Source organism: Periophthalmus magnuspinnatus, chromosome 9, assembly GCF_009829125.3.
Source record: "Periophthalmus magnuspinnatus isolate fPerMag1 chromosome 9, fPerMag1.2.pri, whole genome shotgun sequence".
Taxonomy (NCBI): Eukaryota; Metazoa; Chordata; class Actinopteri; order Gobiiformes; family Gobiidae; genus Periophthalmus; species Periophthalmus magnuspinnatus.
This window is the reverse complement of record NC_047134.1, coordinates 447,757-591,619: the sequence shown is the minus strand read 5'-3', so window position 1 is coordinate 591,619 and position 143,863 is coordinate 447,757. Positions and strand designations below refer to the sequence as shown.

Genomic DNA, 143,863 nt, shown 5'->3' with positions numbered 1-143,863 from the left:
TCAGGGAGGCACTGAGGAAGGGAGAGGAGACCACCCCGGCACCCGCAGGGAGCGGGGAAGAGCCCCCGGTGGGGCCCCCGGCGGGTCCATCAGCGGAGACAGACATCCAGCTGGTGAGCAGGGGGGGCGCCAATGGTAGGGGCGCGTGAGAAAGCTGACTCACGCCGCATCCTTGATCAGGGGGAGGAGGCCGTGTGCGGGCCCACTCCTAATGCTTGGGCGGCAGCAGTCGAACCGGTGAGGAGGATGAGCACGAGACAGGCCCCGTGTTCTACCTCCGAGGTGGGGGAAGTGGCCCCGGCAGCGGGCCGCATTCCCAGACTAGAAAGTATCATGCGGGGAAGACAGTGGGGCGGGGAAGACAGTGGGGCGAGCTGCCAACAAGAGCGTGCTCCCTGTCACAGAGCAGCAGAGCTGAGCGGGGCAGAGCGGAGGCAGCTATGCCTGCATGCAGCCCCCGCGAGCCGGCTCTCTCACCTACCCCCAGCACTACCGCCTTTAATCAGACCGCTGACGACTCTGAGCTGATGGAATTCAGCACGCCTGAGGTTAAAAAACGCCTGTGGGACACAGATACGCAGAAGAGTAAACACAAAAAGTCAAAATGAACCTCAGGCAACTTCTCCCTCCTCATGTGCTATGGCACGCCTCTCCCTCCTCTCCGTCAACGTCAGTGTGGACTTCCGCAAGGCGTTCGACAGGGTCAAACACTCGTTCCTGTGGGACGTCTTGTGGAGGTTCAGGTTTGGCGACACATTCATTACATGGATTCAACTCCTCTACTAAAACACCCGGTCGAGAGAGAAGTGCAATGGTTCGCTGAGTGACACCTTCTCCTTAAGCAGATCGGTGAGGCAGGGCTGTCCCCTCTCCTCTCTGCTGTACAGCATCGTGGCGGAGCCGCTGGCCGCACTCATCAAGAAGAACCCCCATGCCCATGGCATCGTCTCTCCCTCCGGAAGTGACTTCGACGTTTGGGCGGGCGGGACCGTTTGGAAGAAGCTGACGGAGATGAACACCCGAGCCTGTTACAAAGTGCTGATCCCTGGAGTCTTCAGACGCCCCGCGGCAGAACACAAATGGTCACAGACATTCCCCTCGCACGACATCACATCCATCTGGGCCTACACATTCGAATGGTTCACACCACACATAGTCAGTAACTTTGAATTCAAATTGAAACACAGACTGATTTACACGTGCATACAGTTACACGCCATCAGCCCCACGGTGTACGGCAGAGACTGCCCAGTGTGCGGTGAATCCCCTGAGACTCTCATACATCTTTTTTGCGAATGTGGTGCCGCCCGCCGCTTCTGGGTCCGGGTCCAGGACCTCCTCGCCAGGAGGCTGGACTGGAGTCTCCCACCACCGGCAGCCCTGGGAGGGGGCGACCAGCAGCACTGGTCTCTCCTGTTCGGGGCCGGAAGGGGGTGTCCCGGGGCCGACCACCGCCCCAACGACGCGGCCATCGTCGCCGCAGCCGACCGTCAGCTCGGCGCCGGAACCTACCACAGCCCAGAAAACAAACACATAAGCCTGACTACATGACTGTCATGTTCTTTTGTACAAATTACTGTTACTACTGCACTTCTGCAATATGACCAGAAGAGGGAGCTGTTCTGACAAGTTTAAGTCTGGTTTGACAGTAAAGTTTTTATTTTTGCAATGTTTTTTAGATGTAAAAAGCTGCAGATGTTATTGATTTGATGTGTCTGTTAAAGTTCAAGTCTGAGTCCATTTTTACCTCTAGATTTATCTCCTGATTTGAAGGTTTTAGAGAGAGAGACTGGAGGTGACTGACACTTTCTCTATGTTTCTGACTTGAGTCTTGTCTGAGTTTATCTGGACAAAGTTGTTTTTCCTCCACACACTGATCTGTTGATGCAGTGAATCCACTGGTCCATATTCACCTGCTGCAGTGAGACATAGATCTGACTCGTCTGCAGAGTTGTGTGTGACACATTATTGTTGTGTATTAACTGGACTAACAGCAGCATGTAAAGACTGAACAACAGGGGCCCCAGGACTGAGACGACAGAGACGAGTCCAAGTGTCTGAGGTTTGAAACTCTCCAAAAAGAGTCCTGGGTCCATAGACCTTATATAGACCTTTATGGTCAAACACAGAGGTCAAACACAGAGGTCAAACACAGAGGTCAAATACAGAGGTCAAATACAGAGGTCAAATACAGAGGTCAAATACAGAGGTCAAACACAGAGGTCAAACACAGAGGTCAAATACAGAGGTCAAATACAGAGGTCAAACAGAGGTCGAACAGAGGTCAAATATAGAGGTCAAATACAGAGGTCAAAAATAGAGGTCAAATATAGAGGTCAAATACAGAGGTCAAATATAGAGGTCAAACACAGAGGTCAAACACAGAGGTCAAATACAGAGGTCAAACACAGAGGTCAAACACAGAGGTCAAATACAGAGGTCAAATACAGAGGTCAAACACAGAGGTCAAATATAGAGGTCAAATACAGAGGTCAAACACAGAGGTCAAATACAGAGGTCAAATAAAATTCCTTTTTAAATCACTATCACAATTTAAGCCTGTGATTCATTGTGATTAAAGAGTTTAATCACTGCCCAACTCCACCTTTAAATACCCCCTTTAATACCCCAGAGAAGTAAATACCTCCTCTTTAATACCCCACAGAAGTAAATACCTCCTCTTTAATACCCCATAGAAGTAAATACCTCCTCTTTAATACCCCATAGAAGTAAATACCTCCTCTTTAATACCCCACAGAAGTAAATACCTCCTCTTTAATACCCCATAGAAGTAAATACCTCCTCTTTAATACCCCACAGAGGTAAATACCTCCTCTTTAATACCCCAGAGAACTAAATACCTCCTCTTTAATACCCCAGAGAAGTAAATACCTCCTCTTTAATACCCCATAGAAGTAAATACCTCCTCTTTAATACCCCATAGAAGTAAATACCCCCAGGGTCCTATGGGAGGGCATCTGTGTTTGTTTGAGCTCTGAGCTGCTCTCTGTCGCCCTCTGTACAAAGTGTAAACGTGAGGACTGCAGACAGGAGCAATAAAACACACAGACACAGAAAACAGTGACACTGCGGACGCCATTACAGGGACTTTATGAACGGAACTTTACTTTAATCAAAAACACAGATTTAGAAACATCAGAGTTTTGTGAATCGTCCTTTTAGAGAAACACAACTGAGTTTCAAACAGGAGGGATTTTTATTTAGTTACTTGAGAGCAGGCGAGTTAGCATGCTAACAATGCACTTCCTGATTATAATTAGATATAGACAGAACTCAAGAGCGGCTCATAAGTCACATTTTATTAAAATATGTGGAAACAAGCAGATGCAGGACATTTAAATCATTACAAATAAAGTGAATCTTAACACTATATTTTATTCACATATATATTTTTTTGTTTTAACTGAAATGTCAGACTCATTTAAAGATGAAAGCAGAGCTGTGATTGGCTCAGAAGCTGTGCTCGGTGGTGACCTCAGCGCCGATGTCATCATAATCCTCCTCGTCCTCCTGCTGGCCCGTCTCCATGGAAACGACATGTGCACTTCCTGTGGGCGGAGTCAAGACAAACAATTAGCCCAAACTGGGGTTGTGTTCAGATGCCCTCCCACAGCCCCTCTCTGCTCCACACTGCCCCCCAGTGACCTGAAACCTGTGTCTGTGTAATACCTCTTTTATCCAGCAGGGGGAAAACATTTGAGCTTTTATTTAGAGCGATTCATGTTTGAGTTTGTCCTGCAACTGAGGCTTGAGTGCTCAGTAGAGTCTGTTTTCACCTACCCCCTATCCCCGCCCCCTGCTCTGTACTTACAAATTCAAAATGTATTAGCCTGTGTGTTAGCCTGTGCGTTAGCCTCTGCATTAGCCTCTGCATTAGCCTCTGCATTAGCCTCTGCATTAGCCTGTGTGTTAGCCTGTGCATTAGCCTGTGTGTTAGCCTCTGCGTTAGCCTGTGTGTTAGCCTGTGTGTTAGCCTCTGCATTAGCCTCTGCATTAGCCTGTGTGTTAGCCTGTGTGTTAGCCTCTGCATTAGCATGTGTGTTAACCTCTGCATTAGCCTCTGCATTAGCCTGTGTGTTAGCCTCTGCATTAGCCTCTGCATTAGCCTCTGCATTAGCCTGTGTGTTAGCCTCTGCATTAGCCTGTGTGTTAGCCTCTGCATTAGCCTCTGCATTAGCCTCTGCATTAGCCTTTGTGCTGTGAGTGAAACATTTTAAGGTCAGAATGACGAGCCTGACAGCAGCAGTCACAGACAGAGGGGTCGTGCTTTTTACACAGAAAGTGAATTAGAGCCAGAGTCAGTGGAGCTGAAACAGGCTCATGCTCACTTCCTGTCTGTCGCGCGGCGGCTCGCGGGTTAGTCCACTTGCACATACAGATAGATGCTGGTTTCTGACGGCTGCTCTAGTGTAAAATGGAGGTTAGAGCATCATAACAGTAACGATGAGTGAAATGTAAAATAAAGATGTAAATATGTTGTAGTGTCATGTGTCTTTAAGATGAGGCGCTGGGCCCAGTGTGTCTGTCTAACAAAGTTTAACATCCAGGGAGGAGAATTACATATATAAGTACAATATATTTCACTCAACCAGAACCAAAAGCTGAAGAGCAGGTGGGCGGGGCTTGAGTCAGCACGAGAATATTTCCAGATGTGCTATTGGCTGATAGTAGAGGATACGTCACACTCTGGGGGAGCTGTTCACTGTTTGTGCCTCAAAAGTGTCAGAGAAAAGTTGCCAAAAAACGTGCAAGAATCCCCATGGTGACAAATGTGTTTCTATTCCCTGATAAATGTAGATGATGTGAGCAGAACACAGGCTCCTCCCCTCAGTGGAGATCCAAAAACTGCACCAAAAAGGCTGTTGTCCCAGCGCTTGGAGGACCTGGAGGACCTGGTGTGGGTTCATTCTTTAGTTTAGGTCAGAACATCTCAGACTGTGGGGTTACCTGTGCGACGCTGCTCCCTGTAGATCAGCACCAGCAGCACAGTGCACACGGCGTACGGACTGGACACCAGCAGAGGGCGCACTAGCCACAGCATCCACACAGAGGGAGAGGAGGGAGGAGGAGAGGAGGGAGGAGGAGAGGAGGGAGGAGGAGGAGAGGAGGGAGGAGGAGAGGAGGGAGGACCTGCAGTGAGAGAAAACGTTCAGTGAGATTTCAGTATTTTTTTATAAAACTGGCCCTAAGTTCCTCGTCTTCTCTGTCAGTTTAAATAAACAAAAGTCAAATGATTTTTTCCCAGTATCTTCATAAAGTGGAGCCATTATTCAAGCTCAAAGACGTGATCGTGCTCAGATGAAACGACTTTAAACCATAAGATTAATGTGACAGTTTGAGGAGCCAAACTCAAACTAATAATGAGAAGGATCAACATTTGTGGAGCAGAAGTTTGGACATTTATTTAAAAATATTAAGTCTCCCATAGAGTTACATAGAGTTTTATAGAGTAGAGTTTATGTGTGTATTTTTGTGTGTGTTGGGGTGTGTATGTGTGTATGTATGTGAGTAGGGGTGTGTGTGTGTGTGTTTGTGATGTGAGACACTAGAAAAAAAACATCTGAGAAACATAAAAATGTGAGATCAGAGTTTTACCTGAACATTTCACCTCCAGACCCCAGAGAGAGGAAGAGGAGAATGGAACATAGACACATTCTCTCACTGCAGACGTCTTCACACAGTCAGACTCGACCTCCCACACTGGACTCTGTGGAAAATCCTCTGTCTTTTCTCCATAAACAGCAGAGCCACAGTCCAGGTCTCTGCACACAGCAGCTGTGTCCCCCAGGGACCAGCGTCCATAGGGCCACATCCGTCTCCACTCTCCTCTGTGTCTCACCTCCACAGTCCCAGCACAGCGACTGGCCCCTCCCACCAGCCTGAGCGGCTCTGAACAGACAAGAGACAGAGTGAGCCCCGCCCCTTTACCTGAGCAGTGAAGCCCCGCCCCTTAACCTGAGCAGTGAAGCCCCGCCCCTTTACCTGAGCAGTGAGGCCCCGCCCCTTTACCTGAGCAGTGAAGCCCCGCCCCTTAACCTGAGCAGTGAAGCCCCGCCCCTTTACCTGAGCAGTGAGGCCCCGCCCCTTTACCTGAGCAGTGAGGCCCCGCCCCTTTACCTGAGTAGTTAGTCCCCCCCTTACCTGAGCAGTGACGCCCCGCCCCTTTACCTGAGCAGTGAAGCCCCGCCCCTTCACCTGAGCAGTTAAGCCCCGCCCCTTTACCTGAGCAGTGAGGCCCCGCCCCTTTACCTGAGCAGGTGAGGTTGACAGCGGCTCCAGAGGAGCAGGTCTCTGAGCCGGAGCGGGGACAGTCCATCAGAGCAGACTCATGGCCCTCACACTGGAACTTCTGCTTCAGAGGAGAGAGCGCCCCCTGGAGGAGAGAAGGAGCCCCACAGCCCAGCTCCCTGCACAGCACCTCTGCCCCCTGCTGGTCCAAGGCCCCTTCACAGACCCAGGTCCAGGACTGGTCCCAGATCTGCACTGATCCTGAGCACAGACTGGGCCCCGAGACCAGACGCACCGAGTCTGTGGACACACATGTGTGACATCATCACTCTGAGCCAATAGGACGCACACATGTGTGACATCATCACTCTGAGCCAATAGGACGCACACATGTGTGACATCATCACTCTGAGCCAATAGGACACACACATGTGTGACATCATCACTCTGAGCCAATAGGACACACATGTGTGACATCATCACTCTGATGCAGTCCTCCTGTTCAGTCCTGGTTTAGTCCTGGTTTAGTCCTGGTTTAGTTCTGGTTTAGTTCTGGTTTAGTCCTGGTTTAGTTCTGGTTTAGTCCTGGTTTAGTTCTGGTTTAGTCCTGGTTTAGTTCTGGTTTAGTCCTGGTTTAGTCCTGGTTCGGTCCTGGTTCGGTCCTGGTTCGGTCCTGGTTCGGTCCTGGTTTAATCCTGGTTTAGTTCTGGTTTAGTTCTGGTTTAGTCCTGGTTTAGTTCTGGTTTAGTCCTGGTTTAGTTCTGGTTTAGTCCTGGTTTAGTTCTGGTTTAGTCCTGGTTTGGTCCTGGTTCGGTCCTGGTTCGGTCCTGGTTCGGTCCTGGTTCGGTCCTGGTTTAGTTCTGGTTTAGTTCTGGTTTAGTCCTGGTTTAGTCCTGGTTTAGTACTGGTTTAATCCTGGTTTAATCCTGGTTTAGTTCTGGTTTAGTCCTGGTTTAGTTCTGGTTTAGTTCTGGTTTAGTTCTGGTTTAGTCCTGGTTTAGTTCTGGTTTAGTCCTGGTTTAGTCCTGGTTTAGATCTGGTTTAGTCCTGGTTTAGTTCTGGTTTAGTCCTGGTTTAATCCTGGTTTAGTCCTGGTTTAGTCCTGGTTTAGTCCTGGTTTAGTCCTGGTTTAGTTCTGGTTTAGTTCTGGTTTAGTCCTGGTTTAGTCCTGTTTAGTCCTGGTTTAGTTCTGGTTTAGTCCTGGTTTAGTCCTGGTTTAGTCCTGGTTTAGTTCTGGTTTAGTTCTGGTTTAGTCCTGGTTTAGTTCTGGTTTAGTCCTGGTTTAGTCCTGGTTTAGTTCTGGTTTAGTCCTGGTTTAGTCCTGGTTTAGTTCTGGTTTAGTTCTGGTTTAGTTCTGGTTTAGTTCTGGTTTAGTCCTGGTTTAGTTCTGGTTTAGTCCTGGTTTAGTTCTGGTTTAGTTCTGGTTTAGTTCTGGTTTAGTCCTGGTTTAGTTCTGGTTTAGTCCTTGTTTAGTCCTGGTTTAGTCCTGGCTTAGTCCTGGTTTAGTTCTGGTTTAGTCCTGGTTCAGTTCTGGTTTAGTCCTGGTTTAGTCCTGGTTTAGTTCTGGTTTAGTCCTGGTTTAGTCCTGGTTTAGTCCTGGTTTAGTCCTGGTTTAGTTCTGGTTTAGTTCTGGTTTAGTCCTGGTTTAGTTCTGGTTTAGTCCTGGTTTAGTCCTGGTTTAGTTCTGGTTTAGTTCTGGTTTAGTCCTGGTTTAGTCCTGGTTTAGTTCTGGTTTAGTCCTGGTTTAGTTCTGGTTTAGTCCTGGTTTAGTTCTGGTTTAGTTCTGGTTTAGTCCTGGTTTAGTCCTGGTTTAGTCCTGGTTTAGTTCTGGTTTAGTCCTGGTTTAGTCCTGGTTTAGTCCTGGTTTAGTTCTGGTTTAGTCCTGGTTTAGTCCTGGTTTAGTTCTGGTTTAGTCCTGGTTTAGTCCTGGTTTAGTTCTGGTTTAGTTCTGGTTTAGTCCTGGTTTAGTTCTGGTTTAGTCCTGGTTTAGTTCTGGTTTAGTCCTGGTTTAGTTCTGGTTTAGTTCTGGTTTAGTCCTGGTTTAGTTCTGGTTTAGTCCTGGTTTAGTCCTGGTTTAGTCCTGGTTTAGTCCTGGTTTAGTTCTGGTTTAGTTCTGGTTTAGTCCTGGTTTAGTTCTGGTTTAGTCCTGGTTTAGTTCTGGTTTAGTTCTGGTTTAGTTCTGGTTTAGTTCTGGTTTAGTCCTGGTTTAGTCCTGGTTTAGTCCTGGTTTAGTTCTGGTTTAGTTCTGGTTTAGTCCTGGTTTAGTCCTGGTTTAGTTCTGGTTTAGTCCTGGTTTAGTCCTGGTTTAGTTCTGGTTTAGTTCTGGTTTAGTCCTGGTTTAGTTCTGGTTTAGTTCTGGTTTAGTCCTGGTTTAGTCCTGGTTTAGTCCTGGTTTAGTCCTGGTTTAGTTCTGGTTTAGTTCTGGTTTAGTCCTGGTTTAGTTCTGGTTTAGTTCTGGTTTAGTCCTGGTTTAGTCCTGGTTTAGTCCTGGTTTAGTTCTGGTTTAGTTCTGGTTTCGTCCTGGTTTAGTCCTGGTTTAGTCCTGGTTTAGTCCTGGTTTAGTCCTGGTTTAGTTCTGGTTTAGTCCTGGTTTAGTCCTGGTTTAGTTCTGGTTTAGTTCTGGTTTAGTCCTGGTTTAGTTCTGGTTTAGTTCTGGTTTAGTCCTGGTTTAGTCCTGGTTTAGTCCTGGTTTAGTTCTGGTTTAGTCCTGGTTTAGTTCTGGTTTAGTTCTGGTTTAGTCCTGGTTTAGTTCTGGTTTAGTTCTGGTTTAGTCCTGGTTTAGTCCTGGTTTAGTCCTGGTTTAGTTCTGGTTTAGTCCTGGTTTAGTCCTGGTTTAGTTCTGGTTTAGTCCTGGTTTAGTCCTGGTTTAGTCCTGGTTTAGTCCTGGTTTAGTTCTGGTTTAGTCCTGGTTTAGTTCTGGTTTAGTTCTGGTTTAGTCCTGGTTTAGTTCTGGTTTAGTCCTTGTTTAGTCCTGGTTTAGTCCTGGCTTAGTCCTGGTTTAGTTCTGGTTTAGTTCTGGTTTAGTCCTGGTTCAGTTCTGGTTTAGTCCTGGTTTAGTCCTGGTTTAGTCCTGGTTTAGTTCTGGTTTAGTCCTGGTTTAGTCCTGGTTTAGTCCTGGTTTAGTCCTGGTTTAGTTCTGGTTTAGTTCTGGTTTAGTCCTGGTTTAGTTCTGGTTTAGTCCTGGTTTAGTCCTGGTTTAGTTCTGGTTTAGTTCTGGTTTAGTCCTGGTTTAGTCCTGGTTTAGTTCTGGTTTAGTCCTGGTTTAGTTCTGGTTTAGTCCTGGTTTAGTTCTGGTTTAGTTCTGGTTTAGTTCTGGTTTAGTCCTGGTTTAGTTCTGGTTTAGTCCTGGTTTAGTTCTGGTTTAGTCCTGGTTTAGTTCTGGTTTAGTCCTGGTTTAGTCCTGGTTTAGTTCTGGTTTAGTCCTGGTTTAGTCCTGGTTTAGTTCTGGTTTAGTTCTGGTTTAGTCCTGGTTTAGTCCTGGTTTAGTCCTGGTTTAGTCCTGGTTTAGTTCTGGTTTAGTCCTGGTTTAGTTCTGGTTTAGTTCTGGTTTAGTCCTGGTTTAGTTCTGGTTTAGTCCTGGTTTAGTCCTGGTTTAGTTCTGGTTTAGTTCTGGTTTAGTCCTGGTTTAGTTCTGGTTTAGTCCTGGTTTAGTCCTGGTTTAGTCCTGGTTTAGTTCTGGTTTAGTTCTGGTTTAGTTCTGGTTTAGTCCTGGTTTAGTTCTGGTTTAGTCCTGGTTTAGTTCTGGTTTAGTCCTGGTTTAGTTCTGGTTTAGTCCTGGTTTAGTCCTGGTTTAGTCCTGGTTTAGTTCTGGTTTAGTCCTGGTTTAGTCCTGGTTTAGTTCTGGTTTAGTTCTGGTTTAGTTCTGGTTTAGTTCTGGTTTAGTTCTGGTTTAGTCCTGGTTTAGTCCTGGTTTAGTCCTGGTTTAGTTCTGGTTTAGTTCTGGTTTAGTCCTGGTTTAGTTCTGGTTTAGTTCTGGTTTAGTCCTGGTTTAGTCCTGGTTTAGTCCTGGTTTAGTCCTGGTTTAGTTCTGGTTTAGTCCTGGTTTAGTCCTGGTTTAGTCCTGGTTTAGTTCTGGTTTAGTCCTGGTTTAGTCCTGGTTTAGTTCTGGTTTAGTCCTGGTTTAGTCCTGGTTTAGTTCTGGTTTAGTTCTGGTTTAGTCCTGGTTTAGTCCTGGTTTAGTCCTGGTTTAGTCCTGGTTTAGTTCTGGTTTAGTTCTGGTTTAGTCCTGGTTTAGTTCTGGTTTAGTTCTGGTTTAGTCCTGGTTTAGTCCTGGTTTAGTCCTGGTTTAGTTCTGGTTTAGTCCTGGTTTAGTTCTGGTTTAGTCCTGGTTTAGTCCTGGTTTAGTTCTGGTTTAGTCCTGGTTTAGTCCTGGTTTAGTCCTGGTTTAGTTCTGGTTTAGTCCTGGTTTAGTTCTGGTTTAGTCCTGGTTTAGTTCTGGTTTAGTCCTGGTTTAGTCCTGGTTTAGTCCTGGTTTAGTCCTGGTTTAGTCCTGGTTTAGTTCTGGTTTAGTCCTGGTTTAGTCCTGGTTTAGTTCTGGTTTAGTCCTGGTTTAGTCCTGGTTTAGTTCTGGTTTAGTCCTGGTTTAGTTCTGGTTTAGTCCTGGTTCACTTGTTATTAAACACGTTGAATCTCTCTGTATTTTTTGTGTTTGTGCCTGTGTATGTGTTTTTTGTTTGTTTGTGTGTAAGTGTGTGTACGTGTTCGTATGTGTGTGTTGTCTGTGTGTGCACATGTGGGTGTGTGTGTGTGTATGTGTGTAGGGGTGTGTGTGTGTGTGTGTGTATATATATATATGAGTGTGTGGGTGTATTTGTGACTTTGTATATATGTGTGTGTGTGTGTGTGTGTATATGTGTGTTTGTTTATTTGTGTATATGTGTTTGTTGTGTGAGTGTGTTTGTGTAAGTGTATTTGTGTGCATCTGTAGGTGTATGTGTATAAATGTGTGTGTTTGTGTGTGTGTGTGTATATATGTGTGTCTGTGCACATGTGTGTATTTGTGTGTGTAATGAGTCAATAGAAAAAAAAAAAACATCTGAGAAACATAAAAATGTGAGATCAGAGTTTTACCTGAACATTTCACCTCCAGACCAGAGGAAGAGGAAGAGGAGGATGAACCAATGACACATTCTCTCACTGCAGACGTCTTCTTCTCCACACAGTCAGACTTGACCATCCACACTGGACTCTGTGGAAAATCCTCTCTCATTTCTCCATAAACAGCAGAGCCACAGTCCAGGTCTCTGCACACAGCAGCTGTGTCCCCCAGGGACCAGAGTCCAAACACCCGTCTCCACTCTCCTCTGTGTCTCACCTCCACAGTCCCAGCACAGCGACTGGCCCCTCCCACCAGCCTGAGACCTGAACAGACAAGAGACAGAGTGAGCCCCGCCCCTTTACCTGAGCAGTGAGGCCCCGCCCCTTTACCTGAGCAGTGAGGCCCCGCCCCTTTACCTGAGCAGTGAAGCCCCGCCCCTTTACCTGAGCAGTGAAGCCCCGCCCAGAGTCAAACAAAAATTCTGTTTTGTCAACTGGACAAAAGTTTTAGAGCAGGGGTGTCCAAAGTGTGGTCCCCGGGCCGAACTTGGCCCTCCAGCGGGTCTACTTTGGCCCAAAGGGGCTCTGAGATTTTATGAATAATCTGTTTTGATTCAGTTTGTAGTGAAAAGACTGTCAGGAGATGGAAGGAGGACAGTCCTGTCTATTTCCTCATTTTTAAAGTCAGAAAAAAACATAACTGAAGAAGTAATCTGACCAAAATGAAGAAGACGCTGGGATGAGACGCCAAATGTCACTCTAAAATGTTTGTCCCGTGACACAATAGAGTTTTTGGATCCCACCTGGACGACTGAGGGATTACACAGACACTGTGGCAGAGTGGTTATCCTGTGTCCTCCCTCTCACCAGGAGGTTGTGGGTTAGACTCCTGATCTGAGTGGAGTGTGCATGTTCTCTCTGTGTTACTGTGGCAGAGTGGTTATCCTGGTGTGTGTCTTTACCTGAGCTGTTGTCTTCTGCCATGAGCCCTGCACACACAAAAGTCATGTCACAAAATGGCAGTTGTTGGTCACATGACACAGAGCTTCACACAAAATGGCGGCGGTTGAGCTCATTAAAGCAACAGGCTGGTTTCATGAGTGTAATGGAAACTGTAGTCCGGCTTTAGTTCTGTTTTAGTCCTTCTTTAGTCCTGTTTTAGTCCTTCTTTAGTCCTGCTTTAGTCCTTCTTTAGTCCTTTTTTAGTCCTTCTTTAGTCCTGCTTTAGTCCTGCTTTAGTCCTTTTTTAGTCCTTCTTTAGTCCTGCTTTAGTCCTGCTTTAGTCCTTTTTTAGTCCTTCTTTAGTCCTGCTTTAGTCCTGTTTTAGTCCTGTTTTAGTCCTGTTTTAGTCCTGTTTTAGTCCTGGTTTAGTCCTGGTTTAGTCCTGGTTTAGTCCTGCTTTAGTCCTGTTTTAGTCCTCCTTTAGTCCTGTTTTAGTCCTGTTTTAGTCCTGTTTTAGTCCTGTTTTAGTCCTCCTTTAGTCCTTCTTTTAGATGAAGATAATCGTTCTTATGTTCAAGGGGACATTTGTCTTGTGCTGCAGCTTAAACGCAGTTTCACACATCACAGTCGGGGACAGTCAGAGCTCATCAAAAAGAAGAAGACAAATACGTGTCCATTTTGTGTCTGCACAACCATAAAGTGTCACTGCACCAGCCCCATTTCACAAATATCATGAATAAAACCACACAGTCGACACATTCAACTCACAGATCCTGAAGCTCACTGGAGATTAAAGGGACTTAAGCCTCTGTTGAGCACATTTGTTCAAGAGGGAAACAGAAGTGACAAATGAGAGTTTATTTGTGTTACTCTTAAAGTGATGTGCTCCAAACACCTGAAGCAACAGTTTCATATTCACCACACAACAGGTGAGAGGGGTTCTGACAGTTCATCTGAGCTCAGAGTTTAGACAAATGTCCTGAACAGAAGGAAACTCTTTCCTGCCAGTCACCTTCATGGCCTTATTTACCACTTTTTAAGTTTGGTTTTACATTAGACAAAGACCTGAGGCTGTGCCACACTGTCGTGTATAAGACTCTCCAAAACAGCTTTAGAAAAACAGATCAGGATTTTGGGCTCAAACAGCCTCAGTCTCCTTAAAAAGTGGAGCCTCTGGGACAGTTTTGAACAAAGAAAATCAGCATGTACATTCCATCTGAACAACTGCAAACCCTTGACCTTCTCTCACTGAGCTTCATGATGAAGTCTCTGCTCCTCAGCGTCAGGGAAAGCCACAGCAGAGGTCAAAGGGTAAAGACCATTTCAACATTTAAATCTAAAAGAAGATGTGACTTATTTTGAGTTGTTCACACGCTCGTCCATCAAAGACTCATATTCACAAATAACACAACAGCACCTGAAGCAGCATCTCACAGAAAACAGTGTTACTTACTTAAAAAGAACAAAGACCAGACCAGGACCAGTGCTCCGAGGGCCATCATCAGGACTGAACCAGGACTGAACCAGGACTGAACCAGGACTAAACCAGGACTGAACCAGGACTGAACCAGGACTGAAAATGGCAGTAAAACTTGTGGTGTTCTCATTTGTCTTCGTGCCTACACTTCATGCTCTTTGAATGTGTTAAGTTCGTCACATCCTGTTTAATCTTTTTTTGGCCATTCAGTTTTGCTCTTGTGGTCAGAGGTGTTGCTGCTGCTGCTGCTGATACTAATACTAAAGGTCGTGTCAACGTCAGTATCATAGTCTATATCTCTCATACAAACACACTAAAGTGGACTGATCCTGAATTGAAAAACACACAGTACAAACCTGGATGAGGGTGTGACTGGTCATGTGCTGTAGGATTGTCTGAGGATCATCCCCCAAAACCTCCTGTAAATGTGCAATAATGTTCAAAACACAAACTATGACAAAGATGCAACACTTTAGTAATTAGTTTGTATCTATAATGAGTCGTAGAAGTTCTTAATTCAAATCTGATCAAACTGCAGAATAACTACAAATGTCCCACTGGTGCAAAGAGATGGAGCTCAGTATAAACACTGAGACCAAAACAGAACTGTTCCCTCTGTCATGGACTTGGAAGAACGTTTGTTTCAGGTGTAAGTGTCAAAGACGAGCAAGAGTCTGAAACATAAACTCAGAAGGTTTAATGAATTTCACACTGGTAAAGTGAACAATGAAGCAACGGACTCTACGGAAAAGAAGAGAGTCCTGAAATGTGCAAATGAGTAAAGCTCTATTCAGGACCTTTATCACGTCCCCCTGGTTCCAGAACTCCTCCGTGATCCTGTCCCTGAACAAGAAGGACCTGCTGGAGGAGAAGATCATGTCCTCACACCTGGTGGACTACTTCCCCGAGTACGACGGTACGGACTGAGCGCGCTCCGTAGCCTCACAGAAACGACTCATAAACTGGGTCTGTGCTCTGTGTTGAAAAGCGAGGAGAGTTTGTTTGAGTTGTTCAGTGAAATGTGAAAAGACTGTGATGGTGATGTGGCTGTTAAGTTCTACTATAGTGACATTATCTCAGTACATATTTATGTTTTTAATAATTGACAACGCCTTCAGTTTCTTAAATACAAGTTAAAACTCACAAAATGACCCTACATTTTGTGATTTTGTGTATTAATGTCTTGGATTCATTCAACAGATTCATTTTTAGAGCTGCTTCCTTTTCCATTTAACTGATGTAAAACTCTATAAAATGATGTATAAATGACAGTTCCAAAGCCATGAAACCCTGACTTGTGCACTTCAGTGTTGTTCCTCTTCAGGCCCTCAGATCCTGAAGATGTTTGTGGACCTAAACCCAGACAGTGACAAAATCATCTACTCCCACTTCACCTGTGCCACCGACACCGAAAACATCCACTTGGTGTTCGCCGCGGTCAAAGACACCATCCTGCAGCTCAACCTGAAGGAGTCCAACCTGGTCTAGACTCAGGCTCCAAACCAAGTCCCGCTCCAGTGGTCCACCAGTGTTCGTTCATTTGCTGTTTGTTGCTCTGAGGAGCTCGTGAAAAGCTTTGGGGAGGTTTTGTAGTTTAAATACACAGCTCTGACTCTCCTTTTGGGGTTTTGAGGTTACATTTGGGATTACTTTCTCATGGGGGGACTCGTGAGTGGAACATCTGGCTCCTCCCCCTCTATATAAGTCCTTCCTGTGTACCAACTCCCCCTAATGGACAGATTGGAGAGTTGCTAATTACTTTAAATTATTTCTTAATAATTTCTTCTCAGTTCATTCATTGATTTACTTCTGAACTTTGGTACATCTGTTTTGTGGCGCCTTGAAGCTCAGCTGAGGTGAAAGTAGCTTAGGAATAATGGAGCGTCCACACCGGGACGTCAGGGACGTCCAGTTTACATGCAAAGTCAATGGTGGACGTGTGTCTTGGCCACGCTGCGTTTTTGCGGCACATCTTGAGCGTCCAGAGCGGCGCGAATCTGGCGTCGGCGCGACGCGTCCAGAGCATCGCAGCATCAACCAATCAGAGACCAGTGACATCAACAGGTCAATCTGAACACCGGGAGCCACACCAACAAAATGGATGACCGACTGATAGTTGCCGTTTGCCAGTGTCCATTGATTTATAATGTGACGCTGGCAGATTATAAAGACCGGCAGAAAAAGGACCTTGCCTGGAGGACGATAAGTGAGGAGCTCGGTGTGTCTGGTAAGTTATCACAACTTTAGAGCGGTAAAATATTTGTCCGCCTTTACGCTAACCTGTGCAGCATCATTCAGTTGCCGTTGCCACTTGTTTATCGCTGATGAGTTTATGTCTTTTTTCAGTGGACATATGCAAGAAGCGGTGGAAGAGTCTGAGGGACATGAAGGAGAGGAGAAAGGAGAAAGAAAAGAGGAGTGGGTCAGCAGCAGGGTCAACCAAAAAGTGGCGGTTCTCTGGGGTCCTGACATTCCTCGACCCCTTCATTTCCCCTCGTGAGACGAGCGGGAACATGCCGAGGGTCGAGGAGATGCAGGCCACAGGGGACCGTCCTGAAGAACCTGAAGAGCCTGAAGAAGCAGCAGCAGGAGGAGCAGGGCCGTCACATGCAGGAGGTGTGTTGAGTACAGTCCAAAAGACATTGGAAAATGTATATACAACCTGTCTGTGTCTGTGCTATGTTGTAATAATAAGAATAGGAATTGAGTAATGATAATTCAGTGCACAGTACAATATACAAAGCAAAAACAGAACTGCTGTGGACTATTTTTTCATTATTATCATGACAGAACCAGTTGAGAGTAACCTCCTAGATCTGCTGCTTCTTCAGAGCAGGCTGGCCCTTCTGCTGCACCCACAGGTGTGTAAAGGCATTAAGTTGGAGTCTTAACACTGTATGAGGTTGTTTGGAATTTCACTGTGCAACTTCAGTCTTCAATTTCCCATTAAATGTACATTTGTACTGTATTTAGTTAACTTATGTGTACACATCATTCTCATAACTTTTTGTTTTACAGGCTCAAGAAAGAGGACGGCAAAGAGGAGGTTCCTGGAGTCGCCCAACCCCACCTTTGAGTCAGACCTACTGACAGCACTCTGAGACCTTCCTCCTCCACCTCCTCCACCTCCTCCTGCTCCTCCACCTCCTGCTCCTCCACCTGCTCAGTCTGAGGATGAGCACTTTCTTTTGTCTCTGCTTCCTCTCCTGCAGAAGGTGCCACCTCATTTGAAGGAACACGTCAAATTTCAAATTCATAAATTATTATATGAAAACAGTTGTGTTTATATAAATTTGGAACATTTGGACCATAGTGTGTAGACTGAGGTGGCACCTTCTACAGGGGAGGAAACAGAGCCTCCTTTCTCCTCCTTCATTTGTGTCCTCACTTCCACCGCCCCTCCTCCAGACAAGGTCCTTTTGGAATACAGAAATAAATCTGTAAATAGTTTATTTTTATTTAAGATTTGTTATAAATTCTGTTATTGTGAAATAAAATATTTTCATTTAATTTGTTTGTTTTTTTATACATTATACACCATTTGTCTACTATTTTGTAAGGGGTAAAATCAGAATCAGAATCAGAATCAGAATCCTTTTATTGCCATCGTTTGTGAACACAGTTCACAAACTAGGAACTTAGTTTGGTGATAAAGTGCAACATAAAACACACTGAATAAATACAAATACAACTAAGGGCATGCACGAAGTGAAAGAAGATATGCTTAAAATATCAAATAAAATACTTTAATGTAGAAAATATATACAACAGCAGCATCAGAACAACAGTGCAAACATGACCAGTATTATAAAGTGTCCAGTCCATGTCCAGGGTGTGTCAGCTGCTCTACGGCCTGCTCCCCCCCGAGTCCTGGAGACAGGTCCTGTAGAGATGGAAGGAGCAGCCAATCACCTTCTCAGCAGAGGCACAATGTGCTGCAGTGTCTGTCCCTGGCCCCAGTGAACCACACAGTGATGGAGGAGGTGAGGATGGAGCACCAAATCACCAGGGCGACCGTACACGGCGCCATCTTGGAAATGAGACTATAACAAAAGGAGAATATCAGTAACTGAACAAAATGTATCCATATTTATATATGTAAAAGTTTACTTCATTTACCAATTGAACACCATCAATAAAACATCAAAAAGCACAGACAAGAGTGAAGTACATCTGTATGTATTTATTAATGTCCCTGTGTAACCTGGTAATTAGGGTCAATCTTGAATGTGCATATTGTGATAAATGTGAAGCCACAGTCAGCAGCACATTCCTGGCAGCTCGTACCTGCAAACGACAATATACAATCTGTAAATGTTGGTAGTATAATATTTGTAAAGCAAATAAATATAATCAATCATAACCATAGACAAAGCTCTTTATAGTTAAGTGGGTGGCTCTTAAAAGAGCCGTTGGGGTCAGTCCTGTGGTGGACATTACTCTGCTGACTGCCATGGCACTGCTCCCTCCTCACAGAAGTGAGCCTTGAACACTTCCCTCACCCTCACGGCCTCTTGGGAAGCGTTGTTGGCTCCCATCCGCCGCACATCTGGCAGTGGCTCCTCCCCTTGTGGTCCAGCTCCCCTCAGTGCAGGTGAGTGTCTGGTGTAGCCCTCATGAAGTTGTGGAGGACACAAGTTGCCTTCACTCACTTCTCAGCTGTTTCAGGCTGGATTTCCACTTCCCGGCGAAACACTCGCCACTGTGAGGTCCAGATTCCGAACGCATCTTCAACTACCAACCGGGCCCGGGAGAGGCGGTAATTGAAGATGCGCTCTTCAGGGGAGAGGCCACCGTGTGCACGTCCAGAGTAGGGCCGCATCATACGTCTCTGCAGCGGAAAGGCCTCATCTGCTACAAAGACGTGGGGCTGGGGTCCCCTACGGTCAGCTCCAGGCAGCTGGTGGTCAGGGGGTAGCTCCAGGGTGCCCTCACGCAGTGCCTGGTCGAAGGCAGAGTTGGCCAAAATCCCCCCATCGCTCGTCCGGCCGTACCCACCGACGTCTATTACCCGGAACCGGTGTTCCGAATAATGACCTGTTGACGTCACTGGTCTCTGATTGGTTGACGCTGCGCGTTCGACGCGCAGCGTCAAGACGCCACAAAAGTTCAAATATTAGAACTTTTGTGGCGTCTTGACGCCTGGACGCTCTGGACGCGCCGCACCGACACCAGATTCGCGCCGCTCTGGACGCTCAAGAAGCGCCGCAAAAACGCAACGTGACCAAGACGCGTGTCCACCATTGACTTAGCATGTAAAGTGGACGCCCCTGGGAACGCACCAAGGGACGTCTTGGGCGTCCTGCGTTTTTGCGGTGCGTCAACCGTCAAGGTGCGTTCACACCGGATCGTCAAGGACGTGTTGGACGCCTCTATTTGGACGCCTGTAAATTTGAACACAGACACCTCCTCCACGTGTCTTGGACACTCTGGACACACATCCAGATGGCGCGCGTCCAGATGACGTCATTTGGACGCTCCATTGTTTTTCCTGTCTGTGCACAATGGCAGACCGAGCTCCACTGGTCATCCTCCAGATAAGGTCCTTTTTGTCCCGGTCTTTATAATCTGCCAACGTCACATTATAAAGTAGTGGGCGCTGGCAAACGGCAACAAGTCTGTCCTCCATGCTCCGTGTTTGTGGCTCCCGGTCTTCTGAATAATGACCTCTCGACGTCACTGGAGCGTGGTCTCTGATTGGTTGACACTGCGCGTCGAACGCCTTGACGCCTGGACGATCTGGACGCGCCGCGCTGACATTTGAAGGCACTGTCATGATCCCTGTCGGTCCTGCCCTTTTTTGCACTTTCCCCCCTCTGTCCTGTGTCTGAGCCTGGAGCTGGGTGGAGATTGTGGCTCCTCCCACACACACCTGGAGCTAATCGACAATCAGCTGCACCTGAGGAGGATCAGAGGAGCCAGGACCTGACACACACGCCGGCTGTGTCTCAATTCGCCCACCTGGCCTTAGAATCACCATTGGAAGGGCGATTTGAAGGGCAGTGACGTAATTTCCGGCGCGACAAGGGCTGTCCCATTTCAACCCACCCTACTGAATGCGGCCGACAAACCTGCCCTTCCCTTTGCACCGTTTCCATGGAGATCGGACGTAACCGAAGCGTGCATCCGTGCACACTTCACGCACTTCTATATCCCATCATGCACCGCGACTACGCAAGAAAGAAAAAAAAAATGGAGAATGTACGCAAGTACACATTTAAATGTAAGTACTGTTTAACGTGGGTTCAACTGGTTCAACAGAGCAACACTAAATGGTTGTTACGTGAAATTGTTAGAATTAAATTCAGATCTGTATGAGGCCACTCAACTCAGTGAAGTCCCGTAAAATAGAGTTTACAGTTATCGCTGTGTAGTTGTAACAATGAACGAATTATCGCTTGCACTTGTATATTTGTGTATTAATCGTAATGTTTAATATTGTTTATTTAAGAATATTCTTTTGTTTTTAGGGAGCAACGAGCAGACGGAGCTATTCATCCACCTGAGGGGGGAGAATGCGCACCTGTTCAGCGGGGCCAAGTACTCCGCACAGGCGGCGTGGAAGTAAGGGCAAAAACACTGCAATATACCCACATAATATAACAAGGACCCCAGAAATACATAAAAGTTGCCCTTACTGCGAATTGAATATGTTTACATTTGTACATATGTGGATAGTAATGACTTAACCTGGATTTCCCTATTTCATTCCCGTCTTATCCACAACCTGTACTTCTGTGAGCAGAGGCGTGTACTTCTGTGAGCAGAGGCGTGTACTTCTGTGAGCAGAGACGTGTACTTCTGTGAGCAGAGGCGTGTACTTCTGTGAGCAGAGGCGGGTACTTCTGTGAGCAGAGGCGTGTACTTCTGTGAGCAGAGGCGGGTACTTCTGTGAGCAGAGGCGTGTACTTCTGTGAGCAGAAGTACAGAAGAGGCTCACTGATGGCCCTGAATATGCTGATCTGAGATCACAGTGGAGAACTAAACGTACCTGTTTTTCAGTAGACTGTTGCTCACACAAATGTGGGAATTGTTCATTTGATCATCATCAAAACTACCTTCTTTACCAAAGAAGACTCAAAAATATCTTAAAAAAACACATAATGAACTACATAAATGGAATGATAGAATGTGCTGCATAGTAACTGAACAAATGTTTCCAATAACTGTAGGAAATGTGTAACAGTGTTGTAGAACATTCTGATTGTCAATGTATTATATGCTGCTGTTTTATAATTGGGTAAATTGAGAATGTTTTTCTGTATGACTCAGAACAGTACTGCAGAAGATGGGCCTGGAGGGGACAGTCACACCACTTCAGGCCAAGAAAAAGTGGGAAAACCTGCAGAAGAAATATAAAGTATGTACATGATCTGAATGTGTACTGTTTTCATTTGTACTTATAAACCATTGTGTTAATGTTGTTTTCACATGTCCTGTATTAACATTTGTTCTGTCAAAGGACTGCAAGTACCCAAAAGTGGTGAAGGTGTGGCGGGGAACGCCACGGCTGAAACTTGGCCCTGGTTTGTCCTCATGATGAGGTGCAGAGGGCCTCAATCAACCCCCCTGTCCTCATCGCCTCTGTCTCTGAGGACACACCAGGGCCAAGTACTTCCTGACAGCCACAGCCACAGCCGCAGCCGCTGGAGGAGCAGCAGGAGCAGCAGCAGGAGCAGCAGCAGGAGCAGCAGCAGGAGCAGCAGCAGAGGGGACAAGCAAAGAAGAGGAAGCGGGAAAATCCAATGCTCCAGCTCTACAGGGAGGACCTGCGCATGCAGAGGGAGCGGGATGAGAGGGATCAGGAGGAGAGGGAGGAGAGGAAACAGCGCTTCGAAAGATTATTTAGTTTATTAGAAAAAGTGATTGAAAAAAATTAAAGAGTTTTGTTTTGAAACTTTTATGAGTTTTTCTTGACAAATATTTCCATTCACACACATTGGCATGTGTTAAACAAAGGAAAAGTAAAATAAAGTACTATTTAGAATTTATTAATGTAATAACTAAAGTACAAAAGTAACAGTCAAAGTGCAAATGAATAAACCTGAGTGTGCCAGTGCCAGGTTTTAATCATGAAGACACTTCCAGGGACCTTGGCAGTGCTAATCAACCTTCTCTGCCTGGACCGACTTGACAGTGCTGAGATTGAGGTCTTCATCTTCTGCCTGGTAGGTGGGGCTCTCACACCGGGTGCTGCTCCACTGTCCACCGCATCATTCGTGGGCTTGGTTTGCAGGGCTGGCTGGAGCAATAGATGACTGGCATGTCACTTTCGAAAAATCGGAAACAATATTGATAGTACTGGTCATGTTACATCACAACTATTTACAGTTACAGTGTTTACAGGTAATCACAATGAAACACTTTCAATAACAATTTGAAACTTGCTATTCTGTAAATACCTAGATATAATCATGATCCATGGGCAGCTCCTCCAGGGCAGAGACCTCAGCAGACAGCTGGTCCCGCCACTGTGCTCCGGCGACGGCCTCCACTTCATTGTTCCCCTCGTCCTCCACTACATTCTCCTGTGGCTCGTCCTCCAGGGCCACAGTGTCTCCTGCCCCAAGGCAGATGTTGTGGAGGACGGCAGAGGCAGTGATGACCTATAACAACAAAATATGATTTAGTCTTTCATAATCACATATTTCATGATATTTAACATTTCACTTACATGTGGTGCAAAGGTGTGGTGGACCTCCAGTGCATGAAAAAAGATGGCCCTGAATCTTGTTTTCATCATTCCAAAGGCACGCTCAATAATTGAACGTGCTTTGGAATGATGACAGTTGAAGTGCTGGGCTCCCACACCTTGCACTGGCCTCTTGTAGGGAGTGATGAGGGGGAGTGGACGCTGGAGACAGGGGTACCCTCCATCTCAGAGGATGAAGTATCCTGGAGGAGGATACAGTCCTCTCTGGTACAGAGGACTGTATCGAAGCACTCTGGCATCATGAACAGAACCAGGCCACCCCACATAGGTGTCTATGAAGCGGCCCTGATGGTCACAGACAGCCTGTAGGATAATGCTAGGAAACAGTTTCCTGTTTCTGTAGCTCTGACCATCAGGGCCGCTGGGTGGCCTGATTCTTACATGGCAGCCATCTATTGCCCCAGCTGCTCTTCTAAAGGCCCTGTGCCTCACCAACCGTGCAAACCCAAGGGTCACTGCCTCAAAGTCATCATTGGTAGGGAGGTGGATGACTTGGTGACGCAGGGCCACCACCTCCCCAGTGACCCTGTGGATGATGCGGTGGACAGTGGAGCGTGGTATCCCAAACACTCGGGAGACCACCCGGTATGATGTTCCACTTGCCAGCCAGAAGAGAAAGACCAAGACCTCGAGCTCAGCACCCCATCCGTGCCGTCGGTCCAGCTCCAGAAGGCGCATTAGCACTGCCAAGGATTCCCTGCTCAGCCGAAAGTCAGGCCGTGTGTCTTCATGATTAAAGAACCTTTCCAGCACTGGCACACTCAGGTTAATTCTGCAGTACATTCTTCGGCGCTGGTTTGGGGAAAGAAAGTTATATTGAATAAAGGTATGTGCAGTTATTCAATGAATATAATAATAATACATTATTATGATTACAAGTTATTATTGCAGTAATAATAATAAGCTGAATTTAACTGGCGTGGCATAGAAGGTAAACAGCGCCCTCTACTGGTATTAAAGTGATTTAGCCATGGATCAAATCAAACCTCTCCCAAATACTGGACCATTAAAATACACAACATCCCACTTTGTACAACAAATAAGTGTTGGTTTATAAACTATGAATGTTAAAATTATCTTGGTTACCATTGTCTTCGTTATAACGTTTTAAGAAGGTATATTTGGTTAAAGTTATGAAGTAGCTACAACAGGGAAAACAATCACCTGGAACCTATTGATATTACACAGAAAACATGAATTACTTACTTCATTCAATCTAAAAAAAACTGAACGCCTGCGACAATGACGCCTAGACTCTTCTTCTGTTAAATTCTGAACAATGAGCAATACAAGTCTCATTGATTTTGTGTCCATTTTACACCTTTGCTCAAACATCAATGGCGTATAGCTAATTCATCACCAGCCGTCACCTTCTGTAGGCGTTACATGCTACTACACATGCTACTACATACTACGCTCAAAGACAGCGGTGGAAGTGTGGTCCATGGTGTGGGCCTGTCCCACTTCAGCAAGATGGAGGCTACACTGAGGAGGGCAGATTCTCGACCGGAACCTTGAAACTACACTTTTGAAGAGAACTTCGTAAGGACCCTTGAAGGGTGCATTTGGCGAATTGAGACACAGCCGCCGTGTCTCAATTCACCAAACTGGCCTTAGAATCACCATTTGAAGTGTGCGTCAAAGGGCAGTTACGTAATTTCCGGCGCGACAAGGGCTGTCCCATTTCAACACACCGACTGAATGCGGCCGACAAACCTGCCCTTCCCTTTGCACCGTTTCCATGGAGATCGGACGTAACTGAAGCATTCATCCGTGCACACTTCACACACTTCTATATCCCATCATGCACCACGACTACGCAAAAAAGAGAAGAAAATGGAGTCCACTGCGCAATACACGTTCAAATGTTCGTACTGGTTTACCTCATCAGTGCGACATGAAACTGTTACATCTGAATAAAGATCTGTACAGTGTGTTTGATTAAAAAGGAGGAGAGTTACATGGAATAAAGGAATGGGCAGTTATTGACAATAAGAGACATTATTATCATGAGAAATTATTACTGCAATAAGAAAAATGTAAGAATGTTCGATTCTATTGTGTCAAAGACCAAGAGAAACATAAAGTCAGAAGAGTTTAATGATCCACACAGATAATGTGAACAATGAAGCAACGGACTCTGAGGAAAGGACAGAACAGACAGAACAGACAGAACAGATAGAACAGACAGAACAGACAGAACAGAGTCCTGAGACGGGCACAAAATCTTCATGAGTTCCGGTACATTCCATAGGTCTGCGCCCCCTGGTGGACACGTGTCATTTACTTTCATGTTAGTAAATCAAGACACTAGTTTGATGTAGCTGCACTGCTAGAAAATACCTCACAATAAGATGAAAAGAACTGGCACGACACAGAAGGGAAACAGCGCCCTCTACTGTTATTAAAGTGGTGTAGCCACTGGACAAAATACAGAACCATTAAACTGTAATATCCCACTATATGTACAAATAATCAGTGTCTCTGGTTTATAGACTATGAATGTGAAAATGATCCTGTTTCCTCTGTCTCTGTTATTACGTTTTCACAAGGTTTAATTTGTTAAAGTTATGAAGTAGCTACAAATGAGAAAAAAATCACCTCAAACGTTATATTTGCCAATTGATATTCAATCTAAACAGAAAGAAACGGCTGTGACGACGACATCTTGACTTTTCTTCTATTAAATTCCACCCCGTTCTTCTGATTCAAATTAAAGTTTGAATCAGAAGAACGGGGTGGAATTAAATAAGTTTACACTTCTTCCCACATCCCTTTTGAGAAAGTTCAATGTTTTTTGTATTTTATTTTATGGACTGTAATGACATGTACTACATGATTTATGAACATACTCAAATAAAATTCAATTCAATTCAAATAATAAATCATTAAAAATAACGTACGTAATGTACGTATCGTACGCTCAAAGACAGAGGTGGAAGTGCGGTCCATGGTGTGGGCCTGTCCCACTTCAGCAAGATGGAGACTACACTGAGGAGGACAGATTCTCCACTGGAACCTTCAAACTACACTTTGAAGAGAACTGAGAATGAGACCTTCAAAAGGTGCATTTGGCGAATTGGGACACGACCAGCGTCAGATCGTCCATGTATCTCTGTGGTACTTCCTGTTTGGCTCCGTTCATGTTTTTTCACTGTTTGACTTTGCTAAAGTGGATATTTTGCTCTTCACTTCTCTACAGATACAGTCCGTCCCGTCTCAGACTCTGCTCCTCACGTTCTGTCCTTGGACCATGGCACACACCGCGCTCCCGACTCACCGTTTGATCTATCGTCATTTTCTGCACTTTGCACTTTTTGTATGTGTAAGGTACTGTGTGCGTCTGGCATGCACTGATTACTGATCCATCTTCAACTGAGTTGTCCTCGGTCAGAAGGAACAGGCAAACTTCACTTGTATGGTTCAGGGATGTTTATTTCAGGAGGAGGGAGCAAATGACATCGAGGGGCTGATTGTTACACAGAGTTTGTGGTGGAGTATCCCCATGTAGATGTGTGTATATGTGTGTGTGTGTGTGTGTGGGGTGTGTGTGTATATGTGGGTGTGTGTGTGTGTGTGGGGGGTGTGTGTGTGTGTGTGTGTGTGTGTGTGGGGGGGTGTGTGTGTGTGTGTGTGTGTGTGTGTGTGTGGTTAGCTGAAACAGAGACACAGTATATATGTATATTAGCAACACCAGAAACACCACTAAGCCATACAATGAATGAACAGGGAAAAATGTCATGTTATAACACAAAGAACCACAGGGGGCGCTCTAACACAATAAAATAACTTCTACATAAACCTTAAGGGTTCGTATAAATGTAATAATAAACAAATGGACAAAACTGTACAAAATGAGTAAATGCTCTATTTACAGGCAGATGCAGTGAAGAACATGAGCTACTGGAATGGGACGGCCCATGGATGGAGACACCTGAGGAGTTGTTATGTAGTAATTGTACATGGAGCACATCGCATGATAGAAATACACATTTATAACATAAACTGACTAAATACAGCATTTGTAACCAATTACAAACAATACTTAGATCACATGAACACAGGACTCACACACACAAGACTGGGGAGGATGACCTGTGAACATGAGGCTCCTCTCCTAACACTCTAATACAGTACAATGAATTCACGGGCCACGGCCTTTTTAGAACTACAATATTAACAGGTGCATCATGGGTAATGCAGTCCAGTGGACTTTTAACATTGTAAATAAACACTGTTAAACATTTCCTGACTTCTGTCTTTTTTTGTTCCTCCTGCCTGATGTTACAGGCACAATCCAAGACATGTACATGTTTTTAAGTATTTACTAAAAGTTATTCATCAAATCGACCATCGAATGTCGTAATGACTGACAGGTGGACCAAAGATTCAGAACCGTGTCCTGTCAAGTCCTTCAGCTCACAACCCGAGGGCTGATTTAAAACAAATGTTTTAGCTGTTGATCACCAACAAAATAAGGCCGAGCGAGGCTGTGGGAGCCACGGTTAATAGTTCAGTTTGAGAAATGTATTTGATATTTTTCTATAACAGAACACCTCTTGTAATACTTAAATACAACAATAGGCCTCTTCTGGAAGACGACTTCTGTGTCCAAACACGTCACACTTCAAACTCTGTATGATAAACTTATCTATGGTTCACAAGAAGAGGCTTATTGTTCTATTTGAATCTTATTCAGTCGAGGAGTATCTGACTTTTAGAAGGAGCCACTGAGACTCATCTTTAGTTTAACCACCTCAGTTTCATCATTTGTGGTAATTGGCCAAATAAAACTGTCAGTGTTTATATAAACTTTAGGTCTACTATCTCAGTCCAGCTGTTACATTTACAAACTATATTATAGATTTATAATTAATGTAAAGAATACTCAGCGTCTGAATTTCTTAGTGCGCCATGATGTTGAAAGTAAAAAAGTAACTGTCCACTCTCTGAGCGAGGACACGATAAGGAAGGACACCAGACTCAGACTATTTCCCTTTTGAAATAAGAACAACGACATCAACTTGTGAGCCTTTAAAGGGACGTTTGTAAAATGTTGTAGTGAGGGGTGTTTCTCACGCCCAGGAGCAGGTAGAACTCCTGCAGCTTCAGATCTGAAGTGTCAGTGGGTTCACATTCATATAAGTGAAAGCTCAGACTGTGACCTCTGGGCACATAGTCCACTGTATCGTCCACATGACTGTGTGCAGTGGTGACAGTGTGACCACAGAGACACTGGTCTACACTGTTCTATGAGCTGAAACATCAGCGCCACAAGGGGGCAGTGCAGCATTTACACATTCAATGTCTAAATGAAATGAATCAAAACACACAGAGAACAAACTCCAGGGATTCACACCTTCTAACCTCAGGTGAGAGCAGCCACCTGCCCCACGAGGCTCTTAGAGAGTTTATGACAGTTTAATGTCATTAAATCATAAAAGTGACTAAACTCAGGATGCATCTGTTCTACAATCACATTCTCTGATCTGAAAAGCTCCAGTGCATTAGTGATGTTTGACTTTTCATTTGAGCTCAGATGACATGGATGTTACCCACACTTCAGTGTGACGCTCCAGAGTGACGCTCTACGTGCGGCAGAGATGCGCCACATGCTCGTGCACAGGTGCGTGTTCCTTTGATGTGTGCACGCGCCCCGGTGTCCGCCTGTGCCACGCCCTCACGTCACGAGCCCCGCTAAAAGTTGGACAGGTGCAGCCTCAGACTCACTACTGCAGTGTAGTGTCCGCCACAGGTTATTCACACAAACACTCAATGTGTTTCATTATTTCATCACTGTCCCTTTAGTTACTTTGGCTTTTTTCTTTGAAACTAAACTGTGACTGTGTCTAAATTGTACCTGGACAGAGGACACAGCGGGAAACAGGATGTCCCTCGTTGTCTCTGAATAGGACGCGGGTGCTGAGCCTTTTCTTTGTGGAGGACAGGCCGGAGGTTTCTTTGCGGAGGAGAGGACACACGGGCCGGGTACGATGATGGCGGGCTGCTGTATTTCTGCAGAGGAGCGGGAGAACCAGAGAATCAACGAGGAGATCGAGAGACAACTGCGGAAAGACAAGAGGGACTCCCGTCGTGAGCTCAAGCTGCTGCTGCTGGGTGAGGAACCGTGCACTCACATGTGGTCACGTGATCACAGTGGATTATACCGTTATTAGGCCTCTCTGTGTCACTGTGTCTGAATATTCTCAAGGCACAAACCACGGTCAAGTTCAACAATTCAACTATTTCCACTGAGTTTCAACATGGATCCAAACTGTTAACATCTCATTTATTAAAATAACATCACATCATCATATTTATTTACATCCCCGGGCGAATAATAACCTCTGAAATCACTTTAAATAATCAAACTTTTCCAGTAGGGCTCCCTCACCTACTGAATTCAATCACATTTGTGTTTTTGTCAGTCGCCTTCCACTAATAAAGTTACAGAGTGGCTCTTTAAATAGTAACATACTAAAAAAAGTGGACAAAAGTGTTAGATTAGATCTGTGTTTCAGATGCTGATGGGATAATAAACAGTATAATATCATTTTTCGTGATAAAAATGGTGGACAGTGATCATTTATGGGACATAATCGTGATCATCATTACATCATCAGAATGTGCAGAACAAACCTCCTTCTCCCAGATGATGTCGTCTAGATCACTGCTCTTTTCACGTACAACAAAAACGACAACAGCTGTTTAAACGTGGAATCTGTTCATAACATTCAAATTAAATATATAAACTATTCATACCTATAACATTTTTAAACTTTCAGCGACTTTAATAATTATCGTGATATTTGATGAGGTTTGCACAGCGACTTATGTGACCAAACGTTCAGACTGGTCCGTGTGGAAATAAACATTAAAGCCTCAGTCCTGGTGTAAACGAGGTGGACGAGCTCTCACACATGTTTATGTTTTATCATAGACTCATGTTTAGTCTCGTGAGCCACAGACTGTATGAATGTAAACACGCCAGATTAAAGGATCATTTACGTCTGTTGTTCCTGGGGCTGGGGTCACAAAGAGGTCAATTTAAAATGGCACGTTACATTTCACTGCACAGTTCCCCGAGTCGCACATCAGTCATGTTTGGTTTGACCATAACCAGCTTTTCATCTGAGCTTTTAAAGAAGTGTCTGTGGGACATTCTCTCAGGGTTAGAGACTGTTCCACTGGTCACACCTTGGACAGATACATTCTGACCAAAGGTGGTCCGTCTGTGGGGTCACAGGTCACCTCTGGCGGTGGCCCGTGTGGTCGTTGCTAGATTGTCTTTATATTTAATGTCCTCCTTTAAAGGTGGTGGTCGAGGGAGTGTAGGACCTTATAAATTAGACAAGTTCTTTTGAGGTTGACCGTGTGGTTAAAGTCCAATAGTCGACGCTTTTTCAGAACGTGACAGTGATGGTGGGAAATGGGTTTTTTATCAAGTATTTGTAGACCTCTTTTATAGAGGTTTTCAATGGTTTTAAGTGTCGTGGGGCAAGAGACCAAGTAGTTAAACAATAGTCTATGTGGGAGATGATCATAGAGTAGAAGTAGGTTTTAGCAGCGTCATGTTTAAGTTATTCCAGATGTGGCGAAAATTCTGATTATTGAATTTAATTACCAGGGAGACTTTTTTTTTACGTGACTTTAAAGGAAAATGTTGGGTCTAGGACGACTCCAAGGTGTTTAAATTCTGAGAAAGACATTGGACTTTAGTTCAGTGTGACGTTAAATACATACAGAGTGTTTTTGTGGTGTTTAACAAGAAGAACGAGCCCTTAAGCCAGTTATGCACCGACGATAAGGCACCTGTGAGGTCCTCGGCACCTGTGAGGTCCTCAGCAGCTGTGAGGTCCTCAGCAGCTGTGAGGTCCTCAGCAGCTGTGAGGTCCTCAGCAGCTGTGAGGTCCTCAGCAGCTGTGAGGTCCTCGGCACCTGTGAGGTCCTCGGCAGCTTGTTGAACGTCTTTGTCTTGAGCGTATCTGACTGGTCCACATACATCTGTGAGAATACATTTGGACACGTTTGGTAAGTTATCGATAAAGAGGGAGAATAAGACCGGCCCAAGGATCGACCCCTGTGGGACACCAACATCACTGTCTAAACATGAAGATTTTACACCATCAACTCCCACAAACTGTTTCCTGTGGGACAGATACGACATAAACCACTGAAGAGCTGGACTGGAGTTACACCGAGTCGACCTGGAGATAGATCTGGTGGTTTACGGAGTCGAAGGCTTTTCTTCAAGTCTGAGAAAACAGCCCCAACGCAGAGACTCTTATCACACACACACACACACACACACACACACACACACACACCCCCGCGCCGATCTAACAGGACGTGTGTTTATAGGTCGATAATTAGCCACGTCTGTTTTAGCGCCTGATTTAAAAACTGGTGTCCGATCAGCTGGACTACAGAATGTTGGAAGGTCACATTGAGGAGCTGGGTGATTGGTCGTACAGGAGGATCCTTAAAGTCTTTCAGAAAATGTGTATTTAGACCAGTGCCTTTGAGTTTTTTAACCCCCCCCCCCACACACACACACACACACACCCACACACACACACACACACACTCCATGTTGTACTGCTTCACTGTGGGTGATCTCCTTTACAGAGGTTATGAAAAAAGGTTTAAATGAGGAGCTAAATAAATAGGTTCTTTAATAATGGACTTATTTACATGGAGCTCCATTGTCTTGTTATTTTTGTTTGACTGACGACCAAGATGTTTGTTTAGGTGTTGACAAGTTATACCCCCCCTCAGTCCCTCTCGTCCCTCTCGTCCCTCTGTCCCTCTCTTCCCTCTCGTCCCTCTGTCCCTCTCATCCCTCTGTCCCTCTCGTCCCTCAGTCCCACTCGTCCCTCTCTTCCCTCAGTCCCTCAGTCCCTCTCATCCCTCAGTCCCTCTCGTCCCTCTCTTCCCTCAGTCCCACTCATCCCTCTCTTCCCTCAGTCCCTCTCTTCCCTCTCGTCCCTCTGTCCCTCTCATCCCTCTTGTCCCTCTGTCCCTCAGTCCCTCTCGTCCCTCTGTCCCTCTCGTCCCTCAGTCCCACTCGTCCCTCTCTTCCCTCAGTCCCTCAGTCCCTCTCATCCCTCAGTCCCTCTCGTCCCTCTCTTCCCTCAGTCCCACTCATCCCTCTCTTCCCTCAGTCCCTCTCTTCCCTCTCGTCCCTCTGTCCCTCTCATCCCTCTTGTCCCTCTGTCCCTCAGTCCCTCTCGTCCCTCTCATCCCTCTCGTCCCTCAGTCCCACTCGTCCCTCTCTTCCCTCTCGTCCCTCTCTTCCCTCAGTCCCTCTCGTCCCTCTTGTCCCTCTGTCCCTCTCAGTCCCTCTGTCCCTCTCGTCCCTCTGTCCCTCTCGTCTCTCTGTCCCTCTGTCCCTCTCGTCCACAGGTGTATTTTAGGAACTTGTCTCTTTAAAGCTGCTCCTGATGCGTCTCATGCAAATGAAATGCAAATCAGCGGAGGACAGAGGCCTGAGCGTTGTGCTCAAAAATATCAAATTGTGATCTCATCCCTGTGACGATCTGCCCTCTGTTCATAGACTGATGTGATATGTTAATGTTCTCTTGAATTAATCCAATCAAATATCTGTTTATTTTATTGCTGCTTTAGGCTCGACTCAAAGGACCTGATTTTGAGTTCATTTGAAAGAGTCTGCAGTGGTTTAAAGTCCTCACTGACTTCATGCATTCAGAGCTTCATAATCATTCACCATGATGAGTTTAAAAGTGCTTTTTACAACTTTCAGACGCCAGAGCGGAGGTTTGGACTTGAAAACTAACAACAACTAGCATGCTAACAACACAGTGGATTTATTTTGACCTGAAGAGCTGCTTATATAATACATGTGTACTGGGGCGAGACATATTTAGGTCAAATACAGGGTCAAAATCTGGCACTGGCCCTTTAAGGCGCTTTGTCCCACCCACTCCTCTTATTGGTCAGCCTCACTCTGAGTGAGTGACAGGCCAATTTGACTTATTAGTGTGAACTTTCAGAGGAAGCAGACGACTTAAGTTACTCTTCAAGACAATATAGGAACACGCGATTGTCCCGTAGAGAAATTTGTCCTCTGCGTTTGACCAATAATCATCATATCGCCCACCGCTAACCCTCAACAGAAGACACTTTTACACAGGTCTTTGCCTAAAGTCCTTGAGGCTGATCACTTGTGACATCTTAGAAAAATGCCTAAAATGATGATATCAGAGCGATACCGATGTCAAACCCTTTGATATCAGCGGTTCTGACGTTGAAACAGACATATCGCCCATTCCTCATGCCTCTGAGCCACAGATTACGGTTTGGAACCAGACCATAAAGTGACAAAGTGAGACAGAGACATAAAGTGTGTCTCAAATATAGAAGACATCCCCCCTGGAACACTGACCTTATTCAGTGGCGAATTTGGGAAGAGTTTGGCCTCAAAAATTGGACATAAAGTCGTGTTGATTTGTGTAAAATGTTCTATGATCATGTGACCAACAAGTCGACACCTCACGATTCTCCGGAGGCTTTAAAACGCCTCTGAAATCGCTTCTTTACTGTCAAAACCACCAGCCCCATGCAAAACAATACCGCCCAAAGGATGACGGCGGCCCCACGGCGACTTCCAGAATAAAGTGAATGCTCGTATCATCCAGAACCGAATCTAGAGCTTCTTTTTGACACAGACCGTGCCTTTCTCTGATTGGTTAATCCACTTGTCAGTCACGCTCATCTGAAATCAGGGAGCCACGACATGATTCCAAACGTCTTTGTAAAGTATTCTGTAAAAGCCTGTGGTCATGGCTGGACAGTCAAGTCAATCGGACGAGGCATGAACGCTCACGTGGGCCACTGTAAATGAAATGGATGCCCAGAACACCTCCCTAGGGAGGCGTCCAGGAGGCATCCTGAGCAGATGCCCGAGCCACCTCAGCTGGTTCCTCTCAACGTGTAGGAGCAGCGGCTCTACTCCGAGCTCCTCCCGTGTGACCGAGCTCCTCACCCTATCCCTAAGGGTGCGCCCGGCCACTCTGCGGAGGAAGCCCATTTCAGCCGCTTGTATCCGCGATCTTGTCCTTTCGGTCATTACCCAGAGCTCATGACCATAGGTGAGGGTAGGAACGTAGATTGAGGTAAATCGAGAGCTTCGCCTTCCGGCTCAGCTCCTTCTTTACCACAACGGACTGATACAGCGACCGCATCACTGCAGACGCTGCACCGATCCGCCTGTCAATCTCACGCTCCATCCTTCCCTCACTCGTGAACAAGACCCCGAGATACTTGAACTCCTCCACTTGGGGCAGAGACTCACCACCCACCCGGAGAGAGCAAACCACCTTTTTCCGGTCGAGAACCATGGCCTCGGATTTGGAGGAGCTGATTTTCATCCCAGCTGCTTCACACTCGGCTGCAAACTGCCCCAGTGCTGCAGGTCCTGGCTCGAAGAAGCCATCAGGACAACATCATCTGCAAACAGCAGAGATGAGATCCTGTGGTAACCAGACCAGACCCCCTCCGGCCCCTGAACCAGACCCCCTCCGGCCCCTGAACCAGACCCCCTCCGACCCCTGACTGCACCTAGAAATTCTGTCCATAAATATAATGAACAGAACCGGTGACAAAGGGCAGCCCTGGTGGAGTCCAACATGCACCGGGAACAGGTCTGACTTACTGTAGAGACACAGCTCCTGCTCCGGTCATACAGGGACCGGACAGCCCTTAGCAAAGAGCCCCGGACTCCATACTCCCAGAGCACCCCCCAAAGGACACCATGAGGGACATGGTGTCGAGCGACCGCTGACTGTGTTTTGAGGAAATAACCGTCATTTTCCATCCAAGTATTGTTACGACCCAGGTGGATCAAACATATTAAAGAGGACACGGGTATCAAATGGGTTACGGAAAGTTAAATAGTTTATTTTTATTAAATTTTCATTTAGTTTAAAATGTTCAAAACCACCTCCTGTGTCCAATACAAAGTAACAACAGAAAGGTGGAGCCGATGAGCCAAACAGAACAAAAGTACACGGCACCGGGCCAACGCCGTCCGGCACCATAGACGCCAACATCACTGATCTAAAACCCAAACCATCCCCAAACTAACCTTATCAAAGAAAAGACAAAGGACAGTCCCACCAGGTCAAACACAGAAAGACTAACTGCAGCTAACAGATATCCAGGAGAGAGAGAGTGAACGCGAGCAAGAAGAGCACGCCATGGACAGACGGCCTATTTATACGGCCACCAGCCACGCCCCAAAACCAGCATATCTATATAAAACACATGTAAGATAATGGAGCAAAGAGGCAGCCGCACGGAACAGTATCCACGTGGGAATCGGAACTGAAAACGCTCCAAACTCTGGACACTCTGATTATTACTTCTGCGTTCTCCAGTTTAAGCTAAAACAGGAGGAACGGCTGTTTTCTACCTGTTGTGTTCTGTTGGAGGCTGCACAGGTGAAGTGTGTCGTCTGATCAAACCCACTCACTGTGTCTCTCTGAGGACGCCATTACCCTGCTCCCAGAGGACACATCCTCGCACGCTGGACCGTGCGAGGATGTGTTCAGGAGGGCCGTTTATGTGGAGTCAGATCTACACAAGGAACTGCCATCGACCAGGAGACTTTAACACAAACCAGAGTCAGTGTAAACGCAGCCCCAAACCTTCAGCCGTCTCTTTACCTGGAGGATTTCTCTGTGTGTTTTATACATCAGTCTGGTCTCCACTGCCTCTGTCCCACCTCCAGAACCAAACGTGATCGTCCAATCAGATTTGTTTATTTCAGTGATGTGCGTGAAACAAAGGAGCAACAAAAAAAAATCAACAAAATCAAACCCCTCACCATAAGAAGGTCAAGGACTGAGGGATTACACAGACCTCACCTTAAGAGTTTAGGGCTTCACTCACTGATTCTGCAGAAATGCTCCATGTTTTTGGTTCCAGACTCACGTGTTCATAAGTGTTGGACAGGTGTGTGCTCTGGAGGTGGATTTACTGAAGAGGGACTGTCTGCTGATAGTTCTGTAGTGAGTCATAAGGAGGTAATTGAACAGTAACTGTCAGAAAATACTTGGTCGAAGCCATTTCCCTTTGTTATAACTGAAGTCCCTTTTTGACTCTCCAGGGGACCCTGACCATGAGGTGAATCACTGTCCTAAGGGAAAGCCACAGGCCGACCGTTCTCCTCACGGCCCCTGAAGCAGAAGACAGAAGAGGACACGTCATATTGACTTTATTTAAGTGTATAATGTTACTTAAATAACTGCATCATTAGCCCTGGTCCGCCCTCGTCGCTCTCGTCCCTAAAATGGCCGCCCTGTGTCTGATTTGCGTGAGCTTTCATGAGCGTGGTGTGTTTTCGTGAGAGACGGTCGTCTCCTCGTCTCAGAAACTTGACTTGGAAACAAGGTGCATTCAAATGTGCTCATTTGTCTGAGTTTGTTTGTTCAATTCAAGGACTAAGTTTATGAAGGAAGTTTATGCAAAAGTGAGAAACAGCCAGAGTCTGCGCACGTGATGTGACCTGTGTACATTTATACTTGTACTGTGTACTTACAGAGTACTTTCACATATAACACTATGTACATTTACACATTTACACATTCTTCACAGATTCTGTGTCTTTGGGCATGACACCCATGTGTGTGTGAGGTGAAGGGCTGAGGCGTCAGAGGAGGGATAATAATGATAATAATAATAATAATAATGATAATAATGATGATAATAATGATAATAATGATGATCATGATGATAATTATTATTATTATGACCTCAGGGTAGACTCTTTAGAGACTTTAAAACACAAATGTAAGTTGTTATTAAACTGGACTCTTTACATCAGTATTACAGATGTATACACGTGTGTACTTATGTGTACATGTGTGTACATGTGTGTACATGTGTGTACATGTGTGTACATGTGTACACATAAGTACACATAAGTACACACATGTACACACATGTTCTGTCATTTATCAGAATAACCGTGACCAGTCGAATGTTCAAATCCTGCTGTAGTGACAGTGTGTCTGTCTGTGGTCAGTCACACAGCGTTCAGCTGCTCCACAGCACACACACACACACACACACACACACACACACGCACCCCCACACGCACACACACACACACAGCACGCACGCACACAGCACGCACGCACACAGCCCAACATTTGTTAAACAAATGTGTTTATGAGACGCACACACAGCTGTACTGTGGCCTGTGGTCACACAGACTCTGCCTCAGAGGCTCCACATTATTCACAATCAAATTTAAATTTGACACATTTGAAATGATTAAAATAACATGTCACAAAAATAACTCTCTCCCCTGTCCTTCAGTTTAACAGTTCATATTTCAGTGTCTCACATGTCAGTGTTTAAAATGTGAACTACACAAATATACAAGAGTTTTCACAGATAAGTCTCTATAACCACAGTCTGTGCATTTACTCTCCACACGTGTGTTTACACGTGTGTTTACACGTGTGTGTTTACACGTGTGTTTACACGTGTGTGTTTGCACGTGTGTTTACACGTGTACACACACGTGTGTACACGTGTGTTTACACGTGTGTGTTTACACGTGTGTGTTTACACGTGTGTGTTTACACGTGTGTGTTTACACGTGTGTTTACACGTGTGTGTACACGTGTGTGTACACGTGTGTTTACATGTCCTCCTGTAGACTGTGGGTTGTCTGTCTCTGTATGACTGTACTGTCTTATCGTGTGAAAGTAACGCCCCCTGCTGGTCATGTATTGTGCAGGCACTGGAGAGAGTGGGAAGAGCACCTTCATCAAACAGATGCGTATCATCCACGGAGGAGGCTACACGGACGAGGACAAACGCAGCTACGCTAAACTGGTGTTTCAGAACATCTACACGTCGATGCAGGCCATGATCAGGGCCATGGAGGCGCTGAGCATCGCCTTCGCTGACCCGCAGAACCAGGTATTGACCCAAACAAGCCCCCAGAACCAGACTTAAGAACCCAACACTCAGAACCAGACTTAAGAACCCAACACTCAGAACCAGGTACAGAGAACCCAAGTCTCAAAAGGAGGTACAGTTCCAAGATAAGAATGTAATAATAAAGTGTCATCTGTGTCAGAGCAGCCTGAGCCTGAGCCCTGTTTTGTCCAGACTGAATGTCTCCTTCCACTCTCCAGCCCCTGCTGTGTCTTTGGCTCCATCTCGGGCCAAAACAACGACAAATCACCCGAGTCACCATTGGCAGTTTATTTTTGCATTTCCCTAAAAACCTTGAAAATGACTTGAAGCAGACGTATCAAATGAACCTTTCAGAGCTCTTCACATGTGATGGATGTTTCCTCAGTTTCCTCACCTGAGGTTGATCCGTGCATGTTTGGATAATCTTTAATCACTTATTCTATTGCTCTCGTTTTCATCACCATCTGCATATTCTCACTGCTCTGTACTTTATTCTCCACTTTTATTTTCTTAATCGATGATATGTGCAGGATTCGGTATCGTTATGTTGTCATTTTGATACAGACTCTTAAAAATCCCTCTGCTCGTTTATCGTGATGTGCAGCGATCCATCAGAGGCGTCGACTCTTTGTTCTGCCGATGTTTACGGCGACGTGAAGAATTCAGTGGGTTTGTTTCTGTTATGAAGTCGTTGAATATTATTTAAAACGAGTAAATTGATCCAGAATGATCCACAGAGATGAGAACTGTAGAGACTCAAGCTCAGTCTCTCTTCTGCTCTGTTTCTGCTCTCAGTTCAAGGTCGAGGTGCACAGCAGATTGTTGACCTGAATTTGAACGTCTTTGTCTCTCTCCTCTCTCTCTCTCTTTCTCCTCCCTCCCTCTCTCCCTCGATCCCACACTAACCTCCTCTCTCCCTCGCCTCCATCTCTCTCCTCTCTCTCTCCTCCCCTCTCTCCTCTTTCTGCCTCCTCTCTCTCCCCTCTCCATCTCTCCTCCCTCTCTCTCTTTCCCCTCCCTCCCTCTCTCACTAACCTCTTCTCTCTGTCTCTCCATATCTCTCCTCTCCCTTTCTCTCTTCTCTTTGTCTCTCATCTTTCTGCCTCCTTGTTCTGTCTCCTCCCCTTTCTCTCCCTCTCTCTCTGTCTGTCTCTCTCTCCTCTTTCTCTCCCTCTCGTCTCTCTCTCTCTCCCTCTCCCCCCCCCCCCTCTCTCTCAGGATAAGGCGGGGTCTGTGCTGGAGGTGGAGGTGGATAAGGTGGAGGAGTTGGATCCGACTCATGCAGTTTCCATAAAGAGCCTGTGGGAGGACGCTGGGATCCAGGAGTGTTACGAGCGTCGCAGAGAGTACCAGCTCTCAGACTCCACCAAATAGTGAGAAGAACTGAATAAAACACACAAACGAGAGACTTTTCTCCTAAATAGTGAGGAGCGTCACACTGAACAGGGTTTAAACGCACAAAAGAGTGAGTTTTTTGTGTGCTTGTGAGCTCACAGCGCCTCTGCCTACACAAAAATACTATTACAGCAATTTGTATAATACATTTGAAATCCTACGTCACATCTACAGAACTAATGACTCTGTTGATACTTTTGCAGTGACATGATGCTCGGGCAGAGGCGTCAAACTCATTTTCACCGAGGGCCACATCAGCAAAATGGCCCCATCAAGGGCCAGATGTGACTGTGGCAGGATAAATGTGACTAAATGTAAACGTATGTCGACGTAGACTTTAAAGACATGCTGATTTTTCTCCTCAAAGCACAAACTTGAACATTTTGTGATGATTATTTGCAAATATTTCTCAGTTCCACTTGTTGGAAAGTCTCATTAGTTTATTGTCAGTGCAAACATTAAAGCAGCACAGACTTATTTTAAAATGACACTCATGACTTTTAATTTATCTTCTTGCGGGCCACATAAAATGACGTGGGGGGTATTCTTCATGTATGTCTATGGCAGAATGTTCAGTAGTCACCACGGTCACACAATGTGCACAGCAAACGGCCTGAAAAGGTTTAAATACAGCAGTTTGACTGAAATGTGACGATAGGACAAGGTCTGTCAAAGTCCAATAACAGATTCAGACAGAGCTCGCTGTTAGCCTCGCTGTTAGCCTCGCTGTTAGCCTCGCTGTTAGCTTATAGTCTGCCTCCATTAGAACTGTTCTAAAAAGTAATATCAAAGAGAAGAATATCTCTTCTGAATTCGGTTTTAATTTGTGTAAAACATGTTTATAAATGCATTTGTATGATTCTGAAAGTGAAGACGCACACATCCCAGGACCTCAGCGCTGAGCAGGACTCACAGAAGTCCCTCGTGAATGTTTTAACATAAAACACGTGTGTGCAGTTACCTGAGTGAGCTGGACCGGATCTCACAGCCGTCGTATCTGCCTGATCTCCAGGACATCCTGAGGGTCCGAGTGCCCACCACCGGAATCATCGAGTACCCCTTCGACATGGAGAACGTCATCTTCAGGTGAGGCACAGCTAACGCGGCTGTCCGGGCTCGCGCGTGTGTTTACGTGTGTGTGTTGATATAATGGTGACAGGATGGTGGACGTGGGAGGTCAGAGGTCAGAGAGGAGGAAGTGGATCCACTGCTTTGAGAACGTCACCTCCATCATCTTCCTGGTGGCTCTGAGCGAGTACGACCAGGTGTTGGCCGAGTGTGACAATGAGGTGAGCGCTGAAAAGAGTAAACTTAAACCCTGAGCCGGAGTGAGTCTGACAGATGTTTGTGAGCAGAACCGCATGGAGGAGAGCAAAGCGCTGTTCAAAACCATCATCAACTACCCCTGGTTCCAGCGCTCGTCTGTCATCCTCTTCCTCAACAAGACGGACATCCTGCAGGAGAAGATCATGTACTCGCACATCGCCACGTACTTCCCCGAGTTCACAGGTGAGACGCGCTCAGAGCTCGCAGGGACTGGACACGCCTCACTGGACACGGTCACGGTTAAGACGGCAAAAAACAGATGAAAACATAAAATAATAGCTCCTCACCAGACGCTGACTTGACTTTGTGATAAACCGCTGTATTTCCAGTGACAGAGACTTTACAAAATGTGTGTGTGTAGACCCTCAGTCGTCCAGGTCTGATCCAGAGCAAACGACATTTAAATCTGTCACTGGACAAATCGTTGTAGGAGTGAAGACGTTTCGCTGCACATCCAAGACGCTTCTTCAGTTCCCAGTCCGGGTCGCTTTATGCAATTCCCAGAGAAACGTCTTCAGTCCTACAACGATTTGTCCAGTGACAGATTTAAACTTCGTCGTTTGCAGATCTATCCACCTGTCTGTTTGTCGATGCAAACCTCAGTGCATTTAATAAAGAGTTAAATGGTGCAGATAAATGACATAAATGCAAAAAAATAAGCTAGAATTAGTTTAGCGTTTAGCTTTAGCCTCGTCTCACGGCGCCACAAACTTGGAATGTTTTTTGTGATTCGCTGAGATCAGCTTTATGAGAGCGTAATTCAGGTACGATTTAGGTTTAATTAAGTTAATATTAGTTAAGTTCAGATGATGTCAGTCGTTCACGAGTTCTGTCCCTGGAACCGGAGCCGTGCACGGAGCATGGAAATGAAACTTGGAGTTGCTGCTTGGCCAATGACTGTGCGGGGCGTGTCTAGCACCGTGAGCCGTGAGTGTTCCAGACCCCTTTAGAAGGTCGTAACTCCGCTTTGGACCCCTCAAGGGGAGCGGTCCGGGTCACTTTACAGGCTCCAGTGTTCAGCTCCAGACAAATGAAGCTCCAACCAAAGAGCCAATCAGGAGCAAGGGTGGTGAAGGCCACGCCCCTTCCTGCACGCATCACAGCTTTGGCAGGAGGCAGGCGCTTAGCAACGCTGTCAATCATTAGCCACCTCGGGGACAGAAGGACCTGATTTGTCTGTTATTAATGTTCAGATCTTGATTTACAGACACAATAGTGAAATAAAAACCCCAGGATCATGTAGAGGGTTAATACGAACATTTAAGACCAGAATGAGTCTGAAGCAGCAGAGACAGAGAGAGGACACAGAGGGGACAGAGAGAGGGGACAGAGAGGGGACAGAGAGAGGACAGAGAGAGAGGACAGAGAGAGAGGACAGAGAGAGGACAGAGAGAGAGGACAGAGGGGACAGAGAGGACAGAGAGGACAGAGAGAGAGGACAGAGAGAGGACAGAGAGAGGACAGAGAGAGAGGACAGAGAGAGGACAGAGAGGACAGAGAGAGGACAGAGAGAGAGGACAGAGAGAGGACAGAGAGGACAGAGAGAGAGGACAGAGAGAGGACAGAGAGGACAGAGAGAGAGGACAGAGAGAGGACAGAGAGGACAGAGAGAGGACAGAGAGGACAGAGAGAGGACAGAGAGAGGGGACAGAGAGGACAGAGAGAGGACAGGGGACACAGAGGGGACACAGAGAGGACAGAGAGGACAGAGAGAGGACAGAGAGAGAGGACAGAGGGGACAGAGAGGGGACAGAGAGAGAGGACAGAGGGGACAGAGAGGACAGAGAGGACAGAGAGAGGACAGAGAGAGGACAGGGGACACAGAGGGGACAGAGAGGACACAGTTTTCTAATGTTTCTGAATTCTAAAGTGAATTGGAGCTGTATTGTGATCACTCCCTGTGCATTTATATAAACAGAGTAAACATGTGCAGAGACAGTGAGACGTTCTGTCCGTGTGACTCACATCAGCTGGGGCTCGTTCCTGCTCATTTGATGGTTCTGCTGTGGAACATTTAGACGGTCACATTAAAGGAACTACTTTTATAATAGTGTTTTTATTTCAGTTTGCTAGTAGTAGTTGTAGTTGTCGCTGTAGTTGTCGCTGTAGTTGTAGTTGTCGCTGTAGTTGTAGTTGTCGCTGTAGTTGTAGGTGTAGCTGTAGTTGTAGTTGTCGCTGTAGCTGTAGTTGTCGCTGTAGTTGTAGGTGTAGCTGTAGTTGTAGTTGTAGGTGTAGCTGTAGTTGTAGCTGTAGTTGTAGCTGTAGGTGTAGTTGTAGCTGTAGCTCTAGTTGTAGTTGTAGCTGTAGTTGTTGTTGTAGTTGTAGCTGTAGTTGTCGCTGTAGCTCTAGTTGTAGTTGTAGCTGTAGTTGTAGTTGTCGCTGTAGTTGTAGTTGTCGCTGTAGTTGTAGCTCTAGTTGTAGTTGTAGTTGTCGCTGTAGTTGTCGCTGTAGCTGTAGTTGTTGTTGTAGTTGTCGCTGTAGCTGTAGTTGTTGTTGTAGTTGTCGCTGTAGTTGTAGTTGTCGCTGTAGTTGTAGTTGTAGTTGTCGCTGTAGCTGTAGTTGTTGTTGTAGTTGTCGCTGTAGTTGTAGTTGTCGCTGTAGTTGTAGTTGTCGCTGTAGCTGTAGTTGTAGTTGTCGCTGTAGTTGTAGTTGTCGCTGTAGCTGTAGTTGTAGTTGTCGCTGTAGTTGTCGCTGTAGTTGTAGTTGTCGCTGTAGGTGTAGTTGTCGCTGTAGGTGTAGTTGTCGCTGTAGTTGTAGTTGTAGTTGTCGCTGTAGTTGTCGCTGTAGCTCTAGTTGTAGTTGTCGCTGTAGTTGTCGCTGTAGTTGTTGCTGTAGCTCTAGTTGTACCAGTGATCGTACATTTAGCTAAATTGACTTTTCTTGTTTTTGTTTTTTTGAAGTATAATCAAAATCTGGAAAGTGAATCCAAGATGGCGTCGTATCGTTCTCAGCGGGGCGAGGCTCCATCGTACAAAGTTTTTAGGCGCTTTGAGGATTTAAAATTTTAAATGTTGATGCTGTGAAAATACAGAAGAATCTCTACAAAGTCCGCCCTGTGTGAAAGCCCCTGGGAACTGCAGTACCGTGGAGTGGCCACTAGTCTGGCCCCGGGGCAGAGGGGACTGATGGGTGAATAGTAACACTGTCTCATTTATCTTTTTGTTTGTCCAGGTCCACAGCAGGACATCAAATCCGCCCAAGAGTTCATCCTGAAAATGTACCAAGAACAAAACCCCGACAAAGAGAAGACGCTGTACCACCACTTCACCTGCGCCACCGACACCGAGAACATCCGCTTCGTCTTTGTGGCCGTCAAAGACACCATCCTGCGCCACAACCTCAAGGAGTTCAACCTGGTGTAAGGGTCAGAGGTCAGACCGGGTTTAGGCCTGGTTCAACCCGGCCCATCGGGATGATCATTATATAACACAGAGAAGCACTCGTAACCGTGGGCTTCTGTTTACACAAAATAGCCACGTTTCTTTCTTTCTTTCGTGTCTTTCGCTCCGTCAGCTCGTGCGAGTGAACATCCAAAATGGACTCTGTAAATGTTTTTGTTTCTAATGTGGAAAAACAAAATGTACCAAGACCTTCAGACCTGGATCAGTTTTTCAAATATAAGTTAAAAAATGTGGAATTTCGGCCGTTTTTACACTAAGTGCCTTATATTTATCTGAAAATGTCACATGATGAAAATGTTGTATTTTTTTAAGCAGCGTTTCACTTTTACACTGACTCAGACTGGAGTTTTATTTTACTTTAACTTTTAAAAATCTTATTTTTATGAGTTTTAAACAGTTGAGACACTGGTTCTGTAGAGCTGAAATAATCAGGTCATAATCAGGACTCTTATTGTGAAAATCAGGACTCTTATTGTGAAAATCAGGACTCTTATTGTGAAAATCAGGACTCTTATTGTGAAAATCAGGACTCTTATTGTGAAAATTGGGACTTTTATTGTAAAAATCTGGACTCTTATTGTAAAAATCTGGACTCTTATTGTGAAAATCGAGGCTCTTATTGTGAAAATCGGGACTTTTATTGTGAAAATCGGGAATCTTATTGTGAAAATCGGGGCTCTTATTGTGAAAATCTGGACTTTTATTGTGAAAATCAGGAATCTTATTGTGAAAATCGAGGCTCTTATTGTGAAAATCTGGACTTTTATTGTGAAAATCAGGACTCTTATTGTGAAAATCTGGACTCTTATTGTGAAAATTGGGACTTTTATTGTAAAAATCTGGACTCTTATTGTGAAAATCGAGGCTCTTATTGTGAAAATCGAGGCTCTTATTGTGAAAATCGGGACTTTTATTGTGAAAATCGGGAATCTTATTGTGAAAATCGGGGCTCTTATTGTGAAAATCTGGACTTTTATTGTGAAAATCAGGAATCTTATTGTGAAAATCGAGGCTCTTATTGTGAAAATCTGGACTTTTATTGTGAAAATCAGGAATCTTATTGTGAAAATCGGGGCTCTTATTGTGAAAATCTGGACTTTTATTGTGAAAATCAGGAATCTTATTGTGAAAATCGAGGCTCTTATTGTGAAAATCTGGACTTTTATTGTGAAAATCAGGAATCTTATTGTGAAAATCGGGGCTCTTATTGTGAAAATCTGGACTTTTATTGTGAAAATCTGCTTCAGTGTCAGACTGTATCACAGCTCAGGCAGGAGGAGGAAACACAAAAACAAGGCTCCAAAATGTTTTTATTCAGGGCCAAATGTCGATTAAAGGTGCACTATGTAACTTTTCTGGGGGGTCAGACACCTGCTTGTCTGCTTTGATTTAAAATTTCCACAGTATGGCATTAAACAAATCCATCTTCCATTTATGCCATGATCATTGAGGATTCTAACGCAAACGTATTACTCTCACATAACCGCGCAGGTAGTTCCGGCAGCACTTAATCACTGTTCTGTATCACTACGCTGAGCATCGCCATAGCAACGAGTAAACAAATAAAATACTGTCAGGACGGACGAGCCTGAAACAGAAACGACGAAAGCTTTGAACGCGCGTGAACAAAAGTAAAAATAACACAGATCTGACCCGTTTAATGCCATACTGTTGAACATTCCAGGAAAAGCATCAACATCTCCATGGAGACAAGCATGCAGCAGACACGGCAACAGAAATGGTACACAGGGCGGCTTTAATACATTATATTTCAGTTTTGTTTCCAGTTTTGTCTTTGTTTTATTCCAAGTTTTTAATGGAGTGTGTAAACGTGAGGGCCTCAGTAACCCACCAGGGGGCCTCATTTTGACCCCAGGCCCGAGTTTAGACCTGGACCTAAGGGTAAAGAACATGTTCCTGGCACCATTGTCTCCATATGGTTCTCATAGTACCTTTTGTTTTTCACGCGCTAAAATAAAACGCCTTTTATGTGTCTCAGCTGAATATGAAACATTTTGGGAACTTTTTTCGATTCAAATTATGTGATATTTAATTTTTTTTATTGTTAATCACTACGGCAACGGTCCTGATTTTCTCATCGTGAAACCCATTTAGCAAATTAAATGCTCAGTCTGATTTTTGTTCACTAATCGCTGCTTTGACAATCGTGACGGGCGTTTTCCTGAACTAGAAAAATCAAACTCAGACAAGTTTAAACGTGTGAATGTTTTTAATGATTAAGTTTGACGTTTGTAGATTTGTGACTTTTATGTTTTTAGTCTGTTTGAACATCTTCTGTGTAGTTACTGTAAATATTGTTCTCTAAAACAAATCAGAACTATTTATACCAAAATATATTTAACTTTTGTCAGATTTATGTGTGAAAATAAACAATATGACACAAAGTTTGTTTTTTTTCATTTTATTTCACCTTTATTTTTGTTGAAAGTTGAGAGAAAAACCCATCGCGGTTTGATCCGGCAGTGAGTGACGGCGGAGCGAGGTGGGCCACGCTCTACGGCAGATTTTAAACATCAAAAATGCGGCAAAGTTAAAATAGTAAGAAAGCTGCCCCAAAATATATGTTAAAGCCACAGTAGGTAACTTTTCAACCAAAAAATAACAGCAGATTTTGAAATGTAGGTTGTTTTTCCTGCACTGAAAAACAAAAACCTGCGCCTCACATCTCCACAAACCCGACTCTTACTTGGCCTCCTGCTTGTTTCCATGGAAATGCTCTTCTTTTGACTATAATCTTAAACAGTCTGGTCTAAAATGTGTCTCTGTCCACTGAGAATGTTCCGAAGTGTGGTTTTAACTTTCTGTTTCCATGGAATCAAGCGTAAACCTTTAAAATAGAAAACTGTACCATTTTAAACAAGAGCATCAGGGGATCTGTCCTTGTTTTCTTCTGCGGTTAAAGCCACACTGTGTAACTTTTCTGATTAGGCGTCCGCCACCTGCTCGTCTCCATGGAGATGTTTCTGCTTTGCCAGGAATGTTCCACAGTGAGGCGTTAAACTCGTGTACCTTTACTCAGTTTGATTTGCCGTTTTAGTTTAAAAGGCGCAACGTGGAACAGCCCAGGTAAAGCATTAATATCTCCATGGAGACGAGCGCACCGCAGACCCCACCCACACACCAGAAAAGTTACACAGTGAACCTTTAATTTTGTGTCTCTGATGGTTGTGTTTAAACCACGGCTCGTGTGAGAGCGTGGCCCACCTCCGACAGATATGACCCAAAAGAAACAGAAACATTAACAGCCGTGTGTCACTTTTTAAACACATTGATCATTTGTTTTGTTAAATACATTTTTGCTTTGTGCAGGACTTGGCATTGCATAATCGTGGTATAAAAACATAAAAATCCTCCTTTATACAGATATTACTGCTCATAGATATATTTACAAATAACAAGTCATTTAAACGGCCCATATTACCTTAAAGGGCCCATATTACCTTAAAGGGCCCATATAAACGGCCCATATTACCTTAAAGGGCCCATATAAACGGCCCATATTACACTGATTTCTGGTCTGTTCTGATGTCGTTTCGTCACACACAGACCTGGAGTTGTGTTTTGTTTCATTCAGACACATTTAACACACAAAGTTCTTCTCTCAAACTGAAAACACTCTGTTCCACCTTGTGATGTCATCATGTGGTGATACAGGAAGTGCTCCACTGTGTTTTTAAACTCCACCTTCACTAGAATCATTTGGATCATTTCAGTCCTGGAGTTGTCTCTTATCTCGACTGAACTAAAGGTAAAAGGAGGAGTTCACTTGAAAACTCCCACTTGATGACATCACAAGGTGGAACGTCGCATTTTGATCTTTGTAGATGTGACAGACTAATAATAAAGTGACTCAAACATGTGAGAATGAAACAAAACACAACTCCAGGTCTGTTTGTGACGAGGAAACATCTTTAGAACATGACGTTTAACATCAGACTGTATAAAAACATGCAGCTGAGCCCACTCTATGAGCTGTGTAGTAGTAGTAGTAGTAGTAGTATTCTGTGTGTAGTAGTAGTATTCTGTGTGTAGATGAATGACACATGATGGCAGGAAACACAGTACTTATGGCTCATTTGGTCGTTAAGCTCTTTTCTCTGGATTAAAAGTCTGTAACAGATTTTTCCACATGTATTTGAGAAAGTGTATAAATATACTGTATTATCTGAGCACATTGTGTCCACCGTGCACTTCTGCGTCCAAGGCGAGATCTGAGCTGGAGGGCGACTGTCGGAGGATCATTTTAATTGGTTTGATTTCACTATTATCGTTTATCGACAGGTCTAATTAGAACAAATTTTTTCCTTAGATAATGAGGAAGTGCGCGGTAGCATGCTACTTGTTGCTTTACCACTCACCTCTGGCTCTGAAAGTGGAGAAAAGCTCTTACAAACGCTCGTAAAAAACAGGTACGACGCCTTTAAATGTAACTGAGTAAATAAAACTCTTAATTTGGTAAAATAGACGCGAGCATTCTTATGGCGTTCTTACACGGTTCTTACACGGTTCTTACACGGTTCTTACACGGTTCTTACACGGTTCTTACACGGTTCTTAGCAGCATCAGTGTGTAAACGAGGACAAACCTAATGAGACGTACACACAGAAAAGGGTTTGTAATGTAAATATTGATTTCATAAAGCACTTGGTTATCAGGCATGCACACGTGTTCCATATACAGTCCTCCAGGTGGCGCTACAGGAGACAAAGGCACTGAGGGAGTTGGCCACTAGGGGTCAGTATTTAGGTAAACTTTCTCTGGCGTCCTCCAGTTTGGCAAGAACCCACTGAAAAACACAAACAGAAGACGTCATTATGGAGATTATAGAAGAACTGCACCATGAAGAGATCAGGGAAAAACACGTTTGAAACACGTCTGAAACATGTCTGAAACATGTTTAAAACACCTAAAACATGTCTAATACACGTCTGACACACGTCTAATACATGTCTAATACACGTCTGAAACACGTCAAACACGTCTGACACACGTCAAACACGTGTGATGAGTCTTCACTGTTTCATGTTTCTCTGTGGCCACAGTCGCCCTGGGGCAGACTAACAGGCGACGCTGCCACTGTCTTTACATTTTGATGTCATGATTCTGTCTTTGTTCAAAAAGTATTTAGACATGTGTTTGGAAGACGACATCCACACAGGGAGAACGTGCAAAAGGTGATATGGTGGTGCAGTGGTTAGACCCTTCGCCTCACATCAGAAAGGTCCTGAGTTTGACTCCCAGGCACATGTCCTCTGTGTACAGTTTGCATGTTCTCCTTGTGTCTGTCCTCTGCGTACAGTTTGCATGTTCTCTCTGTGTCTGTGTCCTCTGTGCACAGTTTGCATGTTCTCCCTGTGTCTGTGTGGGTGTCCTGTGTACAGTTTGCATGTTCTCCCTGTGTATCTATGGGTGTCCTCTGTGCAGTTTGAATGTTCTTCCTGTGTCTGTGTGGGTGTCCTCTGTGCACAGTTTGCATGTTCTCTCTGTATCTGTGTCCTCTGTGCAGTTTGCATGTTCTCTCTGTGTCTGTCCTCTGTGTATTTTGCATGTTCTCCCTGTGTCTGTGTCCTCTGTGTACAGTTTGCGTGTTCTCCCTGTGTCTTTCCTCTGTGTACAGTTTGCATGTTCTCCCTGTGTCTGTGTCCTCTGTGTACAGTTTGCGTGTTCTCCCTGTGTCTGTCCTCTGTGTACAGTTTGCATGTTCTCCCTGTGTCTGTGTCCTCTGTGTACAGTTTGCGTGTTCTCCCTGTGTCTTTCCTCTGTGTACAGTTTGCATGTTCTCCCTGTGTCTGTGTCCTCTGTGTACAGTTTGCGTGTTCTCCCTGTGTCTGTCCTCTGTGCACAGTTTGCATGTTCTCCCTGTGTCTGTGTGTCTGTCCTCTGTGCACAGTTTGCGTGTTCTCCCTGTGTCTGTGTGTCCAGACAGAGGCAGGACTCTGGGGAAATGACTCTCATGCCTCAGTGGGACTTTCCCGACTGAATCAACACCAATAAAATGCAAACTCCACAGGCCTGAGGCTGTGGGGGGTTGAACCTGGGACCTTCCCGTGGCGGGGCCAGTGTGACGCACCACTTTTCCGTCTCTTTAAACAGACAGACTGACCTTGGCGATCTCCGGGGTCCTGAAGTTGATGATCTTCCCAAACTCCTTGGCGTGAAACACAGACTTGACTCTTTCCTGAAGAAAAAGAGACAAAGGAGAAAGACTTTAAATCAGATGCCCTCCCTGGAGTGTAGGCCTCTGCAAACACGTTCTGAAATGTTCCTGAGTGTTTTGTTCAGATGTTTTAATCGTTCTTAAATGTTCCTGAGTGTTTTGTTCAGATGTTTTAATCGTTCTTAAATGTTCCAGAGTGTTTTGATCAGATGTTTTAATCGTTCTTAAATGTTCCTGAGTGTTTCGTTCAGATGTTTTAATCGTTCTTAAATGTTCCTGAGTGTTTTGATCAGATGTTTTAATCGTTCTTAAATGTTCCTGAGTGTTTCGTTCAGATGTTTTAATCGTTCTTAAATGTTCCTGAGTGTTTTGTTCAGATGTTCTTGTTTTAATCGTTGGACCTTGGCTTCGATGCGGAGTCTTCGATCTTCTACGATCATCGGTTCTTTGGTGAACTCCTCAAACAGATACTGCCACTCACACGTCAGCTGCCCGAACGTGCCCTTTGTCACGAAGAAGATGCCCCTGAACAAACACAGAGTTTAACCACGAAGAAGAAGCCCCGCCCTGGTGAGACTGGACGCCATTTTGTTTGTTTTTTTATACAGAAAAACACAAAACAGTCAGAGCATTTCAGATCAGAACATCCCTCTATCCTCTCCTCCTCTACGCTCCCTCTATCCTCTCCTCCTCTATGCTCCCTCTATCCTCTCCTCCTCTACGCTCCCTCTATCCTCTCCTCCTCTCTACTTTTCCCCTCCTGTGTCCTCCTCTCCTCCTCCCCTCTCTCCTCCCCTCTCCTTTTCCCCTCTCCTCTTCCCCTCTCATCTCCTCCTCTCCTCCTCCTCCCCTCTCTCCTCCTCCTCCCCTCTCCTCCTCTCTCCTCCTCCCCTCTCCTCCTCTCTCCTCCCCTCTCCTCCTCTCTCCTCCCCTCTCCTCCTCTCTCCTCCTCCCCTCTCCTCCTCTCTCCTCCTCTCTCCCGTCTCCTCTCCTCCTCCCCTCTCCTCCTCTCCCTCTCTCCTCCTCTCCTCTCCTCCCCTCTCCTCCTCTCCCTCTTTCCTCCTCTCCTCTCCTCCCCTCTCCTCCTCCCCTCTCCTCTCCTCTCTCCTCCTCGTCTCCTCCTCTCTCTTGTGGTGATTTAATAAAGTCTTTTTTATTTCCTGTTCTTTGTCTTCTTGAATGAACTGAGCTCTTCACTTTACACAATTATTTGTTATTTTGGTCAAATTTGATTTTTAACGTGTTGTTTTGATCAAACTGTGTTTTTTCTCCCGTCTTGTCTGAGGAGTTTAAATAAAACACAAACAGGACTCACCTCTTTGTGATCATGAGGAAGTCCGAGTCGTTGACCTTGGCGTGGGCGAAATACCTGTACTTAGCAAAACGCCCATTTTCTATTTTCTGAAAGAGAAAGAGTTTAGATTTATAAATAAAGTCAACACGGCGCTTTTCTCAAACTCAAACTGTCTTCACAGGACGCTAACACGCTACGCTAACAGTCACATGACGCTAACACGTTATGCTAACAGTCACATGACGCTAACACGTTATGCTAACAGTCACATGACGCTAACACGTTATGCTAACAGTCACATGACGCTAACACGTTATGCTAACAGTCACATGACGCTAACACGTTATGCTAACAGTCACATGACGCTAACATGTTATGCTAACAGTCACATGACGCTAACATGTTATGCTAACAGTCACATGAGGCTAACACGTTATGCTAACAGTCACATGACGCTAACACGTTATGCTAACAGTCACATGAGGCTAACACGTTATGCTAACAGTCACATGACGCTAACACGCTATGCTAAAAGTCACATGACGCTAACACGTTATGTTAACAGTCACATGACGCTAACACAATCACGTTATGCTAACAGACATGTTATGCTAACAGTCACATTATGCTAACAGACACGTTATGCTAACACAGACACACGTGGAGGGATAAAAGTGTCTTGCTCAGTGACACAACAGTATAAACTTGCTGTAACATGTTTCAAACTGGCAACCCTCTGATTATAGGACACCACTACGGCACCGTGTTTGACAACGTGGCTGAAATGACAAAACACTGGAGTTACGCTTTGTTTTGTCTTTTTTTAATCACTGGACAGTTAAAACTGCACTGTGGAACTTTTTTCTGGCAGACGGTTCACCACCTGCTCGTTTCCATGGAGATATTACCGTTTCGTCTAGAATGTGTCACGGTATTGAATTTAACTTTAACTGAACGAGCTCCATAGAGACGAGCGGCTGACATCACCAGGACATGTGACAGGTCGGGTCTGTGGAGTGGCGACCTCCCTCACAGTGACGTACATGTGTGAAATGAGTTTAATGCCATACTCTGGAACATCTCCTGAGAGCAGCTTCAGACCCACCACCAGAAGTTACACAACACAGAAGAATTTAAAGTAACATTAACAATATTTATAATCTGGTTTAACTGTGGCCTCTGGTGACCTATGACCTCCTAGAGACTGATACCACACTCCTCCACCTGCTCCTCCTCCTGCTCCTCCTCTTTCTACTCCTCCTCCTCCTCCTCCAAAACCAAAGAAGGTTAAATAAAAAAGTGAAATAAACAGGTGAATGTGGGAAAAATATGAAATGGAGAAACATTCAGGAAAAGTGTCATTTATTTATGCAAACTGAATGACAAAGAACAGAATGAAAACAAATACAGGAAAGTGAAAGTGAGTGGACGCTTGGACTAGCCCTCCTCCTCCTCCTCCTCCTCCTCCTCCTCCTCCTCCTCCTCCTCCTCCTCCTCCTCCACCTCCTCCTCCTCTGCTTCTCTACAGCGCCCCCTGTAGGCCAGTCTCCTCTGTGGACCCAAACACAAACAGCCGGGTCACGCCTCCCCTCCACAAACACGACTCGGCTACAGCGCCACTCGGAGGACAGAGAGCTAAAGGCACACCGTGGGACATTTCTGACGGAGAAAAGTCTGATCAGAAAAGTCACACAGTGCAGCTTTAAATTAGCGTGTTATTAGTTATTAGGAGGTGTAGTTATTCTATGTTAATGCACTTAAAGCTCTACCAACTGAGCCACACCAGACACTCCAGTCGTATAATTAGTTAAATAAAGTAAAGTTTGTTTTTAGGTCAAACCAAAATTATTTAAAAAAAAGACGATTTACAGTTTGTTTTCTGCAATAATTAATTTTAGACCTGGATTTGTCAATGTCCACTGAACTAAAGGTGAAAGGAAACTACCACTTGATGACATCACAAGGTGGAATGGAGCATTTTGAGCTTTACAGATGTAACAGACGAATAATAAAGTGTGACTCAAACATGTGAGAATGAAACAAACACAACTCCAGGTTTGTTTGAGGAGGAAAAACATGGATCAAAGCTACAACCGTCCTCTGAGCAGCACCGGACTGTACACTCACTCTCTATGTAATCTAATGTAATACTTCAGATCAACAAACTGCACAATCTACACACAACTACAACTACAACTACTACAACTACAACTACAACTACAACTATAACTGCAACTACATCTACTACACTCAGCTAACTCCACAACATCACTAGAACCAGCAAAGAGCTCCAACCTGGATCTGACAAACACAACACTGCAGCCACTGGGCCCAGACAAACTGCTCCAGAGAAAAACAGAGAGAAAACCAGGTAAAAACAGAGAGAAAAACAGAGAAAAACAGAGAGAAAAACAGAGAAAAACAGAGAGAAAAACAGAGAGAAAAACACAACACTGCAGCCACTGGGCCCAGACAAACTGCTCCAGAGAAAAACAGAGAGAAAACCAGGTAAAAACAGAGAGAAAAACAGAGAAAAACAGAGAGAAAAACAGAGAGAAAAACACAACACTGCAGCCACTGGGCCCAGACAAACTGCTCCAGAGAAAAACAGAGAGAAAACCAGGTAAAAACAGAGAGAAAAACAGAGAAAAACAGAGAGAAAAACAGAGAGAAAAACACAACACTGCAGCCACTGGGCCCAGACAAACTGCTCCAGAGAAAAACAGAGAGAAAATCAGGTAAAAACAGAGAGAAAACCAGAGAAAACCAGGTAAAAACAGAGAGAAAACCAGGTAAAAACAGAGAGAAAATCAGGTATAAACAGAGAGAAAACCAGGTAAAAACAGAGAGAAAATCAGGTAAAAACAGAGAGAAAATCAGGTAAAAACAGAGAGAAAACCAGAGAAAATCAGGTAAAAACAGAGAGAAAACCAGAGAAAACCAGGTAAAAACAGAGAGAGAACCAGGTATAAACAGAGAGAAAACCAGGTATAAACAGAGAGAAAACCAGGTATAAACAGAGAGAAAACCAGGTAAAAACAGAGAGAAAATCAGGTAAAAACAGAGAGAAAACCAGGTAAAAACAGAGAGAAAACCAGGTATAAACAGAGAGAAAATCAGGTAAAAACAGAGAGAAAACCAGAGAAAATCAGGTAAAAACAGAGAGAAAACCAGGTAAAAACAGAGGTCACATCAGAGCAGACTTCACTGCAGCAGGATTAGAAGTACAGTACATGGAGCAGTAGTAGTAGTAGTAGTAGTCCTTGTAGCAGTAACTGTTGTAACTGTAGTTGTAGTAGTAGTAGCACTAGTTGTTGTTGATGATGTTGTTGTAGTAATAGTAGTAGTAGTAGTAGTAGTAGAACTTCCTTTATTCATAGTCTGGCTTTTACTGTGGATCAGACCTGGACTGAGGGACACAGAGTTAAATCTGTCACTGGACAAAAAGTTGTAGAAGTGAAGACGTTTCACCGCTCAACCAAGACGCTTCTAGTAGTAGTGAGAGGTGCAGTACTCAACAGTAGTAGTTTTAGTAGTAGTAGTGAGAGGTGCAGTACTCAACAGTAGTAGTTTTAGTAGTAGTAGTAGTATAGTAGTAGTAGTGAAAGGTGCAGTACTAAACAGAGTACTAGTAGTTGCAGTAGTTGTGGTGTTGATAAATAGTACCGGCCGTAGAACTTCACAATGGCTCAGTGAGTTGGTTAAAATACTTAAGGAGAAATTATGTTTTTAATTGTCATGGTATTTGTCAAAAATTAATAAAACACTTATGAAACACGTCAAAGTAAAAACAGCTGTTTCTGGGAGACGACCAGACCCAGAACATGTGAGTCTACACACACACACACACACAAAAAATAAAAATTTCGCTCGTCTAACTCTTCAGAATAGTTTTGAAATGAGAAAAAAACAAAACATCTATGCTCCTGATAAAGTGTCAAATATAAGAATGAGCCGAGTGTGTTTACTGTGTTTACCTGGAGCATCTGACTGCCCAGCCCCTCCCTCTCCTTATACGGGCGTATGACCCCGTCCTCGTGGATGAAGCGTGGGGGACGCAGAGACTCAACGTCCTGGGACGTCTCTGCAGCTCTGGACAAAATAAGAACAATCTGAAGTTAGAAATGGTTCATGCAGATGGTACGCTCCGGAGGGACGACTGCTGTGGGTCAGTGTGGAAACAGGTTCAACCAGGTAAGTCTGGGTCAGGTAAGTCTGGGTCAGGTAAGTCTGGGACAGGTAAGTCTGGATCAGGTAAGTCTGGGACAGGTAAGTCTGGGACAGGTAAGTCTGGGTCAGGTAAGTCTGGGTCAGGTAAGTCTGGATCAGGTAAGTCTGGGTCAGGTAAGTCTGGCTCAGGTAAGTCTGAGTCAGGTAAGTCTGGGTCAGGTAAGTCTGGGTCAGGTAAGTCTGGGACAGGTAAGTCTGGGTCAGGTAAGTCTGAGTTACTTAAGTCTGTCTTAGTTAAGTCTGGGTCAGGTAAGTCTGGCTCAGGTAAGTCTGGCTCAGGTAAGTCTGAGTTACTTAAGTCTGTCTTAGTTAAGTCTGGGACAGGTAAGTCTGGGTCAGGTAAGTCTGACTCAGGTAAGTCTGTCTTAGTTAAGTCTGTCTTAGTTAAGTCTGGGTCAGGTAAGTCTGGGTCAGGTAAGTCTGGGACAGGTAAGTCTGGCTCAGGTAAGTCTGGCTCAGGTAAGTCTGGCTCAGGTAAGTCTGGGACAGGTAAGTCTGGGTCAGGTAAGTCTGGGTCAGGTAAGTCTGGGTCAGGTAAGTCTGGGACAGGTAAGTCTGGGACAGGTAAGTCTGGCTCAGGTAAGTCTGGCTCAGGTAAGTCTGGGACAGGTAAGTCTGGGACAGGTAAGTCTGGGTCAGGTAAGTCTGGGACAGGTAAGTCTGGGACAGGTAAGTCTGGCTCAGGTAAGTCTGGCTCAGGTAAGTCTGGGACAGGTAAGTCTGGGACAGATAAGTCTGGGACAGATAAGTCTGGCTCAGGTAAGTCTGGCTCAGGTAAGTCTGGCTCAGGTAAGTCAGGGACAGGTAAGTCAGGGACAGGTAAGTCTGGCTCAGGTAAGTCTGGCTCAGGTAAGTCTGGCTCAGGTAAGTCAGGGACAGGTAAGTCTGGGACAGGTAAGTCTGGGACAGATAAGTCTGGGACAGATAAGTCTGGGACAGATAAGTCTGGCTCAGGTAAGTCTGGCTCAGGTAAGTCTGGCTCAGGTAAGTCTGGCTCAGGTAAGTCTGGGTTAGGTAAGTCTGGGTCAGGTAAGTCTGGGTCAGGTAAGTCTGGCTCAGGTAAGTCTGGCTCAGGTAAGTCTGGCTCAGTTAAGTGTGGATTAGCTGACGTAGGGCTGGGCGATCTGGCCATAAAAAATGTAATTGTTTCTTTGCACCAGAGCAGCTGGCTACATCCAGTCAGAGGGACAGTCTGGGCAGACATGTCCACTCTAATGTAATGTCTCTGATGTTTTTGCCGAAACACTAAGATCATTAAATCCTACACAAATGTGAGGAAACTGTCACCAGAGGACACTGTTTACAGAGGGACGTCAGTTTAGCCACAGTCTGGCCACAGTCTGGCCACAGTCTGGCCACAGTCTGGTCACAGTCTGGCCACAGTCTGGCCACAGTCTGGCCACAGTCTGGCCACAGTCTGGTCACAGTCTGGCCACAGTCTGGCCACAGTCTGGCCACAGTCTGGCCACAGTCTGGCCACAGTCTGGTCACAGTCTGGTCACAGTCTGGCCACAGTCTGGCCACAGTCTGGCCACAGTCTGGCCACAGTCTGGCCACAGTCTGGTCACAGTCTGGTCACAGTCTGGCCACAGTCTGGCCACAGTCTGGTCACAGTCTGGCCACAGTCTGGTCACAGTCTGGTCACAGTCTGGCCACAGTCTGGCCACAGTCTGGCCACAGTCTGGTCACAGTCTGGTCACAGTCTGGCCACAGTCTGGCCACAGTCTGGTCACAGTTTGGCGTTTCTTTAGTGACGTCTGACCTCTTGATGCCTTGGAAGGTGCTGCTGGCCATGTCGATGATGCCTCCGGTGGGACGGGCCACAGCTCCCACCAGCCCTTTACCAACGCCCTTAAAGAAGCCCGCGGCGCCCTCTTTCTGAGCACCTGGAGAGGAGGAGCACATAAGTAAACAATAAACACAAAATAAACAAATATAAACACTGATGATTCTAAAGTCCATTCAGCAGTGAGTCTGGGGCAGTAAACCTGTGAGGTGACTTACCTTTGATGGGTTTAGTGACAATTCCTGTGATCCCGCTCACAAAGCCCTGGAAAACACAGCAGACTAGAGTGAAAAAGTCCTCAGAAATGTTTATTTGAGCCAAATGTTTTCAATTAAAAATCTATTAATTTCACCCTAATAAATATTCATAGACAAGGTACAATCTCCTCAGCACTAACTTCAGTTCTTTTCAAAGACAACAGATTCAGGGACAGGCTATTCCAGAGACCAAAGGGACCAGGTCCCTCAGGTCCCTCAGGTCCCTCAGGCTGACCACGCCTCAGGCAGTAACAGGAGCTGATATGTGACACGTGACCGGAGACACGTCTGAGGACGCTCACAGCCCAAACATGTCAAACAGGTCATTACATTTATTGTCTTCAGAAAAAAAAACAAATTAGTGAAGTTAGTGATGGCTACGATGAGATGCCAACTCAAGCAACCGGCCCTGTGTGGTACAGTTTACTCACAGACACTCGCCCTGTGCGGTACAGTTTACTCACAGACACTCGCCCTGTGCGGTACAGTTTACTCACAGACACTCGCCCTGTGCGGTACAGTTTACTCACAGACACTCGCCCTGTGCGGTACAGTTTACTCACAGACACTCGCCCTGTGCGGTACAGTTTACTCACAGACACTCGCCCTGTGCGGTACAGTTTACTCACAGACACTCGCCCTGTGCGGTACAGTTTACTCACAGACACTCGCCCTGTGCGGTACAGTTTACTCACAGACACTCGCCCTGTGCGGTACAGTTTACTCACAGACACTCGCCCTGTGCGGTACAGTTTACTCACAGACACTCGCCCTGTGCGGTACAGTTTACTCACAGACACTCGCCCTGTGCGGTACAGTTTACTCACAGACACTCGCCCTGTGCGGTACAGTTTACTCACAGACACTTGCCCTGTGCGGTACAGTTGTTCTGTGTGGTACAGTCCTGTGTGGGACAGTCCTGTGTGGGACAGTCCTGTGTGGTCCTGTTGTACTCACAGACACAAGCCCCTTGCCGCCTCGTGCCAGCCCCTCTCTCAGACCCTGTGTGGTACATTTGTTCTGTGTGGTAGTCCTGTGTGGTACAGTCCTGTGTGGTACAGTTCTGTGCGGTACATTCTGTGCGGTCCTGTTGTACTCACAGACACAAGCCCCTTGCACGAGGCATGCCAGCCCCTCTCTCAGGCCCTGTGTGGTACATTTGTTCTGTGTGGTACAGTCCTGTGTGGTACACTTGTTCTGTGTGGTACAGTCCTGTGCGGTACATCCTGTGCGGTCCTGTTGTACTCACAGACACAAGCCCCTTGCCGCCTCGTGCCAGCCCCTCTCTCAGACCCTGTATGGTACAGTCCTGTGCGGTACAGTCCTGTGTGGTACATTTGTCCTGTGCGGTACAGTCCTGTGCGGTACAGTCCTGTGCGGTACAGTCCTGTGCGGTACAGTCCTGTGTGGTACAGTCCTGTGCGGTACAGTCCTGTGTGGTACAGTCCTGTGCGGTACATTCTGTGCGGTCCTGTTGTACTCACAGACACAAGCCCCTTGTCGCCTCGTGCCAGCCCCTCTCTCAGACCCTGTGTGGTACATTTGTTCTGTGTGGTAGTCCTGTGTGGTACAGTCCTGTGTGGTACAGTTCTGTGCGGTACATTCTGTGCGGTCCTGTTGTACTCACAGACACAAGCCCCTTGCACGAGGCATGCCAGCCCCTCTCTCAGGCCCTGTGTGGTACATTTGTTCTGTGTGGTACAGTCCTGTGTGGTACACTTGTTCTGTGTGGTACAGTCCTGTGCGGTACATCCTGTGCGGTCCTGTTGTACTCACAGACACAAGCCCCTTGCCGCCTCGTGCCAGCCCCTCTCTCAGACCCTGTATGGTACAGTCCTGTGCGGTACAGTCCTGTGTGGTACATTTGTCCTGTGCGGTACAGTCCTGTGCGGTACAGTCCTGTGCGGTACAGTCCTGTGCGGTACAGTCCTGTGTGGTACAGTCCTGTGCGGTACAGTCCTGTGTGGTACAGTCCTGTGCGGTACATTCTGTGCGGTCCTGTTGTACTCACAGACACAAGCCCCTTGTCGCCTCGTGCCAGCCCCTCTCTCAGGCCCTGTGTGGTACATTTGTTCTGTGTGGTACAGTCCTGTGTGGTACACTTGTTCTGTGTGGTACAGTCCTGTGCGGTACATCCTGTGCGGTACATCCTGTGCGGTCCTGTTGTACTCACAGACACAAGCCCCTTGCCGCCTCGTGCCAGCCCCTCTCTCAGACCCTGTATGGTACAGTCCTGTGTGGTACACTTGTTCTGTGTGGTACAGTCCTGTGCGGTACAGTCCTGTGTGGTACAGTCCTGTGTGGTACAGTCCTGTGCGGTACAGTCCTGTGTGGTACATTTGTCCTGTGTGGTAGAGTCCTGTGCGGTCCTGTTGTACTCACAGACACAAGCCCCTTGCCGCCTCGTGCCAGCCCCTCTCTCAGACCCTGTGTGGTACATTTGTTCTGTGCGGTACAGTCCTGTGCGGTACAGTCCTGTGCGGTACAGTCCTGTGCGGTCCTGTTGTACTCACAGACACAAGCCCCTTGCCGCCTCGTGCCAGCCCCTCTCTCAGACCCTGTATGGTACAGTCCTGTGTGGTACACTTGTTCTGTGTGGTACAGTCCTGTGCGGTACAGTCCTGTGTGGTACAGTCCTGTGTGGTACAGTCCTGTGCGGTACAGTCCTGTGCGGTCCTGTTGTACTCACAGACACAAGCCCCTTGCCGCCTCGTGCCAGCCCCTCTCTCAGACCGCTGGGCTGTTTGTTCATGGCCTCTCGTCTCTTTTGTTGGTACTCTTCGTCCATGGTGATGGCTGCGACACCTTTGGCCATGGCCCCTGTGATCCTGGAGGCAGCTCCGGCGAGGCCCCCTGGAGGACCGTGCAGGAATCACACGTCAAACACAGATAGATAGAATAGATAGAAAAGATAGAATATTTGTTTTTCAGTTGTTAACTGCTATGGCAACGGTGGAAATCTTTCAATACTCATGGCTAGGACATTTTAACCATAAAACCCAAAACAAGGAGCTCTTTAATCAGCTTGAGAATAAAAATAATAACATTAAGTGTCTTACATGGCATAAGGATAAATGTCTGACTTTTAATATTTTAGTTTCCTTTTGAATCCTGCATGTTTTAAATGACTTACTCCCTGCTTTCTGCGCTCTGATAGTTTCATGCAGTATAACAAGGACCCACTCACCGACAGCTCCTCCCACCAGGGCCTTGACCCCCAGAGCCATGCCCTCCACAAACTCCTCCGGCCCCTGGATCGCTCCCTGAGGAACCCCAAACAGCATTAAAAACACTGGACTCACATGAACAGAACAAAGACACTGACGTAAAGTCTGTACCTGCCACGGCTCATAGAAGAACGCCTCCACGCCCTCGGACAGACCCCGGATCAAACCAAACGGGTTCCCCAGGACGTCCAGGCCCAGCACCAGGACGTACATCTGCTTTATCGCCTGGGAAACAGAAGAGAAAACAACAGAAAATAAGGAAATAACCAACGCACTCTCAGACAAAATGATGTTAATGTAGTGTTGAATGTGACCTGTTTAGAGTAGTGTCTGATGACCTCCCACTGCAGCTGCTGTGTCGTACAGAACATGAACTTCAGCTCAAAAAAGGCCAGTCTGAAATAAACACATGTCCATTTGAGATCATTACACTCATATTACTGTGGGATATGTACAATAATACACACTGATGACACTATAACAAATACAGACTCAGTATTCAGCTTCATTCAGAACATATATATTTGATGTTTGTTTGGATTCACATCACTCAGAACCCCCATAGAAATCACAATAACACCAAGGTTCATCTGAATCTGCAGCATCGTATAAATGAAAAAATTAAAAAGGGGTTTTATTAAAAAAGTATCAAAAATCAGACACTAAAACTAGTATCAAAACTAGATACTCATTGTTGGCAGGATCATATTCTACTGTTTAAATGAGTGTTTTTATCATTGTGGTATCAGAATCTGTATCGAGGCTATTCCTTAGTATCGAAGTTGCGTTTGAAATTTTAATATCATGATTACACTAAATCAAGGCATGTGCTTTTTTGTTTCAAAATAACAATTAAAGGCATGTTTAAATATGGATATAGCAGTACTCAACAGCCACATCACATGACACTATATTTCTCAGTCTGAAGCTGTCCTGTGTGAGTGCGTACTTAAAGACCACGTCCTGCACGTCGGTCAGCGTGGCTCCAATACTCTTCAGCAGCAGGTTCAGACTCTGCACTGGGATCAGCTCTTTGTCCCTCTTCTCCTTCAGACCGTCCTCTCCTCCAGTGCTCAAAGAGAAGCTCAGGTGCATCTGAAACAACAACACAACGTTTAAACGCCCTCTCCTCCAGTGCTCAGAGAGAAGCTCATCTGAAACACAACGTTTAAACACCCTCTCCTCCAGTGCTCAGAGAGAAGCTCCTGAAACACAACGTTTAAACGCCCTCTCCTCCAGTGCTCAGAGAGAAGCTCATCTGAAACACAACGTTTAAACGCCCTCTCCTCCAGTGCTCAGAGAGAAGCTCATCTGAAACACAACGTTTAAACGTCCTCTCCTCCAGTGCTCAGAGAGAAGCTCCTGAAACACAACGTTTAAACGCCCTCTCCTCCAGTGCTCAGAGAGAAGCTCAGGTGCATCTGAAAAAACATCTCCACATTTTAAACATCAGGCAGTGGCTCAGTGGTACAGTGTTTGCTCACTATTCCAATGGCTGACAGTTCCATTTCCGCTCTGGCCGGTTCAGTTTTTTTTATTTATTGCCAAGGTGACATGGCCTAAAAATGTTTATCACGATAAAAAAGAAAATTTGCAATAACATTTTAATTGTGCCCATGTGACTCTCTCTTCTCTGATCTGTTCTGTCGTTTTCTCGTCACACACAGACCTGGAGTTGTGTTTTGTTTCATTCTCACATGTTTAACACACAAACCTGCAGATTTAGGCTGAGTTCTTCTCTCAAACTGAAAACACTCTGTTCCACCTTGTGATGTCATCATGTGGTGATACAGGAAGTGCTCCACTGTGTTTTTAAACTCCACACACTTTCACTAGAATCATTTGGATCATTTCAGTCCTGGAGTTGTCTCTTATCTCGACTGAACTAAAGGTAAAAGGAGCTGTTCACTTGAAAACTACCACTTGATGACATCACAAGGTGGAACGTCGCATTTTGAGCTTTGGAGATGTTACAGACGAATAATAAAGTGTGACTCAAACATGTGAATGAAACAAAACACAACTGCAGGTCTGTTTTTGAGGAGGAAACAGTATTGTAACATCTTACAGCTCTCAAGAGTCAATTTTGTGCAATACGGGACCTTTAATAGTGGCATTTATAATATTTGTACTCATTTGTTTAAGGATATTTACATGACTCAGAGTGTTTTAAAGCCAGTTTAAGTGTTTAGGCTCCACAGTCAGGGTTAATATGTCTGTAGATGTTAGGGTTCACAAGCTGCAGTGCACGCAGAAATATCACACAATATTCCAAATTTGAACAATATGATATGGACCCACCTTAACGTATTTATATATTTTTAAAAATCCTTTGTAAAGTGTGAAAAAGGCACTGAGAAATAAATGAGTCCAGAGTGAGCACACAGACCTTGATGGGAGAGATGTGGAAGAACTCGAACAGACTGACGGGAGAGTTATCTGCAGCCGAGCCGTGGTTCAGCTCAGCTTTTATGTACTCGATGTCCTTCTCAAACAGCTCCACCTGCAGGAGACACGTAGAAATCACATATAGATATAACAAAAAAAACAAGTTTATGCATAACAAAAACAATATAAAAACCTTACAATATTGATTTCATGAACATAAACAAGACACACAACACAAAAAAATGTCTAAACTTCCTCCCTAAACCATGTTTTTACTGTGATTGGCTGTGGACCTCGGGATTTAAACCCTCAATCATATCATAGATGATTAAACACGACTGAATTTTGATCCCCTTTAAACCCGAGGCTCAGCCCTAACCCACACATGGAAACGCACAGTACCTCCTGCTCCGTGGTGACAGCGCTGGCGTTCTCCGGAGTGAACAGGTCCAAGATGGCGTACAGGAAACCCAGGTCCACTTTAAGGTCCATCTCCTGAATCAACACCACGAAATACCTGCAGGAGACAGACTGTGAACTTAACTGAGTTTAACCTGAGCTGGAGACAGGTGAGGTCCTCAGGGAGAGTCTGAAGGGAACTGTCACTTTATAGATGTTTGAACTTTGACCTGGTTTATGTTAATATCTCTAATCACTGGGCTTATCCATATGAAACAAAAAACTGGCACAAACTTCTATGTCAGTTTAAGTAAAAGGGGGATTTTTGGTTTTAATAAATATAAATTTTAACCTCCTCAAACCTGAGCTCTTTCATGTCTTTATTCATTTCTCTTTGTTATTTGAGTTGATTGGACCTGATGAGTAAAAACACAGAATTATCTTTGTACATTATGAGAAAAATTATGTCCACATATGAGGACATTCGTTCTACGTTTTACTCATTTTGATAAAACATTTGAATAATGATTTGCAAAAACTATTCATTAAGAGCCTGAAACAGCAACATTTGTTCTGAATAAAAACAAAATGAGAAACAACAATTGTGCCTCTTGGAACAATGTGGATCATGTGAAGAGCTGCAGGACCAGGACACATGTGAGTTTACAAAAATAAATGTAAGAAAATATTCTGAACATTCTAAACCAGACATGGGCAAACTACGGCCCGGGGGCCACGCACGGCCGTTTGGTCTTATTAAAGTGGCCCGATGAACATGAACAAATTATATTAAAATAGGAAAGGGTAAACATTGTTTTTTGCTGTGTTTATTTAACTGAAATTTAATAAATTCATTATCAATTTAATTATTGCATTTGGAAAACGATTTGTACACAGCCTTGTATATTCAGGCTTTGCTACATGTTACAGGTCAAATGTCTAAAGTCATATTTACACATATATGTTCTGGCCCCGCCCCCTGTCACATTTTAGACCCACTGTGGCCCGTGGGTCAAACAGTTTGCCCACTCCTCTTCTAAACTCTTAAAAATATTCTAAATTGAACATTTTTGTATTATTGCTGTTCTTCTCTTTGCACTGTGGCCTAAATAATCCAAAATGTGCCAGGTCCCAGGAGGTTAAAGCCACAGTATGTAGCTTTCTGGAGGTTTGTGGAGATGCAAGCCTGCTCAGTTTTTAGTTTGTCAGTCCAAATAAAAAGTGCCATACTGCATGTAATATAATGTAATGTATTTCTGACATACTTGATTCTGGAGATGTCGGAGTGTCCGGCTGCTCTGGTCACGATGCTGATGTCAGTCAAAGGCTTTGGTTCTGAACAAAATCAAACATTTAAAAACATGTTTCATATTTATTCACATGTATATCATGAATCCAGTGTTTGGTGGAACAGCAGAAGCGTCGGCACAGACCTGCCTCCATGACGATGGACTTGGGCAGTTTGACTGGGTAGAACACGTACGGGAAGATGGCTCCTGGCAACTGGTTCTGGATCTGGCAAGAAAACACACAGACAATTATGTTTAGGGTTTGAATACATTTTATTTTTGTAATGTTTGTTTGTTTGTTTGTAGAATTTGTCCTCTGATTTTGTGGGAGTGTTAAGGGCAGTAACAGTGCAGCACCTGGAGATCCATCTGTACATCTTGAGCTGGTCTTAGTCAACAGGATCACAGTATTTTCTGGACTACAGGTGTCACTTTTTCCATAGTTTGTCCAGGGATGTGACTGAGTATAAGTGACTTATATGTGAAATTATTCAAATATATAATTTCACATCTTCGTCATCTTCCTCTGGAGTGGGTGGAGTTGTTCAGAAGCGACATTGAGGATGAAGAATTCAGTGGGTTTATTGATTTGGAGTGAGATCCAGAGTAAACTTGTTGTTTTTTCTTCTTTATTTATCTGATTAACTGTTAATATCTTACGTTAACAAACCAGACACGTGTTCAGTTCTGTCTGTGCTTCATGTATTTACATATGTGTTATGTAACGGTTAATTATACATGTTACATTTCACTTGTTTAACCAATAGATGGAGCTGGTGCGTTTGTAATACCTGTAAGAAAATTGACTTGACTTGTTTCTTTTATAAATTTCCTATTTCATTTCCCCTTATTTATTTCCACTTCTTTTATAAAACCATAAAGATGATAATTTTGAATTTGGAACAATATTGTAAATGTTTAGTTTATCATAATTCTAGTTTAAGGATGTGAAAACTGCTTCCTGTTTTCTGATTCAGTCTTTTATGCTAATGCTAAGTCTGACTCGACAGAGCACTATTTAAGAAACAACTGAAAAGTAAAATATAAAGTTTTGTGTTCAGTGGTTTGTTTACTCACAGGACAAAAGTGGTGTGTATGTTTTTCGTGTGTCGTCCAGTTTTACGGTAAATACGGTACCTTAGCTGAAGGAATTTGACTATTGTGCATGATTTTGGTTGACATGGGAAACCGCAGTGCCCAGAGGAAACCCAGACACAGGGAGAACATGCAACCTCTGCTCAGAAAGAACCCACAGGCCACCGCCAACACAGGAAAATCTCACTGGCTGCTCTGGTTTGTCGTCGTCTTTTAGATCCAGGTAATAAACGACCCTGACTCTGCTAACCTGTATGCCCCTGACCACACCTCACCTGTATGCCCCTGACCACACCCCCGGCTCACCTGTATGCCCCTGACCACACCCCCGGCTCACCTGTATGCCCCTGACCACACCCCGCTCACCTGTATGCCCCTGACCACACCTCACCTGTATGCCCCTGACCACACCTCACCTGTATGCCCCTGACCACACCCCGCTCACCTGTATGTGGTGGATCTGGACGCGGTACGACCTCTGTCTCGGGGACACGCTGTACTCAATCTTCACTCCAGGGAGGAAGTGTCTCCTCAAGGGGGCGTCAGTGGGCTGCAGCATCCTCATGTCCACACCGTTGGGAGTGAAGGAGACCTGAGGAACGACACCAGACACGGACAGCGTCAGAAATATGGAAATACGGAAATCTCACTTTGAAATTTAATTGGGCTGGTGGGGTATAACATGTTTCTTTTCAAATTTAACGATCAGATTTGGAAAGGAAACTTAATATTGCACATATCTGAATACATCTGAACTAATGAAGCAAAACTAATGCTTTATCTTTAACTCAAAACATATAAAAGTAGAGTCAACTTTTTAGAATTTATGACACAAAAGGTAAAACACAAAAATACATGTCCGACCAGAAGAACCTCTAGCTTGTATAAAATAAAAGTGTATGAAATGAAACGTGTCAGACCTTGAAGTTGTTCTCCAGGTCGGTGAGGAGGTGGTCGACCGGCTCTGTGGAGAGGTACGTCTGATAACTGCTCTCCAGGATCTCTGCGTCTTTGATGCTCAGAGTTTTCCAACGATCCTTCTTCTTTTTGGGGTTGTGCTCCCAAACCACGTCAGAGCTGTGCCACAGACACAACAGGGAGCTTTGAGTCTTATGCTTTTATCAACAGACAAATCAGGTCCTTCTTTCCCCGAGGTCGCTCCTGTTAGCCTTAGCAACAGGTTTGATTGACAGTGTTGCTAAGCACCTGCTCCCTGTTAAACCAGCAGTGTGGGCGGAAAGGGGCGTTACCTTCAACAGCCTCACTCCTGATTGGCTCTTTAGTTGCTATGACACGTATGGTAAGAATTCCACATATGGAACTCAGCTCCAGATAAGCCGCTGTAACTGCTCTGGCCTCGATGAGCTTCATTTGGAGCTGAAGCTGTGGTCACACTCACTCACTTCTGTATATAATCTGTATCAGGGCAATTTGACCCACGGGCCACAGTGGGTCTAAATGTGACAGGGGGCGGGGCCAGGACATATATATGTCAATATGACATTAAACATTTGACCTGTAACACACAAAGTGTGAATATACAAGGCTCAGTGTACAAACTGCATTAATTAAATAAATAATTCATTAATTAAATTTCAGTCAAACACAATAGAAAAACTCATGTTCAGTTTAGCAAAGTGACGGCTGATATAGTCTTTGAAAACTGCAACAGGCACACGGCCTTTGATCAGACTTCAGTGAAAAAATATTGTGTTGTCCACTCAGTGTATTGAACACAGTGAGTGTAACACACACTGTCCACTTTTCTTTTCTTTGATAAGCTCATTTTTGCAGAAGGGCTGATGAGAGAATAAGAGAGTAATACATGCAAACTGAAGTGCTCAGTCTTTGGGGAAATGTTGGCATTACAGGGGAAAGGCAAATTGAACAAGGTTTACCCTTACCTATTTTAACATAGTTTGGACACGTTCGGCGGGCCGGATTAATCAGCCCAAAAGGGCAGTGTGTGGCCCCTGGGCCGTACTCTGGTCTGGTCATACATGATGTGTACGAGGGTCGGGTCGCAGTGGTTCCTGGTGTTTTGATCTATTGTAATGTGTCATTTACATGTGTGTCATTTGTGGCCTCATGTTTTGGAAAACTCACTGAGGAGCAAATAGGGACAGAACAAGATCTCACACCAGAAGACCTCACAAGAAAATGTTCCTTATAAGTGCACAATCCTGAGACAGTTTTACTTTCCCCCCATGTGTTTTTCACTTGGTTTGGACAAAAAAAAGCATGAACTTGAGAGTTGAGTTACACCTCTGAGAAGCTGCAGTTCCAAAAATATAATATAATAAAATAATAAATATTAAACAAAATAATAAATAAGGAAACCGTCAAAAAAACAATCATTCTCACGGCCCAATCTTCTGTCTCGTCCCATCTCTATCAGAAAGTGACCGACACAAACGCAGACGGTGTGAGCGGTGTGAGTATCCATACCTGGTGATGCCGATGAAGGACACCTCCTGTCCCGAGGAGTTGTTGACCAGGGACACGCCCACGCTCTGTAGAGACAGGACCATTTCCTGTTCGGCCAGCTGAGCCTTCTCGCTCTCCGACAGCAGCTGGAAGATGGATCTCTCCTCTGTGAACAGCACCACCCTCTGCAGGCCTGGGGGGGAAACGCACGAGGTCAGACGGGCGGGTCAAACGTGGGTCAAATATGAGACAGAGGGGTGTACCTTCATAAAACGACACCACAAAGAGCTTCCCGTCTTTGTTCATGTCCTCCTTATGGTCCTGAAGAGACACAGACAGCAACACACACAGGATTTACTTAGATGGGATTATATGGGAAGAAAGTCAAATCAAAAGGCACGCTACGCTAATATGTTTGTTATGAACACAATTTGAATGAGTCCAGTGCTGCGTAGAAGAAGTTCAGATTTTTTACCTGTGACGTAATCTACGCAAAATACAAACAAAGCATTTTTGATGCTCAGAAAAGACAATTATGGATTAATAAAACCAGCGTGAATAAGTCCAGGTGTGTTTTTAATAAGGGGATAACAGCACAGGGTTAAAAGATCAAAGTCCACAATATGTACACACACAGAAATGGTTTTACATATACACAAAACTGTTTTACACACACCGGTTACACACTTACAGATATGTGGTTATGTATGCACAATTTATTTGAATAGTTCTTGGTCAAATTTGACTAAAATATTGCAGTAAGTGAGCGTAGGTCGTGCAGGCGTTCTGCTCTGTCTGCTGCAGTTGTACCTTGACACTCTCCAGTTTGCCGCTGTAGGGGCCACACTTCCAGCACAGCTCCCTGGACCCGGTGGGCTCGGTCCAGGTGTAGTACACGGCCTTCCCCGCCTCCAGCTCCTCCAGCTCAGCCTCCACCTGAGAACTACACCCACAGATACACCGTGAGAACAGAGAGAGAGGAGGAGAGAGAAGCAGTTTAAGAGTCCAACCACCAGAGGCACTGCATCTGATCCAGGAAACGCAGAAACTACAGCCAGCAATGACCGGGAATAACCCACACAGAAACTAGAGCCAGGAACAGCTTTAACCAAGTCTGCACAACGGAATACATTCATATCACAAGAAGTACAAACCTTAAAAGTAAAAGTAGTGATTTTGTTTTTGTTTAAAAGGGCCAGTTTTGTGAATAATTAGAGACTTTTTTTTAAGCTCAAAATGTTATTAAATATATGAGTAAAAGTAAAATATTAAAATGAGTATTGAAGCATATTGTTGTGCAGCCTTATTTTTAACATTCGCATTAGAAAAAAACATTAAGAACAAAAATAAAGCCCAAAAGGAGCTCAACTAAGCAGAAGAGTTTTCACTGCAGAGTCCCATGAGCCGCGGTTCAGTTTGTCTACAGAGAGAAAGATGAACTCTAGAAAGAAGAGACAGCTTTGAGACGACACAACAACCTGCCTCTGTCTCTACCAGTGAAGATGTTTATGATTCAACATAAACTGAAACTATGGGGTGAATGAAGCCGTTTCATGAAGTTAAACATCTCTGAGGCTTGTTTTCTGTCTTGTTTTCATGAGTTTCTGAGCTTGGTCCATTTAGCTGGAAGATTTGTGTGTTATTTATGTTTCAATCTGATGGGGAGAAACCAGAGGAAACCATCGAGACACAGAGAGAACATGCAAACTTATTCACTCATATCTGTCCTTGGTGTATGTGTATTCTTCACTGGTGAGATCAGAAGCAGGAGGAGTTGACAAACCTGTTCCTGGACCGTCTGGACACACTCTGGACTCATTTCACTGCATCATTCAGTCCAGTCTGATATTAAAGGGGCGGTACGTGATTTTAAATAAATGCTCTTTACAACATTGTTTGGTAAAAAGTGCTAAATATGAAATTTGAAACACACAATAAATATAAAATACATAGGATTTTCTCAGGTAATACAAGCTTCAGACAGTGTCACCTTCTCATCGAGGAACACTGAGACTAAGAATCATGGGAAATCAACTGACTGACACTATCTCAGACACAGAGATCTGAGAACTATAAGGAAACAACTACATAACAGACAGTTGTAAAAGCCAAAAGCAAAATCTGTCACTGGACAAAAGTTGTAGGAGTGAAGATGTTTGGCTGCTCGTCCAAGATGCTTCAGAAACAGAGACTCCATAAGAGACACTCTGTTGAGAGAGCAGCTCAGGACCACAGTCTGATGTACATCTACATAAGAGAATGAACAGAGAGAGAGAGAGAGAGAGAGAGAGAGAGAGAGCAGCTCAGGACCACAGTCTGATGTGCATCTACATAATAGAATGAACCAACACAGAGAGAGAGAGAGCAGCTCAGGACCACAGTCTGATGTTCATCTACATAAGAGAATGAACAGAGAGAGAGAGAGCAGCTCAGGACCACAGTCTGATGTTCATCTACATAAGAGAATGAACAGAGAGAGAGAGAGCAGCTCAGGACCACAGTCTGATGTGCATCTACATAAGAGAATGAACAGAGAGAGAGAGAGAGAGAGAGAGAGAGCAGCTCAGGACCACAGTCTGATGTGCATCTACATAAGAGAATGAACAGAGAGAGAGAGAGCAGCTCAGGACCACAGTCTGATGTTCATCTACATAAGAGAATGAACAGAGAGAGAGAGAGCAGCTCAGGACCACAGTCTGATGTTCATCTACATAACAGAATGTACCAACATGAGAGAGAGCAGCTCAGGACCACAGTCTGATGTACATCTACATAAGAGAATGAACCAACACGAGAGAGAGCAGCTCAGGACCACAGTCTGCTGTTCATCTACATCTCAAAGACACTAAGAACATAGTGAAGTTCAGATCTGACCATCCTTAAAGAGGAATGAGGCCTGAGACATCATGTTCTGGGACACCTCTCCATTTGCTTGTTTTCTTTTGATTAATTTGTCTGTTTCATTGCTGATTTTCTAACAGTCTTTTGGTAAAATTAATTCTCATGTTCAGCCCTAAGAGTCTGCTGTTGTGATTTTGGGCTTTACAAATATAAATTGCAGTGAATCATCTCTCCTCCATCTATAACTCCATCCTCAGACCCAAAACAAACAAAAGAAACAAAGAGAACTATAGAGCGAGCCAGGATGTTAGCTCCTCCCTTCAGACAGTAGTAATCTGACCAGAACTGAAGAAGAGACTTGGACGGGCAGACAAACGTCTTCACACTTAAATGTTTTGTCCAGTTTAACTTTTACAGTGGATGATGACAGATGGCTGTTTCTGTGTCATGGTGCGATATCACAGCAGCAGAAACGACTAAGTGGGCGGGGCTAAAAGGTGGTTTGGATCAGGTACCGGCCCTTTAATTAGAATCCAAATACTTTTCTCCATAAACTTGTGGTTGATTTGTGTATGTCCAGTCATTATTCAGGCTGTATCACGTGTAGAGTGACGTCTTTCACTACAGTCTGAGTGCAGAGTGGTGTCCTGGGTCCTCCTGGTCCGTGTTGTACCTGTCCCTGTCAGAGAAGGGCAGGTCGGGCAGGTCGGGCAGGTCGAGGAGCTCATCGGCGACCCACTGTGGCTCACGCTTAGCACTGCACCAGCGCCACAAACAGACACATTACTGTTAGTCCATTCAGTGCCAACTCAAAATGTAACGGTATGTAATCACACGAGAGCAAAGAGGTCAATATCAAGGATTTAAAACTACCGTAAATTTGGGACTATAGGGCGCGCCTGAATATAAGTCGCAGGTTTTTATATTGTAATGTGAGAAATTTACACAGAAAGACGATACACGGACATGCTTTTTTTTAAACTGTGCCTGAAAATTGGCATCAACACGGGATGAACACACCTGCAGGTTTAGAAAATAAAGCTGCACCAACACGGAAAATCTGCTTTTATTTCCTCTGAAAGCTTTTGTCGTCTTTTTACATTGACCGAGTTGGATTCATTGATGCCGAGCTCACGTGCAGTGGCTCTATTTCCTTCTTTATCTTAAAAACTGCATCATATCCATTTCTTCGCATGTTTTCCATGATGCGCAAAATGACCATTCAAAATCAAAACTAGTGAATTCTTCAGAGCAGAATCTTTCCCCACGTCTGTCTCACTTTTACGTTTACAGCTAGAGAGCGCCCCCCGGTGGCCGTTACCCAGTAAAATTCTATAAATAAGCCGCACTGCTGTATAGGCCGCAGGGTTCAAAGCGTGGGGAAAAAGTCGCGGCTTATAGTCCGAAATTTACGGTATATAAAACAAGGAACTATAATCAAAATATGGTGATATATGGTCAAAAGTCACACAATCAAAATGAGTCGTTTTGTCACAGATAAACACTGAGGGCGGAGCATATTTGGACAAAACTTTGGGATGTTAAAGACCCTACACTACATTATGTTCTGATCTGTTCTAAATGTCGTTTCCTCGTCACACACAGACCTGGAGACGTGTTTTGTTTCACCATTTAACACACAAACCCTGCAGATTTAGGCCGAGTTATTCTCTCAAACTAAAAACACTCTGTTCCACCTTGAATCTTGGATCATTTCATCCCTGGAACTGCCAAAGTCTCATAATCTAAAGGTAAAAGGAGCTGTTGAACTTGAAAAACTACCACTTCATGAGATCACAAGGAGGAACAGAGCATTTTGAGATGTAGACAAACAAACAAGATTACGCACTGTGTGAATAAAAAACACAGCTCCAGGTCTGTTTTAAGGAGGAGACAAGGTCCTAACGTGGTTTAAACCTCACAAGAGACAGTTTGGTGAAAAAAATGACTTTTAACAAATGCAAACGTCATTCTCAGAGCAGCACGGTTAGATTCTAAAAGCTGTATTTCACTGTTACTAAAAAAACATATGTAAACATCTGAAATCCATCGTCTTATACTGCTCCTCCATCCAACCTCCTCAGCTTCTCCTCTTCTTCTTCACATCGTTCACTCTCTCCACAGATACATTTAATTTGATCTATTCATTATATTATGAGTCATTTCTCCAGGTTGTGTTTGGCAGCACAGACAGAAGCTTCACACTCCACAGTCCGGGTGAATCAGGCCCGTGACCCTCTCGCTGTGGGGCGTGAGCACTAACCTCTGTGCCACCGTGCTGCGTGTGTTTCTCAGCAGGAGCGTCTCACCTCTGGTTGAAAAACAGAGTTTGATCCTTGGTGTGGTTGATGATGAGGAAGGGAGCGGCTCCTTCGTGGTACTCAGAGAAGCGGATCGTGGCTGAGTGTTCTGATAGGTTCACGTCCACGATGATCCCGCCCATCTGCAGAAAAACAACCAATCAGTGTAATATGGGCCTTTAAACAGTGTAATATGGGCCTTTAAACAGTGTAATATGGGGCCTTTAAACAGTGTAATATGGGCCTTTAAACAGTGTAATATGGGCCTTTAAACAGTGTAATATGGGCCTTTAAACAGTGTAATATGGGCCTTTAAACAGTGTAATATGGGCCTTTAAACAGTGTAATATGGGCCCTTTAAACAGTGTAATATGGGCCCTTTAAACAGTGTAATATGGGCCTTTAAACAGTGTAATATGGGCCCTTTAAACAGTGTAATATGGGCCCTTTAAACAGTGTAATATGGGCCTTTAAACAGTGTAATATGGGCCTTTAAACAGTGTAATATGGGCCTTTAAACAGTGTAATATGGGCCCTTTAAACAGTGTAATATGGGCCTTTAAACAGTGTAATATGGGCCTTTAAACAGTGTAATATGGGCCTTTAAACAGTGTAATATGGGGCCTTTAAACAGTGTAATATGGGCCTTTAAACAGTGTAATATGGGCCTTTAAACAGTGTAATATGGGCCCTTTAAACAGTGTAATATGGGGCCTTTAAACAGTGTAATATGGGCCTTTAAACAGTGTAATATGGGCCTTTAAACAGTGTAATATGGGCCTTTAAACAGTGTAATATGGGGCCTTTAAACAGTGTAATATGGGCCTTTAAACAGTGTAATATGGGCCTTTAAACAGTGTAATATGGGCCTTTAAACAGTGTAATATGGGCCTTTAAACAGTGTAATATGGGCCTTTAAACAGTGTAATATGGGCCCTTTAAACAGTGTAATATGGGCCTTTAAACAGTGTAATATGGGCCTTTAAACAGTGTAATATGGGCCTTTAAACAGTGTAATATGGGCCCTTTAAACAGTGTAATATGGGCCTTTAAACAGTGTAATATGGGCCTTTAAACAGTGTAATATGGGGCCTTTAAACAGTGTAATATGGGCCTTTAAACAGTGTAATATGGGCCTTTAAACAGTGTAATATGGGCCCTTTAAACAGTGTAATATGGGCCCTTTAAACAGTGTAATATGGGCCTTTAAACAGTGTAATATGGGCCCTTTAAACGGTGTAATATGGGCCCTATAAACAGTGTAATATGGGCCTTTAAACAGTGTAATATGGGCCCTTTAAACGGTGTAATATGGCCCTTTAAACGGTGTAATATGGGCCCTTTAAACAGTGTAATATGGGCCCTTTAAACGGTGTAATATGGGCCTTTAAACAGTGTAATATGGGCCCTTTAAACAGTGTAATATGGGCCCTTTACACAGTGTAATATGGGCCCTTTAAACAGTGTAATATGGCCCTTTAAACGGTGTAATATGGGCCCTTTAAACGGTGTAATATGGGCCCTATAAACAGTGTAATATGGGCCTTTAAACAGTGTAATATGGGCCCTTTAAACGGTGTAATATGGCCCTTTAAACGGTGTAATATGGGCCCTTTAAACAGTGTAATATGGGCCCTTTAAACGGTGTAATATGGGCCTTTAAACGGTGTAATATGGGCCCTTTAAACAGTGTAATATGGGCCCTTTAAACAGTGTAATATGGGCCTTTTAAACAGTGTAATATGGGCCTTTAAACAGTGTGATATGGGCCTTTAAACAGTCTAATATGGGCCCTTTAAACAGTGTAATATGGGCCCTTTAAACAGTGTAATATGGGCCCTTTAAACAGTGTAATATGGGCCCTTTAAACAGTGTAATATGGGCCTTTAAACAGTGTAATATGGGCCTTTAAACAGTGTAATATGGGCCCTTTAAACAGTGTAATATGGGCCTTTAAACAGTGTAATATGGGCCTTTAAACAGTGTAATATGGGCCTTTAAACAGTGTAATATGGGCCTTTAAACAGTGTAATATGGGCCCTTTAAACAGTGTAATATGGGCCCTTTAAACAGTGTAATATGGGCCCTTTAAACAGTGTAATATGGGCCCTTTAAACAGTGTAATATGGGCCCTTTAAACAGTGTAATATGGGCCTTTAAACAGTGTAATATGGGCCTTTAAACAGTGTAATATGGGCCCTTTAAACAGTGTAATATGGGCCCTTTAAACAGTGTAATATGGGCCCTTTAAACAGTGTAATATGGGCCCTTTAAACAGTGTAATATGGGCCCTTTAAACAGTGTAATATGGGCCTTTAAACAGTGTAATATGGGCCTTTAAATAGTGTAATATGGGCCTTTAAACAGTGTAATATGGGCCCTTTAAACAGTGTAATATGGGCCCTTTAAACAGTGTAATATGGGCCTTTAAACAGTGTAATATGGGCCCTTTAAACAGTGTAATATTGGCCCCTTAAACAGTGTAATATGGGCCCCTTAAACAGTGTAATATGGGCCCTTTAAACAGTGTAATATGGGCCCTTTAAACAGTGTAATATGGGCCTTTAAACAGTGTAATATGGGCCTTTAAACAGTGTAATATGGGCCCTTTAAACAGTGTAATATGGGCCCTTTAAACAGTGTAATATGGGCCCTTTAAACAGTGTAATATGGGCCCTTTAAACAGTGTAATATGGGCCCTTTAAACAGTGTAATATGGGCCCTTTAAACAGTGTAATATGGGCCCTTTAAACAGTGTAATATGGGCCTTTAAACAGTGTAATATGGGCCTTTAAACAGTGTAATATGGGCCTTTAAACAGTGTAATATGGGCCTTTAAACAGTGTAATATGGGGCCTTTAAACAGTGTAATATGGGCCTTTAAACAGTGTAATATGGGCCTTTAAACAGTGTAATATGGGCCTTTAAACAGTGTAATATGGGCCCTTTAAACAGTGTAATATGGGCCCTTTAAACAGTGTAATATGGGCCTTTAAACAGTGTAATATGGGCCCTTTAAACAGTGTAATATGGGCCCTTTAAACAGTGTAATATGGGCCCTTTAAACTGTGTAATATGGGCCTTTAAACAGTGTAATATGGGCCTTTAAACAGTGTAATATGGGCCTTTAAACAGTGTAATATGGGCCTTTAAACAGTGTAATATGGGCCTTTAAACAGTGTAATATGGGCCTTTAAACAGTGTAATATGGGCCTTTAAACAGTGTAATATGGGCCTTTAAACAGTGTAATATGGGCCCTTTAAACAGTGTAATATGGCCCTTTAAACAGTGTAATATGGGCCTTTAAACAGTGTAATATGGGCCCTATAAACAGTGTAATATGGGCCCTTTAAACAGTGTAATACGGGGCCTTTAAACAGTGTAATATGGGCCTTTAAACAGTGTAATATGGGCCTTTAAACAGTGTAATATGGGCCTTTAAACAGTGTAATATGGGCCCTTTAAACAGTGTAATATGGGCCTTTAAACAGTGTAATATGGGCCTTTAAACAGTGTAATATGGGGCCTTTAAACAGTGTAATATGGGGCCTTTAAACAGTGTAATATGGGGCCTTTAAACAGTGTAATATGGGCCTTTAAACAGTGTAATATGGGCCCTTTAAACAGTGTAATATGGGCCCTTTAAACAGTGTAATATGGGCCTTTAAACAGTGTAATATGGGCCCTTTAAACAGTGTAATATGGGCCCTTTAAACAGTGTAATATGGGCCCTTTAAACAGTGTAATATGGGCCTTTAATGAAGTAAACATAATAAAATATAAAACTGCGTGCTCACAGAGTTGTCGAGGTGCAACAGGAGGCAGTTCTCAGGTCGGGTGAAGTCGATGATCTGAGGTGGAGACAAACCCTCTACTTTAATCTTCAGCCTCTTTGTGTCGTTTTCAGGCCAAAAAGGAACTGCAGACTGAAGAAACAACATCACATTTACACAAACACAGACACAACTACGATTTAAACTGCTCTGTGTCTAGGCCTGTCACGATAACACATTTTGAAACACGATGTTGCTACAGAAGAACATAACGATAAACGATAAAACTGGATCATTACAAACATGAGCCACAACAAATAAACAGCAGAATGAATAAATAATATGTCTCCAAAGTGACTGTCTATCGTATTACATAAAAAACCTAAAATATACAGCTATGATACTGACACTTTGCAGCTCCCTGAGGGTGTGATGCTAACTGGAGGTACTACTCTGTCTGAAGCTCTCATACTCAACGTAAACTTTAATCCAAGCTCCTTTTTTTTAACACAATCTGACCAGAAAGGACTGATTTAACAGAAACTACAACAGATGAGCTCATTTAACAAGTCCTTCTTAAACACAGGCTAGCTAGCATTAGCATTAGCATTAGCCAACAGTTTTTCAGTGAATCACTCTCTACATTTAGTTGAAAATCAAACTCTTAAACAGGACTATGAGCTCGGACTGAAGGCTCCTGAAAATGTGACGTTTAAATCCACTTTGTATATTTTCTTGAGTTTTCAGGCAATATTATTATTATTTTTTTGCTAATGTGCGTATTGTGTCTCCGTGGTAACTGCTGAACATTCCACCATAAAGACACATGTAGAACACGATACTGAACGTTAAGTGGACAAAGTACTTATTGTGACAGGCCTATCCGTATCATCACCACCTGCTCAGACCCTATGCATATGTGTGTGGGCTCCTCTTGGGGCTGTGAGCTCTCTGCCTCAGAGCGGCTGGAGGAGGGACACTTTAGGCAGACACAACCCTCAACCTAACGAAAAACAGCACAGAACAACTTTAATGACCTATGTGCGGCCCAGAGCCGAGAGCAGGACGAGAGCCGAGAGCTGAGAGCGGGACGAGAGCCGAGAGCGGGACGAGAGCCGAGAGCAGGACGAGAGCCGAGAGCGGGACGAGAGCCGAGAGCGGGACGAGGGACGAGAGCCGAGAGCAGGATGAGGGACAAGAGCGGGACGAGGGACGAGAGCGGGACGAGAGCCGAGAGCGGGACGAGAGCCGAGAGCCGAGAGCGGAGAGCGGGCCGAGAGCGGGCGGAGAGCGGGCCGAGAGCGGGCGGAGAGCGGGCCGAGAGCGGGCGGAGAGCGGGCCGAGAGCGGGCCGAGAGCGGGACGAGAGCGGGACGAGAGCGGGACGAGAGCGGGACGAGAGCTGAGAGTTGATCGAGAACGTAGCGAGTGGGCCGAGAGTGGAGTGAGCTGAGCGTGGCCCAAGAGCGGAGCAAGTGAGCCGAAAGCGGGCCGAGAGCGGAGCAAGAGAGGGCCGAGAGCGGAGTGAGAGAGGGCTGAGAGAGTGGCCCAAGAGCGGAGCGAGCGGGCCGAAAGCGGGCCAAGAGCAGAGCAAGAGAGGGCCGAGAACGTAGCGAGAACGTAACGAGTGGGCCGAGAACAGAGCGAGAATGGAGTGAGTGGGCCGAGAGTGGCCCGAGAGCGGAGCGAGAGTGGCCCGAGAGCGGAGCGAGAGTGGGCCGAGAGCGGAGCGAGAGTGGGCCGAGAGCGGAGCGAGAGTGGGCCGAGAGCGGAGCGAGAGTGGCCCGAGAGCGGAGCGAGAGTGGGCCGAGAGCGGAGCGAGAGTGGGCCGAGAGCGGAGCGAGAGTGGCCCGAGAGCGGAGCGAGAGTGGGGCGAGAGCGGAGCGAGAGCGGGGCGAGTGCAGAGCGAGAGCGGGCCGAGTGCAGAGCGAGAGCGGGCCGAGAGGGAAGCGAGAGCGGGCCGAGAGGGAAGCGAGAGCGGGCCGAAAGCGGAGCGAGAGCGGGCTGAGAGCGGAGCGGGCCGAAAGCGGAGCGAGAGCGGGCCGCGATCGAAGCATGAGTAGGCTGAGAGCAGGTCGAGAGCGGGCCGAGAACGAGCCGAGAGCGGGGCCGTGCAGCAGGGGGCGGGCTAGAGTCACACTCAGCTCTTTACGACACGTCACTATAAACGCCATGACGACAGAGACCGTGCTGTCGGCTCCTCTGGTGCACAGCTGCAGGGGGCAGTGGTGAGCAGACTTTTTTTTACATTTGTGTCAAAATGAAGCAAAAAGCGATGCAGGTGAATCACACGAGTATCAGAGATTAAGAAAATCAAACTGGACACCAGAGTAAGTGCAGAGCAGTGTGTGCAACTGAGCAGCACAGGAAATGTGTGAGGTTTGGCCTCAACTGTAGGAGAATAAAGACGAACGTGCACGAAGTGTGAGCAGGTGAATCACAAGAGAAACAACTACAACAACTCTAAGTTGATTTTGAAGAAGCCCGAGTCCCAGTGGCAGCCTTGGTAGTACAGCCTTGGTAGTACAGCCTCGGTAGTATGACCTCGATAGTACGACCTTGGTAGTACAGCCTCGGTAGTACAGCCTTGGTAGTACAGCCTCGGTAGTACAGCCTTGGTAGTATGACCTCGGTAGTACAGCCTCGGTAGTATGACCTCGATAGTACGACCTTGGTAGTACAGCCTCGGTAGTACAGCCTCGGTAGTACAGCCTTGGTAGTACAGCCTCAGTAATACGACCTTGGTAGTACAGCCTTGGTAGTACAGCTTCAGTAATACGACCTTGGTAGTACGGCCTTGGTAGTACGCACAGTTTCTGCAGAGCGTGTAGTGCTCTGTCTGACCTGTGCTAGCTGTAGCATTAGCGTTCACATGTGTACACTGTGGTGTTCAGGGACTTCAGAAATGTCTTTGTTACGAGAGCAGAGCTGAGTGTTCTATTGTTGACTTATAGATTATCAGGTTAAAGAGCCCACAGTACAACATTTAAAGGGCCCACATTACAACATTTAAAGGGCCCACATTACGACATTTAAAGGGCCCACATTACGACATTTAAAGGGCCCACATTACACTATTTTCTGCTCTATGTTGTGTGAATGAAACACAACTCCAGGTCTGTTTTTGAGGAGGAACAGCATTAGAACATGAATTAACGCTCACAGTCAGTGTTGCCACAAGACCTTTAAGATGAGGGTTAGACTTTGGTGCAGTTCACCTGGTTAAGTTCAGGGCTTTGGGTGATGTAACACTAGTCCTGCCTCGTAACAAAATGTCAGACACTTATGAAGTCCTCTTGTTTTCATGTGTTCCAGGCGTAAGAGATGAGATTCCTCCTGATTTGAAGCATTTGGGACGTCACGGTCCTGTGTTGTTATAGCAATAAACCAATTCAAATCAAACCAAATGAAAATATATCTGTGAATGAGGAAAGTTCATCACAAAATCCTTCAGTTCAGGAAAGAACCTTTTGCCTGAATCCCATGAACATTGTGGTGTAGTTCTGTAGTTCCAGTGTGGCGCTGGTTCGGACTGGGCCTGTCACGATAATGACTTTATAAAGTATTTACTCTATCGTTTAGTGCATGTTAAATGGAACTATTATTTAGGGGTCAATATTTATCGTGAGTACTTTATATGTGTACAAGTTTTATTATTTTCTGTACTGTGATAAGAGCTGCAGAGGGTTGAATAAATCATTTCTTTGAGTCATTAAAGGTTTAATGTAAATATTGTATTCAGTGTGTAAATACATATTGTTTATCGTGTATATTTTCTTGAACAATATGTGGTGTTTCCAGATTTGTTTCCGTGACAGGCCTGGCCCGGACCTGTCCAAACGTACACCCGTCGTGAGTCGTGGGTGGAGTCGTGGGTGGAGTTGTGAGTAGAGTTGTGTATAGTTGTGCAGCTGACGGTGTGGTTCTGGTTCTGACCTGTCCGGGCTGAGCTTCGGTCCAGTTGTCCAGCTCCTCCTCACAGATGAACACGCTGTGCTTGGTCCTGTTCATCAGAGTGTAAAAGGGCACGAAGGTCACGATCCGGGTCAGGCTGAAACTGGTGGCGTCGATCTTCACTCCGACCTGTCAGCGCACACGACTCAACAGCGTTACAGAGAGTACACAAAGTCACTCTGTAGATTTAAAACATCGCAATATCACATTTTAACTGAATATCTGTGTAATCCCTCCCTCACTGCCTTATATCTGTCAGAAAAGAGGAGCTAAACTGAAACTTAAGACCCTATTGTTTACTTACCATAGTCATTCAAGCCCCTAATGAGTGGTTTCACACCTGTTAGCATCCTGGCTAGCTCTAGTAGTGTGAGAAGCTAATATATGTAGAAGAAGAACCAAGAACCACTAAAGAAAAGATTTGGCTTTCCAAGTATCACCAGATCTAAACCAGGACTGTAACAGGAGAAAAAAAGTGGATGAAATGAGACAAAAGCACAAACTGAAGAGTTGTTTCAGTAGCACCTGCAGGAGGTCGCGTGCCGCAGTTTGAGAAACGCTGGGTGGGGTATTTTGTCACTAATTTGACTTACTCAGCGTTTTGTGTAACTGTATTTCAGGATTATGAACATGTTTAGAGCTTTAATAAGAACTCTCTTCATGATAAACGTCCATTTTATGATTTTCTAACAGTGTCGATACTTTTAGAGCAGTTTCAGTTTATATTCACAGTTTTTTGATGGAGTAGCTGGTTTCTCTTGTCTCTTTCCAGCACATACCCGCAGTATTTTCTAGTATGTAGTATAATCTAAAGTAGAGTCGTACCAGGTAGTCCTTGTATCGGCCTTTGCACTTGACCTCCCCGTGGCTCCCGACCGTGTCCAGAGAAAAGTCGTCGGAGAGTTCACTGTCCGAGATCATCAGACGCACCTGGAAATGTCAAAGTGAAAATGTGCCTTTAATAATGTAACTCACAACAATCACAAACAGGGTCGATAAACGGCGTCTGATTCTCTCCATCTTCTGAATGTTTCTAGAAAATTATGCAAAAAAAATGAGTGTGCTCGTTTCCATTTCTATGATGGGAAAAGCTCCACACTGCAGCTGGATCTGTGTCTGTGTAAACGTCTGTGCTGTTTCAGTTTTATGCAAATTTTAAGTATTTTCCTCATTTAAAAGATAAAATATTTAGTTTTAAATTGATAATAGTCATGGCAATGGTCCTGATTTGCATGATTCTGAAACACATGAACATAAATATATTTTTATACTGATAAAATTGAAGATACAATTGACTAAAATACCACCACAGCCTTTACCATTTTGTGACAACTTTTTCTAAATAAAAGCATGTTTTCTCCTTATGGTTATATTTATTTCACTGAAAAATGTCAAACCCTGTGTCCTCACTGTGAGCAGACTCGCATCTCCACAAACCTGACTCTTATTTGGCCTGGAGGAATGTCTGTCTGTGTTTTTTTGGATGTAATCTTGCGCAGTACAGCAGAAAACTCCATGGAGAATGTTCTGAAATATGGTTTTAACTCTGTATTTCCATGGAAACATGCAGGTAAAGTACCACCTCCAGAAAGTTACGTACTGCCTCTTTAAGTTGTGCTTCCACTGCACAGATCCTTCCTTTGAGTGTGTTTGTAAATGATATTGTGTGTTTTAAATGTTCCTAAATGGACCTTGTTGTTCCTGAAGAAGTATCGTGGTTTGAAGGAGAAGAGCAGGGGCATGTCGTAGTCCATGGGGTGTTTGCGGTGGATGTCGTCGGCCTTGTACTGCAGCAGGCGGCCCGTTTTGTTGATCATCCAGTAGGGGGAGTGAATAGCCACCACGGTCTGGCCCAGGTCGTAGCTCACGTGCACCGCGATGTCGAGCTCCGCCCTCTTCATCTCCGCTCCGTCGCTCACGTCCTCCTCCTCACGCAGAGACTTAAACACCACGAACGTGATCTCCTCCTGGTCACTACAGAGGCTGCAACGGACACACAAACACCAGGAAATGTCAGGATGGAAGGATTCATGAGCATCGTATTGTTTAGAGGTTTAATCCCTGCACTGACCATTGTGTCCTTGGGCAAGACACTTGACCTGCCTTGGCTCTGTATGAATGATGCAGTGTGAGTGAGAGGATGTTTACATACACACGAGAATCTGCTGAACGACTGAGGGATTTCACACACAACACAAATAAACTCAATATAAATGATCAGGTTATAAATGTTAATCCTTTAGGTCATGCAGTAAAAATTATGTTTTCCAAATGTTTATTTACCTGGTCATAAAATATAAGGACAGTATTTTCAATAACCATAATTGTCATAATTACTGCAGAAAACTGTCGTGATTCACTAAAATCTTCCCTTGAGACATTTCAGATTTTATATGAAGGGAAAAACATACAGACCATAGAGACAGATAAACTGTGACACACAAATAAACTGTGTAACACACACAGATAAACTGTGACACACAAATAAACTGTAACACACACAGATAAACTGTGTAACACACACAGATAAACTGTAACACACAGATAAACTGTAACACACACAGATAAACTGTGACACACAAATAAACTGTGTAACACACACAGATAAACTGTGACACACAAATAAACTGTGTAACACACACAGATAAACTGTAACACACAGATAAACTGTAACACACACAGATAAACTGTAACACAAAAATAAACTGTAACACACACAGATAAACTGTAACACAAATAAACTAACACACACAGATAAACTGTAACACAGATAAACTGTAACACACACACACAGATAAACTGTGTAACACACAGATAAACTGTAACACACACAGATAAACTGTAACACAAATAAACTGTAACACACACAGATAAACTGTAACACAGATAAACTGTAACACACACACACAGATAAACTGTGTAACACACAGATAAACTGTAACACAGATAAACTGTGTAACACACACAGATAAACTGTAACACACACAGATAAACTGTAACACACACAGATAAACTGTAACACACACAGATAAACTGCTGTTTCTATGTGCAGTCCCTGAGGTACAGGACTAAAGTGTCTGTCCCGTGTGAAAACGCTCTGGTCTCACCTGTACTCTGAGGCCCAGTCCTGGGCCAGGTAGTTGATGAGGCACAGGTCCAGACTGGACCGGTTGATGACGGCCGTGTGGAGCTGAGCCGAGTGTCCTGGCTCCAGGGAGGCAGCAGGGGGCGCCTCTTCATCGTCCTGTTCAAACACACGGGACATAAGTAAATAGTGTTAAACCTTTTGGAGGTGTGCACAGAGGTACGTGCAGCAGGGCCCACCTTGAGTCTGTACGTGATGGGGTAGGGCAGCAGGTTCCTCAGCAGGATGGAGGGCCACAGGTGGAGGACAAAGGGCACGTCGAAGTTCTCCCCGGCTCCTCCGGTGTAAGTGCAGGACACGGTGTCCTTCTGAGGGACCATGTTCACCGTCAGCACCCGGCTCTGGATGGTGCGGTGCTGACACGTCTGCTGGATCCTCTGCTCTGGAGCCTGGTTACTCAGGTCCTCATAACTGAAGCCCTCGGAGCAGCAGAACTCCGCCTCCTCCTCCACCTCCTCCGCCCCTGTCACAGGCTGCAGACTCAACTCTGACCTGAGGGAGGCAGCACAGCCCACATTTAAGAATAAGGAACATTTTTTAAAAGCCAAAATTCATCATTATTTTTATTAGGTCAAGGCTTTTTTTGTAGGCTTTGTTTTGTACATTTTTGAGTAATATCTTTTTAAAAATCTGCTCTGACACTTAAATCCTAAAGTTTAAATATTTCATGCTGAATGAACCCATTTCTTTTGCTCGAGAGCACAAAAAACTGGATTTTAAGAGCTTAAAATGAGCTTATTGTTAATATGATGTTAGCCATTTCACCAGGCGTCACTCCCCACTGCTGCCACAAGAGGACGACAGACACTTTTGTAAAAAAATCAGGAAGAGTTCAAATAAGGTTATAAAATGTGGCATATAGACTTCAAAAAGTCTTAAATTGTATAATTACCGATATGAGTCCAAGGGCACACAGAACTCCTCTGTGGGGAGCGCTGTCCCGAGAAACGTCGTTCCTTCAAAAACTTTGAATGGGATCGAGAAGTGATTTATGATCTGCAGACAACAGAAGGTGAAGAAGAGTTAAACAAGAATAAAACAGTTTAGACTGAAAGGTTTGAACAGGTCTGGATGCTTCTGTGCAGTGTATATGATCAGTGTATCTCATCGGTGGATTTACCTGGAAAGGTGATCGGATCTTGACGTACTTGCTGCCCTCCACAGAGTAGATCTGACAGACGAGGAAGCGTGTGACTCCTGAGTCTCTGTGGACCACACTGTACATGCCCCGGCCCACTTTGATCAGAGGGATGACACTGGTGGAGGTGTGGCCCACTGGAGCTGCACACACGGAAACACACGTTTACAACACCATTGTCAAAATCACTTTTATCATCAGGTTCATTTATGGGTTTTCTGTTTAGAGAAATAGTGATACCAGCGCCCTCTATAGGACAGTCTGACATCATTAAAGTATTTATTAAATTATCATTTAATAAATCAACTGTTTGACAATTTGAGCTGAATATATCGTGGTACTCGCTGGGCCGTATGTATCGTAGTACTCACTGGGCCGTATGTATCGTAGTACTCACTGGGCCGTATGTATCGTAGTACTCACTGGGCCGTGTGTATCGTAGTACTCACTGGGCCGTATGTATCGTAGTACTCACTGGGCCGTGTGTATCGTAGTACTCACTGGGCTGTATGTAGTATAATACTCACTGGGCTGTATGTAGTATAGTACTCACTGGGCTGTATGTATCGTGGTACTCACTGGGCTGTATGTAGTATAGTACTCACTGGGCTGTATGTAGTATAGTACTCACTGGGCTGTATGTAGTATAGTACTCACTGGGCTGTATGTAGTATAGTACTCACTGGGCCGTGTGTATCGTAGTACTCACTGGGCTGTGTGTATCGTAGTACACACTGGGCCGTGTGTATCGTGGTACTCACTGGGCCGTGTGTATCGTAGTACTCACTGGGCTGTATGTAGTATAGTACTCACTGGGCTGTATGTAGTATAGTACTCACTGGGCTGTATGTAGTATAGTACTCACTGGGCTGTATGTAGTATAGTACTCACTGGGCTGTATGTAGTATAGTACTCACTGGGCTGTATGTATCGTAGTACTCACTGGGCTGTATGTATCGTGGTACTCACTGGGCTGTATGTATCGTAGTACTCACTGGGCTGTATGTAGTATAGTACTCACTGGGCCGTGTGTATCGTAGTACTCATTGGGCTGTATGTAGTATAGTACTCACTGGGCCGTGTGTATCGTAGTACTCACTGGGCTGTATGTATCGTGGTACTCACTGGGCCGTGTGTATCGTGGTACTCACTGGGCCGTGTGTATCGTAGTACTCACTGGGCTGTATGTAGTATAGTACTCACTGGGCTGTATGTAGTATAGTACTCACTGGGCCGTGTGTATCGTAGTACTCACTGGGCTGTGTGTATCGTAGTACTCACTGGGCCGTGTGTATCGTGGTACTCACTGGGCCGTGTGTATCGTAGTACTCACTGGGCTGTATGTAGTATAGTACTCACTGGGCTGTATGTAGTATAGTACTCACTGGGCTGTATGTAGTATAGTACTCACTGGGCTGTATGTAGTATAGTACTCACTGGGCTGTATGTAGTATAGTACTCACTGGGCTGTATGTAGTATAGTACTCACTGGGCCGTGTGTATCGTAGTACTCATTGGGCTGTATGTAGTATAGTACTCACTGGGCCGTGTGTATCGTAGTACTCATTGGGCTGTATGTAGTATAGTACTCACTGGGCCGTGTGTATCGTAGTACTCACTGGGCTGTATGTATCGTGGTACTCACTGGGCCGTGTGTATCGTAGTACTCACTGGGTCGTGTGTATCGTAGTACTCACTGGGCTGTATGTATCGTGGTACTCACTGGGCCGTGTGTATCGTAGTACTCACTGGGCCGTATGTATCGTGGTACTCACTGGGCTGTATGTATCGTGGTACTCACTGGGCTGTATGTATCGTAGTACTCACTGGGCTGTATGTAGTATAGTACTCACTGGGCCGTGTGTATCGTAGTACTCACTGGGCTGTATGTATCGTAGTACTCACTGGGCTGTATGTATCGTAGTACTCACTGGGCTGTATGTATCGTAGTACTCACTGGGCTGTATGTATCGTAGTACTCACTGGGCCGTGTATAGTCGTACTCACTGGGCCGTGTGTATCGTAGTACTCATTGGGCTGTATGTAGTATAGTACTCACTGGGCCGTGTATAGTCGTACTCACTGGGCCGTGTGTATCGTAGTACTCATTGGGCTGTATGTAGTATAGTACTCACTGGGCCGTGTGTATCGTAGTACTCACTGGGCTGTATGTATCGTGGTACTCACTGGGCCGTGTGTATCGTAGTACTCACTGGGTCGTGTGTATCGTAGTACTCACTGGGCTGTATGTATCGTGGTACTCACTGGGCCGTATGTATCGTAGTACTCACTGGGCCGTATGTAGTATAGTACTCACTGGGCTGTATGTAGTATAGTACTCACTGGGCCGTATGTAGTATAGTACTCACTGGGCCGTATGTAGTATAGTACTCACTGGGCTGTATGTATCGTAGTACTCACTGGGCCGTATGTATCGTAGTACTCACTGGGCCGTATGTAGTATAGTACTCACTGGGCTGTATGTAGTATAGTACTCACTGGGCTGTATGTAGTATAGTACTCACTGGGCCGTATGTAGTATAGTACTCACTGGGCTGTATGTATCGTAGTACTCACTGGGCTGTATGTAGTATAGTACTCACTGGGCCGTATGTAGTATAGTACTCACTGGGCTGTATGTAGTATAGTACTCACTGGGCCGTATGTAGTATAGTACTCACTGGGCCGTATGTAGTATAGTACTCACTGGGCTGTATGTATCGTAGTACTCACTGGGCTGTATGTATCGTAGTACTCACTGGGCCGTATGTAGTATAGTACTCACTGGGCCGTATGTAGTATAGTACTCACTGGGCTGTATGTATCGTAGTACTCACTGGGCCGTGTGTATCGTAGTACTCACTGGGCCGTATGTAGTATAGTACTCACTGGGCCGTATGTAGTATAGTACTCACTGGGCTGTATGTATCGTAGTACTCACTGGGCCGTGTGTATCGTAGTACTCACTGGGCTGTATGTATCGTAGTACTCACTGGGCCGTGTGTATCGTAGTACTCACTGGGCTGTATGTATCGTAGTACTCACTGGGCTGTATGTATCGTAGTACTCACTGGGCCGTGTGTATCGTAGTACTCACTGGGCTGTATGTATCGTAGTACTCACTGGGCCGTGTGTATCGTAGTACTCACTGGGCCGTGTGTATCGTAGTACTCACTGGGCTGTATGTAGTAGTCCTTCCTGCTCAGAGAGATCATGGCGGTGAACTGGTCAGAGTCGGTGGTCACAGAGTAGTCCATGCCTAGAGCGCCCCCGTCCTGCAGTTCCACGGTGCGGTTGGGGGTCTCCAGGCCGATGGGACAGAACATCTCACTGTAGCGCACGGACACAGGGAGCCCCAGACGATTCTTCACCACGAACGGCGCCTCGTCCTTCTGAAAGCACTCGGCCGTCTGCTTAGCCGCCTCCGCGAACGCCTTCAACACAAAACATCACAAATGTTTATGTTAAGACGACACGTTAAAGACGACACGGTAAAGACGACACGTTAAAGACGACACGTTAAAGACGACACGTTAAAGACGACACGTTAAAGACGACACGTTAAAGACGACACGTTAAAGACGACACGTTTAAGACGACACGTTTAAGACGACACGTTAAAGACGACACGTTAAAGACGACACGGTAAAGACGACACGGTAAAGACGACACGTTTAAGACGACACGTTTAAGACGACACGTTTAAGACGACACGTTAAAGACGACACGTTAAAGACGACACGGTAAAGACGACACGGTAAAGACGACACGGTAAAGACGACACGGTAAAGACGACACGGTAAAGACGACACGGTAAAGACGACACGGTAAAGACGACACGTTATACTGCCTCATACTGTCTCATACTGTCCCAGTATGAGACAGTATGGGACAGTAGGAGACAGTATGAGACAGTAGGAGGCAGTAGGAGGCAGTAGGAGGCAGTAGGAGGCAGTAGGAGACAGTAGGAGACAGTAGGAGACAGTAGGAGGCAGTAGGAGGCAGTATGAGGCAGTAGGAGGCAGTAGGAGACAGTAGGAGGCAGTAGGAGACAGTAGGAGACAGTAGGAGACAGTATGAGACAGTATGAGACAGTAGGAGACAGTAGGAGACAGTAGGAGACAGTAGGAGACAGTAGGAGACAGTAGGAGGCAGTAGGACAGCTCTTACCGTGCCCAGGTTGCTGAGCATGGCCAGTCCACACTTTGACAGAGTGATGTTGAGTTGGTCTTTGCTGCTGATCACGATGACGGTTTTATAATCAGGGACGATATAATCCACCTCGTCTGAAATCCCCGAGTGCTTTGCCGGCTTCTTCTTCATCTGGAAACAAAGAAGAGACATTTTAGTTTCAGCCAACTCAGAACGTTTGTCTTTGATATTTCACCTCCTGGGGGAGCAAAAACATTAATGAACGTCATCTATGCAGTTATTTTCATCTTTGTTTTACCAGGAAAGACGTGAAGAACAAACTGGCCTGGGCAGAGTCACATTCTGTCTGGATTCTAAAACAACACTGTGCAACTTTCTAGAGGCGGCACATCAGCTGCTCGATTCAACAGAAATAGAAAACGTTTTATGTCCTACTGTGGAATATTACAGCCAGGCCAAAGAGTCACGTTTGTGGAAATGCAAGCGATCTCACAGTAAGAACATGTGTTTCAATGCGATAAAAAAAAAGTTAAATATTTTTTGCTAAGACGTTGCATGTTGGAGCTTTAAATCATCTGTGGATGCTTGAGTGATTTGTGTCAGTTTAAACACACCTTGAGCTCCAGGGTCCAGGGCTTAAATCCGTCTTTCTTCTCGTCTTCTAACGGCTCCACCAGAGGCTCCCACACTCCCAACATCTCATTATAATAGTGAACCTACAAGAGAAACACGTTCGACTGTGGATTGTATTTCATGGTTTTTCGTAATCACAAAGGCAGTACACACACCTCCAGATTGAGGGCGCTGTGGAGGTTGATGAGGGTGGACCAGTTGGTGACGTCTCCGTGGAAAGAGGACTTGGCGAGGAGCATGGGCACCGTCCTGTGTCCCACGCCGGCCTCCAGCGTCAGACAGATCGACTTAATGCTCATCTGGAGGAAAGATGAGGACAATACAGTTACTACAGTTTGTATATTTATCAGGACTCAATGCTGACTAAAAATTAAACTTATAACTAAAAACACAAACAACTTTGTCAACTAAAACCAGGACAAAAAGTACTGCTCTTAAAAGTGACGGGGAGGAGACATTTTTCAGTCCTAGAGCCACAAACCAGACCTTCCTCTGAAGCAATGACAATTTATCAGAAAATTTAAAAAAAGATTTTCGTCTGGTCTATTAAAACTAAAAATCATTTTAGTCTGAATATTAAAGACACCACTGTCTCACTCCCCCCGTGGGTCGTGTGGGGTATTACCTGTAGACTCCCCCCGTGGGTCGTGTGGGGTATTACCTGTAGACTGCCCCCCGTGGGACGTGTGGGGTATTACCTGTAGACTGCCCCCCGTGGGACGTGTGGGGTATTACCTGTAGACTGCCCCCCGTGGGACGTGTGGGGTATTACCTGTAGACTCCCCCGTGGGTTGTGTGGGGTATTACCTGTAGACTCCCCCCGTGGGACGTGTGGGGTATTACCTGTATACTCCCACCGTGGGTCGTGTGCGGTATTACCTGTAGACTCCCCCCATGGGTCGTATGTGGTATTACCTGTATACTCCCCCGTGGGTCGTGTGGGGTATTACCTGCAGAGACTCTCCAGACGGGATGAGTGGAGCTTGCTGTTGTTGGTCGTCGTCGCGTTCTTCCTCCAGGAACCAGAGTTTGAGGTCCCTCCAGCTGCGGCGCTCCCACAGGTCGACGGGCACGGGGCTGTCCTGCTCCTCGGGGGTCTCTGGGGTCGGGGTCAGCGCAGACTGGATGGTGATCACTGTGTTTATGATGATGGGAGAGACCTGGAGGAGGCGCAACGTTTATGTAATGATCCAACCCACTTTATTTTTATATCTTATTTTACAAACAAATGCTGTTTCCAAAGTGAAATTAAATCAACTCTAACGGTTGATTACATCTGTTGCAGTTCACTTTTTGACCAATAGTAGTAGCTGTTGCGTTTTGTAAGACCTTGTAAGGCTCGTTTTCTTTTGCCCATTTCATATTTCGTTTTCCTTTATGTATTAATCATTTATAAGACCAGGACAGTGATCATTTTTATTTGTAGCAGTAGTGTAAATGTTTAGTTTAATCGTAAATCTAGTTTAAGGTCGTGAAACTACTTCCTGTGTCACGGTTCACTCTATTTAGCGCTGGTGCAAAGTCCTAAGACAAATAAGAAATAAAAATTAAAGCCGCAAGCGGCATCGAACGGCCCTCGCGGGCCGTGCTTCGCACTAGGCCGGCCCCGCACTCCCTGTGGGTGGCGCTAACGCGCCACTTGTCCCTTTTTTATTGGGGCTTTGGGCTGCACTTCTCACCAAACAAGTCAAAACACATGTGAAGTGCTGATGCACAACATGCAAAAACATGGTTTTTCCAGGCATCGCCATGGTACCACCGTGCAAAATACAAACTTGGCCCCCTAGACTTTTTTGTCGGGGACGACCTGCAGAATCACTGTGCCAAGTTTAATGTTCGTCGTTGACGGCAATAGGTCGTTATAAGACTTTGAAATCTACGAAAATTTGGAAATTTTCCCATTAGGATAACATGTGCGCTTTCGCGCATCGCCATGGAAACCCAGTAAAAAATATGACTTGGGTCTGGTTGACTTTTTTGATCAGGATGACATGAAGAGTCATGGTGCCAAATTTGACATTAATCCAAGAAACTAATATTTTTCCCATGAATGGGAAAAATTGTGAAGATTCCCATTAGGATAACATTGGCAGTTTGACGCATCGCCATGGCAACACGGTGCAAGAAAAAGCATGGGTCTGATTGACTTTATTGATTGGGATGACCCAATGGAATTTTGTGTCAAATTTGGTAACATTTGGAGAAACTAAATTTTCAGCCTTCCATACAAATTTCTTTGTTATTCTGTAGGGGGCGCTGTCGCGCCAAATTGATTTCTTTCACAAACATTAGAATTAGGCTGGAAAGTTTTACAACTGATTCGAATTTGAGCCAAATCGGACTTTGCATGCGCAAACGGGAGCAAATTTTGTCTTTTGAAAATTGCAAAATTTCCGATGGAAATTTGCGGCTTCGCCGCACGGAAACCGTAAAAGGGAACATCATAAATTGGATAACTTTAGATGCCCCACTTGTCTAGATGATGCACAGTGAATTTCAGCCCTGCAGGTGAAGCGCCTTCAGAGGAGTTGACGAAAATGCGAGGTCAGCGAAAACGCTGACTCGGCATTTTGGAAATTTCAATCCAAGATGGCCGACTTCCGGTGCGTCAGGGGGCGTGGCCATAATAATCTTTTTTGTTTGGCATCACTTGAAGAATGCGTGTACCGAATTTCGTGGCTCTACGCCAAACTTGACGTCGCGACGTCTCCCATTGACGCAATGTATTTTGACTTTTGCAGGGGGCGCTGTCGCGCCATTTTTTTATGCCCAATGATGCACCACATAAAAAAATACATTTTTCGGCAGACCTGAATTTTGGGCAAAATTTGGTGAGTTTTTGAATATGTTCAGGGGGTCAAATTACTGCTCAAAGAGCAGAACAGGAAGAAATAAAAAAAAAAAAAATTAAAGCCGCAAGCGGCATCGAACGGCCCTCGCGGGCCGTGCTTCGCACTCGACCGACCCGGCACTCCCTGTGGGTGGCGCTAACGCGCCACTTGTCCCTTTTTTATTGCGGCTTTGGGCTGCACTTGTCACCAAACAAGTCAAAACACATCGGAAGTGCTGATGCACAAAATGCAAAAACATGGGTTTTCCAGGCATCGCCATGGCAACACCGTGCAAAATACAAACTTGGCCCCCTGGACTTTTTTGACGGGGACGACCTGAAGAATCACTGTGCAAAATTTTATGTCCGTCGTTGACGGTAATAAGTCGTTATAAGACTTTGAAATGTACGAAAATTTGGAAATTTTTCCATTAGGATAACATGGGCGCTTTCGCGCATCGCCATGGCAACCCAGTGAAAAATATGACTTGGGTCTGATTGACTTTTTTGATCAGGATGACATGAAGAGTCATGGTGTCAAATTTCACATTATTCCATGAAACTAATATTTTTCCCATGAATGGGAAAAATTGGGAGGTTTCCCATTAGGATAACATTGGCAGTTTGGCGCATCGCCATGGCAACACGGTGCAAAAGACAACATAGGTCTGATTGACTTTATTGATTGGGATGACCCAATGGAATTTTTTGTCAAATTTGGTAACATTTGGGAAAACTCAATGTTGACGCTGACATGCTAGCAAGAACAAATATGTATGTCCCATGCCTACGGCATGGGTTGCTGGGATACAGGAGTCTGTGCAGGGGGGGACGACTCCTGCTATTCACTTCTGTTGACGCATGTCAGCGTCAACATCGAGTCAATGGGCTTCGCCCATTGACTCGATGTTGACGCTGACATGCTAGCAACAACAAATATGCATGTCCCATGCCTACGGCATGGGTTGCTAGGACACAGGAGTCTGTGCAAGGTCGCGGTGCTGCCACGAAGTTGCGCGCTTCGCGCGCAACTTCGTGAAGACAGTCAGCAACGATGAGTGCTTCGCACTCATCGTTGCGGAAGCAATAGGCCCTACGCCCTGTAGGGGCTCGGGCCTAATAATAATATTTTTTAGCAAAAACAATATATCCGATAACATTAGAAACACATATTATACGTTTTTTGAAAGCTCTCGACTTTCCCCACGTCACCGTGGGGTCAATGGCGAATGACTAGCGCTAACGCGCTCGTCATTCGCCATGACGTCGGGGTCCGCCATTGACCTCCCATTGACTTCCATTCATTTTAGCAGTTATAAGTATGGCCCATGCCTGCGGCATGGGGGCTTGGATAGGGCTCGATGCCAGGAGTGTGTTTGGGGACATTAGCGCTTCGCGCTGCGTCAGCGTCAACATTGAGTCAATGGGCTTCGCCCATTGACTCAATGTTGACGCTGACATGCTAGCAAGAACAAATATGCATGTCCCATGCCTACGGCATGGGTTGCTAGGACACAGGAGTCTGTGCAAGGTCGCGGTGCTGCCACGAAGTTGCGCGCTTCGCGCGCAACTTCGTGAAGACAGTCTGCAACGATGAGTGCTTCGCACTCATCGTTGCGGAAGCAATAGGCCCTACGCCCTGTAGGGGCTCGGGCCTAATAATAATAATTTTAGCAAAAACAATATATCCGATAACATTACAATGACATATTATACGTTTTTTGAAAGCTCTCGACTTTCCCCACGTCACCGTGGGGTCAATGGCGAATGACGAGCGCTAACGCGCTCGTCATTCGCCATGACGTTGGGGTCCGCCATTGACCTCCCATTGACTTCCATTCATTTTAGCAGTTATAAGTATGGCCCATGCCTGCGGCATGGGGGCTTGGATAGGGCGCGATGCCAGGAGTGTGTTTGGGGACATGAGCGCTTCGCGCTGTGTCAGCGTCAACATTGAGTCAATGGGCTTCGCCCATTGACTCAATGTTGACGCTGGCATGCTAGCAAGAACAAATATGCATGTCCCATGCCTACGGCATGGGTTGCTGGGATACAGGAGTCTGTGCAGGGGGAGACGACTCCTGCTATTCACTCCTGTTGACGCATGTCAGCGTCAACATCGAGTCAATGGGCTTCGCCCATTGACTCGATGTTGACGCTGACATGCTAGCAACAACAAATATGCAAACCCATGCCTACGGCATGGGTTGCTAGGACACAGGAGTCTGTGCAAGGTCGCGGTGCTGCCACGAAGTTGCGCGCTTCGCGCGCAACTTCGTGAAGACAGTTTGCAACGATGAGTGCTTCGCACTCATCGTTGCGGAAGCAATAGGCCCTACGCCCTGTAGGGGCTCGGGCCTAATAATAATAATAATATTTTTAGCAAAAACAATATATCCGATAACATTAGAAACACATATTATACGTTTTTTGAAAGCTCTCGACCTTCCCCACGTTACCGTTGGGTCAATGGCGAATGACGAGCGCTAACGCGCTCGTCATTCGCCATGGCGTCGGGGTCCGCCATTGACCTCCCATTGACTTCCATTCATTTTAGCAGTAACAAGTATGGCCCATGCCTGCGGCATGGGGCCTTGGATAGGGCTCGATGCCAGGAGTGTGTTTGGGTACATTAGCGCTTCGCGCTGCGTCAGCGTCAACATTGACGCTGACATGCTAGCAAGAACAAATATGCATGTCCCATGCCTACGGCATGGGTTGCTAGGACACAGGAGTCTGTGCAAGGTCGCGGTGCTGCCACGAAGTTGCGCGCTTCGCGCGCAACTTCGTGAAGACAGTCTGCAACGATGAGTGCTTCGCACTCATCGTTGCGGAAGCAATAGGCCCTACGCCCTGTAGGGGCTCGGGCCTAATAATATTTTTAGCAAAAACAATATATCCGATAACATTAGAAACACATATTATACGTTTTTTGAAAGCTCTGGACCTTCCCCACGTCACCGTGGGGTCAATGGCGAATGACGATCGCTAACGCGCTCGTCATTCGCCATGGCGTCGGGGTCCACCATTGACCTCCCATTGACTTCCATTCATTTTAGCAGTAATAAGTATGGCCCATGCCTGCGGCATGGGGCCTTGGATAGGGCTCGATGCCAGGAGTGTGTTTGGGGACATTAGCGCTTCGCGCTGCGTCAGCGTCAACACTGAGTCAATGGGCTTCGCCCATTGACTCAATGTTGACGCTGACATGCTAGCAAGAACAAATATGCATGTCCCATGCCTACGGCATGGGTTGCTGGGATACAGGAGTCTGTGCAGGGGGGTACGACTCCTGCTATTCACTCCTGTTGACGCATGTCAGCGTCAACATCGAGTCAATGGGCTTCGCCCATTGACTCGATGTTGACGCTGACATGCTAGCAACAACAAATATGAAAACCCATGCCGTGCTAGGACACAGGAGTCTGTGCAAGGTCGCGGTGCTGCCACGAAGTTGCGCGCTTCGCGCGCAACTTCGTGAAGACAGTCTGCAACGATGAGTGCGAAGCACTCATCGTTGCGGAAGCAATAGGCCCTACGCCCTGTAGGGGCTCGGGCCTAAAAAAATAATAATATTTTTAGCAAAAACAATATATCCGATAACATTAGAAACACATATTATACGTTTTTTGAAAGCTCTGGACCTTCCCCACGTCACCGTGGGGTCAATGGCGAATGACGAGCGCTAACGCGCTCGTCATTCGCCATGACGTCGGGGTCCGCCATTGACCTCCCATTGACTTCCATTCATTTTAGCAGTTATAAGTATGGCCCATGCCTGCGGCATGGGGGCTTGGATAGGGCTCGATGCCAGGAGTGTGTTTGGGGACATTAGCGCTTCGCGCTGCGTCAGCGTCAACATTGAGTCAATGGGCTTCGCCCATTGACTCAATGTTGACGCTGACATGCTAGCAAGAACAAATATGTATGTCCCATGCCTACGGCATGGGTTGCTAGGACACAGGAGTCTGTGCAAGGTCGCGGTGCTGCCACGAAGTTGCGCGCGAAGCAAAGCAACGAAGCAACGATGAGTGCTTCGCACTCATCGTTGCGGAAGCAATAGGCCCTACGCCCTGTAGGGGCTCGGGCCTAATAAAAAGTTTTCAGCTCACTGGTTTGTCCACTAGCAGGCCAAAGTGTTGTGTTTATTCATGCATTTATATGTAATTTTGTGTAAATCTGTAATGTGAGCCATATTTTATGTTGCCAGTTCTATGTCGTGAACTGAAGAATAAAAACACAGTGACATGTAAACTATTTAACAGAATGAAAACAACAGAGCTACAAATAAAACAGACTAGTAAATAAAAGACAGTATTTACTACACTGATTTGAGTCTGTCTATGCCGCTGTGTTGGATTATTTACATTTGATACTAACTGTTTTGCTTTCTTTTTTGGATCTGAAGTTAAAAAATGATAAATTATAGAATGAAATCCATGTGTGAGTCAGTTTACTCAATTTGCACATTTTCCTAAAGCTAATCAGGCCAAATCTCAAGGCTCAATCACGATCTAAAAACCTCTTTAAGTGTCAAATTGTGCGTCCTAAATATGAAAAACGTTCTGCACAAACCTTGAGTGTGAGGGCGTTGATGGAGATCTCCATGACCTGCGGCGTGTGAGGAGTCTGGGAGCTCTGGAAAAACACCTGACACGGCTGCAGGACGGTCGTCACGTTGTTTTTCCTCTTCTCTCTGAGGAACGGACACGCCACCACCTGAAACACAACACACAACCATCACTATGAGACTGAAACACACACATCAGTGACCACGAGAACGGACACGCCACCACCTGAAACACAACGCACAACCATCACTATGAGACTAAAACACACACATCAGTGACCACGAGAACGGACACGCCACCACCTGAAACACAACACACAACCATCACTATGAAACACACACATCAGTGACCACGAGAACGGACACGCCACCACCTGAAACACAACACACAACCATCACTATGAAACACACACATCAGTGACCACGAGAACGGACACGCCACCACCTGAAACACAACACACAACCGTCACTATGAAACACACACATCAGTGACCACGAGATTTGAAGATGGAAGACTCCCGTGTCAAATCATCTGGACTTTATAAAAGAGTCTGTGTGTTTGGTTCATGCTCCAGTCTTTTTCCTCTCACACAAACACCCGTCTCACCTTGAGGTCGTTGATCCCGGCGGTCATGCGTGAGCCGTCGGCGCTGCTCTTCATCGTGAGCTCGCACTGCGTCGTCATGACGAGGGCGGGGGCGTCGCCGCGGCTCAGGTCGGCCACAAACACGATCTCGGGGTTTCTCACTACGACGTTCATCTCCGTCTTAGACACAGGGGCAGGAGGAGGAGGGGACGAGGCTGAAGGAGGAAGAGCACGAGAGGGTTTATATTTATATTTATGTACTTTTAGATAATACGACTTATTTAAGCGAGTGACCGTGTTCATTTACATTTGACGCCATCTAGTCCTTTGTATTTAAATATGGTTTTGTTCTTAGTCAGACGTTTACATACATTTCATTCTCACAGTAGTTGTCAGTTGCTTTTGTTCTTGTGCTGATCTGCACATTTCAGACCAAAGCACTTTATCTCTGGGACACTTCCTGACCGGTGTGATGCTGGACATTCCTGAGGATGATCCAGACTTGTGCAGGTCTATAATTAACTCAGATGTAATAAATAAACCAGTCAGAAGCTTCTACAGACATGACATTATCATCTGGGTTTTCCCAAATTGTTTAAAGTCATAATAATCTTAACGTGTGTGAACTTCTGACTGTGAACAAAGTCATGAAAAATTGTGTAAAAAAAAATCCTTCTGTCATTATTCTGGCATTTAGCAAACAGAAATAATTGTGTTAATCCTAATAATCCTAAAACAGGATAAGTTTAGTCTGATTTCATGTCAGACAGAGAAATAAAGCACATGTGTGTTTTTATAAAGTGTATGTGAACTTCAGGTTTACAGTGTATAAACACATGTGCCCCTTTAAAGCTTTACTTAATCAGAGTTTTGTTTTAACACAATCTGACCATAAAGGACTGTCTAAACCGAACCATGAGGTCGGACTGACCACAGGCTCCTGAACATGAGCTCTTTAAATCCATGTTGTGTTTTTCCTTGAGTTTCAGACGATCTTAAAACTTTTTGACTGTGTTTGCTAATGTTGTGTCTTCATGGCAATAGCTGAAGATTCTGCCATAGAGATACATGTAGAGCACCCTCAGCACGATGTCACTGTTAAGTACAAACACAATGTCCACATAACACAGACTCACTGGACGCCACAGAGGAGGGGTTCTTCTTCTCTGCGGCGTTGCTCTTGTTCTGAGGAGCCTGACTGAAGCCCTGCTGTGACGCCGTCAGGAAGATGTTAGCCACCGTTAGCAGGAACTCCATGCTAGCACAGAGGTAAATGTCCTGCACCAGAGTGTCCAGGACTGTCCCCTCTCTGCCCTGACGATACTTCACCTCTACCATCATGTTCTGCTCTGCCCCCGGACGCAGCGCCATCATCCTGTGAGGAGGAAAATTACAATCAGGGACTTTATACAGCACTTTGTTTGTTTGTTAGGTTGGTCATCTCCAATGTTTGCATCTCAAAAATCAAAGGTAAACTGTCAAAACCAGACTCAGAGAGAATTATCCTGCGTTTGTGTCCAGTAGGTTAGACGACTGTAACGTCCTGATCACTGGACTCTACAAACGAGCCACAGAACAGAACATCCAGAACATCCAGAACATCCAGAACATCCAGAACACTGCTGCTCGGGTCAGGACTAGAACCAGGAAGTACTTTACACATGTGTCCTGTGCTCAGGTCTAGAACCAGGAAGTACTTCACACACGTGTCCTGTACTTATGTCCGATCTCTCTCTCGTGTTATGATCATAGATTGTATACCGTAAATTTCGGACTACAGAGCGCACCTTGATATAAGCCGCACCAGCTAAATTTGAAGAGAAAATCAATTTTGTACATATATAAGCCGCACCTGAATACAAGCCGCAGGTTTTCATATTGTAACATGAGACATTTACACAGAAAGACGGTGCACCGACACGCTTTTTTTTAAACTGTGCCTGAAAATTGGCACCAACACGACAACAACACGGGATGAACACATCTGCAGGTTTAGAAAATAAAGCTGCACCAACACGGAAAATCTGCTTTTATTTCCTCTGAAAACTTCTGTCGTCTTTTTACATTGACCAAGTTGGATTCATTGATGTCGAGCTAACGTGCAGTGGCTCTATTTCAGGAGTCGGCAACCCGCGGCTCCGGAGCCGTATGCGCCTCTTTCAGCCTTATACTGCGGCTCTGCGTGGCTTGGGAACTGACACTGACACAGTTCACAGTCCTGCGTAAAGAGCCCTGATTTTCAGACGCTGTGCGCACAGGGGTCAGGAGCAACTTTGGCCCGTCCCTAATGACACACTAATAAGCTCGTCCGTAGATGTATCATGAAAATCCTGCTGGAAATCGCCACAGAAATCTATTTGATGTAGTAGCAAGTATATTATCTGCTCTTGTCTCCGCGGTGACGTATCACGTATAACACATCAGACACATCGCTCAAAAGTAGAGCCACAAGCGAGTGAAAATGAGCCAAAACAAAAGTCTTTGGAGAGCTTTTAACAAAGGGGAAAAGGACAACTGAGGAGTCAGAAGAGGAGACTACGACCTCCAAGAAAAAGAAAGATAAATTTAACAGACAATGCCTACTTAAAATCTGGGTTTGTCGCTACAGGTGACTCTCACGCACAGAGTCCGCTCTGCGTAACATACGGGAAAAGCAAATAAGGCAATGAAACCTTCAAAACTGCTCTGGCACATGGAGAATAAGCACCTGGGATAAAATGATACGCTACGAGTTTTTTTGTTGTTGTTTTTTTAAAGAAACTGCGGAGTAGAGTAGACATAATCACATAATCAGCGGGATGCATGATGCAGCGGTTTGGTGAGTTGTATTTTTTTAATGCACTTAAGTTGTTTTTGCCATATTTATCTGCCACGTGTAGAAGGCTTGTCCGTGAAAGTAAAACCTACATTATTCCGTTACATTATTGTTATTATACAGTGTTATCTTCATTTTAGATGTCAAAAAGTATTTGCGGCTCCCAGTGTTTTATTTTATGTGGAAAGTGGGTCCAAATGGCTCTTTGCGTGTTAAAGGCCGACCCCTGCTCTGTTTCCTTTCTGTTTCTTTATCTTAAAAACGGCATCATATCCATTTCATGATGCGCAAAATGATCGTTCAAAATCAAAACTAGTGAATTCTTCAGAGCAGAATCTTTCCCCACGTCTGTCTCACTTTTACGTTTACAGCTGGAGAGCGCCCCCCGGTGGCCGTTATCCAGTAAAATTCCATATATAAGCCGCACTGCTGTAAAAGCCGCAGGGCTCAAAGCGTGGAAAAAAAGTAGCGGCTTATAATCCGAAATTTACGGTATTTCATTCCTAAATCCAGATATGAACATTAATAACAGACCAATCCGGTGCCCGCTGTTCCCAAGGTCGCTCCCGCTAGCGTTAGCAACAGGTTTGATTGACTGTTGCCAAAGGGACGAGTGCCTTCAACAGCCTCACTCTGGACTGGCTCTTTGGTTTTTCACTCAGATTGTAGCAGTTTAAACCTCTACAAACATGTTCTGATATGTATGTGGTTGTTATTCTAGTTTAGTTCGATGTTACTGCTCGTGGATGTGTTTTCAGGACCTGGACGTGACCATCTTGATGTTGGGTCTCTTGTCGTCCAGGAAACAGGCCGCGAGCTGCACCAGGGCCTTCATGCAGCTGTCGGAGAACATGTGGACCGAGGTGGAGATGGTGCCGAGAGTGAACTCGGCCAGTTTGAGCTGCTCGTCGTGAGAGTCCAGTAGATGAGCCTGGGACAGCACAACAGGAGGTGTGATAATAACAATAAATCACATCATTAGATTTACATACAGCCCCTTTAAAGACTCCTAAAGCACTTTTCATTACATCACTGGGGGCGTGGCCTGTCACTATAACACATTCTGAAGGCCACATTTTACTGAAGTACAGCTCAAACCAGAAACACTATATAAAAAGGCACACAGGCTTTATTTTCTCTCTGTCTGACATGAAATCAGACTAAACTTCACCTGTTTTAGGATTAGGAGGATTAACACAATTATTTATATTTGATAAATATCAGAATAATGAGAGAAGGATTTTTTTAGACATTATTTCACGACTTTGTTCAGAGTCAGAAGTTCACACACATTTCATTAGTATTTGTCCCATTGTCTTTAAACTGTGCGACTTGGGTCAAATGTTTTGGATTTCCTTCCACAAACTTCTCACAATAGTTGTCTGGAGTTTTGTCCCGTTCGTCCAGACAGAACTGGTGTAACAGCCGAGTTTTCAATAGGACCGAGATGTCAATAAACCAACCGATAAACCGACCGATAAACCGACCGATAAACCGACCGATAAACCAACCGATAAACCAACCGATAAACCAACCAATAAACCAATGGATAAACCAATTGATAAACCAATCGATAAACCAACAGATAAACCACCCGATAAACCGACCGATAAACCAACCGATAAACCAGCCGATAAACCAACCGATAAACCAATGGATAAACCAATGGATAAACCAATGGATAAACCAATTGATAAACCAATCGATAAACCAATCGATAAACCAACAGATAAACCACCCGATAAACCGACCGATAAACCAACCGATAAACCAGCCGATAAACCAATGGATAAACCAATCAATAAACCAACCGATAAACCAACCAATAAACCAATCGATAAACCACCCGATAAACCAATTAATAAACGAACCAATAAACCAATCGATAAACCGACCGATAAACCAATCAGAAGCTTCCAAAGACGACGTCATCATCTGGATTTTCCCATGTAATCTTACTGTATGTGACCATCTGACTGAAAAAAACTCATGAAAAATTGTGTAAAAAAATCCTTCTGTCATTATTCTGTCATTTAGTGAATAGAAATAATTGTGTTAATCCTAATAATCCTAAAACAGGTGAAGTTTAGTCTGATTTCATGTCAGACAGAGAGAAAATAAAGCACATGTGTGTTTTTATAAAGTGTATGTGAACTTCATATTACACTGTAAATATAGAAGATAAAAGATAATACTGAAACCAAACCGTAAAGCAGAATTATCCTCAAAAACATACATAAATGTGCGATATTGTTAAAAATATGAGCTGAAATAAATAATAAATATGGCAGAATGTAACACTTCAGAGATGAGTTTGTTTATAATGAACCACTGAAGTTCATAATCCAAACTTCTACACCTCAAATGTCGTCATATTACACAAAATAAGAGATTTTCCACTGGTACAAAGACCACTCCCTCCATAAACCTCTAAATTAAACGTTCACGCGCAGGTTTAGATGTGAGCCGTTATCGTAGCCACAGCTGCCCTGCCTCACCCTCCGCCACAAAACTACTGTATGGAACATCACAGGAAGTTAAAACCAAACGTTAAAACATATTCCGTGGCCGTACGTTTAATGCCAGACTGTGGAAGAACAACATTTCTGTGGAAACAAGCCAGAGACATTCCTCCGAGCCAAATAAGAGTCAGGTCTGTGGAGATGCGAGCCCGCGCAGAGTCAGAACAAATGTTTTTCAGAGCAATAAAAACTAAATGGACCAAACCCCATTTTTATCATCTGTCTAAAAAGTGAAAATTTGTATTTATTTATATTTCTGCAGTTTAAGAGGGATTTTCTGCGCTTCACCAGACCAGACATTTTATCAGTTTTGTCAGTCCTAAATCACAGAGGAACACTCAACATCTACAGGATCCAAAAACAAAAAACCCTATTTTCTGGACTGTAAGTGTCACATTTTTCATGCGACTTATACTCAGATATGAAATGATTCAAATCTATAAAGTCACACGTTGGTTCTTGTCACAGTGACTCTAGACTTGGACCAGTATCTACTCCTCCTGAACCACTCAACATTTAAAATATCAACATTAAACTCATTTAAAAGACAAAGAACAAAGAAACAAAGAAACACTGAACAAAAATGAGCCTAAAAGAAAATGTTATTCTGCTGAGTCTGATGGATTTATTGATTTGGAGTGAGATCCAGAGTAAACTTGTTGTTTTTTCTGCTTTATTTATCTGATTAACTGTTAATATCTTACGTTAACAAACCAGACACGTGTTCAGTTCTGTCTGTGCTTCATGGAGCTGAATAAATATAAATGTGTTACGTTAGCATTAGCGTTAGCGTTAGCATTAGCATTAGCGTTAGCGTGATGTACTGATATTCAGCCTGTTGGCCCACATTTTATTATTATTATTAGAACTTGACTCTAAAGATAAAATGTCTGTTCTTGGTCTCGGATTTTGTAAAATAAATTTCCACAAAAAATGCGACTTACATGTTTTGTTTTCTTCATTATTTTGCATTTTTTGGCTGGTGCGACTTATACTCCAGAGCGACGCATAGTCTGGAGAATACGGTGCTCATCAATACTAAAATTATTGTAAAAACTAGATGCTCACGGATACTAAAAAAAGTCCCATCCTCAGCACAGACTCTTTCCTGAACATGTTTATAATGACGTCTTGAGTCCCCAGCCTGTTCTGAATCTGAAACGTTAACGTCGTGTCCATAACTCGCCTCGTTTCCGTTTGGAGTGAACAGGACCAGGGTCATGGAGTCAAACTTGAAGTCTAACTTGAGCGTCGTCTTGTGTTTGACGTTTGTCTGAGCCTCGACCACAGCAGAGGTCACCACGGTGTTATCTGAGGACACGAGACACAAGAAACATGCACTTATGTTTCATTCACACGGGTTTGTCTGCAAATATCACACAAATAAACACGAGTTTAACCTAAGAAGACAAACAAATATGACGTGAAAATCAAAACCAATATGTAGAACTGCTCTCTCCTGTTTTTTCCTGAGATTCAGAGTGGTGGAAAATCTGCACCGTCGCCATAGCAATAAGAAAATCTAAGCAAAATATTATGTCTTTTGAAAGGTCAAAAGTCCTCAAAATGTCGCCTTTGAACAGCTTTGGCATCCAGAGTTCTATAAAGATTAAATGTATAATTATGTAAAGTAAAAACATAGTTGTATTGTCTGGTTCATCTACATCTCCTGCTCTTAAATAAAATAAAATTTAAAATAAAAACAACAGTCAGAATCAGTCAGTTGCACTTACTTTGGCTGGGTGGAGACGTGCCTGACCCGCGGGTGGAGGTCTCAGACGAGGGGTCAGAGGGGTCAGAGGGGTCAGTGGGGTCAGTAGTGGGTGGAGCTTCTGGGGGGCCACCGAGCTCCGACTTCTCAGACAGGTTTTCATTCAGAGTCCTCAACACCACGGTCAAGTCGTCCTGACTCAACATCAGCTGCAAAGAGCACAGAGAAATACAGAGATCAAACACAGAGAAACACAGAGATCAAACACAGAGAAACACAGAGATCAAACACAGAGAAACACAGAGATCAAACACAGAGAAACACAGAGATCAAACACAGAGAAACACAGAGATCAAACACAGAGAAACACAGAGATCAAACACAGAGAAACACAGAGATCAAACACAGAGAAACACAGAGATCAAACACAGAGAAACACAGAGATCAAACACAGAGAAACACAGAGATCAAACAGATCAAACACAGAGAACAAACAGAAACACAGAGAAACACAGAGATCAAACACAGAGATCAAACAGAGAGATCAAATAGAAACACAGAGAACAAACACAGAGATCAAACACAGAGAACAAACAGATCAAACACAGAGAAACACAGAGAACAAACACAGAGATCAAACACAGAGATCAAACACAGAGAAACACAGATCAAACACAGATCAAACACAGATCAAACACAGAGATCAAACAGAAACACAGAGATCAAACACAGAGTTTAGTTTGTATTTATTTTAGTGTATCCTCTGTTCTCCTGTGTCTCTTAAATATGTTTTGATCTCTGTGTCGTAACAGTTCACAGTCAAAGTGTACGTACGCTCATGGGTTTGAGGTGTGCGTTAGTTTGTATTTATTTATTTTAGTGTATCGTCTGTCCTCCTGTGTCTCTTCTTAAATATGTTTGATCTCTGTGTCGTAACAGTTCAGTCAAAGTGTACGTACGCTCATGGGTTTGAGGTGTGCGATGATCTCGATGTCGGGGATGTTGTGGTACCAGTTTGACGACAGGTTTCTCAGAATCTCCAGGTCCAGACTCACGGGCATCAGGAGCTGAGTCTCCCCCTGGAACTTATCGTTTTTGTACGTCGTTCTGAAATACAGATGTGTCATATATGTTTATATATGTCACCGTAACGACAGTTTAAAGGTGTTCTGGAGTGTTATTGAGCCATTTATAAACATCACAGTGCAAAGTTACAGTATAAACATAAAACTATTTCATTTATACAAACATACACTGACCAACATCACCAAGACCTGTCATGAGAACACATTCTGAAGTGTTACATACAAATGACAAACGATGATATTCAACTAATTTATGCCACGGACACAACAAACACAACACAATTTAAACCACAAAAACTGCTCTAAATGCACAATATTGTTAAAAAAATGCACTGAGCTGCACTAAATTAAGTTATGAATTCAACCTTTTACAGCTTAAATCTGATCATAAAGTACAAAAATAACCAAAAATGTCCCAGTAGTGCAAAGAAATAGTACACATGATAAATACTGACCCCAAAAAATACAGTTCCTGCTTCATTTACTGAACGATAAGTTGACAAATATCTGTACAATGTTTATTTCAGCCCCAAGTTACAGATTCTACATGACTGATTTTAGACTGTTTTCCATTAAACACATTGAGTAAATCTGACTCACAGGTTGAATGTTTGCAGTTATTTAGGGAGAGTGTTCTGTTCTATGGTGTTTCAGACGACATCTCCACATTCTACAGGACAATAATATTTAATACAGATGAGTGCGGCTCAGATGAATGTCGTTCAAATGCACATTTATGTTATAACACAGTGAGTTCTGGGTCTGGTCACAAAGGTTCAACATGTCTGCGTTTCCCTTTTGGATATTTCATGACAAAGTGCAGCGTGATCTACAGAAAAAACTGGCTCTTCTTGGCTCTAGAAACTGAAAATCACCAATGTCAACGACAAACTTCCACCTCCATGGCCCTTTAGAAACACAAACACTTAAACACACTGAACACACGGATGGAGTTTACACGTCTACATTCTGTGCTTCAGCTCAGATTTCTCACATCTTAAAGTCTGTACATGTTTTTTTTTACAGTATTTAAACAGAAGTGCTTCATTTTAAACATTTTGCTGTGATCCAAAGTCTTCAATTTCCCAAAGAATTCCGACATTCCGACTTATTCCTCGAGTTAACACTTTTCACAAGAGCAAACACAGCGGCGTTTTACTCACAAATGGCATGCTAACACTGCACTTGCTTCTCCCCTGCCGTGTGCGTTCTACCTGTTGGTCTCACCTGAACATCTTGAGGTCGGTCAGTTTCACTTTCATGATGTCGACCACCGGGGGGATCTTGGCGTTGGATTTGAACGGCTGCGTGACGAAGCGGTTTTTGACGGAGAGGAGGCCCAGATCTGCCACGATGACGTTTGAGGAAGAGGAGGACTGAGGGAGGAAGATGACGGGAGCGTTAAAGTGCACGTTCAGAGAGATGCGCGTGCTGCGCTCGGCGAGCTCCTTCACCCCGGACGCCGCCTTCTCCGCGGCCTGCACCGTCACCTCCGCCAGCGCCGCCTTCGCCTCCTGGAAGTTATTGATGAAAGCCTGAAACAAAACAGAAGCACTGAGAAAAGTTCCACAGTGTAAAGTTTCAAATGACCTTTAAATGAGGTTATAAAGTCAAAATGAAAACGATTTTGACACTAACAAATAAACCCAACACTCGAGAGCAGGGTCCAAACTTTAAACATTAAGATTAATATTAAAAGCAAGTGAACTATTTCATTATTTCAATTTATTTTATTTTATTACGTTTTTTATTCCAAATGTCTTTCACCTTTTAAAAACAAAATGAATGATACACAGATTAAAAATATGAAAAAGTGAACATTTAATCTGTGGTTTTCATAATCACAAGAAACTCACTGAGATTTTAGAATTTATTCAAATCAGACGGAAACAAATAAAACAAACACAACAAAAAAAACTAATAAATCAAATAAAACAACCTGCTGCACTAATTTAGAGTGAAACTGAGACCTGACTGTAGTAAACAGGCCCGGTCCAGCTCAAAGACAGTGAGTCACGTCACGCTAAACGTCACGCTAAACGTCACGCTAAACGTCACGCTAAACGTCACGCTAAACGTCACGCTAAACGTCACGCTAAACGTCACGCTAAACGTCACGCTAAACGTCACGCTAAACGTCACAGGTGAGAGTCAGTCTTGTCCTCGCACGTTTCTTGTTAAAGTTCTTTATGGACAATGTCTTTTCACACAAATATGTCAAACCAAACTCAGCATTTTCTCATCAGAGGAGAGAATTTCTTGTGCATGGTTCGTCTGGTAGTGACTCTTGATATTGAATTCCTTAAAAACACCAACAGTCTCTTGGCAAATTAGGCAGACACAGTTGTTTCGTATTTCTGTGAAAAAAATTCCACCTTTCCTGGAGGCGACAGCCCTCTTTGTCGACTTTCATTTTTTTTTATTTGAGTGTCTATTTTGGAAGTGGTGAGGCAAGGCCAAGGGTGCAGCGAGAGCATGGCCCCGGAGCCCCGGAGCGCGGCCCCGGAGCCCCGGAGCGCGGCCGTCTTCTGGTGAAATATAATACTGCTTGTATATGTGTATTTTACACTGGTCAACAGCGCTGACTTTGGTTTGTGTCAAATTTGCAAAGATATAAAAAATATGTCTGTGTAACTCCAGATAAACTGACATTTTAACATGACATACATTTAAATTACCTTGTCGCGGGCCACATAAAATGACATGGCGGGCCGCATTTGGCCCCCGGGCCTTGAGTTTGACACATGTGCTTTAGACAATGAAATGTGATTTTCAACATTAAATGGCAGCACTTTATCACTTTATCAACACTAAGCTCAGACAGAGACTTGTTCAAACTAAAGCATGAATCTAAAAAAAGTATGTTTGAGTTTTTCAGACTGTGTTGATGTCACACTCCCAGACGGGGGCGACACACACACTTTTCTTTATTGATAACACTGTAATGTGCCAATCTGTTGTGTTTCTTAACTTATTTTCTTAATTCTTAATTGCTATGGCGACAGTTTGTATCACTCTGAACCCGATGGAGAGCAGTGTAGTAAGTACCAGGATGGAGGAGAGGAACTTGTTGAGGAAGACGACTTGGATGCAGCCCACGTTGAGCGTGACGGAGGTGTCCACTTTAGACATGTCCAGGTACGCGTCTCCGTCAGTGGCACAGGTGTAGTTCACCATGCGGAAGTGAAACACCTCCTTATCCACAATGGACACGGCCTACACGCACAGCAGACAGAGAAATGCACTTTTTTATTTTCACTGGAGAAAACAGGGCCACTCGAAAAAAACACAAAACACCAGACACAGGGAGAACGTGCAAACTCAACAGTGGAGCTTCTTACTGTGAGGAGAAAGTGCTTAACCAACCCACGGTTTTGTAATAAACAGTTACACCGACCTTTTTGTACAACGCGTCTTTGTCACAGTCCAGAATGACGATGTTCTTCAAATGAGCCAGAATCTCCATCTCCTTTTTCCTCATCAGGACCTCGGACACCAGGCCTACAGAGACATGAAAACCTCAGACACCAGGCCTACAGAGACATGAAAACCTCAGACACCAGGCCTACAGAGACATGAAAACCTCAGACACCAGGCCTACAGAGACATGAAAACCTCACACACCAGGCCTACAGAGACATGAAAACCTCAGACACCAGGCCTACAGAGACATGAAAACTTCAGACACCAGGCCTACAGAGACATGAAAACCTCACACACCAGGCCTACAGAGACATGAAAACCTCAGACACCAGGCCTACAGAGACGTGAAAACCTCACACACCAGGCCTACAGAGACATGAAAACCTCACACACCAGGCCTACAGAGACATGAAAACCTCACACACCAGGCCTACAGAGACATGAAAACCTCACACACCAGGCCTACAGAGACATGAAAACCTCACACACCAGGCCTACAGAGACATGAAAACCTCACACACCAGGCCTACAGAGACATGAAAACCTCACACACCAGGCCTACAGAGACATGAAAACCTCACACACCAGGCCTACAGAGACATGAAAACCTCACACACCAGGCCTACAGAGACATGAAAACCTCACACACCAGGCCTACAGAGACATGAAAACCTCACACACCAGGCCTACAGAGACATGAAAACCTCAGACACCAGGCCTACAGAGACATGAAAACCTCAGACACCAGGCCTACAGACTTTGGTTGTTGATATTATTTTATAATAAAAGCGTCTGAGTTTATTAAGACTAAAGTTTTAGCTGATCCTGTTTCAATCCAGACACTGGGTCAATGGAAACACTTTGGATTTCATGTTTTTTTCCCCAATTTTGCATAAAACAGTGTCATACTTTTATTTCAAACAATAAAAAATCCACAGTCTTTTCCAGTCACATTTATCTGGAGTGTAAAATGTACAAACCTTCAATACTGATCTCTGAGATTCGGGCTTTCTGTCCTCGGATGAAAACTTTGAGGCAGCGGAGGTCGGCTCTGATGTGCAGACTCACAATGTCACCAAACTTTGACTTCTTCACACCTGTAGGACGCACACATGTTACTCAGACACATTCTGATCACACCTGTAGGACGCACACGTGTGTGAGACATTCTGATCACACCTGTAGGACGCACACGTGTGTGAGACATTCTGATCACAGATCAATGGATTTATGTTGTGCTTTTTTACACTGTCCCTCTTATTTATTCACTGTGTGTAAACTGCCCATCTCTACAACAACACAACCACACAAAACAGAAAACAACCACACAAAACAAAAAACAACCACACAAAACAGAAAACAACCACACAAAACAGAAAACAACCACACAAAACAAAAAACAACCACACAAAACAGAAAACAACCACACAAAACAAAAAACAACCACACAAAACAGAAAACAACCACACAAAACAGAAAACAACCACACAAAACAGAAAACACAACCACACAAAACAGAAAACACAACCACACAAAACAGAAAACAACCACACAAAACAGAAAACAACCACACAAAACAGAAAACAACCACACAAAACAGAAAACACAACCACACAAAACAGAAAACAACCACACAAAACAGAAAACACAACCACACAAAACAGAAAACACAACCACACAAAACAGAAAACAACCACACAAAACAGAAAAGTTTGAGTTGAGTTTTTTCTGTTATTTTACTTATAGTTGTAGTTGATTATTTTTCTTTGTACTTTAGATATTTGAGAGTATTTTATTGAAGTGAATTATATGAACACATTAAAGTTGAGCCGAGCGCCTGAGCCTCTGTCATAATCTACAGCAGACACCATCAACTCCTCATGACTCAGAAATACACTTTTGTGTTTTAGTTTTTCATACTTGGCCTCCTGACGAGCGCCGCCTCCTTCTTCTCCTCCTCCTTCTCCTCCCCCTTCTCCTCCTCCTTCTCCCCTTCGCCCTCGTCCTCCTCGGGGATGGTGGGCAGCTCCTCTGGGCCCGCCTCCTTTTGAACGGACGTCTTTGTGGGCAGGAGATTGTCCAGGAAGTTCATGGTGTTTAGAAGAGCCTCGGTGTGAAGATGGACGTCCAGAGAAGAGAAGGTCACCTGAGCCACACAACACACAACACACAAGAGAACAGACAACACACACAACACAACACAACACACAACACACAACACAACACAACACACAACAGAACAGGCATTATACATTTAAACTATTAATGTATGAGACACTGTTCCTGAAGATGTGAGAGCTCGACTCAGACTGTTTCTCTGCTGTGACTGAAGGGTTTTATTCTGCCTCTTCTGTTTTAATGTTTATTTTATGATGATTATTTATGTGTACATTTGTGTGATTTTAAAGTCTTTCTTGTTCTGTAAAACACTTTCAGTTCCTCTGTACAAATAAACTCGCAGTGACGTTTATTCTGGTATACAGTTGTCCATCACTATATCGCAGTTCACCTTTCGTGGTGCAGTTTTACACGCTTTTTTTTTTTTTTACAGTGTATGACGTGCATTGTGTTGTGCGTCCTGATTGGCTGTTGGACTGTAGACCGTTGTGTTGTGCGTCCTGATTGGCTGTTGGACTGTAGACCATTGTGTCGTGCGTCCTGATTGGCTGTTGGACTGTAGACCATTGTGTCGTGCGTCCTGATTGGCTGTTGGACTGTAGACCATTGTGTCGTGCGTCCTGATTGGCTGTTGGACTGTAGACCATTGTGTCGTGCGTCCTGATTGGCTGTTGGACTGTAGACCGTTGTGTCGTGCGTCCTGATTGGCTGTTGGACTGTTCCAATCAGTCAGATAGAGTTTTAATGTTTGGGAGGCGACTGTGTGTGGTTCTTGTGTTTTTACATTTCATTTTAGTTGACGTTTGAGTCTTTGCGGTGCTTCAGATCCTTTTCTGCGCCCTAACCCTCGTGCTCACCTTGATCATCTGCTCCGTGTTGTTGTGCAGAGACTTGAACTCGGGGCCGTTTTTATCCGCCTAAAACACAAACAAACCCTGGTCAAACCTGGCGTAGCGTCCTAAACGCCACAACGCTGCGGTGGTGGAGGCTCAGACCTTGATGTACTCCAGCGTGAGCAGGTCCTCCTCACAGTTGTCTCGTGTGGTGATGAGCTGGACCTCTTTGGCCTCGGAATCTACGACATTTTAAAACACATTTATTCAAACGGACTCGTCGTGTTTCAGCTCTGATCACTGCCAGTCGAGTTAGTGCCACATTTAAAAGGACATTTTTATCCAAAATGGTGTAAAAACATGACAATCTAATTAAAAACCAGGAGAGATGAGCCGTGTTCTGTGTAAATCTAAATAAAACACCACCTTTAGTGCGGCTCATGAATGTTAAAGAAACGTGCAAAGAACGTCAGGAACAAGTCTGAGTTTGTTTTGTTCTGTTTCTATAAAAAGTGACTAAACACAGGACAAACTGAAACATGGAGTTAAAATGATCACAAATAGTTACGATTAAAGATGATCATGATCATTATTAAAGCTGCAGAGCGTTTAAATGTCACCTCCCCCCCTTCACCTCCTCCCTGTGACCTTCCCATCACCTCCTCCCCGTCACCTCCTCCCCGTCTCCTCCTCCCCGTGACACAGACCCATGTACTCGGGGCACTTGAGGCAGATCTCCTTCAGGTAGGTGTTGGACGTCATGTCAAATGTCCTGAGCTTCAGTTCTGTGCCCAGACCCTCCACCTCCAGCAGCAGCACAGTGACCTCCACCGCCTCAGAGAGTCGACACAGCTCCACCGAGAACTAAACGACGACAACAACAACACAAAAACACTAATGAACAACAACAACAACACAAACACGCTCATCAACATGACTCAGACTGGAGGTGCTCTCAGGAGATCAGACCAAAGACAGAGCAAAACACTGGACGTAAATATCAGTGTGTGACCAGACCATCCTCAGGCGATGTGTCGATTTAAACACACGAGGGCGCTACAACACACAACCTGGTCACGTATTCACACAAAATGAGGCCAGAGCAAGTGGAAACGGCATTAAACATGTAGAATATTGGTCAGAAACTAAACAAAAACAAGAATATGAAGTTATTAAGTACTATTTTTGGCATTTTTTGTTGTAGTTATTTTAAATTCCATTCATACAAACAAGACATTTGGTCAGAGGCACATCTGAGCACATTTCTGATGGACATGGCTAACCTGCTAGCATAGACTGTATATATAAACGGACAGAGCTAACCTGCTAGCATAGACTGTATATACAAACGGACAGAGCTAACGTGCTAGCATAGACTGTTTATATAAACGGACATGGCTAACCTGCTAGCATAGACTATCTATAAATGGACAGAGCTAACGTGCTAGCCGCCGCGTTCCAAACAGGAAGTGATCATGGTGCACTTCCTGCTCCATCGACTCTTTGTCCAGTTCACTGTCTGTGTTAAACTGTGTCCTCTCTCTGTCTCTGCTGCTTCAGACTCATTTTGGTCTTAAATGTCCTCTGTCCTCTCTCTGTCCTCTCTCTGTCCTCTCTCTGTCCTCTCTCTGTCCCTCTCTGTCCCTCTCTGTCCCTCTCTGTCCCCTCTGTCCCCTCTGTCCCCTCTGTCCCCTCTGTCCCCTCTGTCCCTGCTGCTTCAGACTCATTCTGGTCTTAAATGTATTAACCCTCTACATGATCCTGGGGTTTTATTTCACTCTGTGGTCTGATGTAACAGAGTACACAGTGCGAGTACCTTGTCGATTTCAAACTTGAGTATGAGGTCGGTCATGTTCTTCTTGCCGTCGTCCTGCAGGCTGCTCTTTTTGCTGATGGAGCGCAGAGGCCTGGGATCGTCAGGGAAAAAGGGTTTATCGTCCAGAGGAGAGGAGGGAGCGTCGTAGAACAGGTCCTCCTCCGAGCCTGGGACACACACGACACCAAAGATATCCTACTGAATTTGTACGATATCATAACATTTTAAATTATGACTTGATGAATGGGAGCATTTAAAAGTCCTATATCACACAAAATTCTTGTAGCTTTAAGCTTTAATCCATGTTCTAACGCTGTTTCCTCACACAATCAGACCTGGAGTTGTGTTTTTCATTCACACATGTTTGAGTAACACTTTATTATTAGTCTGTCACATCTACAAAGATCAAAATGTGACAGTTTCTTGTCATATCAGATACACGGCCTTTGATCGGACTTCAGTGAAAAAATACTGTGTTGTCCACTCTGTATTAAACACTCACTGTCCACTTGTCTTTTCTTTGATAAACTCATTTTTGCCAAAGGGCTGATGAGAGAATAAGAGAGTAACACGTGAGAACAAGGCTGATGTAGCTGAAGTGCGCCATCTTTTGGGGAAACGTTGGCATTACAGGGAAAGGTAAATCTATTTTAATTTAATTTGGTACAGTTTGGTCACACACAGCCAGTTTGCCCATGTCTGGTCTAAACACAGAGTTAGCATGTTTTAGACAAAGGAACACACAGGGACATTTAGTTCTTTGCATAGTACATTACATTTATCTAAGTAACCCAAACTTTAGTGAAACCTTTGGCTCAAACTTACTACATTTTACAGTAAGTGAAGAAGAATGAGGCACATTTCAAACAGACTGTCCCTACACACGCTCAGTAAAATGCAGATATAAACAGTAACACACAGTCTGAGTGTAAAATCAAACGCTCTGGTGAGACTGTGGGAGTAAAACGCCTGTCTTACCCAGTGAGGTGAGGCTGGAGATGGTCTCACACGACTCAAAGATGACAGAGGAGCGCTGGTCGGCCAGGCTCAGCGGGCGTCTGTGAGTGAGCTGAGGAGTGAACGACCTCGGCTGAAGGGAAGAAGAGAGACGCACGGGTGAGAAACTGGAAAGACACATCCTAAGAACGGCCAGGAGCGCTCGTCCACACGGGATTCTTCTGTTTTACAATATTATTTCAGTCGTAATTAAAGTGAAATTTTGATTCCTGCAAGATTCTAAGTCAGATATTTTACAAAATGATTTATATAAATGCAAAAATACACTAACATCTGTCCCGTCTTTATATAAATACATCGTTTTCTATTACATTTTTAAGCATAAATAGTGTTTTTTGCGTGCTTGGAGCTCCCCCTGCAGGTGTAGTGTTGTGAGTGCAGTTTGGGTCAGATACACACACATAACAGTTTTGAGAGCTTTTGCCCCGCCCCCTTTGCAGTGGACCCTGGTCTGTTTGCGCCCGTACCTTGATGGAGCCCTGATGTGGGTTGGAGCGAGCGGGACGCCGGCTCTCGGGCAGGGGGATACTGTCCACCAGCTCCAGGACGCTGCGCAGTTTGTTATCGGAAATCCGCAGAGAGAGACGCGGGAGCTGTCCGGACAGTTTGTACCTGCACAGACATCACTAACATCACACTGAGACACTTTTGAACGCGCAGGAGTCAGGTTTGCTGGTTTTTTATACGGCAGAACCTCGATTTTGACACAATGTATAAGTGCAAAACAAAAGTCATCCAGCCTTAATCTGACCCGTGTGTCGCTAAACGCAGGAGGTGATGGAGGACACTGTGGACTCACTTGGCCATGCGCGAGTCTTTGACCACCATGGCCCGACTGAACACCACCTTCAGATCCACCGGCTCCAGGATGTGCAGCGGAGACTCCTTCTGTTTACGAGCCATTTTCCAGTCTCCATCTGACACAGAAATACACACGTTACTACTATTCACACTTTAAACAATGAGACGGTCCATTAAGAACACGCGGGGTTAGGAAAAAAAGGTCATTCCAGGCCTGATAACAAATTATGAAGCACAGAGAAATACCACAGTAAACGATAATATTGAAACGCCCCGACACAAAGCGGGACAACTTCAGTGAACCTGTTTTAAAAGTATCGTTAAGAGTCAAGAGCTGCAGCAAATAAACACGGAATGAAGCAATAAAAGTGACTTATTCAACTCTCTACAGCTCAAATCTTATCATGTCGCAACTAAAACAACAAAAATCTCTTCGTTTTTGAAAAGAAAAAGCCTCTACGACAAACGCCGAGCTGTAAAATATTTTGTTCCAGAGTCGTTGTAGTAAATAAAAGACAGGCCTGGTTCATTCTACTCATACTCAGCTCTATAAACCATGCACTTAAAACATACTTAAATGTTAAAACACTGTCTTACTCTCTTGTAAATTAGATGTAGATCCAAATATTTGTTAGTTTTATATTGTATACTGTGTCAATCTTAATCCAAGACTGAGAATGAATGAATAAAACATGTTTGTGGTGTTGTACATGACTGAAACGTTCGACAACACTCCCTAAAAGTGTGAGTCCTTTTACAGCCGTGTGTGTGTGTGTGTGTCCACTGGCGCTGGGACGAGGACAGGTCCAGGAGCGACACACTGTTCTGACGTTCCTCCACATTGAGCTGAGTTTGTAAACTGTACCTGGTTTGCTGTAGAGGAACTGCAGGCTGCTGAGCTGGATGTCGAAGCTGTCGTACGCTCTGGACATGATGTCTTCGATGTTGCTGCAGGTGACGGACAGCTGCGGCAGGTGCTTCCGGCTCTGACTCGACATCTGAGGAAACGACCAACATCTGTCAGAGAGACATCGCGACCGTCTACTGCGGGGTCTCCGCTTCACGTTTAGAGGCGACATTTTGAGGACTTTAGGCCGGCGCGAAGATGGAATATTTGGTTTTGACTGTTAATCGCCACGGCAGCGGTTCTAATCTAAGCTCGAATGACGGAGCAAAACTACGTCGTTAAAACACAGTTAGTTAGTTTAAAAAAAGTCCAAAAAGTCTGTGTAATTACGGGGGATTTTTATGTGAAATTAAAACCTGCAGCTTAATGTCAAACACTTTATATTATTGGGAAAAACGTAAAGCTCCAACCTGGATCTAAACCAGGACTAGAGCAGGACTAAACCAGGTCTTGGTCTCTATATATTGCTGAATTGTCTTCAGAAATGTCAATTCCATGTTGTTTCCCAGACAGTGGAGTACCTTGAAGTGTCCCAGGTCGAGCAGCAGGATGTTTTGAGTGTTGTCATAGTAACCGGTCTGCGGGATGATGACGTAAGAGGCCATCAGGTTCACCTTCAGGTCCAGGGTTTTCTGCGTCTCGATCACGTACATCAGACCTGCAGCAGCACAGTCCACAAAATATACAAACATAAACATCTCAGTATGAGTATATTTAAAAGGTGCACTCTGTGACTTTTCTGGTGGAGGATCTGAAACATAATGTCCTCTTTGGAGATGTTATCGTTTTGTCTGAACATTCCACAATAGTCTGAAGCATAAAAAAATATCACTGGAGACAAACAGGCGACACCTTCAGGCCAAGTAATGAAATAAACACAGAGCAGATGACCTGGTGACTGTGTGAATGTTTGTGCTGAGGTTTATGCCACATGAGGCGCGTTAGTTTAGGACGGTTAAATAGATAAATAAAAGGAGCACTGACCGGTGGCTGTGCGGTCCCTGAACTGCTCCAGCTTCATCAGAGTGGCGTTGGTGAGTTCGTCCAGCTCCAGGTCGTCTGGAGGTCTGAAGAACGCTGCCATCCCGTTCACTGTGGTCTACAGGAGACACAGAGAGGTTAAAGCCCACGACACACGGCACGAGCAGAAACACGGGACATTTAGGACGTGTACTTTTTAGAAAACATCAACAGTGAACAGGGAGGGTGACCCTGCGCCGGGCCAGTGTGGAGCTGCACACGAAAACAGAATCCAGCCTGTCGCACATCTCCATCAAAAATACACACAAACCATGTGTTGTATTTGTGCGTTTACCGTCAGCACAGCGTGGGGCAGTTAAGTATCGTCTGAAGGAGCTCAGGTTCAGACAGACTGCACAGACGTGAATACGACTGTATTCAGGGAGTTATGTTCACTGTAGACCTGTTATAACTGGAGAAACACTGGAGAAACGCTCCACTTCCAGGTTGATTGTGTTTTTCCTGTGATAAACGCAGAGCGCCGTGTGCAGACGTCCTGCTGCAGCGTCTGTCCTCGTAGTGACCCGCGTGCAGACGTCCTGCTGGAGTGACCCGTGGCACTGGTTTCATGAGTTTCTGCACATAAACGCTGACACATGTAGCGTGTGTAGAGCCTTAAGGTTACGGTACACTCAATGGACTCCACAGTGAAATTTGTCCTCTGCATTTGACCCGTCCTTTAACGCCGCTGTGGCCTCTGCTCAGGAGCAGTGACACTCTGCACAGAGGTCAGGGGTCAGACTGGCTGGAGGGTTTTATTTTATATATGGTGCATGTTTTGGGTTGATGGGAGAAAAAAAACTGAAAAAAAACTTTATAATAACTACACGTATTAAAGCCTTAATAAAACATCAAGAAACACTCAGTTCATAAGCAAATACTAACCTGACTCTTCTTATTAAACTATTTGTTCATGCTTGATTAAGGCTAATTAAAGGGGTAGTTATTATAAAGTGGTGCTAACAAACTAAACTGGGTACAGCAGCGTGACTCACTGCGTCGTAGATGATCTCGAGGGGCTGCGACGTCACGTGGAGCCTCTGGTTGGCGCTCTCGTCCAGGGGGTTGGTCTCAAACAGGATGCAGAGCAGAGGAGTCCCCGCCCCCGTTGCCGCCTTCCTGGACGACAGCAGCGTGGGAGCCGGGTGCTGATTGGCCAGGCCCGTGACCTCGAACAGAGTGAGCTGAGCCGTGAGTCTGGAACAAGGACACAAGTTCAGCCTTTTACAAACAGTCAGCACACTGTACAGGAGCAGCAGAAACAGTATCATTTTATTTATTACAGCGCAGACAGGTGCTGTTCACTCTTTAGTAATGTAACAAACACAAATATCCAACTTCACCATTTTAAATCTGTCATTAGACCCGCCCCGTTGTATTCTCACATTTGACCACTAGATGCCGTCTCTGTTACTGTTGTCTGACAGTGTGCACCTTTGGGCCTGACAAAAGAAGAGTCTGAACCATACACTGTTTATATAAATGGACAGAGCTAACCTGCTAGCTGCTGTGTTCCAAACAGGAAGTGATCATGGGCGCACTTCGGCGCAATCTACTCAATAATTCACTTTCTGTGTAAAAACTGTCCTCTCTCTGTCTCTGCTGCATTTTGGTCTTAAATGTTCATATTAACCCGCTCTACATGATCCTGGGGTTCTTTTTTTATTTATTTATTTTTTTAGTTATTTTGAGTTTATTTATGTTGTTTGTTTTTTTTTGTTATATGGGTTTTTTTTGTTTATTTCTTCTTTTTTTCTTGTTATTTTGAGTTTATTTATTTTTTGTTATTATGTTTTGTTTTGTTTTTTTGTTATATGAGGGGGTTTTTTTTGTGTCATTTTGAGGGTTTTTTTTAATGTTATTTTGTGTCTCCTCTCTCTGTCTCTGCTGCTTCAGACTCATTCTGGTCTTAAATGTTCGTATTAACCCTCTACATGATCCTGGGGTTTTTATTTCACTATTGTGTCTGTAAATCAAGAAATGAATAATAATAACAGACAAATCAGGTCCTTCTTTCCCCAAAGTCAGTCCTGTTAGCGTTAGCAACAGGTTTGGTTGACAGCGTTGCTAAGTGGAGGGACGGGGGGGAATATGTTTTACATCTGTCATCTATTGGTGAAAAAAGTCAACTTATCAATATCTATCCATCTATATCATGTTAAAGAGAGTAGCTTTAAGCAGGACGTGTGGTGGTTGAAAAATACATTTTAGTTTTATTTCAAAATCAAAACTATCGTAGCCTGCTAGATATTTTGTGCATTACTGTCACTGTGAGTTGAAATGAAGGTGACATAAACGGCGGCGTACTTGATGGCCTGTGCCCCCGGCCTCTGCGTCAGCTGGGACTGCAGCTCTCCCACGGTCAGACGGATGATCTCGTTCTTGTCCTTGTCGTCTTTGATGGATACGGACAGTTTCTCCATGTGGAAATTCACCATCATGTCCTCGAACTGCAGACAGAAGAGCGAGACGCGTGTGAGTGAAGGACGGCCTTACATAACACGAGACGGTGACTCAGAGGAAGTGTGGTCTCTGGTTACGCAGGTGTAACATACGGCGGTGACGTCACTCACACGCACGGCAGGAAAGACACAGATTACACCGGACTAGTTATGTAAATGTATGTAAACCCAGGAAAAACGATTCAGCTGCTGTGAATCGAGTCTCAAACGTCCCTATGACACATCCTGTGAAGCCGGCGCGCGCTCGGATACTCGCCGCACGTAACAGCGCGGTCTGATTTACTTTAGACGCAGGCAAGGAGAGGCATTCAACTGCACGAGGTAAAAAAACAGCCAGGGAAATATTATACTTATGTTTGGATGTTTACTCATTTGTTTTCGATCAGCAGCGATGGCAAAACTGCGGCCTCTGCACTGAGCACATGACGTTTTGTTCGGTTCTCTCAACGCAGTTCCTTAAGTCTTATTAGCCTTATAGCTGCTTTAGTGCTAATGCTAAGTTACTAGACGTCACTGACCGCCTCGTAGCATCCGTTCGTGCTGATTCGGTTCTTTGACCTGCTGCAGAGTGAGACGAGAGCGGTCTGACATGTTTTGGGGCAAAGACGGTGTGAGTTTGGTCGTTTAGCGCTCTGGATTTCTGTGTGTATGTAAACGTAGAGAGCGACGCGGGGGGATGTGCCGTCTCTGGTCACACTAGTGATTTACTGCGCTCACGTCTTTGGGCAGGTTCGGGTTGGCGGCCGTCTCGCTGTAACCGATGGCTGTGTAGAGTTTGGACTTTTCAGCGGGAGTCAGCAGCTCGTCAAAACCTACGGTAAAGGAAAAAGAATGGACATAAATGTATCATATCAATACACAGACCTGGAGTTGTGTTTTGTTTCATTCACACATGTTTAACACACAAACCCTGCATGTTTAGGCTGAGTGTATATTCTGTCTTCCGTGTTTACCTCCGCTCTTGGCCTCCTTGACCTCGGCCTCACTTTGCCCGCCCCAGTTCCACATCCAGCCGAACCAGCCCTGAGACTCCTCCTCCTCCATCTTCAGTCCCGGGCGGTAGATCTTCAGGCCGGCTTTACTCGCCTACAAACCAAGAAGCACTCTAAAGTCTGACTGTAAAACACTAAATACCTCTGATACCATATGAAACATGAACGGTCCGTCCACACTTTAACGTGAGGCTGTGGCTTACCTCCACCTCGGCCTGCTGTCTGGCTAATGTGATGTTAAAAATATCCAGCGTCTTCTCCGGCTCCTGGAACAAAACATCGATCGGTGTTTAAAGACTTGAATGCACCTTCCTCTAATGTGTACCACGTTTAGAAGACAACACTTAATGAAATCATGAAGGTGTAGAGTGAGTAACAGCAGACAGGGCTGAAGGACGCTGAGCACAACAGAAACGTTACAATCAAAGATGCAAACAACTAAACACTCCTGTCCTTTTCTGTAGGCCATAAAAACATCTGTCCTTTTCTGTAGGCCATAAAAACATCTGTCCTTTTCTGTAGGCCATAAAAACATCTGTCCTTTTCTGTAGGCCATAAAAACATCTGTCCTTTTCTGTAGGCCATAAAAACATCTGTCCTTTTCTGTAGGCCATAAAAACATCTGTCCTTTTCTGTAGGCCATAAAAACATCTGTCCTTTTCTGTAGGCCATAAAAACATCTGTCCTTTTCTGTAGGCCATAAAAACATCTGTCCTTTTCTGTAGGCCATAAAAACATCTGCTGAGGTTCAAACGACTTGAATCACAACTATTCTGCAACATCAACTTTTAACCACGTTATACTTGTTTCTCCTTCTCTCGTCTCCTTCTCCCGTCTCCTTCTCCCATCTCCTTCTCCCGTCTCCTTCTCCCGTCTCCTTCTCCCGTCTCCTTCTCTCGTGTTCCTTCTCTCGTGCCCTTCTCTCGTGCCCTTCTCTAGTCCCCTTCTCTCGTCCCCTTCTCTCGTCCCCTTCTCTCGTGCCCTTCTCTCGTGCCCTTCTCTCGTGCCCTTCTCTCGTGCCCTTCTCTCGTGCCCTTCCCTCGTGCCCTTCCCTCGTGCCCTTCCCTCGTGCCCTTCCCTCGTCCCCTTCCCTCGTCCCCTTCCCTCGTCCCCTTCTCTCGTCCCCTTCTCTCGTCCCCTTCTCTCGTGCCCTTCTCTCGTGCCCTTCTCTCGTGCCCTTCTCTAGTCCCCTTCTCTAGTCCCCTTCTCTAGTCCCCTTCTCTCGTGCCCTTCTCTCGTGCCCTTCTCTCGTGCCCTTCTCTCGTCCCCTTCTCTCGTCCCCTTCTCTCGTGCCCTTCTCTCGTGCCCTTCTCTCGTGCCCTTCTCTCGTGCCCTTCTCTCGTGCCCTTCTCTCGTGCCCTTCTCTCGTCCCCTTCTCATTTATCCTCTCTAAGTTGTACCTTATTTTCTGGAGTATAAGTAAAAAAAATGCATAATAATGAAGAAAAAAAGGCGACTGTCAGTGTGACTAACAAAGATGTGAAATTATACACTCAGACTTATATTCCACATATAAGTCACATCTGAGTATAAGTCTCACCCCGACCAAACTATGACTACGACTTATAGTCCATTTGATCAATGCCCGTTTTCACCGCCGCCTCCATACGCCCACTGCTCTGTACTTAATTTAAACTTTTAATCAGTGAAAGTTTCTATTGTAGCCACAGCTGCCCTGGGGCAGACTGACAGAAATGAGGCTGTCAATCTGCGCCATCAGCCCCTCTGATCACTACCAACATTCACTCACACACCATATTCACACTAGGCAATGTATTGATCCTGTGACCTCCGGGTGACCACAGAGCCACTGAGCCACAGAGCCACAGAGCCACTGATCCACATGACATGACGCAAAACAATGTTCCCTCATCATTATGTTACTCAAAGCTGTTTTTTAAGTGATTCATGCATGTTTGAGTATTCCTGTATTGTCACGTCCCCATCTCCGCCCCCTTCTCCGCCCCAGCAGGCCACAGCTGTCGCTCACCTGTGGCCCGCTGTCGCTCACCTGTGGCCCGCTGTCGCTCACCTGTGGCCCGCTGTCGCTCACCTGTGGCTCGTTGTCGCTCACCTGTGGCCCGCTGTCGCTCACCTGTGGCTCGTTGTCGCTCACCTGTGGCCCGCTGTCGCTCACCTGTGGCCCGTTGTCGCTCACCTGTAGCCTCCGGAGCAGATCCTCGCTGGGCTTCTTGGAGGTGATCTTAGTTTTGTACTGTTCTTTGTATTTTTTGACCATCTGACGGTGCTGACGAATCCGAGTCCAGGACCACATGTGGAGGCGGGGCTTCACGTCCACCTCCAGGACGCTCGTTATCATGTACTTCCACCTGAGACACAGAAGTGCACACTGCATGAATGATGGATTTTCAACTAGATCACAACCAGCTACGATGAACTGCAGGTTTGAGTGACAGGTTTTCATGTCCATAGGCGCCATTTTGAGGACTGTGGACAAGTATAAAAAGAATATTATTATTTTTGAGTTAATAGCACTGGGCTGACAAAGGTTCTCATTTTGAATCTCTCTAAGGCCGTGTCTCAATTCGCAAAAATGCACCTTTTGAAGGGTCCCTTCAAAGTTCTCTTCAAAGTGTAGTTTGAAGGTTCCAGTGGAGAATCTGTCCTCCTCAGTGTCGTCTCCATCTTGCTGAAGTGGGACAGGTCCACACCACGGACCGCACTTCCACCTCTGTCTTTGAGCGTACGATACATACATTACGTACGTTATTTTTAATGATTTATTATTTAATAGAAGAAAAGTCAAGATGTCGTCGTCACAGCCGTTTCTTTCTGTTTAGATTGAATATCAATAGACAAATATAACGTTTGAGGTGATTTTTTTCTCATTTGTAGCTACTTCATAACTTAAACAAAATAAACCTTGTGAAAACGTAATAACAGAGACAGAGGAAACAGGATCATTTTCACATTCATAGTCTATAAACCAGAGACACTGATTAGTTGTACATATAGTGGGATATTTCAGTTTAATGGTTCAGTATTTTGTCCAGTGGCTGCACCACTTTAATAACAGTAGAGGGCGCTGTTTCCCTTCTGTGCTGTGCCAGTTCTTTTCATCTGATTATTATAAGGTATTTTCTAGCAGTGCAGCTACATCAAAATAGTATCTTCATTTACTAACACGAAGGTAAATGACACGTGTCCACCAGGGGGCGCAGACCTATGGAATGTACCTGAACACATGAAGATTTAGTGCACGTCTCAGGACTCTGTTCTGTCTGTTCTGTCTGTTCTGTCTGTTCTGTCTGTTCTGTCTGTTCTGTCTGTTCTGTCTGTTCTGTCTGTTCTGTCTGTTCTGTCTGTTCTGTCTGTTCTGTCCTTTCCTCAGAGTCCGTTGCTTCATTGTTCACATTATCTGTGTGGATCATTAAACTCTTCTGACTTTATGTTTCTCTTGGTCTTTGACACAATAGAATCGAACATTCTTACATTTTTCTTATTGCAGTAATAATTTCTCATGATAATAATGTCTCTTATTGTCAATAACTGCACATTCCTTTATTCCATGTAACTCTCCTCCTTTTTAATCAAACACACTGTACAGATCTTTATTCAGATTTAACAGTTTCATGTCGCACTGATGAGGTAAACCAGTACGAACATTTGAATGTGTATTGCGCAGTGGACTCCATTTTCTTCTCTTTTTTGCGTAGTCGTGGTGCATGATGGGATATAGAAGTGTGTGAAGTGTGCATGGATGCAGCTTCAGTTACGTCCAATCTCCATGGAAACGGTGCAAAGGGGAGGGCAGGTTTGTCGGGCACATTCAGTCGGTGCGTTGAAATGGGACAGCCCTTGTCGCGCCAGAAATGACGTAACTGCCCTTCGATGCACACTTCAAATGGTGATCCTAAGGCCAGTTTGGGGAATTGAGACACGGCCTAAAACCTTCTGTAGTCGACTAAAGAAATTCTTCATTGACTAAAGACGTGACCTGCAAATCGATTGGTCGACTATAAAAGGGGGTGGGGCAAAGCTCTCAAAAGTATGACTTAACTCTGTACCTGACCTAAACTGCACTCACAACACTACACCTGCAGGGGGTCTGAGTTTTACATGTTCTGTCTGTGTCTGTGTGGAGTTTTACATGTTCTCTCTGTGTCTGTGCGTAGTTTGCGTGTTTTCTCTGTGTCTGTGCGTAGTTTGCGTGTTCTCTGTGTCTGTGCGTAGTTTGCGTGTTCTCTCTGTGTCTGTGCGTAGTTTGCGTGTTCTCTCTGTGTCTGTGCGTAGTTTGCGTGTTCTCTCTGTGTCTGTGCGTAGTTTGCGTGTTCTCTCTGTGTCTGTGCGTAGTTTGCGTGTTCTCTCTGTGTCTGTGCGTAGTTTGCGTGTTCTCTCTGTGTCTGTGCGTAGTTTGCGTGTTCTCTCTGTGTCTGTGTGTAGTTTGTGTGTTCTCTCTGTGTCTGTGTGGAGTTTGCGTGTTCTCTCTGTGTGTAGTTTGCGTGTTCTCTCTGTGTCTGTGTGGAGTTTGCGTGTTCTCTCTGTGTGTAGTTTGCGTGTTCTCTCTGTGTCTGTGTGGAGTTTGCGTGTTCTCTCTGTGTGTAGTTTGCGTGTTCTCTCTGTGTCTGTGTGTAGTTTGCGTGTTCTCTCTGTGTCTGTGTGTAGTTTGCGTGTTCTCTCTGTGTCTGTGTGTAGTTTGTGTGTTCTCTCTGTGTCTGTGTGGAGTTTGCGTGTTCTCTCTGTGTGGAGTTTGCGTGTTCTCTCTGTGTGTAGTTTGCGTGTTCTCTCTGTGTCTGTGTGGAGTTTGCGTGTTCTCTCTGTTTCTGTGCGTAGTTTGCGTGTTCTCTCTGTGTCTGTGCGTAGTTTGCGTGTTCTCTCTGTGTCTGTGTGTAGTTTGTGTGTTCTCTCTGTGTCTGTGCGTAGTTTGCGTGTTCTCTCTGTGTCTGTGCGTAGTTTGCGTGTTCTCTCTGTGTCTGTGTGTAGTTTGTGTGTTCTCTCTGTGTCTGTGTGTAGTTTGTGTGTTCTCTCTGTGTCTGTGCGTAGTTTGCGTGTTCTCTCTGTGTCTGTGTGGAGTTTGCGTGTTCTCTCTGTTTCTGTGCGTAGTTTGCGTGTTCTCTCTGTGTCTGTGCGTAGTTTGCGTGTTCTCTCTGTGTCTGTGTGTAGTTTGTGTGTTCTCTCTGTGTCTGTGCGTAGTTTGCGTGTTCTCTCTGTGTCTGTGCGTAGTTTGCGTGTTCTCTCTGTGTCTGTGTGTAGTTTGTGTGTTCTCTCTGTGTCTGTGTGGAGTTTGCGTGTTCTCTCTGTGTGTAGTTTGCGTGTTCTCTCTGTGTCTGTGTGGAGTTTGCGTGTTCTCTCTGTGTCTGTGCGTAGTTTGCGTGTTCTCTCTGTGTCTGTGCGTAGTTTGCGTGTTCTCTCTGTGTCTGTGTGTAGTTTGTGTGTTCTCTCTGTGTCTGTGCGTAGTTTGCGTGTTCTCTCTGTGTCTGTGCGTAGTTTGCGTGTTCTCTCTGTGTCTGTGTGTAGTTTGTGTGTTCTCTCTGTGTCTGTGTGGAGTTTGCGTGTTCTCTCTGTGTGTAGTTTGCGTGTTCTCTCTGTGTTTGTGTGGAGTTTGCGTGTTCTCTCTGTGTGGTTTATCTCACCATATTTTGCAGTTGTGATGAACTGGGACGAGTGGTCTGTACTTCCTATAGGGCAGATTTCTGGACATCAAATCCACCGAACCGAGCAGCTCCAGGATACTGATGTACTGGACACACAACAACACACACATCATACACAACAACACACAACAACACACACATCATACACAACAACACACACATCATACACAACAACACACACATCATACACAACAACACACACATCATACACAACAACACACAACAGCACACACATCATACAACAACACACAACAACACACACATCATACACAACACACACATCACACTGATGTACTGGACACACAACAAACAGATGTGAACAGGCCCATATTCCTCTATTCTCAGACCTGGAGTTGTGTTTTGTTTCATTCTCACATGTTTAACAAACCTGCAGATTTAGGCTGAGTTCTTCTCTCAAACTGAAAACACTCTGTTCCACCTTGTGATGTCATCATGTGGTGATACAGGAAGTGCTCCACTGTGTTTTTAAACTCCACTCACCTTCATTTCTAGAATCATTTGGATCATTTCAGTCCTGGAGTTGTCTCTTTTCTCGACTGAACTAAAGGTAAAAGTAGCTGTTCACTTGAAAACTACCACTTGATGACATCACAAGGTGGAACAGAGCATTTTGATCTTTGGAGATGTTACAGACGAATAATAAAGTGAAACTCAAACATGTGTGAATGAAACAAAACACAACTCCAGGTCAGAGGTCAGTCAGCTGGGGTCAGAGGTCACTGTCCTGGGGTCAGAGGTCACCTCTGTGTCCTCAGAGGTCGCAGTCCTGGGGTCAGAGGTCACCTCTGTGTCCTCAGAGGTCACAGTCCTGGGGTCAGAGGTCACAGTCCTGGGGTCAGAGGTCACAGTCCTGGGGTCAGAGGTCACCTCTGTGTCCTCAGAGGTCGCAGTCCTGGGGTCAGAGGTCACCTCTGTGTCCTCAGAGGTCACAGTCCTGGGGTCAGAGGTCACTCACCTGTGGTCTGTTGAGTTCGATGGCCACCTCTCTCAGATTGACCATGAGGTCGACTTTAGGGGAGGAGAAGTCCACGTCTGACCTGGGGTTCATTTTCAGTTTGGCATCGGCCGAGATCGGACGGAAAACTGCAAACAAAAACAAACATTACACAACTGTTTCATTTTAATATTTTTATGTGTTTTATTCTCATTTACTCTGAGTTTATATAATGGAAAAAAACGTGAAAAACACAGCGAGTTCATTTTAAACAGTTTGTGGTGGTCCAAAGTGAATCTTCATTTACCTCATTCAGACCATCCAGTGTTTTACCATCAGGGTAACGCTAACACAAACTAGCATGCTAATCACACACTTCCTGGATAACACCCTTTAAGTTTCACCATGAACATGTCAAACAGAAGAACAAACCACTTTTATATTTAAACTGAAACACAAACATAAGTTTATTTATGTAAATAAAGTGTGTGGTAGTGTCCAGTTTGTGGTGGATACTCACTGAAGTCATGGGTGACGGGGTAATTGTTGTTACTTTTCATGCTGTTCTTTAGACATTGCTGGAACAAAAGTCAAAGGTTTTTAGGGAAAATTCAGAAATCAAATCCGAGTCAAACAGAATTACAGTCAGAGGTGGGTAGTTCTCAGTTACATTTATTTGAGTACTTTTTAATGAAATAGTATTTTTCAGAGTACTTTTAACAGTAAAAGTTGGTGCTCCTCTTCCGTCTGAGAGTCTAAAGTGACGGTTTGTCTCATTTTTGTGTCTAACTTTCACTTCAGTTATAAACCAGATGTTACATCCTGACAGTTGCTCTTTAAACTCTTTCTTTTCCCTAATACTTTCTTCCTTTCACTTGAGTAAGATGAGTTTGAAGTAGCATTACTCTCACTGGAGTACATTTCTCTGCTGGTCGACCCACCTCTGAGCACAAAAGCATAAGAAACACTGTGACTGAAAAAAGCCTCACCAGGGCCTCCTCTGAGTGATGAGTAGAGAAAAGCACAGAGTTGACGTTCCAGTAGGCGAACAGGTTATCCAGTTTAACCAGCTGTGAAAACAAACATCCAGTTTAGCATCGGCTCGTAGAAACAATCATCTCCTTCTAAGAACTAAACTGACTGGTTCAGATTCAAATATGCATTAATGTGATTCAGTCCAAGGCTGAGTCCTGGGATAGTTCTGCTCTAGTCCGTGTCTCCTGTCCAGTACAGAATGTGTTCACACAAATTTACATAAACGTTGGATCTCAGTGTGACTCTGAAGTGCTGTACATTTGCAATTTGTTTTCTCCACCGACAAAACCCACAATGTCGATGAAACGTTCTGCACCGACAAAGACGCCTACGAAGGTTTGAACTTTGAGAGAGTTTAAACGAGAGAGAAATGTGAGAAAATGTTAACGCCTGTGTGAGAAAAGTGTATAAAGTGTGTGGTGAGGGGTTTTACAGACAAAAACAGAGAGAATAATGTGAAAAATAAAGCTGAGACTTCGCCGATTTCTCCTCTGTGATAAACGAGGGACCACTGTGCTGAGATATGTTGATGCCTACGTGAATTTTCAAATTTTCTAGTGGAACATTATTTGAGATGGTGACACATTTCAAAATAAAGTGTCTGTACCTGATTTTTCCCCGTCTTAAAAACACGGAAAAACAGAAACGGTTCATTTCAAAAGGTCCAAAATTATTCCTCACTTATCTTTTACATTCAGAACATCCTCACTATTCACCACAATGAGTTTCTAAGCTTTATCACAATTTTCAGAGGCGCCGATAAGATAAAGCTAACAACAACTAGCGTGCTAATGCTCACTTCCTGATTATCGGACAGTGAAACGGTTTGTAAGTGCACACGGCGGACTTATTTTGACCTAAATCTGGACTGGAACAAGATAAACTTTACTCAGACACATGGGGAAAATGAGGTACAAATGTAAAAGTGCAGGAGTCGGACTAAAGGACGTAATCCACACCTTAAAAAACAGCTTGGCCTTCTCGTCCAGCAGAGTGGGTCTCCAGTTCTGGTCCGCAGTCTGTCAGGAGAAGAATAAAAAAAAACACACAAAGGAGGAGCTCGGGTTTGTGCACAGCAGGAAGGATGATATTTGTGTAACACGTCGTTTATATCAGTGAGACAGTGTTTTACCTGGAGACTGAGGTTTTCCAGAGACACTCCGAACGACAGAGGGCAGTTTGGGTTTGTGACCTGCGAAACAGAGACAAAAGTGAAGCTTAAACTGAAACAGATAAATAAACAGAGACAGTTTAGATACATAAACGTGTCCTTCAGGTTCACTTTCATACTGTGATGTTATTATAAAATTAACATGTTTTCTTCTGTTGTTTCCAGTTTTTAGAAATAAGAGCGTTATATCAGGCCAAAATGTGCTCGATTACAGAGCTGGAGGGAAACGAGGCTTTGGGTATCAAAAAATACAACAAAAAACGCAAGATAAAGCATATTTTTATAGTTAACTTTTTATAATCTGGAGAAAAACATCCCAGTTGTCCTGTCTGCTGAGTTTATCGTTCTGGATTGTGAATACTCAGACTGGTGGAGTTTTACAGGGTCAGACAGACGGCTCGTGTCTCAGTCGACTGCACGTCCAGGTCACAGGTCACAGGTCACATATCTGTGGACCCGTCCTCCTGAGGGACACACATAAGCTCCGGGTGTTACTCACGTCGTCTTCGTATCGGACGTGGATGTTGGAGATCTTCACCTGCAGGTTCTTGATGACCTGAGTGACCAGCTTCTCTACAAACGTGTCCTGTTTCTCCAGACCGGGGTTTTCTGTCACACAAAACATTTAAATAAACACATTTATACAAGAGACACAAACAGTGTGACGTTAACAAAAGGCACGTTTAGGCTGATGTGTCACAGAGGGTTTAAAATAAGAACTACAAACTCTCACAGGATCAATCTCTGCTTATTCACTGACGGGTGAATCTGTCACTCAGAGCCTGACCAATAGGAGGAGGAGTGGGCGGAGCAAAGCAGATAAGAACGTACTGAGCTTTAAAACAGCGTCCAGATCAGGGTTAACGTCCATATAATGTGGACAAAAAGAAGCACAAAGAGCTGCAGGGTTCAGACTCTTCAGGAAACACGACTTCAGCAAAACAAAACAGAGAGTAACACAGTCTTAGTATCAAATGACACAACATCTGTACACTCACGATGAGTCAGAGAGCCAGAAGAGAGCCAGAAGAGAGCCAGAAGAGAGCCAGAAGAGAGCCAGAAGAGAGCCAGAAGAGAGCCATAAGAGAGCCATAAGAGAGCCATAAGAGAGCCATCAGAGAGCCATCAGAGAGCCATAAGAGAGCCATAAGAGAGCCATAAGAGAGCAGTCAGAGTGTGGCACTTAAACACAGTCTGTGGTTTTCTTTGACGTTCTTTTTGCCTGTTTGTTTGTCGGGTGAAGTTCACAGGGGAAGTTGGGCACTTTGGTTTTCACAGTGTAATGCCACAAACCAGATCAGTGTGAAATCAGATCACACAGGAAACCACAGACATAACAAACCCTCGAGTGTTTGTGCTTTCAGCCGCGGCTGTAGTGACAAATACAAATCAACATCTGCGTCTGTTTAACACCAACACAATTATTCATAATCTGTCATATTAGGGGCAAACTATTTCATTCAACTTCATTCGCACTGTCTAATAGATCTGTGTTTGCAAACCTGTTTCTTCCAGAAGAAGTATTATTTTCAGGTTAATATAAACAGAAAACGACAAAGTTTAAATCTGTCACTGGTCAAATCGTTGTAGGAGTGAAGACGTCTCTCTGCTCGTCCAAGTCTCTTCTTCAGTTCTGGTCAGATTGCTGCTGGACACTGCCTTATATTTGTGAGAAGAGAAGAGCTAATGACACCGAAACTGAAGCTATTGTCTCCAGTTTCAGCCTTAACGACCCTATTCAACCTGTAATGGCTCACAGTATTGTTCTCTTTGTTTCCTTTGTTTCCTTTGGGTCTGACTCAATCTGAGCTTTATTTTAACACAGTCTGACCAGAAAGAACGGACTTAGATGGAAACACAGCAGGTGAGATGATCTGTGCTGTTAAACAAGTCCCTCTCACATAAAATTAGACACAAACTAGCATTAGCATTACCCAACAGCGCTCACCTTTTTGTGTGAAATCAAACTCCTAAACAGACCCATGAACGCTCAGATTCAAATGTGCCGTTAAAACACATTTTTGAACTTTTTCTTGAGTTTTCAGATGACCTTAAAACTGTTTTGTCTAGTGTTTTTTTTTTAACGTGTGCATTGTGTCACCGTGGTAACTGCTGAACATTCCACCACAGAGACACATGTAGAACACCCCCACAGCTCTGTACCCTGTTCGGCCGCCTTGAGTTTGGTCTCCTCGATCCTCTGGAGCTCCCTCTGTCGAGCCTCGAGGAACTGCTTTTCCTCCTTCTCCGCGTCATATTTTATACCTGAAACACACACGTTTGAACAGCTTTACAAACATCACATCCAGGACGCTAAAGCTCTACTAAACCTTAAACACAGCACTGTGGAACATTTCAGGAAAGGTTACACAGTGCAGCGTTAATAACTGTCACTGTCCACTGTTACGTATTTATTCTCAGTGGGTTTTTATTACACATGTACATCATTATATTCATTAAAAGTACATTTGTCGTGTACACAGACTTACTCGCTGTGGGGACGATGAGGAGGTACACCCCGTCCAGTGTCGCTTCCACCGACTGTGTGTAAAGATTTTTCCAGGGAATTTTAAGCTCCAGTCTCCCTACACAAACATTTAAAATCATTTATTAAAAGGTTTTTTATTAAGCAAAAATTACTTTTCAGAAATTTAAGTCATGTTCTAATGATGTTACCTCCTCAAAACCAGACCTGGAGTTGTGTTTTGTTTCATTCACACATAGTCAGTCTGTAACATCTCCAAAGCTCAAAATGCTCTGTTCCACCTTGTGATGTCATCAAGTGGTAGTTTTCACATTAACTCCTCCTTTTACCTTTAGTTCAGTCGAGATAAGAGACAACTCCAGGACTGAAATGATCCAAATGATTCAAGAAATGAAGGTGTGTGGAGTTTAAAAACACAGTGGAGCACTTCCTGTATCGCCACATGATGACATCACAAGGTGGAACAGAGCGTTTTCAGTTTGAGAGAAGAACTCAGCCTAAATCTGCAGGTTTGTGTGTGAAACGTGTGTTTGTGATGAGGACACAACATTAGAACAGAGATCAGAGAATGACACGGCTCTTTAAATGTAAATAAACTGTTTTCACACACGTTTTCTTACCTATGTGACCGGCTTTTACTTTAAAGGGAATATCAAGTTGACTCTGAAAGGAATAAAAATGTGTTATCACTTTATCACCAGTTAAAGCCATAAAAAATAAGAGCTGTTTGTTCATTATGGGTGTTTTTATGGCACATCCAGCCAGGTTTGCATCTTCAAAAAGTTCCATATTATCACTTTTGGTTTTGTCCTGGTTTGAGTCTAGTTTAGTCCCAGTGTAGACTTGGTTTGGTCCAGTTCAAGTCCTGGTTTAGTCCTGGTTTAGGTCTACACTCACACTATCATCACAGTGTTAGTTAATATTCTGTCAGTACTGCAGTACCTCTCTGTAAAGTAAAGTAAACCGTCTCTGAACTGTTTTCACAAACTGCATTTTCATCCATCGTCCGTGTCATTTTCTTTGTTGTCGTGAGTCAGTGATTTTTGTCTGAGGCTCCGTCCAAAACTGTCCTGGTTTGATTCCAGTTTAGTCCCGATGAAGACTTGGTTTGGTCCTGGTCTAGTCCCGGTTTAGTCCTGGTCTAGTCCCAGTTTAGTTCTGGTTTAGTCCCAATTTAGTTCTGGTCTGGTCCTGGTCTAGTCCCGGTTTAGTCCTGGTCTAGTCCCAATTTAGTTCTGGTCTGGTCCTGGTCTAGTCCCGGTTCAGTCCTGGTTTAGTCCCGGTTTAGTCCTGGTCTGGTCCTGTTCTAGTCCCAGTTTAGTTCTGGTTGAGTCCCAGTTTAGTTCTGGTCTGGTCCTGTTCTAGTCCCAGTTTAGTCCTGGTTTAGTCCTGGTCTGGTCTAGTCCTGGTCTAGTCCCAGTTTAGTCCTGGTTTAGTCCTGGTCTGGTCCAGTCCTGGTCTAGTCCTGGTTTAGTTCCAGTTTTGATATGACGTGTGCACATGTCTGAAGTGTGAAAGTTAATCACATCTGAACCTACCAGAGCATTTTCCTTGATTTCAAGATTTTTAAGAATGGCATCACCTGCAAACAGAATACATTTTGTTAAGAAAGGCTGCTACTACAGCTACTACTACTACTACAGCTACTACTACTACTACTACTACTACTGCTACTGCTACTGCTACTGCTACTACTGCTACTACTACTACTACTACTACTACTACTGCTACTGCTACTACAGCTACTGCTACTACAAAATACTTTCTTCCTTTCATACATTTTGCAGTGTTTAAATGCCACTTATACTCTGTATGTTGTTCATTTTTATGTGAATGACAAAACAAAGAGCAACAAAGTGAGATTTTGGTGTGGTAATGTTTACTCCATGTTCTTTTTAAATAATGAGTGACAGTTTTAGACTATAGGAGACCACCACAGTCTATTCCACCTCTACTAATGCAAATCTCTGACTACTACAACGAATACCACTACACAAAGAGTAAGCAAATGTAGTGACGAGAGGAGTAAACACGCTGATATCTGCAGGTCTTTGCCCTCCGTCACGTGAGCTGGCTTCAACCACAGTCAACTGCACGAGTCATTCAAAATGTCCAAAAGCCCAGTTTGACTTTATCCAAAACAAAATTAAATAATCCTTTAAACAAACTGCCCAACACATTTCTGTTAAAATGTGACTGTACTCTGCCCTTATACTGTTATGTGTTTCACTTTCCATTTTAGTTTACAACCATCATTACTTTAACTATAATCTGTAGTGATCTGTAATAATAACTTTGAGGCGTAGAATAGTGCAGAATATGAGTAAATAAAGAGGAGGCAGAGGGATGCAGCCTGTGGAGAGGACACAGGGGCAGGTTTGAACATGTTTACAATGGCACTTTGACGCCTCAACACTCATTCCAAGTCAAGATTTCTGGGTAATCTGCTTCCTGGATGAGCTGAAACAGTATCCTGCTGTGATCCAGGAGACTTTGAGCTCTGTGTAGAAGGGTGTGACCCAGAGCTGCCCTGTGCTGCTCAGTCTGTGGACAAACCCTCTTAAAACACAGAGAGAGTCTGCACCACTGCACAAGACAACAAAAGGACAGAACCACAACCAGCTCTGATCACACAGCTCTATCAAAACGTGTGTATAAAGTGTAAATGTGACCGTAGAGTAAGTAAACTGTGTGATTAAAGGTGTTACAGTGACAGTGACAGCTGAGGCTCTGGGACACTGCTCGTTAGCTCAGCGTCAGAGCCGTTAGCACGTTAGCTTAGCATGTGTGACTAGTTTAATATAATCTTTACCTCCCCAGATGCCGAGCTGCAGCTGTGACGAGTCGAGGTTGACCACATAATCCCCCAGAAACCTGTTGAGGACATCGACCACCACGCTCTCGAAAACCATGTTGAAGCGCGTCTCATGGAAGTGTCATGTTTACATCGGAGCTGCGCGAGTACGGCTGCGTCTGACGTCACGAGCGTCAGGACGGAGGGCTGTGCGTCACGACGTACGGTCACGTCACGGTGACCACGCACTGCTGCAACCGCCCCGCAAGACGTGTTTATGTACAAAAAAAAAAAAAAAAAAGGATTTATGTAAAAAAAATATTTAAAAAAACGGTTTATGTGAAAACTAAAACAGCGGTTTATGTAAAAAAAAAAAAATAAATAAATAAAAATATAAAAAAATAAGAACAAATAAAAAGATTTATGTAAAAAAAAGGTTTATGTAAAAACAACAACGGTTTATGTAAAAAAAAAAAACAACGGTTTATGTAAAAAAAAAAAACAACGGTTTATGTAAAAAAAAAATTAAAAATTAAAAATTAAATTTAAAAAACGGTTTATGCAAAAAACGGTTTATGTGAAAACTAAAACAGCGGTTTATGTAAAAAAAAAAAATAAAAATAAATAAAAATAAAAATAAAAATATTTGGTTTATGTAAAAACAACAACAACGGTTTATGTTAAAAAAACGGTTTATGTAAAAAACAAAAACAACAGTTTATGCAAAAAAAAACAACAACAACGGTTTATGTAAAAAAAATTTTTAAAATAACAGTTTATGTTTAAAAAAAATCTAAAAAGTAGTTCATGTAAAAAACAAAACAAAAACAACAGTTTATGTAAAACAAAACTGTTTATGTAAAAATAATAATAATAAAACAAAGGTTTATGCAAAAAAAAAAAAATGCTTATGTAGTCAAGTGAAAGGAGCAGAGGAGCTTTGGAGAACGCAGGGCCCAGGGCACAAGGGGCACGAGGAACCCAAGAGTGTGTGTGAGTGTGTTTTTATTCATTAAAGTCAATTTATAAGCCTCTATTTATCAAATATGAAAACCTTTTTATTTAATTTTATTGATCCTTTATTGCTGGGCTTCAGATTACATCATAACATTCTCTAGGCCAATAACATTTAACACAGAAGAGATCAGTCAAATGACAACACTCAAATGTATATTTATTATACATGTATATTTATATTCTATTAGAACACAGCGCATTCTCTAATAGAAATCATCAGGTTCAATGTTTGTGAATTGATCTTGTGTGATCAAAGGGGGTCTGTGTGCTGCCCCCTTCTGGGAGTATGAGGTCATCACAGTCTAGGCTCTGAAAAGCAGCAGAGTGACCTGTCCACTGTGTCCAGCACTGACACTGTAAACACTGCACACACCGACAGAACAACTGTATTATATGATACAGCTCTACTGTAGTTTTGTTATAATGACAGTATTTACTATTTACATCATGATTTAAATACATTTGAAACATTTAGTGTAGTAAATGTTTTCTTACAGAATAAAGAAGCAGAATGTGACAGTGGTTCTCAGACTTGTGGTCAAACTGAAGCCTCTGCAGGTCCAGTTTAAGGGCCTTTTATCCACGTCTCTGTCGTCTTTTGGGACGGTCCTCGTTTGGAACTATTGTACCAAAGATGTGGGACAAATCAACATTTTTATTATTTTATACAGACAGGTTTAGTTTACCCTCGAGGACCTGATGGAGAGTATAGAGCTGGTCCAGTGTTCCACGACCGGGACGAAAACCACACTGCTCCTCCTGAATCTGAGGTTCGACTATCGGTCGGATTCTCCTCTCCAGTCCCTGGAGTAGACCTTACCGGGAAGGCTGAGGAGTTGGGCAAACTCCCATGGTCCTCGAGGCTCATGGGAGTTTGCCCAACCAGTCCACATGTGTTTTGTGGATCTGGAGAAGGCATTCGACCGTGTCCCTCGTGGTGTCCTTTGGGGGGTGCTCTGGGAGTATGGGGTCCGGGGCTCTTTGCTAAGGGCTGTCCGGTCCCTGTATGACCGGAGCAGGAGCTGTGTTCATTGCCGGCAGTAAGTCAGACCTGTTCCCAGTGCATGTTGGACTCCGCCAGGGCTGCCCTTTGTCACCGGTTCTGTTCATTATATTTATGGACAGAATTTCTAGGCGCAGCCAGGGGCCGGAGGGGGTCTGGTTCAGGGGCCGGAGGGGGTCTGGTTCAGGAACCACAGGATTTCATCTCTGCTGTTTGCAGATGATGTTGTCCTGATGCTTCATCGAGCCAGGACCTGCAGCACTGGGGCGGTTTGTTCACGAGTGAGGGAAGGATGGAGCGTGAGATTGACAGGCGGATCGGTGCAGCGTCTGCAGTGATGCGGTCGCTGTATCGGTCCGTTGTGGTGAAGAAGGAGCTGAGCCGGAAGGCGAAGCTCTCGATTTACTGTCAATCTACGTTCCTGCCCTCACCTATGGTCATGAGCTCTGGGTAATGACCGAAAGGACAAGATCGCAGATACAAGCGGCTGAAATGGGATTCCTCCGCAGAGTGGCCGGGCGCACCCTTAGGGATAGGGTGAGGAGCTCGGTCACACGGGAGGAGCTCGGAGTAGAGCCGCTGCTCCTACACGTTGAGAGGAACCAGCTGAGGCTCGGGCATCTGCTCAGGATGCCTCCTGGACGCCTCCCTAGGGAGGTGTTCTGGGCATGTCCCACCGGGAGGAGGCCCCGGGGAAGACCCAGGACACGCTGGAGGGACTATGTCTCTCTGGCCTGGGAACACCTTGGGATCCCACCGGAGGAGCTGGAGGACATGTCTGGGATGAGGGAAGTTTGGGAGACCCTGCTTAAACTGCTGCCCGCAATTAGGCCCCAGATAAGCGGAAGAAAATGGATGGATGGAGGTTTAGTTTAGATGTGGAACAGTCACGGTTTATAACAAATCTTTTTGAAAGTTACATTTCTACATTTAATCAGTGAAGGAAGAAGTACTCAACTGTGTTACATAAGTAAAAGTACAGATACAAGAGTAAACAAAATACACATGAAAAAATGTACTTCAGTAAAAGTATTAAAGTACCTTTTTAAAAATGCACTTAGAGTAAACAGTAAAAGCACAGAGTTTCACATCTAATAAAACTTTGTGATTTTGATAAAGATTTGAGCTGAATTTTGTTCGACAGAAACAACTGAATCGATCGATAATTGTTTTGGTTTTTTTGCTCAAATAAAAAATACTTTTACTTTTCAAAAATGTAGTGGAGTGAACAGTAAAATGAACAGTATTTTACTCCTTTTACTTCGTTCCGTTCCACCTTTGCGTTTAATGTTTCCTGATTCTTCTATTTCTTGTCAATGTCCAGCAGCTCTGTCATTGGTTTGGACACCACTCCGACCAGGGCCCCTCTCCTCAGTCTAGCGCCCCCTGCAGTCTTATCCAGCACTTTGACCCTGAGCTGCAGCCCCCTCAGCTCCTCCTCCTCCAGCTCTGTGAAGAAGAAGTCCTCATTAAACCTGTATGTGACCCTGCTCTGCCTGATGATGGCGCTCCTCTGCCTCTGCCTCCTCCCGGGCATCAGGCACACGTGGAGGGCGCAGCTCAGGGCCGACACCCGCTCCACGGACGCGACCCGGAGTCGGACGGTGCATCTGGACGACGGGGGGGTGGTGTGGGTGTGGTAGTGCTCGATGGACAGGCGAACGGTCCCACGTCCCTCCAGTGGAAGCTCGTGTTCTGTGGGAAGTCTGTCCCAGCAGCGCAGCACGTCCAGAGGGAAGAGCGGCGAGAGGGACGAGGGGGACAGGCCGGAGGGGGACGGGGGGGACAGGCCTGAGGGGGATGGGGGGGACGGGCCTGAGCGGGACGGGCCTGGGGGAGTCCTCAGTATCTGAACCAGGAAATATGTGAGGTGAGTCAGAGCAGTGGTTCTCAAACGGGGCATTATTCATTCACTCCAGACTGAGCTACGGGGTCACGCTCACACAGGGCCACGTTCACACAGGGTCACGCTCACACAGGGTCACGCTCACGCAGGGTCACGCTCACGCAGGGTCACGCTCACGCAGGGTCACGCTCACACAGGGTCACTTTCACACAGGGCCACGTTCACACAGGGTCACGTTCACGCAGGGTCACGCTCACACAGGGTCACGCTCACACAGGGTCACGTTCACACAGGGCCACTTTCACACACACCAGTGCACACACTAGAGGGAGTTAAGTGTCTTGCCCAAGGACACATCAGCAGTATTCATCTGTGGGAGCTGGAATCACATCGTCAACTATCATAGCCACAGCAGCCCTGGGACTGACATGGGATGTTCCACCTTATGGCATTAAGTTTAATGAAACAAGCACAAGAGTGACACCTGTAACTGAATAATGAGAAACATGGTGGGTGAGTTTAATGCCACACTGTGGAACATTTCAGGCATTACACACCTTAAAAAAGTAGTAAAAGTATTGGCAGGCTGTTTTCAACGGCCAACTGGCTCTGTGCACAGTAGTAGCCTGTTGGCGTTCCTACTTCCTGTTAGCATTTCTACTTCTTGTTAGCACTGCTACTTCCTGTTAGCATCTCTACTTCTTGTTAGCCTCGCTACTTCCTGTTAGCGTCTCTACTTCCCGTCCAATTCTATCTCTCTGACGTTTTTGAGGAGTCACGCTAAAATTAATGAATATTTAAAGATCAGACAGTGGACAGGAGCTGCAGGTTGGCCAGGGGTCAGAGGTCAGGGGGTTAGGGTCAGACATTGGACAGGAGCTGCAGGTGGACGTCACTGTCACATGTGCTAATGCTAACTTTGAGGCATAATAAATATTGAAACAGCTTCACACACTGAAGTATTCTACATATAAAAATAACTGGTTAGTCTTTATTTTAATTTGAATCTTAATATGTTTTTCCTATTTTATGTTTTCTTATTTTAACAAAAGTGACTATTAGCTTTGAGACACAGTGAGCTAGCTAGCGCGCTGAGCCTATTTCATGGAAAACCAGAATCTGTGTGTTATATAATTTGTCATTATAAATATTTACAATAGTTACGTATAAGTTGATCACCAGTTGCATGTTCACTAAATACTTTCACTGATTTCATTGATTAGCCAAGTCAAATTCATGTCTCTCACACTAACCTGTTCAGATAATTTCCCGTCATTAATTAAACCCCGCCCATCTCACCTGTGTTAAGGCGGGGCATGAGTCTGCGCCCCTAAGCATGCTGGGAGATGCGAGGGGGGAGGTGTCACAGGAGGAGGAACTTTCACACAACGACGAGACAGATCCAGACTGAGGGGCCACGGCGCCGCTCCTCGTGCCCGCCGCTCGGAGCCCGAACCTGGGCTGAGGGGCGGGGCCTGGAGCGGGACCTGGAGGGCGGGTCGCGGGGCTGCGGTCGAACAGGTACACCGGGCGTTTGGCGTGGAACAGCGACTCTTTACGTTTAGTGTTGGGGCGCTCGTATAGACCCAAACTCTCCGGTCGTGTGGCTCTCTCGGGGTGTGGTTTGTTGGGGTGGTGGGGTTTGGGGAGCAGTTGGAGCGGGTCCTGTTGTGTGAGGGGTACGGAGGGGCTCTTGCACAGTCTGGGGGGTAGGGAGAACTCTGGTATCTGCTCCGGAGTGATAATGTTGTGATGGAGGCAATGAGAAGGTCCCTTTTCCTCAGTTTTGTCCATGAAAAAGTTCCAGTCCAAAGACACGGTGTCCCTCAACTTCTCCAGAACCCACATCCTGAGTCTGAATGACCTGCAGAGAGCTGGGACCAAAGTAACAAAGGGACCATCAGTAACACACTACACCACCAGGGACTCAAGACCTACTGTGAATCATGGGGGTGGAAACATCATGCTTTGGGGCTGTTTTTCTGCACATGGGACAGGACGACTGATCTGTGTAAAGGAAAGAATGAACGGGGCCAAGTATCGTAAGATTTTGAGTGAAAACCTCCTTCCATCAGCGAGGGCATTGAAGATGAAACGTGGCTGGGTCTTTCAGCGCGACAATGATCCAAACACACCGGGACAGCCCCAAAACATCACTGCTCTAGAGGAGATCTGCAGGAGGAATGGACCAAACTAAGCAAAAGTGAAAACCTTTGGAGACTTACAGAAAACGACCTCTGTCATTGAAAACAAAGTATATAACAAAGTATTGAAACCCTACAGTGTGATTTCTTGGATTCTTTCTCTCATTCTGTCTCATAGTTGAAGTGACACTAGGATGAAAATTACAAATTTCATCTTTTTAAGTGGGAGAACTTGAACAGTTGGTGGATGAATAAATACTTTTTTGTTCCACTCTGATGTGAAAACAGACTCCTGCCTCTTATTTCAAAACATAATCACACTCCAGTATTTCTCATCACAACAGCAACAGTAAAAAGAAGGAAAAGACGCATCCTACCTGGAAACTCAATTGTTGGTGTCTGATCTTCGATCTGGTCCAGTCTCTGGTCTCTGGTCTGGTCTCTGTCTCGTGTCTCTGGTCCAGTCTCTGGTCTGGTCTCAGGTCCAGTCTCAGGTCTCTGGTCTGTTCTCTGGTCTGGTCTCTGTCTCGTGTCTCTGGTCCAGTCTCAGGTCTCTGTTCTGGTCTCTGGTCTGGTCTCTGTCTCGTGTCTCGTGTTTCTGGTCTCGTGTCTCTGGTCCAGTCCTCAGTTTCTGTCTCGTGTCTCTGGTCCAGTCCTCGGTTTCTGTCTCGTGTCTCTGGTCCAGTCCTCGGTTTCTGTCTCGTGTCTCTGGTCCAGTCCTCGGTTTCTGTCTCGTGTCTCTGGTCCAGTCCTCGGTTTCTGGTCTCGTGTCTCTGGTCCAGTCCTCGGTTTCTGTCTCGTGTCTCTGGTCTTTTTCAGGTCTGAGGGGATGTGTGTGTGTCCTGTCCTTTATATATCTCTTGGTCCACTGCTCCTGCGTCACTCTTCTTTCTCTCATCATTCACTCCACTTCACCTGCCACGATATCACTCTCTCTCTACACTCACAAAAAGCTTCTTCTGCCACAGACAAAGTTCAAAGTGTCTTGCCCAACGACACAGGAACAGACCAGGAGTGTCCACATTAAACATGTTGCATCTCTGTAGTTTAACCTGAGCTAATGTCCTAATGTCCTAATGTTTACTCCTCTAAAACAGACCTGGATGCTTTTTTATTAGTCTGTAACATCAACAAAGCTCAAAATGCTCTGTTCCACCTTGTGATGTCATCAAGTGGTAGTTTTCACATTAACTCCTCCTTTTACCTTTAGTTGAGTCGAGATAAGAGACAACTCCAGGACTGAAATGATCCAAATGATTCTATAAATGAAGGTGTGTGGAGTTTAAAAACGCAGTGGAGCACTTCCTGTATCACCACATGATGACATCACAAGGTGGAACAGAGTGTTTTCAGTTTGAGAGAAGAACTCAGCCTAAATCTGCAGGTTTGTGTGTTAAACATGTGAGAATGAAACAAAACATAACTCAACGTCAGAGAATAGAGGAATATGGGCCATTTAAACAGTGTAATATGGGCCTTTAAACAGTGTAATATGGGCCCTTTAAACAGTGTAATATGGGCCTTTAAACGGTGTAATATGGGCCTTTAAACAGTGTAATATGGGCCCTTTAAACAGTGTAATATGGGCCTTTAAACAGTGTAATATGGGCCTTTAGATAGTGTAATATGGGCCTTTAAACAGTGTAATATGGGCCCTATAAACAGTGTAATATGGGCCCTTTAAACAGTGTAATATGGGCCTTTAAACAGTGTAATATGGGCCTTTAAACAGTGTAATATGGCCCTTTAAACAGTGTAATATGGGCCCTTTAAACAGTGTAATATGGGCCTTTAAACAGTGTAATATGGGCCCTTTAAACAGTGTAATATGGGCCTTTAAACAGTGTAATATGGGCCTTTAAACAGTGTAATATGGGCCTTTACACAGTGTAATATGGGCCTTTAAACAGTGTAATATGGGCCTTTAAACAGTGTAATATGGGCCTTTAGATAGTGTAATATGGGCCCTTTAAACAGTGTAATATGGGCCTTTAAACAGTGTAATATGGGCCCTTTAAACAGTGTAATATGGGCCTTTAAACAGTGTAATATGGGCCTTTAGATAGTGTAATATGGGCCTTTAAACAATGTAATATGGCCTTTAAACAGTGTAATATGGGCCTTTAAACAGTGTAATATGGGCCCTTTAAACAGTGTAATGTGGGCCCTTTAAACAGTGTAATATGGGCCTTTAAACAGTGTAATATGGGCCTTTAAACAGTGTAATATGGGCCTTTAGACAGTGTAATATGGGCCCTTTAAACAGTGTAATATGGGCCTTTAAACAGT

At 44.7% G+C, this 143,863-nt stretch overlaps 4 protein-coding genes across 7 annotated transcripts; 2 read left to right on the top strand and 2 right to left on the bottom strand.

Annotated features, from left to right (window-relative positions):
* Positions 1-14,479: 14,479 nt before the first annotated feature.
* On the top strand, positions 14,480-15,193 carry LOC117376839 (guanine nucleotide-binding protein G(q) subunit alpha-like; the record flags this gene model as incomplete). Its single annotated transcript, XM_033973383.1, has 2 exons — positions 14,480-14,621; positions 15,030-15,193. Coding segments are annotated over 2 exons (306 nt in total), but the record flags the coding sequence as incomplete, so codon positions are not given.
* Positions 15,194-28,146: 12,953 nt separating this feature from the next.
* Positions 28,147-45,897, top strand: LOC117376368 (guanine nucleotide-binding protein subunit alpha-14). Its single transcript, XM_033972826.2, has 7 exons — positions 28,147-28,535; positions 37,189-37,373; positions 38,592-38,746; positions 39,726-39,854; positions 39,928-40,057; positions 40,124-40,277; positions 43,266-45,897. Exons 1-7 carry the CDS (start codon positions 28,412-28,414, stop codon positions 43,454-43,456), a joined length of 1,068 nt encoding a protein of 355 aa, XP_033828717.1. The 5' UTR covers positions 28,147-28,411; the 3' UTR covers positions 43,457-45,897.
* Positions 45,898-45,923: 26 nt separating this feature from the next.
* Positions 45,924-135,781, bottom strand: vps13a (vacuolar protein sorting 13 homolog A). 4 transcript variants are annotated; one of them, XM_055223978.1, is made up of 77 exons: positions 135,583-135,781; positions 134,309-134,352; positions 133,391-133,433; positions 132,775-132,870; positions 132,449-132,550; positions 130,785-130,894; positions 130,247-130,306; positions 130,074-130,133; positions 129,069-129,149; positions 128,600-128,657; positions 128,101-128,228; positions 127,104-127,210; positions 123,668-123,839; positions 121,713-121,775; positions 121,471-121,603; positions 121,235-121,329; positions 120,363-120,505; positions 119,051-119,252; positions 118,020-118,134; positions 117,557-117,693; positions 116,994-117,126; positions 116,127-116,244; positions 115,795-115,939; positions 115,289-115,400; positions 114,311-114,477; positions 113,202-113,358; positions 112,657-112,736; positions 112,519-112,578; positions 111,464-111,689; positions 110,524-110,640; positions 109,518-109,621; positions 109,169-109,336; positions 107,348-107,655; positions 105,995-106,142; positions 105,058-105,244; positions 104,511-104,635; positions 101,564-101,733; positions 99,124-99,362; positions 98,009-98,202; positions 97,407-97,550; positions 90,952-91,161; positions 90,157-90,300; positions 89,983-90,084; positions 89,387-89,539; positions 88,392-88,650; positions 85,199-85,359; positions 84,971-85,074; positions 84,258-84,570; positions 84,041-84,177; positions 82,625-82,916; positions 81,759-81,863; positions 80,916-81,062; positions 77,879-77,983; positions 77,005-77,133; positions 73,216-73,349; positions 71,580-71,663; positions 68,876-69,008; positions 68,329-68,386; positions 68,087-68,258; positions 66,559-66,715; positions 66,084-66,230; positions 64,688-64,769; positions 64,520-64,589; positions 63,258-63,372; positions 62,857-62,970; positions 61,417-61,562; positions 60,782-60,863; positions 60,579-60,692; positions 60,428-60,503; positions 59,930-60,093; positions 57,202-57,247; positions 56,960-57,083; positions 54,945-55,059; positions 50,989-51,074; positions 50,075-50,198; positions 49,620-49,694; positions 45,924-48,302 (listed from the first exon to the last, which is right to left on the bottom strand). In XM_055223978.1, exons 1-77 carry the CDS (start codon positions 135,680-135,682, stop codon positions 48,252-48,254), a joined length of 9,981 nt encoding a protein of 3,326 aa, XP_055079953.1. In that variant the 5' UTR covers positions 135,683-135,781; the 3' UTR covers positions 45,924-48,251. The 4 variants fall into 4 exon arrangements, with proteins under 4 accessions (XP_055079953.1, XP_055079954.1, XP_055079955.1 ...); XM_055223979.1 differs by lacking the exon at positions 71,580-71,663 and having other exon boundaries at positions 47,369-48,302; positions 135,583-135,780; XM_055223980.1 differs by lacking the exon at positions 77,879-77,983 and having other exon boundaries at positions 47,369-48,302; positions 135,583-135,776.
* A 3,106-nt stretch (positions 135,782-138,887) lies between these two features.
* LOC117375652 (C2 calcium-dependent domain-containing protein 4D) lies at positions 138,888-141,278 on the bottom strand. Its single transcript, XM_033971954.1, has 2 exons — positions 140,730-141,278; positions 138,888-139,433 (listed from the first exon to the last, which is right to left on the bottom strand). The coding sequence occupies exons 1-2, from the start codon at positions 141,276-141,278 to the stop codon at positions 138,888-138,890; spliced, it is 1,095 nt and encodes a 364-aa protein (XP_033827845.1).
* Between the last annotated feature and the right edge of the window lie 2,585 nt (positions 141,279-143,863).

What these genes read in the sequence shown, in the direction of transcription:
- LOC117376368 (XM_033972826.2), top strand. Translation starts at nt 28,412, where the DNA reads ATGATGGCGGGCTGCTGTATTTCTGCAGAGGAGCGGGAGAACCAGAGA. An exon ending in TGGCCGAGTGTGACAATGAG is followed by an intron (nt 40,058 to 40,123) that starts GTGAGCGCTGAA and finishes GTTTGTGAGCAG; the next exon opens with AACCGCATGGAGGAGAGCAA. An exon ending in GTACTTCCCCGAGTTCACAG is followed by an intron (nt 40,278 to 43,265) that starts GTGAGACGCGCT and finishes TTGTTTGTCCAG; the next exon opens with GTCCACAGCAGGACATCAAA.
- vps13a (XM_055223978.1), bottom strand. Translation starts at nt 135,682, where the DNA reads ATGGTTTTCGAGAGCGTGGTGGTCGATGTCCTCAACAGGTTTCTGGGG. An exon ending in CCGGGATCAACGACCTCAAG is followed by an intron (nt 97,551 to 98,008) that starts GTGAGACGGGTG and finishes GTTGTGTTTCAG; the next exon opens with GTGGTGGCGTGTCCGTTCCT. An exon ending in TGTTGCACCTCGACAACTCT is followed by an intron (nt 73,350 to 77,004) that starts GTGAGCACGCAG and finishes GTTTTTCTGCAG; the next exon opens with ATGGGCGGGATCATCGTGGA.
- LOC117375652 (XM_033971954.1), bottom strand. Translation starts at nt 141,278, where the DNA reads ATGTGGGTTCTGGAGAAGTTGAGGGACACCGTGTCTTTGGACTGGAAC. An exon ending in CATGCCCCGCCTTAACACAG is followed by an intron (nt 139,434 to 140,729) that starts GTGAGATGGGCG and finishes TTCCTGGTTCAG; the next exon opens with ATACTGAGGACTCCCCCAGG.